Source organism: Mus caroli, unplaced genomic scaffold, assembly GCF_978045245.1.
Source record: "Mus caroli unplaced genomic scaffold, Mus_caroli_1 scaffold_4, whole genome shotgun sequence".
NCBI lineage: Eukaryota > Metazoa > Chordata > Mammalia > Rodentia > Muridae > Mus > Mus caroli.
Window position 1 is genome coordinate 117,957,474 of NW_028227259.1, and position 130,793 is coordinate 118,088,266.

At 49.5% G+C, this 130,793-nt stretch overlaps 2 protein-coding genes and 2 pseudogenes across 5 annotated transcripts; 1 reads left to right on the plus strand and 3 right to left on the minus strand.

Annotated features, from left to right (window-relative positions):
- Nucleotides 1–10,345: 10,345 nt before the first annotated feature.
- Nucleotides 10,346–10,713, plus strand: LOC110293864 (protein LLP homolog pseudogene; annotated as a pseudogene).
- Nucleotides 10,714–11,673: 960 nt separating this feature from the next.
- Nucleotides 11,674–26,060, minus strand: Selplg (selectin P ligand). 3 transcript variants are annotated; one of them, XM_085837036.1, is made up of 3 exons: nucleotides 25,868–26,060; nucleotides 14,646–14,696; nucleotides 11,674–13,316 (listed from the first exon to the last, which is right to left on the minus strand). In XM_085837036.1, the coding sequence occupies exons 1-3, from the start codon at nucleotides 25,959–25,961 to the stop codon at nucleotides 12,115–12,117; spliced, it is 1,347 nt and encodes a 448-aa protein (XP_085693162.1). In that variant the 5' UTR covers nucleotides 25,962–26,060; the 3' UTR covers nucleotides 11,674–12,114. The 3 variants fall into 3 exon arrangements, with proteins under 3 accessions (XP_085693162.1, XP_021019258.1, XP_085693163.1); XM_021163599.3 differs by lacking the exon at nucleotides 25,868–26,060 and adding an exon at nucleotides 23,796–23,910; XM_085837037.1 differs by lacking the exons at nucleotides 14,646–14,696; nucleotides 25,868–26,060 and adding an exon at nucleotides 23,796–23,910.
- Nucleotides 26,061–35,651: 9,591 nt separating this feature from the next.
- Nucleotides 35,652–100,373, minus strand: Coro1c (coronin 1C). 2 transcript variants are annotated; one of them, XM_021162248.3, is made up of 12 exons: nucleotides 100,233–100,373; nucleotides 99,374–99,554; nucleotides 74,359–74,558; nucleotides 58,337–58,459; nucleotides 45,152–45,281; nucleotides 43,625–43,806; nucleotides 42,544–42,663; nucleotides 41,778–41,882; nucleotides 40,681–40,826; nucleotides 39,441–39,498; nucleotides 38,443–38,688; nucleotides 35,652–37,680 (listed from the first exon to the last, which is right to left on the minus strand). In XM_021162248.3, exons 3-12 carry the CDS (start codon nucleotides 74,551–74,553, stop codon nucleotides 37,561–37,563), a joined length of 1,425 nt encoding a protein of 474 aa, XP_021017907.1. In that variant the 5' UTR covers nucleotides 74,554–74,558; nucleotides 99,374–99,554; nucleotides 100,233–100,373; the 3' UTR covers nucleotides 35,652–37,560. The 2 variants fall into 2 exon arrangements, with proteins under 2 accessions (XP_021017907.1, XP_021017906.1); XM_021162247.3 differs by lacking the exon at nucleotides 99,374–99,554 and having other exon boundaries at nucleotides 100,233–100,317.
- A 15,002-nt stretch (nucleotides 100,374–115,375) lies between these two features.
- On the minus strand, nucleotides 115,376–115,974 carry LOC147005337 (high mobility group protein B3 pseudogene; annotated as a pseudogene).
- Between the last annotated feature and the right edge of the window lie 14,819 nt (nucleotides 115,975–130,793).

Consider the following 130,793-nt stretch of genomic DNA (forward strand, 5'->3'; position numbering starts at 1 on the left):
AAGAGATATTTAGAGTCCCATCTCCAGAAAGAGCAAGAACTCTACACCAACCCGATGGCTATGCAGGCCTCTGGTTCCTTCCACCTGACCACATAGTTCTCACTCAGCTGGGTCCCTTGCCTCATCTTCCAGCTGGGTAGGCATTAACTCCAGTCAGTCTTCCGCCTCGGGGTCAAGGGTTACCCAGGGGCAGCTGCACAAAGAGGGTCTTCCAGGACATCCAGACCACCTACTAAGTGGAGCCAGGCTCTGAGGGTGGGATCCAGGAAGCAGCTGGTGTCGCCAAGACCACACTACCTGCCCTGAGGGCCTGTGGCTTGGCAGGGACACAGCGCATTGAGTGGTCGACCAGCCAGGGCCTTCCCCTCTGCTGTCCGGCAAGAAGGGTTCATGTGAGAGGCTATGAGCCCTTGCCACTCCAATAAGTAACTGTCACAGTGACAGAGGCTGCTCAGGGAACCAAGGTGATGGTCCCAGAAGCACCCAGCAGGAAGCCTCAGCCCCCCTCCTTAAATGCTCAGTGAGTCCCGCTCCCCGAACCCCTGTATCTTTAGAGAAATGCCCTATTCTTGTACAGCTGTATACACAGTGCTTCCACTGCCCACCCAGCCCCAGGCCCGGGGGCAGGTGAAGCTACAGACAGACCTTCAAGCCTGGGTCTAACCTATTGAACCTGAGCATTGGGTAGCAGTGTGGGTCAGCCGGGGTTGGGGGGGATGGGGCCCAACAGCTGCAAACATCTGGTTTGAATTGTCACTTAGAAGCTAAGGCCAGGCAGCCAAGGAATTTGTGAGCTAATTTTAGGCCCAAAGACAGAGAGCTCAGCAGGGCGGGGTCTGGCTCCCTGAAACCACAGAGGCAGACAGGCTGAGAGGGATGTGAGATGAGGCTCCTATGGTGCCCCTGGGGGATGGGCACAGCAGATCAGTACCAAGGGCTCCTCTCTCTACCTCAAGGAGAGCAAGTGAGGACCAGAGGTGGAGTTACCCTATAGCATACACACCCTAAGTAAGCATCAGAGCTGGGGTTTGAACCAGTTACTCTGACTTGGAGACCTTTCAAGGCTTCCATCTCCCATCTTAGTCTTTTTCAAAGCTTCCCTTTCCGTTGATCCATCGATGTTTTCTGTATCCCTACTGTGAGATTTTATATATATATACACACACATACATATATTCATATATACACACATATACACATGCACACACACACACACACACACACACACACACACACATATATATAGTGATAGGGAGTATGAACTAAGCCATCACATAGCACAAACCCATAGTACTCAGATAAGGGAAAGAGGCTGCTGGGGTGAACCCTGATGGCTAGAATGGTCTTATCTGAGCAGGTGGAGTTCAGGCTGAGCCCTAAAAAATTCAAAGACGCCAGCCACGCAGAGGTCTGTGTATACCAGGCATCAGAAACAGCACATGCAAAGGTCCTGAGGTAGAAAAATGTACACTGAGGAGCAGAAGGCATGAGGAATGGGGACTCAGAGGGAGGAACACAGGGCCTTCCTTTAACCACCTGGACCAGATGTGTGTCTTAAAGTGAACAGGGGCAGAGTTGAGGCCCAGAAACTTCCATTGAAAAGTTGAGTAGCCCCCTGCATGTAGGTAGCAGATGAGTAGCTTTGTCTTCATGCGGGGCCCCCAACAACTGGAACAAGTGACCTGCCTGCCTGTGGATCCCCTCAAGAGAGAAGGGGAAGGTGGAATATGGGAGGACTTCTGTGAGGGGGTACTAAGAGAAGAGGGGGCACTGATATTGGGATATAAAATGAACAAATGATAAATAATTTTAGGCTGGGCATGGTGGCACATGCCTTTAATCCCAGCACTCGGGAGGCAGAGGCAGGCAGATTTCTGAGTTCAAGGCCAGCCTGGTCTACAGAGTGAGTTCCAGGACATCTAGGGCTATACAGAGAAACCCTGTCTCGACAAAAAGAAAAGGAAAGGAAAGGAAAGGAAAGGAAAGGAAAGGAAAGGAAAGGAAAGGAAAGGAAAGGAAAGGAAAGGAAAGGAAAGGAAAGGAAAGGAAAGGAAAGGAAAGGAAAGGAAAGGAGGAAAGGAAAGGAAAGGAAAGGAAAGGAAAGGAAAGGAAAGGAAAGGAAAGGAAAGGAAAGGAAAGGAAAGGAAAGGAAAGGAAAGGAAAGGAAAGGAAGAGAAGAAAAGTTGAGTGGATCTCACTCGTGAACCTCTGTATTCAGTGTCTCCATAGGGACTGCTGAACTCTTTTAAGGGATATTACCTGAGTTGTGCCTCTATAGGACACAGCCACCAGAGCCAAGGCCAGACAACCATGTGTCCAGCCACCCTAGGGAAATGAGAGGGCTCCTGTCAAGCACCCCCATGGTAGCTCTCACCTGTATAAATGCAGTGCTGACTATTAAACTTGGAGCCTTGATCAGAAACTTTTGCCCTGGCTTCAACCTTCTCTCACACCCCATCCTTTTTCATGTCCAGCCTCCCTTGCAGGTACCAGTTCATCCATGGCTGCTGGACAGCTACATGTAGGCACCATGGACACTGGGAACCACCCCATAGTGGGCACAGTGCCCTGTTGAGCTACATCCCTATACAGCTGTTGGACTTCCTTAGCTGTGACAACCAAAAATACCTCTTTAGAGGAAGACCTGCTCCATTGCTCCAGCACGGCGGATCCCCATGAGAAGAGGCAGCCCACGATTTTAAGGCATTTACTGTAGAAAGGCAGAGAGAGGGAGAAGAGTTGGGAAATAGAGGCCGGCTGTGGCCATGTGGAGAGGGGCAGGGAAGGGAATGCAGAGAGAGGGGGAGCAAGAGGGCAAGAGAGAAGCAAGAGGGAAGCAGGAGTAAGACAGTAAGAGAGGGAAGAGGGGGCAAACAGCCTCTTTTATAGTGGTCAGAGCCTACCTGGCTGTTGCCAGGTAACTGTGGGGGTGGAGTCCAGACAGAATACCAGGAGCTTGGGGCATTGCCCTATGTAGCAGATGGCCACAGGATTATGGAGCTGGGGCCTTGTGTCAGGAGCTTAGTGTCTGGGAGTGTATGGCAAACTTCCTGCCATCCCTTGCAGAGTTATCTGCTGGGTCTCCAGGGTTTAAACCTAGTTCAACCAGAAAACAGGTTGCCTTTCACAGTCCCACAAGTTCTTGCCTTCCACTTTCCTGTGGTCTCTGGGGGAATCAAACTCACTTCTCAGGCTTGTGTGGCAAGATGACTTGTGGCCTTTACCCCAGGAATCCTCTCATAATCCCCGTATTAGTTTTGTTGTTGTTGTTGTTACTGTGTTTTGGGTTTTTTGTTTGTTTGTTTGGTTGGTTGGTTGATTGTTTTTGTTGTTGTTGTTGTTTTTCGAGACAGGGTTTCTCTGTATAGCCCTAGATGTCCTGGAACTCACTCTGTAGACCTGGTCTACAGAGTGAGTTCCAGGACAGCCAGGGATACACAGAGAAACCCTGTCTCGACAAAAAGAAAAGGAAAGGAAAGGAAAGGAAAGGAAAGGAAAGGAAAGGAAAGGAAAGGAAAGGAAAGGAAAGGAAAGGAAAGGAAAGGAAAGGAAAGGAAAGGAAAGGAAGAGAAGAAAAGTTGAGTGGATCTTACTCGTGAACCTCTGTATTCAGTGTCTCCATAGGGACTGCTGAACTCTTTTAAGGGCCTCGAATTCAGAAATCCACCTGCCTCTGCCTCCCGAGTGCTGGGATTAAAGGCGTGCACCACCATGTGCGGCATGGTATTGTTTTCTTGAGACCAGGTTTTACTCTGTAGCTCAGGCTGGCATAATGTTTGCTATACAGCCCAGGTTACTCTTGAACTTGAAGCAATCCTCCAGACTCAGCTTCCTGAGTGCTAAAATGACAGGCATGAACCAACATGATTTGGCTCCATATTGCTTTCTTCAAAACATCATTTCCGCCGGGCCGTGGTGGCGCACGCCTTTAATCCCAGCACTTGGGAGGCAGAGGCAGGCGGATTTCTGAGTTCGAGGCCAGCCTGGTCTACAAAGTGAGTTCCAGGACAGCCAGGGCTATACAGAGAAACCCTGTGTCGAAAAACCAAAAAAAAAAAAAAAAACCACATCATTTCCAGTTGCTTAAAGAATATTCTATCAAGATAGGCTGGACCAGCCTCACTTAAATTTCACAACATTCTCCAGATCTTCCCTGGTCACCTGTAGTCTGCTCAATCACCAGAGGCTGCAACAGAAAGAAAGAAAGAAAGAAAGAAAGAAAGAAAGAAAGAAAGAAAGAAAGGAAGGAAGGAAGGAAGGAAGGAAGGAAGGAAGGAAGGAAGGAAGGAAGGAAAGAAAGAAAGAAAGAAAGAAAGAAAGAAAGAAAGAAAGAAAGAAAGAAAGAAAGAAAGAAAGAAAGAAAGACAGACATGCATGCCTTATCTGTGCCTGGGGACTGAATGTGATATGAGAAAATTGTGGCCTTAAAAGCTCAACAGGGCTGGGCACGTATTTAATTCCAGCACTTAAGAGGCAGAGGCAGGTCTATCTCTGTGAGTTCAAGGCTAGCCTGGTCTATGTAATGAGTTCCAAGACAGCAAGGTCTCTGTAAAAGAGTCTATCATCCTCTTCTTACAAAGCCAGTAATGTTGCTATGGCATCCTATACTCATGACCTCTCTGAACTCCAATTTCCTCTCAAAAGCCCTACTTCCTAATACCAATGACACATGGATTTTGGGGTTCTTTTCAACACAGTAAAGCCACAGTAACCCATGCTTTTTTCCAGGCAAAGGCTCCAGACCTCCTGGCTTTCCCTCATTAAGCTACAGTCTCCTGCTGCTAGATGTGATCACTCTCTGGAGTCACTGCCTGCCATACAACATATTAGAGCCTCAGATCTGCTTCCTGCCCCTTGAAGCTACCCCTATAGAGGAAGATAACACAAACACTCCCAATTCACAGATGAAGAAATGGGGTAGGGGTGCTGAGAGACTGGTGGCCTATCCCTGGGCTCTTAGAGTTTAATCTAAAGCTGGTGGACTTAGGTGACCTTACTGTTCTTTCCACCCTAGACCACTTACCCTCTTGCCAGATGGGCACCACAGGATGGCAGGGTACACCAGTGGCTTTTCTCCACTTTCCTGTGGCCTCAAGGCTCTCTGAGAGAGTAATCTGTTGTTGAAAAGTCAGACAATTTAGAAATTTGGGGGGTTCCCAGCCATCAGTCAGGGAGCTAGGCTGTAGTCATAGTTGATCTCAGATCTTTAGGGGCTAGAGAGTTAACCCAGCAGTTAAGGGTGCTTACTGCTTTTGCCAAAGACTGAGTTTGGTGCCTAACACCTATATCAAGGAGCTCACAACTGCCCTATTACCCAGTTCTAGAGGACCTGACATCCTCTGGCTTGTGGGACACATAAACTCACATTCACATAAAATAAGATTTAAGCCAGATAGTGGTGGCACATGCCTTTAATTCCAGACCTCTGGAGGTAGAAGCAGATGAACCTCATTAGTTCGAGGCCAGCCTGGGCTACAGAGTGAGTTCCAGGATAGCCAGGACTACACAGAGAAACCCTGTCTCAAAAAACAAAAACAAAACAAAAAAACAAAAAAAAAAAAAGTGCTTAATCCTGAGATAATTAAATGCTGAAAGAGCTTTTAAACTTCATAACATTTTAAGCTTTTACTTTTTATATTTTTTAAATTTTATTTGTGTACCTTTTTTTTTTTTTTTGAAACAAGATCTTTCTATTATGTAGAGCTTGTCTTGGAACTACTTGGAGACTAGCTCCCTGTAGGCCAAGCTGGCCTTGAACTCACATGTCTCTGCCTCCTGATGTCCGGAACTAAAGGTGTGTGCCACTGCACCTGACGCCTCCCCCCCCCAAAAAAAAGTACCATTATGCTGGGGGAGGGGGTAGTCCAGATCTCTGATTTTCAGGCTCTGTGGCTTTTGATTATCAGCCTGGGAAGGGAGTCTCAAAGAGGAAGTAACTAGATTAGGTTGGTTGCCCTGTGGGCGTGTCTATAGGAGATTTCCTCCAGCAGGGAGAACCCTCCACTGTGGGTAGTACCATTCCTTAGGCGGGGATTTCAAATGGCACAAGTCTTTAGAAAGGGAGCTGAGCTGAGTGTGAGTTCATTTCCTCTCTCTGCTCTTACCTGGTGGTGTGTGTCTGCCACTTGAGTTCCCCATGGTGATGCATGTGCAAGGACCCACCTGGGTGAGGGATCAGTGGGACAGCGTGACAACTGGTTTAGCTAGCAGCAAGGCATCATGCTTAGCTAGCAGCAAGGCATCATGCTTAGCTAGCAGCAAGGCATCATGCTTAGCTAGCAGCAAGGCATCATGCTTAGCTAGCAGCAAGGGATCACACTTAGCTAGCAGCAAGGGATCCCTGTTGCCGGGACTGTCTGCAGGAGGGGCACAGGTGGGTGGGGATGGCAGTGTCCTCTGCCCTCTGCCTAGGGACCACCCAGGAGGCACAAAGAGGCCCTCAGAAAACAGCCAGCTGGGTCTCAGCCTGTCCATATCCTTCCTAACCCAGGGAATAGAGAACTTGTGAACAGGTAAACAATGGCCTCTGGGTGACATGGACAGACACAGAGTCACCCATCCTGCAGGACGAGAAACCAGGCTCATCTCCACATCCAGTTCCAGGGTAAGGATGGAGTGAAATGTCACTCCCCAGAAGAAGCGTGAGGACAAACAGGAGGCCAGAGTAGTGGCTAAATCCATCCAGAGCCCAGAAGCAGCTCTGATAAGTGAGCTGAGCCCTTGCGTTTGGGAGATTGTTCCTTCTCTGCCTCTGGTTCACCACAGAGCACTGGGATCCCAGGAACCATCACGTGGCTCTGAGCATTCAAACTCGGATTCTCTACTTGACACTTTTACTCACGGAGCCCTTTCCCAAGCTCTTCTGAATGTTTATAGTTTTAAAATTCTTCAACTATACATGTAGATGTGTTTCTGTACAGGCTTATGTAGGTGAATAAAGTCCCCACAGCAGCCAGAAGAGGGCGCTGGATACTCAGAAGAGCCTGAGTGACAGTTGAGTGTGAGTGACCAGAGGATGCTGGGAACTAAACTCATGTCCTCTGTAATGACGGTGAGTACTCTTAAGCGCAGATCCACTTCTCCAGGCCTTTCCTGAGCTTTTTTTTTTCTTTTTAGATTTTTTTTGTACATGTATGACTGTTATTCTTGCATACATTCATGTGAATCACATATAGCCTGTGCCCATGGGACTAAGGAGAGGACACCCAATACCCTGGAGCTGAATTACAGGTGTTTGTGAGTTCCCACGTGCTGGGAACCCAATCCAGGTCCTCTGCAAGAGCAGCCAATGCTCTCTCGATCGCTGAGCTATCTTTCCAGCGCCTTCCTGGATAGTGTGTCATTGGGATTCACTTCTACGAACAGCCTGGCTTTGTCCGTGAACTCACCGGGTCTGCGGGTGTGCTGGGATCCGCTTTGTTTATTCTGAGTACTAGCCCACTGTATGGACATATCACAATGTAGTTACCCCTTCGCAGGCTGTTAGGACTGAGAATGCTCCCAGCCTGTGGACCCGTTCAGATCAGCACGTGTTTGCATCCTCTCGGGTAAACGTCTCTAGTGGGATGCCCAAGCTTTACAGCGACTGGTGAGCTCTATGGGAACTTGCCCAACTGGGTTTCAGAGCAGTTGTAACATATGGGACCCCATCAACCATGCGGAGCACCCCAGCCCCTCCCCATCCAGCCGGGTGCTGCTCTTTTTCAGTTTCAGTCTCGGTGTGCCCTGACCCTCAGTGGGGTTTCCCTGTGCATTCCTCTGACGGATGATGGTGTCAAACAGTGCCTGCCTCTGGGAAGCACCTGGAAGGCCTTTAGGGGCCCCTCCCTTCCTCATCCCAGCCCTCTACAACCCTCTGCTGCCTTTCCCAAGGGCCCACGTCGGAACCCTGAGGTCTTAGCTAGCTCTTCCTCTCACTCTAACTCCAGTTTCCCGCAGGTGTGTCTCCACCCTTGGTTAATCCGTTCATCCATCGGGTTCAGCTGCGAGCTGCCCGCATCCTCAGTCTCCCCCACCCTGCCCCCGCAGCAACTAACTCGTCCTCTTTTGGATACTACCCCCACCCCCACCCCTGCCTTGTGCATTTCTCTCACTCGCACCACTGGGTCCATGCTAGTACACGCTCTAACACCCTGTGGCTTGGATGAGTGGCAGACAGAGAGAAAAACTGCCGGGATCAGCTGTCAGCATCCATGGGGGGGGGGGCAGCCCCTGACACGATGGGTGGAGTCACGGACTGTACGTAAACTTAGTCCCCCTTCTCTTGCCTGACCCCACCTCCTGTCCGACCCCCTCCCGGTCTCTTCCAGCTTTTTGGCAATGCAATCTGTGTGCTCCCAATTTTTGAGTTCCAGTTTCCCCCAGGCAGCAGCTCAGGGGTGTAATAGCACCCCTATTTACAGTCCCCCCACCACCACCACCGCAAGGCGTGAGTGCGATAATACAAGTGTCAGACGTGTAGTAAGTGCAGAATAAATGCCAGCCCTCTGTGCTAGGCCCCAGCTCTGCTTTGTCTTGCTCTGTACAGAGAGGGGCTGAATTCTACCCTTCCACTCACCGTTCCAAGTATCCTTGCCCTTTCTCTGTTTCAAGGAACAATTAAAGGACAATAAGAGAGACTTCTGAGTGTCAGGGAAGGTCAGCAGGGTGAGTCTTTGGGGGCACAGAATTCCCCTAGAACCGCACTGTGATCTGGAGCATGGGATGATGTCACAGTAAGAGCAGAAGGGCCCGGCCTCCCACATTCTCTGTGTGATGAGGGTCGGGCTGGGCTTCACTTCTCTGCGCCTCCGTTTCCTCCTCTGTGGAACGGAGATTTGAAGGTCTCTTTAGAAGACCGTTTAAGGGATTCAAGACGTTCTGAAGACTTGTGTGGGTTTGCTGAGTGGGTGCCTTGACCGACTCAGGCTCTGAGTGGTCAGGGGCATACAGAGATGGCGGGGGGCATCTGTGAGCCAGAGACACCTGGAATCTTCCCAAAGCCAGGTGTCACGTTTTGAGAATCAATTGTTTAGCGAATACATTGCCAGAAAAGCCAAAAGCATCCACACTCAAAACCCCAAGCTGGCACCTCCCGACACCTTCTCCCAGAAGCAGGTGGCTGGCGCCCCCTGGTGGCTATTCGCCTCATCCAGCAGGTGACCGATCCGAGAAAGAAAACGCCTGTGTTCTTACACAGCATCTCCAGGAAGGGGACGAGGGCCCTGGGGAATTGTTCTGGTGCCCTCAAGTCCTGTAGCTTCCAGGTCTGTGAATCCTCCCTGCTACTGTTTCTGATCCAAAGGGGGGATAAACCCAGGATCTGCTCAGTCCGCCAGCTGGCAGCCTCTGCAGGTCCAAAGGAAAGCCGCAGACATTGCCACCTCCAGATGCTGGGACATCTTCCTACCACTCCCTGCTCTGTCCCTGAGGACCCCATCACCTGCTACGTTCCTTCCTGTCTTTCCCTGTGGCTCTCTTCCTTCTCCATCCCTCTCTCCCATAATGAAGCCTTTTCTGGAATTGTGGGTCACACCCTCCACAGATAGGGCAAGGCCTCTTCTTTCCGAAGAGGCCCCAGAGAGTGTTTTCTGGAAGAGAAAAACTACCATCCTTCCAGGAGACAGGATGATGTATGGTTCAAGCAGCTGCCCCCTTCTATCTGTGGACTTGGGGCAGGACAAGCCGTCTGTGTGGCCCACAGATGGGCAGCCCTCGTGGCTGGCTGGGGTGGGGTGGGGCTCTTGGAACATAGGCTCTAAAGCCAAGGTCAGAAAGCTGACAAAACTGTGACCCTATGTCTCGCTGCTCTGCAAGTAGGGATTAATAAGCTCACAGAGCCTGATCCAGCTTGCTGCCTGTTTATGTGTGTGTGTGTGTGTAGCTTGCTGCCTGTTTATAAGTATATGTGTGTGTGTGTGTGTGTGTGTGTGTGTGCATGCACACATCGAGGCCAGAGGACATCTCAGCTGTTGTTGTTCAGTAACTTTCTTTTGAGATGTTCTCTTATTGGCCTGGCCTTTTGGAGGTAGGATAGACTTTAGGTGACCAGTGAACCGCCATGCCCGTCTTTGCTGCCCCCAGGGTGAGGTTAAGAGTGTGAACTCTAGTTGGGCGTGGTGGCCACGCCTTTAATCCCAGCACTCGGGAGGCAGAGGCAGGCGGATTTCTGAGTTTGAGGCCAGCCTGGTCTACAAAGTGAGTTCCAGGACAGCCAGGACTATACAGAGAAACCCTGTTTCAAAAAACAAAAACAAACAAACAAAAAATAAAAGAATGTGAACTTACCATCTTAGCCTTTAAAAAAAAATAAAATCTGTGGTTGGCATCCCACACGTGGTGTGCAGTCCTGTCTCTCAGGTGAAGCATGGCTAAAAGGCTTCGGAGTAAGTGGAAGATGCGTGCCGAGAAGAGAAAGAAGAATGCGCCAAGGGAGCTCAACAGACTGAAGAGCATTCTCAGAGTGGACGGGGATGCTCTAATGAAAGACATTGAGGAGATAACAACCATGGTAGCCAAACCTCTCCAGGAGAAAATGCAGTTCGAGGAAAGGCGGTGTGGCACAGATGACATGAAAACGGAAACTGAAATTAAGAGAAACAGAAAGACTTTTATAGACCAGCATGGCCAGTACCCAGTGTGGATAAACCAGAGGCAAAGAAAAGACTGAAGGCCAAGAGAGAAAAGAAACGGGGGAAAAACAGAGCAAAGGCCGCGAAGGGCCTGGCCTGGTAGACCTTAAAGACTGGCAAGGGAGCCAGGCATGGTGGTTGCACCCCTTTCATCCCAGCACTCAAGAGGTGGAGGCAGGTGGATTTCTGTGAGTTCACGGCCAGCCTGGTCTACAGAGCCATTCCAAAGCACCCAGGGCTCCTTTACACAGAGAAACCTTGTCTTGAAAAAACAAGCAAACCAACACAAAAAAAGAAACTATTTGTTTTCAGTTTGGACTTAGTTCTGTAATTCAAAACCAAAATAACTCATTTGTGTTAGAAACTTGAATAAAATCTCTTTAGTGATTTAAAAAAAAAAATCTGACAGGGCTGCTGAAGGGATGGCTCAGCTGTTAAGAGCACTGACTGCTCTTCCAGAGTTCCTGAGTTCAAGTCCTAGCACCCACGGGGTGGCTCAAGTCTGTAATGGGATCCGATGCCCTCTTCTGCTGTGTCTGAAGAGAGTGACAGCATACTCATAAACATAAATAAATCTTAAAAACGAAATCGGCCAACCCCGAAGGGACCTTCCTCCTTTGACCCACCTTGGGAAGGGTAGATTCAATAAAGTTTTCTAGTTTGTGTAGTTGTGTTCATATGTTACCTGTGAGTATGGATGCCAGAGAACAGTTTTGGAGAGTCAGCCTTCTCCTTCTACCATGAGGGCCCCCCTGGAGCCTAGGCCATGAGGCATAGCAGCAAGCACCTTCACAGGCTGAGCCAGCCAGCCAGACCCAGCTTTAGTTTTCTCTGAGACAGGGTCTCATGTAGCCCAGGCAGTTAACGAGCCAAGGATGACCTTGAACTCCTGTACTGCTTGGGTGATGGGTATATGCTACCTACCACGTGCAGCTTAAACCTTCCAGTGCCCCTTGCAGTTGCCCAAGCATGTATTAGATGTCTAAGAGCGGTGTGGACAATGGTCTAAGCGCCCTCCGGGAGGGCTGGAGATGGCAGCCTAGGCACATGAAGGACTCAGCTATCGTTTATTATAATATGTTTATTGGATGACTGTGCTGGGCCAGGCCGCAGCGCAAGGTCATTCTGTCACTGGACGGAAACTCGTTGGTTCACACAGGCCCAAAGGAAGGACCATCCCTCCAAGCCAGGGACCTGGGAAAGTCGAGCTGCCCACCACTGGAGTCAGAGAAGCATACATGGTGGCCTCCCACAAAGCTTCTCTCTTACCGGGTTACCATGGCAACCAATAGAGTAGCTTTTGGGAGTGGAATAAGGGATCTGAGTCTTTCTGGAGAACGCAACGACAGGTATCCAGTGACCTGCAGGGAGACACACAGCGGTGGGTGCTCTAATGACTCCCCTGAATACATTTCACCCAGGAAGCCCAGATCTATGACCTCCGTGACCAGCGGGTAAGCGTGGAGCTAGCAAGGGTCTCGCTTAGGTGGGCGGGCAGGGGAGTCTAAGGGAGGAAGCTGTGCAGGGTGAGGTCGTCCCCATCCCGGTCCCCACTGGGCTCTGTCTTCAGGTCCTGGATCTTGGGCAGGCCCCCATTGGCTGTGACAGGGGCCCCGTCGCCCCCCTCAGGTAGCAGGGACGAGATGCAGATCATCTCCGTGGGGGAGTAGTTGCGCACTGGGTACATGTGGGTCTTACGGGACAGACGGACGGCCAGCACCACTGTGCACACGAGGAAGATGGTGGCCAGAGAAGCTAAGATGAGGATAATGAGCAGACATTGCTTAACCGGGATGAGGTCTGAACTCCCTGGCGGGGTTGGGGCAGGTGAACTCCCAGGGGTCACAATCAGCCCTTTCTTCAGGCCACTGTCAGGTAAGTGAGTCACGGATGGCCCAAGGAAGATGGTAGACTTGTTAGACTCTGTGGACGCCGTCTCCATGGTGGTAGGTTCTGTGGAAGGGGCTTCGGTGGCTGCAGACGTTGTAAACAGAGTTTTTACAGCCTGAATCCTGGGAAGCTGGGTGGTCTCTGCCTCCGTGGGTGCTGGTTTTGAGGTCTCTGCCTCCGTGGGTGCGGGCGGTTTTGAGGTCTCTGCCTCCGTGGGTGCTGGCTGAGAGGTCTCTGCCTCCATGGGTGCTGGCTTTGAGGTCTCTGCCTCCATGGGTGCTGGCTGCGAGGTCTCTGCCTCGGTGGGTGCTGGCTGCGAGGTCTCTGCCTCCGTGGGTGCTGGCTGCGAGGTCTCTGCCTCCATGGGTGCTGGCTTTGAGGTCTCTGCCTCTGTGGATGCTGGTTGGACTGTCTCTACTGAGGTTAGACTCCACTGTGTGGCAGAGTTTGTGCTCAGCATCCCAACAGCTGTCCCTCCTGTACCTGGGGCAGTAGGGTCAGTGGTGGCAATCTTCTCAGTGGCTCTCTTGGAGGTTCCAGCGCTCGTGGAATCTCTCTCTAGCATGACCACAGTGGTTGGCAGCTCGGGGTGAGCAGCCACGGTGTTGGCCACATTTTTCAGCAGTTCTGGGGGATCTGTGTTATACGTATAGTCAGGGTCCTCAAAATCGTCATCCCCAACCACCTGCCTCCGTTCCCGGAGATACACAGGACCTGGGGCTTTCTTGGTTTCATGCCCCCAGGGGTCCTGCAGCAGAAGGCTGTTGCCAGGGCCCAAGATGGTCAGCAGCACAAGGAAGCTTGGGGACATGGTACCTGAGGAGACAGGAGCAGAGATGTGGTGTCAGCCTGCCCCCACCGAGGACCTCAAGACAGTGCTGGCCTGGTCTGGGGCAGGCACGGTGGCGGCAGACATCTCCTGAGTTGAGACCCTTGGCTGGAAGCTTTGTGCATATCCATACAAATAATGCCAACCAACCATCAGAGAAGGTTCCTTACCCTCCCGTAAGGTTTGGGTTAAATTTTGTTTTCTTTCTTTTTTTTTCCCCTGCTTTATTTACTTTTTAATTTTATTTATTATATCTTTGAGACAAAAGTCTCTCCCTAAGCTGTCCTTAAACTAGTGATCCTCCTGCCTCAACCTCCTGAGCGCTGAGATTATAAGTAGGACCTACCATGATCAGCGGTTAAATATACACTTTTTTTAAAAAATCTATTTATTTTTGTGTTGGCCTGCTTGGATGTCTGTGCATCCTGTGTGTGCAGTGTCTGAGGAAGGTGTGGGATCCTCTGGAACTGGAGACACACTTGTCGGAGCTGGGAATCCCTGGTCCTCTGGACAAATAGCAAGTGCTTTTTTTGTTTTGTTTTGTTTTGTTTTGTTTTGTTTTGCTTTTGTTTTTTCGAGACAAGGTTTCTCTGTGTAGCCCTGGCTGTCCTGGAACTCAGTGTGCCAGGATTAAAGGCAGGATTAAAGGCCACCACGCCCGGCTACAGCAAGTGCTCTTAACTACTGAGCCTTCTCTCGAGCCCTAAAATAATATATTTCTACTAAGCTCAGGACTGCAGGAGGCCAAGCTATAGATTGAGGTCAAGGCCAGGCTGTGTAACTCAATGAGATTCTGTTTCAAAAGAAGAAAAAATATATAAGGGAAGAGAGAGAGGAGGGAGGGGAAAGCGTGGTCAGGATGTAGAGAGGGAGAGAGAGAAGAGAGAGAAAGGGAAAGAAAGAAAGAAAGAAAGAAAGAAAGAAAGAAAGAAAGAAAGAGAGAGAGAGAGAGAGAGAGAGAGAGAGAGAGAGAGAGAAAGGAAGGAAGGAAGGAAGGAAGAAAGAAAGAAAGAAAGAAAGAAAGAAAGAAAGAAAGAAAGAAAGAAAGAAGGAAAGCAACAAAGAGCAATAAATGTATGTATATATTTTTTAAAAGGTTTAAAGAAGCCTGAAGGGTATAGGCATGGTTACACATGTTTGTAATCACACTTGGGAGGCAGAAACAGGAGGCTCAGGAGTTCAAACTCATCCAACTGCATAGTGAGTTTGAGGCCAGCCTGGACTACATGAAATGCCATTTCGAACCCTCCCCCCCCACACACACACACAAAGAAACAACCCCCTCAAAGCAGAAGCAAGTAGGGGCTGTGACTCACCGTTAGAGAGCCGGCTGAGAGTGTTCGAGGCCCTGGCTCCACTCCCAAAGCCTGAAAATATGAAATTAAAAAAAAAAAAGAAAGAAAAATTGAATGGGGTATGAGAGGATACACCAGCTCTCTGGAGGCAGAGGCAGGTGGATCACAGAGATCATGTAGTGAAACCCTGTCTCCAAAAAATAAAAAGTAAACAAAAAGAATAGAAAAAAATTTTGGTGGGCCAAAACAACCTGTTGGGGTTTTGTTTGTTTGTTTTGTTGTTTTTTGTTTGTTTTGTTGTTGGGTTAAAAATGTTTTGTTTGTTTTATTTTGTTTTGTTTTTTCGAGACAGGGTTTCTCTGTGTATCCCTGGAACTCACTCTGTAGACCAGGCTGGCCTCAAACTCAGAAACCCACCTGCCTCTCCCTCCCAAGTGCTGAGATCAAAGGCGTGCGCCACCACTGCCTGGAGTAAATGGGGTTTGACTTCCCTTTTTGTTGTTGATCTGTTTGGAATGGTCTTACTGAGTGAGTGCGGCTGACCTGGTATTCACTTTGTAATGCAGGTTGGCCTTGCACTGAGCAATCCCCCCACCTCACATACAAAGCCCCCCCCTTTTTTTTAAAGAATTATTTATTTAAGTATATGAGTACACTGTTGCTGTCTTCAGACACACCAGAAGGGGGCATCAGATCCCATTACAGATGGTTGTGAGCCACCATGTGGTTGGTGGGAATTGAACTCAGGACCTCTGGAAGAGCAGCCAGCGCTCTTAACCACTGAACCATCTCTCTAGTCCGCAAAGGAAGTTTTATTTACTATATTCACTTTTCTCTTAAAAGAAAGGTTTATTTTGTTGGGTAGTGGTGGCACACGCCTTTAATCCCAGCACTTGGGAGGCAGAGGCAGGCAGGTTTCTGAGTTCAAGGGAAGGCTGGTCTACAGAGTGAGTTCCAGGACAGCCAGGGCTACACAGAGAAATCCTGTCTCAAAAAAAACAAGAAGAAGAAGAAGAAGAAGAAGAAGAAGAAGAAGAAGAAGAAGAAGAAGAAGAAGAAGAAGAAGGAGGAGGAGGAGGAGGAGGAGGAGGAGGAGGAGGAGGAGGAGGAGGAGGAGGAGGAGGAGGAGGAGAAGGAGAAGGAGAAGGAGAAGGAGAAGGAGAAGGAGAAGGAGAAGGAGAAGGAGAAGGAGAAGGAGAAGGAGAAGGAGAAGGAGAAGGAGAAGGAGAAGGAGAAGGAGAAGGAGAAGGAGAAGAAGAAGAAGAAGAAGAAGAAGAAGAAGAAGAAGAAGAAGAAGAAGAAGAAGAAGAAGAAGAAGAAGAAGAAGAAGAAGAAGGGGAGGGGGAGGGGAGGGGAGGGGGAGGAGGAGGAGGAAGAGGAGAAAGAAGGAAGAAGAAGAAGAAGAAGAAGAAGAAGAAGAAGAAGAAGAAGAAGAAGAAGAAGAAGAAGAAGAAGAAGAAGAAGAAGAAGAGGAGGAGGAGGAGGAAGGAGGAGGAGGACCCAAGGATTCGAACTCTCATCATCAGGCTTGGCAGCAGACACTTTTACCAGCTGAGCCATCTCACCAGCCCTTAGTGTCTGTTCTAGGTATTCACGGTGTCATGGGGACAAGTTATAAGCAGACCAGCAGGTGTCACACTCATAGTACAGTAGCTGAGCAGAAGAGACCACCCTGGTTTGAGGATAGAGCCGGCTTGTCGGTCCTTAATGCTCCTCCTTATCAGCCACCCTCGATCCCATCTCTGTTCCTTCCCTGCCCCTACACAATCTTTGCCACTCCTCAGGTCTTTGCCTTAAAAAAAAAAAAAAAAGATATATTTGAGCTGAACAAAAAGGACACCAATAAACGTGCCAGAGTGGATGGGAAAAGGTCTCAGCCCTACACAAGAACTGCAGGCACAGGCCGGAGAGATGGCTCAGTGGGTAAGAGCACTTCCAGAGGTCCTGAGTTCAATTCCCAGCAACCCCATGGTGGCTCACAACCATCTATAATGGGATCCAATGCACTCTTCTGGTTTGCCCAAGGAATGCTGAAATTCGGAGAACTAAGTAAGTCTCCCCAGGAAAGAGCACACTGACTGGTCTCCCACTACCGAATAGTCGTCCCGGAAAACATGCATGCAAGTAACAGCATACAGACCGAGTGGGTTGTATTTAGGAATAAATGTGTATACACATACATATATGCATGTGACAAGGAAAAAGAGAGGCTGTGAACTTGAAAGAGAAGGTGGTAAGTGGCGGGCTCTGCGTATTGGTTGGTGCTCTATAGCAGGATACAACCGCTCTAATAGTGTCTCTGCAACAGACACCATCTAGACCTGTCACTTCCTGTGTCCTTTACTTGTGTGACTGGCAGGCAGGAGGGAGGGACAGGTGACTCTTACCTGAGGGCCCTTCTTTGCTTTGCTCAATCTGATCTCCTACACAGGTTACTTACAATTGCACTGACTTTATTTTTTTTTTAAGATTTGTTTATTTATTATATCTAAGTACACTGTAGCTGTCTTCACACCAGAAGAGGGCATCAGATTCCATTCCAGATGGTTGTGAGACACCAAGTGGTTGCTGGGATTAGAACTCAGGACTTTCAAAAGAGTTGTCAGAGCTCTTAACTGCTGAGCCATCTCTCCAGCCCTTGCACTGACTTTTTATAATGCATCTTTATGAGATTTTTTTCTTTTTTCTTTTCTTTTCTTTCTTTCTTTCTTTCTTTTCTTTTTTTTTTTTTTTTTTTGGTTTTTCGAGACAGGGTTTCTCTGTGTAGCCCTGGCTGTCCTGGAACTCACTCTGTAGACCAGGCTGGCCTCGAACTCAGAAATCTGCCTGCCTCTGCCTCCCGAGTGCTGGGATTAAAGGCGTGCACCATCACGCCTGGCTCTTATTTTTTTATTAGGTATTTTCTTCATTTACATTTGAGATTTTTTTGTTGTTATTGTTTGTTTTTTGTTGGTTTGAGACAGGGATTCTCTACACAGTCCTGGCTGTCCTGGAACTCACTCTGTAGACTAGGATGGCCTTGAATTCACAGAGATCTGCCTGCCTCTGCCTCCCCAGTGCTGGGACTAAGGTGTGGACCATCATACCTGGCTTGATCACATCTAACAAAGAAACAGTGAAAACAAAGAGTACGGTACTTGCAGGGACAGTTACCCCAGGACATGGCCCTAAGGGCGAGCCAGACAGTGCATCATAGAAGCTGTGTGACCTGGAGATAGATGCTTGCCTCTCTGAGCAGGGTTTCTCCTGAGGAAGAATACATGGCCCCTGTGTCTGCCCCACTTTCCTGATGGGGAGGGCGATGCAGGAAGAAGCCACCACCGGTGCCTGAAATCCATGTCATCATTACGACACCAACTCTGCGCTCACAAACACACACAACTCCCCTTGGTTCCTGGAAGGCAGAGACTCAACCACTTCCTGAAAGAAGGGGGTTGGGGCAGTACAGAGGCGAGTTCTGGGGGGCAAGGTAGCTTGGAGGGTCTGAGAGTTAGGAGCCCAAAGGGGTTCTCTCCATAGGTGGCTATCTGTTCTACCCACAATCCCCTGCACGCACAGGTACCCTAAGGTGAAGACAGCACTGACCGGAGTCCCACTCTCATCCCCACACAGTAGCTGCGTGACTCTGAGCGCCCTTTCTGACCCTCAGCTGCCTCATATGTAAAATGAGTGCTTCAAAGATGTCCCATATGTCACCTTCTGAAGGGAAGGAATCAGGGAATACCTTCTGTGGGGACACGCACACAGGGAGGCCTCAGGCTCAGAGGGCCATGGAGACGAAGCTTGCTGCTACCGTGGGCAGCCAGGACAGAGAGCCTTTCCCTGATGAGGGAAGGAAGGTGCAGGGTAGAGGCTCCAGGCATGCTAACCACTCAGGAGGACCGCTGCAGCCCGGGAGCTTGAGACCAGCCTGGACGACACAGCAAGACCCTGTCTCACATAAATAAGTAAATGCATTAATTAAGGAAAAGGAAGAGATGAGATTCCCTCAGAACGCCCTAATCTCTGTGCCTGGGCTTGACCAGAGCGACTAGCCTGACCCAGAAGTCATACATCACAGAAATCCCTCAGTCTCCAACAAACCAGGGCCACTAGCCACACCAGGCCAGTCGCTGCCATCTGTGTACCTCAACCGGACAGACCCTGGGACACTGCAGCATCCGTCCTCTGCAAGGAGGGACTCTTGGGGCGCCAGTGTGAGCCACGCCCACAGCCGGCGGACCACATCACGCCTCCACCGTGGGTGGGTGGGTTCTTCTGTAGACAAGCTCCCCCATCTTCTCCCAGGGAAGCAGTGGATCTCAGAACCCTCAGGATACAGATGAGGAAACCAAGCGTTGGAGGGATGGCTTGCCCCTCCCCACCTCATAGGACAGGAAAACAAATTGGGGCTGGGCTGAGCTGAGGGTGAAGACAGCCACATCCGACTTGTCTTGATGCTTGCCTGTTTCCTGCCCTTCACCCCTAACCCATAGCTACCTCCCTAACCCCTAACAGTTATGAAGAACAGGCTTCTAGGGGTCTCATTCCTCCATGAATCTTGGACCCTGGACACCACCTCAAAGTCTCAGACTCCAAGAGAAGCAAACCCTAAAGCAACAACCAGGGAAGATTGAGGCGCAGGCACCCCAGGTCCCATGAGGGGAGTATATCCTGGTGGATGGGACACTGAGTGGAGAATCAGATCAAACGATCTAAAAGCTGTGTGACCTTGGGCAACTCGATTTACCCCCTCAGAGCCATGGATGTCTTTTGCAGTATAGCTGTGCCTCAGTTTACCATAGAGTGTAGTCCCTATAAGTCCATGGTAGCATGAGCGTGTAAGAAATACATCAGCACACTTGGTCTGACACATAGAGTAGCCAGGCCCACCTAGAGCATGCTGGGAATGCTCACCTTAGCCTGCAGCCAGGCAACCTTGTCTAACACCAGCCTACAGGGTATAAGAATCAATAGCCCAGGGTAGATCGAACTCAAAACCCAGGGTGTGGGTTCTCCGGAATGGCTGTCACTTTCACAGTGCCGTAAATCATAACATTGATTGGGGGTCAGTGTGTGCAGAGACAAGAGAATCCAACTCCCCGTGGGGCTGCCGAGGGTGAGTGGGGGATGGTCCTTGTGAGATGCTCAGCAAGCACAAATGCTCCATAAAAGTCAGTTATCATCATCATCATCACCACCACCACCACCATCATCATCGTCATGATCACCATCACCATCATGAAACAGGGTTTCTCTATGTGGCCCTGGCTTGTCTGGAAACTCACTATGTGGACCAGGCTGGTCTTGAACTAATGGAGATCCACCTGCCTCTGCCTCCTAAGTGCTGGTACTAAAACCATGCATGGCTCATTGTCATGATTTTGAATTTTGCATTTAGGGCAAGGGGCTCTCTGCTAACTAACCACTGCCGTGTCCTGGGAAATCCCCAACCTTGGAGCAGGCTGTGACTGGCCTTTGGCTTCCTTAGAGAACTGAGAACGCTGGTCTCTAGGGCAGGACCTGGACACCGCCCTCAGTCTCAGCCTCCTCAGGTTTGTGAGTCACAGGTTCCAAGGGAGGCCTGCGGGCTGGGCATGGCTCCAAAAGCTGTGAATCCTTGGTGCATCCCCCATTGTAGGATAGGGGCTGTCACCCTGGTGTCCACTGGGCACTCAGAGCCGGTGGCCAGGAGCAGGAGCTTGAAGCCAGGCACACACATACACATACACACCCACACACACACAAATATACCCGCAGAGCCCGTCTCAGCCCCACACCATCTGTTCTTGGAGCCGTTCAAGGCTTGGTCCAGCATCTTCCACTCTGCAAACCTTCCTGACGTTTGTTTCCTAAGACTCCAAGTGAACCCATGAATCCCCTAAGCTCAGCACCACAGCCATCTGCGCTCTGAACCCTCAGTTCTGCACGCGTATGCTGTCTCCAGCTTCTTTGTGTTTGACAACCGACGCGTCTGCCTTTTGTGCCAATCTATTGAGGACGATTCCCACTCCCATTTTAGGGTTGCTGTGAGGCACAGGCTCATGTAGCCCAGGCTAGCCTACAACTGGCTGTAACCCAAAATGACCTTGAATTATTGAGTCTCCTCCCTCTTCCTCCCAAGTACTGAGATTAGAGCTGTGTGTCTTGACACTTGGCCTATTATCTATCTATCCATCCATCCATCCATCCATCTATCTACCCATCCATCTACCTATAGACATAGTGTCACTATATGACCCTGGCTGGCCTGGAACTTACTATGTAGACCAGACTGGCCTCAAACTCATAAAGAGCTCTGCCTGTCTTTGCCTCTAGAAAATTTTGAGATTAAAGGTGTATGTCTCCATTCCTGGGCCCTGCAACTTTTTACTAGTAGACAGCCCATGTGTCTACTTAATAGCCTGTGGCCCCTTGCAAGGCCACAAGCACAGGGTTAGGTAACTGGGGGCTCCTTAACTCCAGGTACCAAGCTTGGAGCTTGGCTTATTGGAACCCCAGGGCATTGGCCAGCTAACAGATGAGACCTGCAGTTTAGCGCAAATTAACTGAAGGCTTCCCCTGGTTTTCTAAAGAGGCATGGATAGCACACAGCCCAGCCCGCCTGTCTCCTGCTAGTGTCCTCCACTACCGGCTTTCTGCTCTATACAGCAAAGGGGACTGAGAGGCCTGGTCCCCGTGGGTTCAGGGTCCTGCAGCCAGAAGGCCTGCGCCACATCCTAGCTCCGTGCCTTCTTGGTCATGACGTCATCACATGTAGCTGCCTCTCCCTTCAGAGCCTGGTTTTCTCACCTATAAACAACAGCACCATCCACCAGGACCATCTATCTGGGTAACCCCCAAACCCCCTCTGGTGACCCACCCAGCACCCAACCCAGGTTTTCTGGAAATCTTAGTAGGAGGGCCCAGTCCCTTCCAGTTTCCAGTTTCAACTCTCTAGCTACTGGCCAAGCTGGTGAGGAAGGAACCTCCCCACAGGGTGTGGTACCAACGGAGGCACCCAGAAGAGCCACCTCCCTAGCCCTTGGACACCAAGAGGCCAGGCCCCTCGCAGATGGAAATGAGTTATGGGAAAAGGAGACCAGCAGAAACCCTGAGAAGTCCGGACAATAGGAGCTGATCTCCAGCTACAGGGGCAAAGGGCTTGGAGTGGGGGTGGGGGGTATGCTCAGAGGCAGAGCACTTGCAGAGCTTGAGAGCTGAGCTTGCGACAGAGCCTGGGCTCAAACCCCAACCTCACTCAGCAAAGACAACACAAATCTGCAGGCGTGGGGGATGGGACCTGCTTGGGTCTCCATTAGCTCCCAAGTTCAAGCTCTCCAGGATGGACTAGGGGTGTGGCCAGTGGGCTGTGTGCTCTCCTGGCGTGCATGAAGCTCTGGCCTTGATTTCCTGCATCAGTGAACCAGGTGTGGCAGAGGCACAGGCCTACACGGAGGCACAGAATTAAGGTCATCCTTGGCTACACGGTATGTTTGGGGCCAACCTTGGCTACGTGCGATTGTCTCAAAAACACTGAGCCGGAAGAGATGGCTCAGCAGTTCAGAGCATCACCTGCTCTTCCAGAGGACCAGGATCTCCAGCACTCATGGAGGCTCACATCCATCTGTAACGCCAGTCCCAAGGGCCTCATAAGGCACTGCACACATGTGATGCTAAGACACGAATGCTCTCTTTCTCTCTCTCTCTCTCTTTCTTTCTTTTTTTTTTTTGTTTTTAAGACATGCTCTCAAAACACACATACACATAAAACTTTTAAAAATATTAAGACTGGCCGGGCGGTGGTGGCGCACGCCTTTAATCCCAGCACTTGGGAGGCAGAGGCAGGTGGATTTCTGAGTTCGAGGCTAGCCTGGTCTACAAAGTGAGTTCCAGGACAGCCAGGGCTATACAGAGAAACCCTGTCTCGAAAAACCAAAAAAAAAAAAAAAAAAAAAAAAAAAAAATATTAAGACTAAGCCGGGCAGTGGTGGCACAGGCCTTTAATCCTAGCACTTGGGAGGCAGAGGTAGGTGGATTTCTGAGTTTGAGGCTAGCCTGGTCTACATAGTGAGTTCCAGGACAGCCAGGGCTACACAGAAAGCCTGTCTCGAAAAAAAATTAGTAATAATAAAATAATAATAATGATAATACCAACTTAAAAACAATTTCCTATGAACAAGTACTGTTTTCTCAATCTGATTTAATTAAGAAAAAAAAAAAAGGCAGGGCTGGTGAGATGGCTCAGTGGTTAAGATTGCCAACTGCTCTTCCAAAGGTCCTGAGTTCAAATCCCAGCCACCACATGGTGGCTCACAACCATCCGTAATGAGATCTGATGCTCTCTTCTGGAGTGTCTGAAGACAGCTACAGTGTACTTACATATAATAAATAAATATAAAAGAAAAAAAGGGGGGGTTTAAAGTGGAGGCTGGATGGCTCTGAGGGTCAAAGTGCTTGCTGAGGAAGCCTGCTGACCCGAGTTCAGTTCCCAAAACCCACCGTGGGAGAGAACTGACTCCCCCAAGTTATTCTCTGACCTCCACACATACTGCATAACACTCATGTGCCTGCTCATGCACACAAGAGCCCATGCCATATGCTCACATGCAAATAATAGTTAATAAATAATAATAAATGAAAATAAAAATTTAGATCCAAGAAGGCTGGTATGGTGGTGCATGCCTGTAACCTATAACCCTAGCATGAGGCCAAGGCAAGAGGCTAGCCTGGGCTATATAGAGTTCCAGGCTAGCCTATGAACAAATGGAGACCATATCTGATTTGAGGGAAGGAGGGAGGAGGAGAGAGAGGGAGAGAGACAGAGAGAGAGAGAGAGAGAGAGAGAGAGAGAATCCCAAAGAATGTTTCATGCCTTAACAACCTCAAGACAAACTCCACGACCTTTCTGGACTCGTCCAGACTCAGTCTCAGCTCTGGCCTTGAGCTTCCCACAGTTGAGAGGAAGGGTGGGATAGTTTCAGGGGAGAGGGCCCGGGCTTCTCTGAGTCTCCACACAGAGACTGCAAGGCCAGCCTGGTAAACAGGCAGCAGCTGAGCATTTTCAGCTAAGGGTGGAGAAGCCCAAGCCTCCTGGGAGACCTCGGCCCAGAATGTCAGTGCAACTCACAAGGGCCCAGGCACCTTGCGAAGGCGGGCTCCTTGTCCCTTGGGCCCCCAGCCACTCCCCATGGTTTTTCGAATCAGACTTACCGTGCCCAACAGAGCATGGGGCAGCTGCCTCAGGGCCCAGAAGCAAACGACTCTGCCTCAGTGACAGGGCCCCAGTCCACACTGCCAGACACTTGTGGTCCCAATCCGCCCGCCAACCCCCAACGGTAGGGTGTGGAAGAAGGAAGCGAGAATGAGGTTACTCAGGCTGGTCACGTGACGCGCCCACACCCCCTTGTTTGTGACAGCTTTGGTGACAAGTCTGATTAAAGCTGGGTGGGCAGTGTGATGGCGGTTTGTTGGGGCTGATAACAATCTTGAAAGTTCAAGGAAGGTATGGGGGAGTGCTTACTGTGAGGGGACCTCTGCATGAGACCTCAGAGAAGAGTCACAGCCTTGTTCTACTTACGGGCAACTGGAGAGAGGCAACCAGAGAGAACCCCTGCCATGGAAGCAAAGGCCAGATGGAAGGGAGGGAGGGTCTCAATGGAGATGGAGAATGGGAGGCAGAGGGGCAGGAACTGCAAATCACCCACCTCTTTGGGGCTTATGCTTAGAGTGTTTTTTGTGTGTGTGCACACGTGTGTGCTTGTGTGCACATATGTGTATATGTGTGTGTATGTGCATGCATTTGTACATATGCATGCTCATGCGTGCACGTATGTGCATATGTGTATACATGTGTGTATGCGCATGCATTTGTACTCGTGCTCATATGTGTGTACATGTGTGTATATGCACATGTTGTACGTATGTGCACGCATGTACACGTGTGTTTGTACGTGTGCTTGTGTGTGTGTGTCACATGCATTTGTGTGCATACCCCCCAACCTCTCCACGTCTCCACAGATCAGCTTGGCCTCAGGATCCTCCTTCCTCTGGGGCTATGAGGCTTTTCCTCTCACAGGGTTCTACATAAGTGGGTGTAGTGGCTCTCACGTCTAATCTTAGTGGTGAGGATGCCAAGGCAGGAAGAGTACTGTGGGTCTGAGGCTAGCCTGGGCTAAAGTTACTCGCTGGGCAGTGGTGGTGTGCGCCTTTAATCCCAGCACTTGGGAGGCAGAGGCAGGCAGATTTCTAAGTTTGAGGCCAGCCTGATCTACAGAGTGAGTTCCAGGACAGCCAGGGCTACACAGAGAAACCCTGTCTCAAAAAACCAAAAAACAAACCAAAAACAAAGTAAGACCCTGTCTTAACCGCTCCATGAAGAATCCAACAGCCAAGGACTCGCCAGGCAGGGAGGGTCATTCCCCAGTGGATTTCTCCCTTATCTGTTCCTTTGCCCAACAGATTTCCTTTGCCTGTATCTCAGGTTGAACAGCAGCCTTGGTCTCATGCAATCCCCCTTGTCCATGGGATGGTGAGGCCAGCCAGTAAACAGGCTGGTAGAACATGACCACATTCCCTCCAGTAAAAGCGTCACTCCAGGGTGAGCTACGGGGTCAGGCAAGAGATGAGGTGAGATAGCACAGGCAAAGGCTGGAGGTCAAGCACGCACAGTGTGGATCGGAAGCGGACAAAGGGATTAGCCTCCAGGCTCTGCCCTGCAGTTTTGCAAAGCCAGGCTCAGGACTCTTATAGAGAGAAGGCCATACCCTACCTTGCACGAAAGTTGTTTAAAAACAAAAGCCAGAGGGAGAGGCGGTGTGTGCCTGTCATCCCAGAACTTGAAAGGCTGAGGCCAGTCTGGGTTATACAGTGTCAGGCCAACCAGGGTCATATAGCTGTCTCAAAATACAAACCAGGGCTGATGAGAGGGCTCAGCATATAAAAGTGCTTGCGGCCAAACCCTGATAACCTGAGTTCAAGTCCTCGAATCTGCCAAGTAGAGCTGAGTCTTTAAGACGTTGTTTTCTGTCTCTCTCTGTCTCTCTGTTTCTAAACTCTCTCTCTTTCTCTCTCTCACACACATGCATATATGTGTACACAGATAAACACAAAACATAAATACACAAAATAAAAGTGTTTAAAATAAAGCAAGCAAGCAAGCAAACAAAACAAACCCAACCAACCAGATAAACAGACAGACAGACAGACACAAGGCTCTATTCAGTTGCGTCAGGACCTTTCAGCCGCCTTAAGAAGCCAACACTGGGGCCCATGGCTGAGCTTGCCTGAACAGACGGATCGGCTGCAGCAACAGGGCTCAGATCCGGGCTGTGGTGTGAGCATCCTGGGAGGGAACTGCAAGTGTTCTTTGTCTGGCATGCTGGCAGGCGCTCTTCCACCCAGCTCCACCCCAGCCTGCTTATGTGGTGGAGGACAGCAACCCTTCAGCCCTGTCAGGGTCCATCAGTCAGGGAGACTTGCTTCCTAGAGGTTGCTACATTGTGGCATGGATTCCAGTTCATGTTTTCTCTGAGGCCCTAAAGCCACATCCGCCTGCACCTGACACCTGCTCGCAGTGAGCAGTGAGCCTTTCTGCACCTCTAGGAACGGAGCCCAGGAGACTCCCCCACCACACTCAGGGACAGCAGCTGGGGGACACTGGGGGAAACACGTAAGTCCCATGCCATGGAAATATGTCCCTTGGAGAAATATAGCGCAGGAGCTAAAAACCATATTCGTGCGTGTTAAAGCAAACCTGAAAGGAGGCAGATTGAAAGACCCTGAGCAGACAGACAGGTGGTCACAGACAGACAGGCCCTGCTTAATTTGCAAGCAGACACCAGCAAAGCTTTATAGTCTCTTCTTGGAGCTCCTTAAAGACAGATTGGACCCGACCAATCAGAAGTAGTCAGGACAGTTATAATCAATCACTGGGAAGCTTCCAAGCCAATTGGATCTTTGTTTTCCTTTTGTGTCTCTGATTACTCTTGGATTACTGCTTGTCCACATAGCTGAGATTGCAGGCCAGTCTCTGCTCTGTTTTTTAGAAATGGAGCCTGGAAAGAGTCAAAATCCATGTCAGACCACAGCAGAGATCATTTGCATAAGAGATTTGAGGAGCTGGGTATGGTGGCACACATTTGTAATTTTGGCACTCTGTAGGCCAGGAGGACTACAGCAAGTTCAAGTTCAGCTTGAACCACAGATGGCGTTCCAGGATAGTCAGGACTGTGGACTAAGGCTCTATGCCAAAAAGAAAAAAAAAAAAAACCCCAAAACAAACAAACAAAAAAACCCCCACCACAAACAGGGCCAGGCATTGTGGCATACACCTTTAATCCCAGCACTCAGAAGGCAGAGCCCGGTGGATCTCTGAGGACAGCCTGGTCCCTATAATGAACTTCAGGAAACTATAGTGAGCCCCTGCTTCAAAACAAACAAAAGGGTGTGGGGGATACCTGTAAATCAGGTCCCACGCCTCAAGGGAAAAACAGGAGGCACAGGTAAACAGCAAAGCTCTGTCGTGTGGGCATTGAGGGTTTGATCAGTGTTGCGTTCATGTGGCTGTCCCCAGAAGTGGTATGGGCAGCCCTTCCCTTTGCCCGCCCTGACTTTGTTTTTGTTTTATTTTGTTTTGTTTTTAAATATACACATATATTTTAAAATACCCATCCTGGTGTCATGTTCATGTGTTTCATTTGTTTAGGTCCAACTGATTGAACCCAGAGCCCTGGCATGTGCTAGCCCTCAGCTGTGGAGCTGGGTTAGCCCCAGCACCGTCTTTACGTCAGAACTAGCAAGGAGATCTTGAAGAGGTCAAGGGGTCTGTATCGTTATTGCCTCCTCCCTGCCCCCATCCACACACACCGGGCTCAGCTTCCTACAAGCCGACCACCTGCTTCCTATACCAACCACGGCTCCTTTCCAAACATGGTTCCTTCCTGCGGCCCCAAACGGCACCAATCCTATTGGTTTCCAGATCTCTGTAGAGGACTCTGGAAGGGTCTGGCAGCCCATTCAGGAATTACAAAATGAAGTCCCAGAGAGCAACTCATTACATACAAGAGAGCTTTCTCTGGAGAGGACCTCCTCCTCCTCCTCCTTCAGATTTACTTAAGTACACTGTAGCTGTCTTCAGACACACCAGAAGAGGGCATCAGATCTCATTACAGATGTCTGTGAGCCACCATGTGGTTGCTGGGAATTGAACTCAGGACCTCTGGAAGAGTAGTCAGGGCTCTTAACCACTGAGCCATCTCTCTAGCACCAGACAGTATATTTTACTGTTTCTGTGGATCTGTTAAGTCATAACACCAGCTATATAAACACACTGATAAACTGTGTTTCAATAAAACTTTATTTACAAATACAGTATTTGTCTCTGTGGCTGTGGCTTGTGCACCTTCTGCTTGGAGCATTTTTTTTTTGTTGTTGTTGTTGTTCTTCCTTACCACTTACCAGACCCTAGTTCATGTGCTTTCCCCAAGCCTTCCTGGATTACCACGTCCCTCCCCCATGATTCCAGAGCACCCAGTCCTGCCCCTGCTTGATGAGTGCCGTTTTCCTGGAAGCTTTGGGAGGAAAGCCATGTCTATGTTGCTTGGCGCGGCACTTCTTTGTCCTAACACAGAACCTAGCACTAAGAAATAGCTGGTGCTCAGGTCTCCCAAGCCCTGCCCTGGACTCTTTAACCATTATAATTATCCCATAAGGAGGTACTACTGCTGCCCCCATTGTAGAGATAAGAAACTAAGAAATACCAGGTCCAGAGGAGTGAAGTATCTTGCCCAGGGTGATCTGCTGGTAGATAGCAAAGACAGTGTTATATAAAAGTGCCTGAATCTTAGCTCCTTCCTGCATCCCAACCTGCTGTGACCAGTTTGGGAGGATGCAGTGTCTTTATGAGTCCCTGGAGTGTGGGGCAGGAATTACAATCCTGATGTGTGCCAGAGACCAGTGGCTAGCCTGGAAACTGAGGTCTATTTCTGGGCTCGCTGGGGGACAGGTGCTCTCCGGTGCTCATCGGTGGTCACTGTTGACAGAGCCTATCTCAAAAGTGGAACTGTGGCTTCTGCTTGGTGGACAAGCATCTCCTGAGTATTTATCCCTCCCTCAACTCAGTCTTCCTCCTTTTAGCTGACTTGGGGTGCGGGGTGAGGGGAGGGCTCACAGGTTCCTGGCCACACTGAGTTTCAGGGGCATCACCATGGCATGCTCGGCTGTGTCTTTAATTGCACTTTGCACTAGTTGGGAGAGGAAACTGAAACCCAGTGACTTCATTAAACCGGGAGGAAGCACTGGGCAGACAGAGCTGGCCTGAGCTTCCATTGGCCAGGCTTGAGCAGTCACTAAGGAAATCTTGGAAATTCATGGATGGTCAGGTACTAAGTCCCAGTGCAACCTGAGCTTTAAAAAAAGCTGTTTTGGTTTGGTTTGGTCTGTTTTTTTCGAGACAGGGTTTCTCTGTGTAGCCCTGGCTGTTTTGGAACTCACTTTGTAGACCAGGCAGGCCTCAGAAATCCACCCGCTTCTGCCTCCCAAGTGCTGGGATTAAAGGCGTGCGCCACCACCGCCCGGCTTTGTTTTGTTTTTTAATTTTTAAAAGTGTATGTGTGTGTTTCATCTGCAAGCATGTCTGTGTATCACTGGTGTTCTTGGTACCTTCCTCCATGGCTTTGCCATCTTATTTAGAGACTGAGTCTCACAGAACCTGGAACTCAAAGATTCTGATAGCCTATGTGACCTGCACGCCCTAGGGGAACTCAAGTCTCCACCTTCCCCCAGCACACACTGCTATGCCCAACCTCTCTGTGGGGGCTGGGGATTTAAACCAGGTCCCCAAGCTTGGCCAGCAAGCACGTCACACACTGAGCCATCTCTCTAGCTCCATGGTAGATAAGTTGTTTTTTTTGTTTGTTTGTTTGTTTTTGTTTTTCGAGACAGGGTTTCTCTGTATAGTCCTGGCTGTCCTGGAACTAACTTTGTAGACCAGGCTAGCCTCGAACTCAGAAATCTGCCTGCCTCTGCCTCCCAAGTGCTGGAATTAAAGGCGTGCGCCACCACCGCCTGGCCCAGTAGATAAGTTTTAAAAGCCATCAACTCAAAGAAACAGGCTGGACTCTAGCCTTGGAGATAGTTTCAGGCTTGGTAGACCTGATGACTGAGCTCAGATGCGTCCACACTGTTCATAGAACCTCACCTTTCAGAAAGGAAAAAGATGACTTAAGTTTAGGAGGGCAGACAGGATTCTTTCCGGATGTGTATGCTTTGAGTCTGTCCTCCTCCTAACCACACTCATGTTCAGGGTCACCAAGACAAGCACATGGGATAAGTAACAATTCTCTCAGCAGGCCTATAAACAGCCAGGCTAGACCACCGATGAACTTCAGCATGGGTTGGTTTTGGTGAATTATAAGAGGTCTGGAGAGAAGGACGGCAATGGCTGGTTTGCAGAGGACCAGTCCCCAGCTCCCACATGGCAATCTCACAATTGCCTGTAACCCCGGTTTAAGGGGATCCAGTACACTTTGGCCTCTGTAGATACTAGGAAAGCCTGTGGTGCACAGGTCTATGTGCAGGCAAATGCAAACGATTCATACACAAAAAATAATTCAAAAATAAAAATAAATCTTAAAAACTTAAACCAGTCATAGTCTTTGCCCATCTACATATTCCTAAGATTCTCTATCTAATGGGGGGGGGTTGGGGGGAGGCACACAAAGGTGTTATATAAAATAGAGTAAGAAAAAGCAGTGCCTTGCTTTGAAAGGCCCAGCTAAGGGAGGGCTTCATCCCCACTCCCAGCCCCTTCCACTCCAGGGGCTTGTAGGCTTATCCGAGTCATCTGAAGGGGAAATGGCTACTGCCCCCTCCACTCGCCAGATTCTATTCCCCCACCTCAAACAGGAACACAGGGTCAGGGTGTTCACTTTCAAGCCCCAGATTCCGCATGCCACATGGGCAGCACACTGGAGACCGCAGCGTAGATCATTTCCTCAGACAGAGGAGCAGCAGAGAGTGGCCAACGGTTCTCCCCACACCTGAAGCTCTCTAGTGTGGAGGGCAAAGCCATGCATGCTGATAGGCATTCAAAACCCAGCAATGGGGAGGCTAAGGCAGGGGTGCTCTGAGATCGAGGGCATCATGGGCTACAGGACACACACACACACTCACTCCTAAAGAAACAAGACATGCACAGCAATCTCTGCCTCCTACAACCTTTCTAAGGTTAACCCAACTGGAGGTTCTGCTTGGCAGGGCAGACTGCAGACTACCCTTCCAGACTGGCTGATGCACACAGCCCTTCTCTGAAGATCCATCAGGGTCTCAGTTGCACATGCAGTCATCATGAGGGAGAACTGTTGGAATCTGAAATGCCCCCTTTAGGTTTGGGTCCTGAATGCTTTCCTCCTCTGGCTTGTGACCTTTCAGAGGGAAGTTTCAGAGTCCCTAGAACACTCTCATGGGGTCATTTGATATAGTGAGCTTTAAGAATATGTGGTTCTAGCCGGGCGTGGTGGTGCACGCCTTTAATTCCACCACTCTGGAGACAGAGGCAGGCAGATTTCTGAGTTCGAGGCCAGGGGCTGGTCTACAAAGTGAGTTCCAGGACAGCCAGTGCTATACAGAGAAACCCTGTCTCAAAAACCAAAAAAAAAAAAAAAAAAAAAAAATCTGTGGTTCTGTAGAGATGGCTCCGCGGTTAAGAGCACTGACTGCTCTTCCAAAGGTCCTGAGTTCAAGTCCCATCAACGACATGGTGGCTCACATTCATCTGTAATGAGATCTGACAAGCCCTCTTCTGGTGTGTCTGAAACAGCTACAGTGTACTTATAATTAATAAATAAATAAATAAATCTTTAAAAAAAAATCTGTGAGCCAGGCATGGTGGCGCACGCCTTTAATCCCAGCACTTGGGAGGCAGAGGCAGGCAAATTTCTGAGTTCAAGGCCAGCCTGGTCTACAGAGTGAGTTCCAGGACAGCCAGGGATACACAGAGAAACCCTGTCTTGACCCCCCCCCCCAAAAAATAAAAGTAAACTAAAATAAACCTTAGGACTACTTTCTCCGAGCCAGCACACAGAAGTCAGTGGTCGCTAAAATGGGTAATGTGTAAGAGTTTCCCAGGTGGTTCTGGTTTTGAAAGCATCAAAGACTTTGATTTTGCTTTGATTCCTTCACAACTGTGTGTTGGTTCCATCCTCTGGGAGTAAAAAAGGTATTTGTCTTGATTTTACAGAGGCCCACGGTGTTTTGAAGAGCCTGGAATTTTACAGAGACGTTGCAAAGTTTAGAGATTTTGGAATTTTTAGAGTCTTTGAACTTTAAAGGAGACTTTAGATCTCTCTCTCTCTCCACCCCCACCCCCTCAGCTTTAAGTATATGAGTACACTGTCGATGTCTTCAGACATACCGGAAGGAAGAGGGCACCAGATCCCATTACAGATGGTTGTGAGCCACCATGTGGTTGCTGGGAATTGAACTCAGGACCTCTGGAAGGGCATCTCCTGAGCCATTTCTCCAGCTCCCCAGATTTTTTTCTTAGTTTTTAAATATTTACTACTTTATAGTTTATAGAGACTTAAATATTTGATTTTTTTTTTTTTTTTTTTTTTTTTTTTTTTTTTTTTTTTTTAGACAGGGTTTCTCTGTGTAGCCCTGGCTGTCCTGGAACTCACTTTGTAGACCAGGCTGGCCTCGAATCTGCCTGTCTTTGCCTCCCAAGTGCTGGGATTAAAGGCATGCACCACCACTGCCCGGCTAAATATTTGAAATTTTAAAGGTGGTGGGACTTTTAAAAGTTGGGATGTTTTATGTTATTACAGTTATATTGTTTTATATTTAGCGCGCCCTCTTGGGAGCAAATGAGAAAGGAACAAGTCTACTTGAACAGTGTTGTGCGCCCGATTGGTGCTGGCCAGCTTTACCAACCTGACACCAGCTAGAGTCATTTGGGAGATGGGGACTTTCAGTTGAGAACATGGATTCTGTGTGATCGGCCTGCAGGCAAGTCTGGGGGAATTCTCATGTTTGAGAATGTAAGCGGGCCCAGCCGTTATGGGCAGTGCCGATGTGTAAGAAATCAAGCAAGCCAGTAAACAATGCCTGCCGGCCTCTGCATCCATTCCTGCTTCCAGGCGTGTGATGGGTACTCTTGTGCCAACTTGACCACAGTCATTTGGATTAACTAAAAACCCAAGCAGCCGGGCACACCTGAGAGGGACCTTTCGTGATTGGATCATTTGAGGTGGGAAGACCCACCCCAAATCTGGGCCACACCTAGTAGCAGCCTCTAGAAAGGACATGGAAGAAGGAAGCTTTTGCTTTCTACCTGCTCGTTCCTGGTCTCATATATCCGGCTGCTGCTGAATTCTTTCATTGACATTATGACCTACTTCAGAATTCTGGTGTAGACCAATGACCAGCTGAGACATCCAGCCTCGTGCACCAAACAGCTATTGGTTTCTTGGTCTCTCCCTCAGGTGACAGCCATTGCCGGACTGGATGGGCCACTGCTCCACTAGAGACCCTCGCCAATAGGTTCCCGCTGCCTTGAGTTCCTGCCCTGACTCCTGGATGATGGATAAACTGTAAGAGGAAACCAAGCCCGTTCCTCCCTGGGCTGGTTTTGGTCAAGCTGGATTACAAACTAAAACAGCGGGATTTTAGGTTGTAGCAAAACAGTCTCTGTCATGCAGAACTCCCAGTATTTAGGAAGATGGCCGAAATGTATGGCATGTTCAAATTAAAATAACATATTCTATTTTGAATTATGTGTATCTTTCTGTGGATGTGTGCAGCAAAGTTCAGGTGCTTACAGGAACCAGAGTGGGTGTTGGATCCTCTGCCGTGAGCTACCCAATGTGGATGCTGGGAACTAAACTTGGTTCCTCTGCAAGGGCAGAACACGCCCTCCTCAGCTGCTGAGCCGGCTGCCCAGCCCCAGCATGTCTGACTGTATATGGACATTGGGATTTCGATTTCACAATTCTTCTCACTCAACAGTCTTCCTTTGGGCTTCTGCCTGCTACTTTAAGATGTAAATACCAACAAGGTACCCACACCTTTAGTCCCAGCCCTGGGGAGGCAGAGGCAGGTTGATCTCTTAGGAGCACTGACTGCTCTTCTAGAGGTCCTGAGTTCAAATCCCAGCAACCGCATGGTGGCTCACAATCATCCATAATGAGATCTGATGCCCTCTTCTGGTGTGTCTGAAGACAGCGACAGTGTACTCACATACATGAAATAAATGATTTCCATTATGGGTGGTTGTGAGCCATCGGTTGGTTGCTGGGATTTGAACTCAGGACCTTCAGAAGAGCAGTCAGTGCTCTTAACTGCTGAGCCATCTCTCTAGCCCAACATATTAGTATTATTTTTTTGATGTCTCTCAGTGTCTTTTTATTAAATGACTAAATAGCCATACGGTGTTACGGGTGTGTCCAGGAACTGGACCACTGGGGGGGCCACTTCAGTCCTCAAAGTCTCTGCTTTCAATCCCGCTGGTGTTTCGGAGGGAAGTTTTCAGGTGAGAAGTCTAAGCCACGAACTGTCAAGTCTGGTCCCAGCTGTGAGCCTGCCTTCCAGAAAGGTGCTGTCACTGTGCACAGGTGACTGCTAGCAGGAGCCTACAGGAGCAACAAACACCTCCCACCCCACCCCAGGGAAAGTGTGCCCTTGACCACGCCTCGTGTCCATGACCCAGTGACAATGTCAGGATCGCTTACTTCGTGGGAAGGAGAAAGGGACACTTATTAGAGTTGACTTATTCTTTAAGACCCAACCAAAAGTGTTTCTGGATAGGGCATGGGGCACTAAGTTAAGTCCGGGGAGGGAAGTAACCTTAAAAAAGTAAGTTCTCCCCAGACAGCGTCTGGTTCACTGTCTGGGGATGGACGGACGGATGGACGGACGGGGGACACAAGAAGCTGTTAGGTCTTCTGGCAGAGAGTCAAGGTGGCCAAACCAGACAACGAGCCAGTCGTAAACAGACCACTGGGCCTCTCCCCACAGCTGGGGTCCTCGGAGGGAGGCCCGCCAACTTCCCTTCCCTGCCCGTCATGGGAACCAGAGGCTGCTCCCCTTGCTTGGGAGGAAGGAACCTGGGGAGGGCCTTCCGGTACTCACTCATCACATGGAAGGTAAACAAGGGGGTTTCTTCTGTATAAAAACTGAAATGTCATCGGGTGATGGGGTAACAGGAAAGGGGAAGTCGAAAGGTACAGTCAGGACACCGAGGACCCGATGGGCAGAAGCACAGCCAAGGGTTCCCGTTCACTGAAAATGCTTTGAACACACCTACCTCCCTGTGGGGTGTGTGTAGCTGTCAATCAGGATTCAGAGGCAGGAGGCTCATGGCTGTCTACAGCCACAGAGCAAGTTCAAAGCTAGTCTGGGGTACCTGTATCTCATCTTTTTTATCTTTTTGAGACAGGGTCTCTCTAAATAGCCCTGGCTGTCTTGGCACTATGTAGACCAGGCTGGCCCTGCCTCTGCCTCTGAGTGCTAGGCTCTGAAACCTTGTTTTAAACAACAATAAACAAAATAAAACCCAGGTCTGCGGCTGTGGCTTGGTAGGTAAAGTGTTTGTTGAACATTCGCAGAGGCCCCTGATCCTCTGCACCATGTAAAGCAGGCCTGGTGGGGCAGGCTTGTGACCCCAGGCAGTCAGGAGATGGAGGCTGGGAGATCACAACAAATTTGGGGCCAACCTGGCCTACCTGATACCCTGTCTCAAAAGAAGAACAAACAAAGTCCAGGGGGGGCGCTCCCCACACTGGCCATGGTGTCCCTGCAAGGGGCCAAGTGGTCAGCCTGGGTATCTCATTCCTCGTGGGGTTACCATCCTTCCCCTGAAACAGGGAAGAGACTGGAAGATGAGCTTGGCTTCAGGTTCCACAGGCCCATGGGCTGGAGGCAGGGGCCACTCAGCAGGGCTGTCAGAATCTAGACCATGGCATTAGTCTCTCGACCACCCGCCCGTCTGGCAGTTGCTGGGTGCCTGTGCCCAGCAGGGTGTGGCTGCTCAGAGACAGCCGAGTGAGGCGAGAAAGAAGCACAGCACACGACTGTAATCAATGCCTTTTATCTCTGAAAACGGAAGCGAGTGTTTTGACAGAACACTATGGCCACTCTATAAGAGTGGGTGTAGGAGCAGTTCACTGTCTTCCTCCGGTGCCACAGGGAAACAGAGGCCACCACAGCGTGTCAGGTGGGCACACACTACAGTCACTCCTTCCTCTCTGAACCACAGCCCCTCTGACTTCATCACCAGCCTCTACAATTGTTACGTAATTAATTCAATGGACCCCAGAACCTTTGTGAATCTTCACACAGTCCTCGGCGTAGCACACGTACAGACAATGCAGTGTGAGTCATTCCAGCCATGGTCTCTCCATCTCCTTATCCAATATTAAACCACGAGACAGACACAGAAACCTACGGAGGCTCAGGAGCCCCAAAGCCCCTATCTCGGTGGCTGAGAGAACCTTTTCTTACAACACTACCCAGTCAGTCCACATACTCTAAGCGGCTGCTGCCATACTATGCTCTGCCCTGATAACCTGTGCATTTGCTGGCAGCCAGCACTGTACCCACACCAGCACCAACACTTGCCAAGGCTTGCCTTTCGTGATCCATCTGACACTACCCAGGTCGTCTGCTTCCATAGACACGCACCATGAGGCTGTGAGGTTAGAGTAGGGCTAAGGTCTAGCTGCTGCCCTTGGAGCAGGCATGCCCAGGGCACTGCTGTGCTCCACACGTCCACGGCCAGTGCTGGCAAGCAGCAGCCTGATCTGGGTGGCAGGGCAGAGGGCCTGTGCGTGGCCAGCTATGGTCTATCTCTGAACTTCCCTTTCCACTGTTCTGGACCTTTCCCTCCACTGCAACATTCAAGAGCCCTCGAGGGCTGGCTGGGCGCCTGAGACAGGAGGCAGCAAAGTAAGGAGGGAAGACAGGAGCGAGGGAAACAGAGGGCCTGGGGCAGGGGCAGAGGCTGTGCGCACAGCGCCTGGGTTCAAGCCCCACACTATACCCAAGGGCCAGGCAAGCTGCCTCTGTAGACAAGGGACTGTCAACACACAGGTATCCACTCGCCTTGGGTGCCCTTGTCCAAACCGCCCGGAAGGGAACCACACTGCTGGAAGGGACAGGCACAACCATCTGTGGAGAACAAAACTGCAGGAACATGAGCTAGTTCGGGTTAGAGTATAATCACCGAGTTCCCTCTGTGCAACCACCCAACTTCTAGGAAAGAGAGAGCAAGGAGAGAGAGAGAGACAGGACTTTTGATCGAAGACTCAATGGAATGGGGGCAGTGTGTGGTGGGTCCACGTGATTTCTCAAGTCCTCCTTCTGCACAGTCGTTAGACTAACGCCCAGGTTTGTGCTGTGAGTGAGCCAGCCCTGTGCAGGCGGCTGCACTGATTGTTCTCGTGAGTGTTTATACAAAATAATCATTTCATCTTCATTTAGTTTATAAACATACACAGTGCTGCTGTCCCTTTTAAATTGAGGAGAGAAAGAAAGAAAGAAAGAAAGAAAGAAAGAAAGAAAGAAAACCCACAAATACTGCAAAGTAGAAAAATACAAAGAAAAAAAAGCTACTTTCGATTTTGGCAACATTAAAAAGGAAGAGACAGAGAGCAGAGGTGGCGCTGGCCCGGTCATCAGGTGTGTGAGGAGGATGCTGGGTCAAGGGGGAGCTTGGTCTCTAAAATTCAGAATATCTGGCATTTCAAACGTAGGAAAGCTCAGCAAGTCAGCAGACCTGCCAAACACCAAAGCTCCCTGACGAAAAGCTCAGCCTCCAGGTTTGCGGAAATTTGGGAGAGGAACTGAGTTCTTACTGGAATGTGGCCTATCGCTGGCTGACAGATCTGACATGGAATGTCTCCAAATGGCAGTGTCTCCCTCTCTGCCCTCCCTGGGAGTGCTCGGAGGAGGAGCAGCCACCGTCTGTGGAGGTGGGCGGGCCTCAGGCAGCCATCTTCGCCAGCTGCTGCTCCAACTTGGAAATGCGCTCGTCTTGACTGCTGATTGTTTCCTTTATGGATTTGATCTCTTTCAGAATCTCATCCAACTTGGCTTCGTTTTGCTGAGAAACAAACAGAACAAGGTGACCAGACAGCAGCAACAAAGCGCGTTCCCTTTCTGTTAACTCTGACAGCGCGGAGTGGAGTCTCTCGGTGCCTCTCACACGCTTGGGACAGCCAGCTGCAGTCCCCAGGACACCAGGTCTTCCCGAGGCACCACGGAGCTTCTGAGATAGATGAGAGCCCACAAGGCAACTGCAGTGCCTCAAAGTGGCTTCCCGGTCCTCCATCTGCAGCTGCTGGGCAGAGCCCTCACCGGGCAAGCCTGGGCACACCAGGGCCTGCAGCCCCCTCGCTCTGCTTCCTGTCAGGAGGAGCCTGCTCTGTAGGGGCTCGGATGAAGAGCCAGTGTCTCCTAAGAGCTTATTAACTGGAAACCTTACGGCACCAAGTACAGATGCCACTTAAGGCACTGCTCTGCCTGATTCTCCACACCCCTCCCAGCCATTCTCTCCTGAGGGAGCAGTGCCCTCTGGTGGTAGGTTCCTCAGACCCCTAGGCTCCAGGCAAAGTAGTCGTATTGCTAGCCCCACATCGTGAATCCAGTGCTATGTGTACCACTTCCATCTCTAAGAACACTCCCTTTCCTGCCTCCCTTAGCCCGGCAGGGGTCCTGTCCACTCTCAGACACACAGTAGGCATTACAAAAGCCAGTGCTGGCTGGCCTAGCACACCATAGTCACCCAGAGCTGGGCACTGCCCTGGGCCACAGGGGGCTCTCCAGAGGCTTCAGGTCAAGCCCAGCCCAGGCACACATGCCTTACCACACTGGCCGTGTCTGTGGGCTTCTTAGGGGCACAGCTGAGCTCGCTCTTCTTGTTTGCAGCCGGTTTGCTGTCCAGGATGTTCTTCTTGACCACCTTGAGGTCCCTGTTCTTGCCTGGAATGTACCCGTGCTTCAACGATATGAGGATGGGGTCCGCGTTCTTCCCCTCAAACCACTCCTCGGCCTCAAGGGCGGCTTCCGGCCCCGCCGTGTCAGGGTACAGGTCGTCTTGGAAGAGGTCAGACTGTAAGAGGCATGTGGAGAACGCTTGGTAAACGAGAAGAAAGGCTGGAGCCCGAGTCCAGTGCTGCACGGATGCAGGACAAGCGTTCCCCACGGGATATGTCCCAACCTTTACTGTCTCCCACAATCTGGAATAGTGGGAAGAGGCATGCACACCACAGGGACCTGAGTTTTCACTTCAGAACTGGGGACATGGAGCAGCAGAGATGGGGTGCTGCTGGCTTGTCTTGTGTTAGTTCTACACAAGCTAGTGGCACTCAGAAGAGGGAACCTCAGTGAGAAAAAAACGCTCCAACAGGCCGGCCTGTGGGCAAGCCCACGGTGCATTGTCTTGCCTGGTGAGTGATGTGAAAAGGCACGCCTCACTGTGGGTGGGGCCAGCCCTGGGCAGGTGGGCCTGGGTGCTGAGCTGGCCATGAGGAGCAAGCAGTGTCCCAGCATGGCCGCTGCATCTGCTCCTGCCCAGACAGTGAGCTCAGCAAGGCAGTGTGACTGACAGCTGCGAATGTCATGAAGTCTCATCACAGCAACAGAAGCCCTAAACTCATACAAGGGGCTCAGCAGTCACAGGCCTTCGCTGTCCTGCAGGGGACCTGGGTCTGATGCCTGGCCCCCTCACGGTGCTCCTGATTCCAGGGACCCCACACTTCTGACCTTCGCAAGCACCAGGTGGGCATGGAGACAGTGCACAGCAACACATGTAGGCAAAACAGCCACGCATACTAAGACCAAACCCAACACCCAGGCACTTACTTTCCTGGGGACCGTCATGATAATGGGCTCGCACTTTCTCTCATGAAGCTTGAAGAATCTTCAAAGGAGACACAAAGAGGCAAAGTTACAGAGAGTGAGTGACTGACGGCCCCAGCCCGCTCTCTCCAGCGCCCGTGGGATCTGAAGATCACCTCCACTGACCACCTCAGTGGCTGCGGCAGGCTAGGAGCAGTTTGGTGTGCCCTCTACAGAGAAGAGTGACTGTCTATGCAACTGGGGACTGCAAGCAGGAGAGGCCTGTGAAAGATGGCTGCAGCCAAGCCAAGTGCTGGGGACCGCACAGCCATGCCCCAGTGACTCTCCACTGTATCCCCAGACAAGAGAGCACACACACACCTCACACGAGGCAGCACCTGCCAGCACAGGCACTGCACGTGGCACACATGGGAACTCAGGACAACTGCCGGGGCTGGCCTGCAGGCCCCTTCCACCTTCCTGTCATTCTTACGGCTTACTGCTACCTCTGCATGTGTTAGCATGTGAGTGTGTGTGCCCCAGCACAATGGAGTCATTCCCCTTCTCCTGCTTTTCCAGGACCCCTTGGATCCAACTCTGGCCATCAGGTCTGTGTGGCAAATATCTATCCACTGAGCCATCCTGCTGACCCTGCCTTCTACTTTTTGTTCCAGACAGGGTCCCACACTGGCCTGGAGCACTGCCACACAGGGCAGGCTGGCTGATGGGCGCTCCCAGGCTGCTGTCTCCTCCACCTCCCATCTCTTTAGCGCTGGGATTACCATGTGCACCACAGAGATAACCACAGGTCCTGGGACCTAAGCTAACCTACGCCTGTAAGATCAGAGCTTTACCGACGGAGCAAGCTACTCAGCCATCTACACAGACCTCTTCTCCCCCACCCCCCACGTGTTCCCAGTTGGCCTCTCTCCCCTCACAGCTCTCTGTCCCCATCTGTCTGCCTTTACTCCTTCGCTCCTTCCCCTGAATAATTCTCCTTTATACCAGGTCTGTGGCATGGTGTGGCCTCTCAGGAGACACCTTGGCATGAGCCTGCTGGGCATCGCCCTCCCACTGCAATACATTTTATATCACGGCTCTTGCCCACCTGCCTCCCAGGGACCACTGCCCACAGCCTCGGCATGAAGGAAAAAGTGAGCACACAAGACACTGAGCCCTGCTGTGTCCCAGCTGTGCTCCACTGCAAGGACAGGCCACAAGCCACAGTCATGAACAACTGGACACGTTGGGTTCAATTCTTTACCTGGCAATCTCACACTTGTTGACGTCAAGGCCCCGCTTGGGCATGTAGCCCATCCCTCGCTGAGGCTCCTTGCTGCTGAATGTGTTGAGGTAGTGGACATATGGGGATTCATCGGTGATCTCAAAATAGCGGATACTGCTGTCACCCTAAGAACCAGAGACAAGTCAGTGCCCACGGTGATGCAGACATTTTCTTTAAGTGGGTGGTACTCACACCACCCAGAATTCATGGAAACCTAACTTCAGCAGCTGTCCACTGCTCCTCTAAACACATCTGCCTGAATTACAAGCCATTGTTTCCCCTTCTTCCTGAGAATTCTCCAGCACTTCCTGTAGAGGGCTCCCATGCCTCTCCTCTCCTGGGCCTAGAAATCAGGTCAGGGTCAGGGCAAAAGAGCAAGTGGCGCACAACTGCCCTGAGCACCAGCTTCAGAAGTCAAGCAAGCAAAGCAAGTGGCTGAGAGCGCAGCTGCCCGCCTGAAGCCTCACTCTCAGGCCCCAGCAATGACAGGCAACCAGGGGAGATCAACATAGGGTCTCTCTAGAAGCAGCAGCAGTGTTTCAGTGGCTTCTTCTAACTCTGGACAGCACCAAAGGCTCTCAGGGCAGTGAATGAAACCCCGTGGTTAGGCTGGGGAGATGGCTGAGAGGTTAGGAACACTGGCTGTTCTTCCAAAGGTCCTGAGTTCAATTCCCAGCAACCACATGGTGGCTGACAACCATCTGTAATGGGATCTGATGTCCTCTTCTGGCACACAGGTGTACATGCAAATAGAGCACTCATTCATAGATAGAAAGATAGATATCTAGATAGATGGATAAAAAAAACAAAACAAAAGCTTGTGGTCATCATGTTTGAAGTGGTCAGCTATTTTTTTGGCAAGCTACCCAACGCCAGCAACCTGGTCTGAAAGAGGACAAGCTTTCAGCATGAACATGCTTTTACACACACACACACACACACACACACACACACACACACACACACTCACTCACACAACTTTAACATTAAATATGTCAGTTACACTGCCTAGCTTCTAGGGTTCTGAGGACAAGCCCTGCCCCTCTGCGGTTGGCCTGACATCAGACGCTGTTTACCTTCCCACATAAGTAGATGATGCTGGTGTCCGGGTCGTAGAAGGGGAGCAGCACCCCATTGCTAGTGTCCATTTCATGGAGAGCAATTGGTTCCTGCATGTTTTTCTGAAAATAAGTTAAAAAATACACATAAACACACACAACACACATATATACATTTTTAAAATCCCAGCAGAACTTCAAGTCTGAGCAAACACGGGTGACCTCGTGCATGTAAATACAGGTGACCTCATGCATGCAAACACTGTAAATCAAACTCCCTGACGATCAATGCAGACATCAGTATGGGTCCACGACAAGAGCCTTTCTCCTTCGAGCTGTTTTCTTTTTGAAAAAGATTTTTGTTTTTAAAGGACAACCTGGGAATTCCAGGCCAACGTGTGTGTGCATGAGTGTAGTCGCCTGCTGGGGACAGAAGAGGGCATCCAATCCCCTGGAGCTGCAGCTGTGACCATAGGTGACATAATGTTCTTGACCCCAAGCCATCTCTCTCCGGCCACCACTTTCTCATTATAAAGAACGACACATTGAGCAGGACTGTGTGCTCCGTCCCTGTGAGGTCTAAGCACCAGTGGAGACTCTGGAGCCCCACGAGTGCAGGCCTCAGGTGCACTGCTTGCCTGAGCCCCACTGAGGACGAGACCCTCCTGCTAACTTAAGACAGCAAGACCACAGAGAATCACGCTGAGGAGCCTGTGACCCCCTCTGCCAGCCCAAAGCCCCACTCAAGCTGACAGAAACTTGGAAAGGGAGGAAACTGGCTTACTGGGTTCCAGAGTGCCAACTGCCGCTCGCTCATGCGGCTAAAGCCAGTAGTGAAGACGTTGCCGTCCGCCAGGAAGATGGCACGCATAGGCCTGGCTCCTTCGTGTGCTTTCTCCTTCTCCTGGGAAGTGGGTGGGGGAAGCAGATACAGATTTCACACACTCACACTCACCGTGGAAAGCCCCCAACCCCACACACAGGCCCAGTCCGAGCTTTCCTGGGCAGGACCCTGAGGCCATGGAGGTGCCAACTGTCCCTCCTTATGAGAAAGCAGCGTCACTGAGTGGTCTGGTCAAAAGGGCTCTGCCACACATGTGACCTGCAGGCTGGGGGCAGCCCACAGGTTCTCCAGCCTCACAGGACACACGGAAGGCCACTCCTAGCCTTTCCTGGTTAATGAGCGTGCCCGAGTAGACACCCTTGGGATATGCTGGGTGGACAAACCGGACTTGGAAAGTCCCTGTGGTTGGTAAGATGCACGGTGATTGCTGTCCAGCCTAGAGCACAGCAGAGGGGATATGCTGCTGGGTTTCTCACCCACACCTGCAGCCCTGACAAGACCGTGTGCATCTTCAGGCAGGGAAAGTGACTTTGCCGAAGTCCTACTGGGTGTTAGAAGCTGAGTCTCTAAGCCGACAGTAGGAGCTCCTGCAGGCCTGACGGGCACCTGGATAGTGTTCTTGGGTCAGGTGGGCATCAACTGGGGTGTGGTCAGTGTAGACCCCTGATAGTCTGGCTGAGCTCATCCAGGCCTGCAAAGCCCCGAGGGCACTCTAAGCTGTTTAAAGCACTGCTGGTCCATGTGTCCATGTGCGCACCTTTAATCCCAACACTGGGAGGCAGAGCCTGGTGCACTTCTGTGCTCCAGGCCAGCCTGGGCTATTCTGACTAAGGTCACCATGAGGGGACAGAGCTGAGCTAAGGCTGGACAACAACTAGAGAGACCAGAAACTTGGGCAGCCACCTCCCCACTCAGCTGATGCCCACACTCCACAAGGACAGCATGGCTTCTGTGTGGCAGCCTTCAGAGCCCAAGAAAGGCTACTGACCAGCTGCCAGGGCTGCGTGCTGGGGACACTCACCGCCACGATCTCCTGTTTCCTGGGGTCAATGACTCTCACTTTCTTGTCTTTGGATGCTGTGCAGATGAGACTACCGTTACGGCTCCAGCTCACGTTGTAAATCATGTCTGAATGCATATCGTCCAAGTTGATGAGGGCTTCCCCTGTCCCCACGTTCCAGATGATAATGGCATTATCACAGCCTGTCACAAGCAGATCAGTCACCAGGTGAGATGGGACCACAGAGCATGTCAGAGAAAGCCACCAGCCCCACAGGGACACAGGCACGGGAGGGAAGGTGCTGGAGACAAGAGGCCCTGCCTACTAGGCTGGAGTGACATCTCTGTAAATGAACACTTTAAAGCAGTCCCGTGAGAGCCTCTGTCAACCCAACAAGAAGCTCAGCACAACAGAAGTCCCCTGGGGGTCAGCTGAACTAATGGAGCCAGGCGGTCTGTGTCTCCTTGGCTTGTACAAGGCGAACAGGAAAAGGGTGAGCTGCATGGTCCCCACAGGTCCTTTCTGCCATGCTGCCCCTCAGCTAGCTGCCCAGCCCCTGACCTGCTCTAGAGGTCATCAGAGAGCTGGGGGGGGAGGGTCAACAGTGGCTAAGCTGGCACCTTACGATGCCTTCTGTATCAGATGCCCACCTGGCATTACATTCCTAGCCTCACACACCACAAACAGCCCCTATCCTTAGTTACAAACTGATCTGGCCAACTTGCAGAAATACATTAAGACAAAACAAACCAGTATTGTTAAGGTGTAATTCACAATAGCCATTACATATATCTAGGTAAGTTCTGATAAATACCTATACCAAGAGAAAGCTTACTGCCATCACCCCAAAAACTTTCTGTATTCATATATGCATGTGTGCGTGCGTGCGTGTGTGCTTGGCCCCGCCGTGTAAAGGCCAGAGGGTGCATCTTTATTGAAGTAGTCTCTCACTGGCCTGGCCTGCCAACCCATGCCAGGGAACTGCCTTTCCTTCTCTGCTTCCGTGGCACTGGGATAACAAAGCTCACCAGCACGTCAGGCTTCCCTAACACGGGTTCTGAAGCCCTGTGTTGAATGAGTCACGTCCCCAGCAGGCTGGCCCAGCCTTCAACTTACTCAGCCACCATACCTGGTTGATGTGTTGCTTTTAGGAAAAGAAAGGGAGGGAGGGAAAAGAATGAATGCACGAATGAATGAATCTAAAATTTGAGCAAAGGCAAAAATTTCTGTAAGATGAACTTGGAAATCATGCCACAAGAAGCGGGTGAGTAGAGAGATGGAAAGTGCCAGGGTTCACTGTGGAGCAGTCTAACAGAAAATTCAAAAGCAGCATCGGCGTTCAGAGCCGGGAGCTGAGCAGACAGGCTGAGCTTTGCCAGCAGGACAGTGTGGGAGAGGACAGCATGGCCCGTGGGAAGGCGCTGGAGCACACACATCAAGGGTCCAAACCCAGGTGTTTGGAGTCTGCCATAGCTCCTTGGTGCTCCAGTGGGGTCCCACCCATCCCCCCATCACAGGGTGAGGGCAAAGCAGCCTCTGGGCTCCTACCTGCACTGAGAAGCACATTGCGGGCCGTTGGGTGCCAGGCCACGATGCCAACTCTTTTTGAGTGCCCTTCTAGAATCACCACAGGCTCGGTCAGGGAAAGGGTCAGTCCATTTTCAGGGATCTGCCAAACCTGTTGGAACAGGAAGGAGATTACTGGTCTGAAAGCCGCTGCTGTCACCTTTGACTCCCAGATCACAATGGCCACCCAGAGGCATCCTGGGTAAAAGGCGCAGGCAGCGACTGTGTGCCTGATTTAAATGTAAATATACTAAGTACTTGGGGACTTTTCTTTTCTTCATCTGTGACCTGCCAGGCCAATGGTGTCCTCAGAACCACAGGTCATTCACTCGGACTGAGTAGTGTTCTCCTTTCTCTGTGGTAAGATTTCCTTTCTACAGTGTGGTAGAAATATTCCCACATCCCTCATGTAAAAACACAGAGCCCATGTTCACACGCGTGCGCCAGCAGAGGTTTTACCTCAGTGTTCTCTGAGGGATTCCATCATTTTGTGCTTCTCCCTCACCACTGTCTCGTGAGTACTAGACAGCTCTGAACTATCATGTATTAAATATCACGTGAGTCACCACGTCCCACATTCCTTTATGAGATGGTGAAAATATTCAAAAATTTGTGTTGGTGGGTATATGTATTCATGAACATATTAGAAACCACCGAATTGTACATTTTAAATGAGCACATTCCATATAAATTGTATCTTAAAAAAAAACCTTATTTGCTGCTGTGTGCTTCTGTGTGTTTGTATGTATGTGTGCGTGCCTCTGTGTGTGTGTGTGTGTGTGTGTGTGCATCATGCCTCTGAGGGGGGGGCTCTCTGTGTGTGGAGCACGCATGTGGATGTCAAAGGACAACGTTGTACAGTTGCTTCTTTTCTTCCACCTTTGCATGGCTTCTAAGGATTGAACTCACATCACCAGGCTTGCATGTCAAATGCCTTTACCTGCAGAGCCATCTTGTTGGCCCCATCAATTATATCTGAACGAGGTGTATACTTAAGAAAAGAGAGAAAGAAATCCATTTGGGGGTCTAGAGCTGGCTCAGTGAGCGAGTGCTTGCTCTACGGGAAAATCTTGAGCTTGGATTGCTAGCACCAAATAAGGAGCCAGCCATGGCCATGCATGCCTGTGATTCCAGGACTTGCTGAGGCGGGGTGTGGACTCAGGGGGACTCGGAGCTTGTGGGCCAGCTGGTGGGCTCCTGGTTCAGCAAGGATGTGAATCAGAAGGGGGTGAGGTAGAGAGCAAGAGGGGCAACGCCCAGCCAACACTGTTAGTGCATTTACTGCATACAGGCACAGACATACCGGCTGACTGACGGTGACAGGCAAGGACGCGGCCAAGTGGAGGGAAGCAGACTCAGTGATGAACACTAGGAGCTGTGGGCTCTCTGCCTTGTTTCTTGCTTTAGCATCTTGCTATGTGGCCCAGTCTGGCATCAAATTAAAAAATACCCTCCCACCTCAGATTCGGAGGCAAGACCCGGAGCCTCAGCCCTGCACCACGCCAGGCGAAGATGGAGGCTTTCAGAGTCAAGATACAAAACTACTCCCTAAGAACTGTCCCAGGTAAGTGGACTGGGCCTAAGGCCCAGAAGAGCATCACTGCACAAAGAGTGAAGGTTGACACAATTACCCTCTAAAAACCTGGATCCTCTCCAAGAACAGCAAGTGTCCTTTGTGGCCCAGCCATCTCTCAGCCTGACAATCATTATTTTTTGGATCCTCCTGCCTCAGCCTCCCAGGTGATTTGCACACTGTAATAGCTGGATTCCACTTGAAGCAAATAAAACATCTTGTGCAAATCACAGGAAAATAAACCAACCTCCTAAGGCCCAAACCTAGAGGTCACCTGATGTTCCACCCCAGCTCCCACCACGCGGTGACATCTGCACAGGCAGCTGAGGCCAGGGGAGAATGGCGCTGACACAGGTCTTGCCTAACCCGCCTGGCACAGGTCTGCTCCCCTGGGGGGCAGGGGCCACTGCTCTACTTTCCAGTAGGGCAGCGGAACCTGGCTGAGTATAATCACAACTGCAGCTGAAGAGAACACACGGGAACAGGGGATCACTCCCTGACAAAAGCGTGATGTTGCAGGAACCTTCATGAACGACTCAAGGGGTTGTTGGTTTTTGCTTCTAACAGCAAGTGTGGTAACACCACTCTCTACCCCCAGGGGTCGCTCTCGCCTCAGTCTGCTTGGATCCCAAGGCCAGCAACAGTGAGCAGGGTGGCAGAGGCGCAGGGAGTCGCCAGCCTCTGCACCTTGGGACTCAGGAGCAGCAGAGCTCAGCACGAGCTTCCATTTCTCTAAACTTCTCCTTCACCCATGGCTTGCTTCAGTAGAGGGGAAATGTCAATGATGAAAGCAGAACATTCGTTATAGGACAGAATTTTAATTTTTTCTTAGTGTGTATTTTATGTACGAGCACTTTGTTTTCATGCACACAGAAGAAAGAGGCCACCAGATCCCATCAGATGGCTGTGAGCCACCGTGTGGTTGCTGGGATTTGAAGACCTTGGGAAGAGCAGTCTTAACAGCCCCATATGCCAGTGTCTTAAGTCAGGCCGGCTGGTGTCTGCAGTGCACGCTGAGCCGACTTGTTGGCAGGTAGATGCACTAGACACAGAGGCTCAGCTTCTTTTGCCCTGGGTCCATCACACATCTACTGAGGAGCCGCCACAAAGCAGGTAGTAATGACTTGGAGGCTGAACGGGAAACTGAGCTCTCACAAAATGACACCCAAATACAGAAGGTGCTGGAGTCACACACACCCCAAGTGTGGGCCACCCACAGCAGTGCGCTCCACTGCCCTGGAGATGTGCATTCAGGCGATCTTGGGGTATGCACTGAACCTGGGGTGATGGTGGACGGTGGGCATGCTAACATGGTGATGCCCACTGTGTCCAATGCTGTGCTGACTGAAAATGAGAACGTAGTTAGGACCACATGACAGGAGTTGGCTCCATCAGAGTCTCTGAAGAAACAACTAAGAATGAAAAGGAGCAGGGGAAAGGGAAGAAACAGGGAAATCAAGTAGCCAGTTTCAACAGAAACCCGCCAAATGCACAAAGCCTCTTCTAAAATGCGAGCAAACAATGCCTGGGAGAGGCTGGCCGAGGGGGGAGGGGGGAGGGGGCAGCAGAGAAAGGGGCCAGTCGAGATGGTAACACCACAGGCGCTGATGGCTGAAGAGGTGTCTGGGAAAGTCTGAGAAACAAAATGTAAAGACACCAGTGATGTGAGCTGTGGGCCCTGCCACAGGCAGCACGCCTGCCCCCTGCCCTCAGCCTGCCCCCTGCCCTCCAGCGGGCCTACTCACCGCTGTCACTAACTGGCTCTCTGCCTGGAGGGGGCCTGTTACTTCTAGTAATGGCCTGTCAATGTCACTGAAGGTCTTGCTTGGGGACACAGAGCAGAGTGCCACTCTATTCTCATTCTTATGCACAAGCTGGCAGGCTGGCCTGGGCCTGGGATGCTAATTAGGCACATTAGCACTGAACCCTTAGGTGCTGGGAGCCAAACTCCGTGTTTATACTGAGGGAGCATGGCCTGGCTTACATAGGGTTCTGGAAAGGTCAACTGAGCTAATAGTGTTCTGCACAGCACTACCCTAATAGGAAACTGCTCATGGGGAGGAGCACAGCGCTGCAGCTGGAAGGCCTGGGTTCTGGACACTGCCCTCCTCTCGGCGGCATGAACCTTCTGACAAAACTGTCCTCATGTGAGCCTGGGTTTCCAAGCGATATGATGCGTTCTGCTCCTGTCTCCTCTGTGCCATTGCAGTGATCCAATACAAACATGCAGATCAAGGGCTTAGACAAGGCCGAGCACAAGGGCCTGCTACGTTTTCTGAGCACATCTCTGCTCTCCTGTGATCACACACACTTTTAGGTTTGAGCCCCAGAACTTCTGAGAGGACTCTTGTCTTGTAGTGAACTCATTAGTACCCACTTACATCCCACATGTCATGTGTGTGAAAGCCCTTGTTTATGCCTGGGACAATTCGTGCTGATGCTGTCTGTGAGGGTTGGTGAGTTTTTCTCTGTTCCTGTGGTTAAAGACTGGTACCCCAACACCAATCTGCTTTCTCAGAAACACTCACTGAGCAGGGAGGCAGATGGCAGACTCGCCCTCCACAGACAGAGGGTCCAGAGCAACACCTCAGCACGGCAGGGACAAGTCTCTACCCTGACTACTGAAAAAAAAAAGTCTTTGAGTCTCTAAAAATTCTATTGGATGACACATTACCATAGCAATGTTTTGTTCTGAAAGAAAGAAAGGAAAACAACATAATCAGTCCCAAAGGGCTTCCAGATGAAAGCGGGGCTCAGCCACTGCAAACCCACCAAGGGTCTGAAAACACGCTCGAGCACGCGTGTGAAGCCTGCAGGCTGTGTCCCCTCCACGTGTGAGTGCCTGTGCACGGAGAAAGCAGGGCTGCAGGAGGCAGGGCAGGGGAACCTGCTCCCATAAGTAAGCAAGGCAATTGGCTTAATGGTTTTATTTTTCAAACATGGCACAAATTTAAAGTACACAAAGTGTTTCCAGAGCCCACTCTCCTATCTTGATCACCCGCCGGGAACTGACTACTGAGCAAGACACTAGAGTTACAGCCATGAAGTGCTTCCTTGCAAAAGGTCATGTTTTTACAGAGCCCAGGGCACCACCGATTTCAAAGGGAGCACAAAGGCGAGAAGGTCCCTCGAGACGCGAGATGAAGGACTTGCTGCAGAACAGTCTGGAGCCCCGACGAGTCCCCACGAGGTAGCACGTGGCACCTCCGAGTTTTCTGGAGGGCAAGCTGAGCCTGGGACTGAGGCTGGATCTGCCAAAGGTCAACCGCCCGGAGGTGATCGGTACCCCAGACACACCACAGGACACTCCACATCTGGGCTCTACTTCTGTTATAATGAATAAAGTCTGCTGAAAAAATCCAGGATAAAACCACAGATACACCAGGTACAGCGCACCTTTGTTCACTTCTGTAGGATAAGGACCTGTGTGGGAAGAGAGGTGAAAGCACTCGCCATGAATAAATAATCTGCAACTGCCTAGGATGGGACAGCTGGGGACAGCTAAGGGGACACTAAAGTCGCAACCTGGCCTGACTGTTCTTGGAATTATTTCAATCACTGCCACTTACTGGGGCTAAGATTTCTCCAAGTAAAATACTAAGAAACCACAATCCAAAAAACTGCATAGGACACTACAGAGTCAAAGAGCAGAGCGCACAATACCAAACCCTGGGCTGGAAGCAAAGGGTAGCTCCCGGGATGAGAGTTTACCTGCTGCCTGTTGGTGTCAGCACTGCTCCGAATGGCAGGCCCTGGCATGCAAGCTGCCCACCACACTCCACTACAGGCTGCTTAAAGAATATGCCTTTCAAAGGAGAGCCTGGTCTGGCAGGGTGGCTCAGTGGGCAGAAGGGTTTGCTGCCGGCCTGACAGCAGGGTTCAGTTCCTGGAAGCCATGTGAGAACACGGTGGTGATAGTGTACTCCTACGGGAGGGAGACTACCGGCAGACAGGAGAGCTGCCTGGAGACCACCAGCCAGCTAATCCTGCACCAGTCAGCTAATCCTGGAATATGTGGTGAAGCAAAGACAGGAGGCCCTACCTTAGCAAGGCGGAAAGACAGAACCAATTCCCAAAAAGGTGTCCTCCACAATAACAGGTAAAAAATAAAATAAAATACAGAGAATCAGCCAGGCAGCGGTGCATGCCTTTAATTCCAGCACTCCTGAGGCAGAGGCAGATGAATCTCTTGAGTTCAAGGCCAGCCTGGTCTAAAGTTCCAGGACTGCACAGAAAAACTCTGTCTTGAAAACAAAAACAAAAATCAAACCAAACAAACAAAAAGCTGGAGAAGCTGGGCAGGATGGCCCATTCCTGTCTGTGGCCTAGCATTTGGGAGATGAAAGCAGGAGAATCCTAAGTTCTAAGCTATAGGCAAATAATGGCGATTGTAGACTTTCAAACCTCTCCCTCCTAACACGGAGAGACATCACTTCAGCACAGTCAGTTTATGAAATGAACAGACCCATGTTTACAACTCAATGGGCTTAAACAATCCAAAAGCAGTTTTTAAACTTCGGCTTACCCCTCAGCTCTGTGAGGGACCGGCTCTGCTGTACATTCCTACAGAATGTTGCCCAAGGTGTTCTTGCTGCCATGTGTCCGTGATGCGCCCTGCACTCACCACACAAGTCCTCATGCATGCCCAGCTCTGCGTGATCCTCTGTCCGCAAGCCTGGCCTTACATCAGTCGCCCTACAGTCTGTGTGGGGTGGAGGCTGAGAGTGCCCTGCCGGGCTAGGAACTCTTCAGTTCGGCAAAGACCCTGGAGCTCTGCCTATCACCTGCAGCTCCAGGGACACTGCCACTGCCACTAGCCCGTGTTTGAGCAACTATCCAGGGCTCTTCTGTTTTTATTTGTTTGTTTTTTTAAAAAGCGGGGGTGGGGGTGGGGGTGGGGGCTTGAAAGTCTACAATCCCCTGCCAGTTTGAACTGTCCTTAGCACGGGGTGGAGGGGATGGTGGTGGAGGGCAGAGTCAGCAGGGACAGGAAGCCAAGCCTGTAAGGCTCCCTCCGCCTTGACACCTCCCAGCCTGTCAGCACACTCACTCGGAGCCACTGAGTAGGTGAACAGTAGCCTCTGTGTGGCCCACACTTAAGACAGAAGTGTGGAAATTAGGAGATTTGGCCCAGAGCACTGTTCAACTAACAGAATGTTTGCTCTGCCAATGCAGGAGCAGCAATAGAGGATTTCTGTAAGACTGAATTACAGCTGGTGTTGGAACTTCCCCAAACCTCAAATAAAAACAAAGCTGCTAACAGACCAAAGCACCCCAAAATCCTACAGACTGAAGCACCCTACTTCTCTGACCTAACGGACCAGGTCACTAACACACTCTGGCAATGGAGAGAGGGTTGCCTTTCTTAGCAGCCACTGATCACTGGAGCCCCCCACCTCCACCCCAAGGACTGAAGAGGCAGGCGCAGGCTAGGCCTAGTGATCTCAAAACCCACCAGCAAGGGCTCCTCTCCCCAAGACAGCCAAGACAGGCAATGGAGAGAAACCAGGGTGATTGGCTGATCCCATTTGAGCAGGTAGGAAATGGGGGAGGACCCCACACAAAGCCCCCCTCCTCCCCCCCGCAGAACATAGGAATGGGAAAGGGCCAAGGACAGGCCAGAAAAGCAAGGCAAGCCCCGTGTTTCTGAACATCAACATACTCTGTGAGAGCAACAAGTCAAACCAAGCCATCTTCTGGAAACTTCTAACAAACACACACAGGGATTAAGTGTGAGCACTCATGCATACACTCACACATGCATATACTCAGGCGTGCACAAGCACACTCACACTCCCACAGAGAAAGAGGTGGACTGAAGGAGATGCCTCAGCAGTTAAGAGCACTTGTTGCCAGAGGACCCAGGTTCCATTCCCAGCACCCACACATCAGCTCACAACTGTTAACTCCCAAAGGATCTAATGCTGTATTTTGTCTCTGGGTCTTTTGCAGGTCCATGTTCATAAACTCATGTGAGCATACAAACACATAAAAATAAACACAGACTCGAGAGGCAGAGACAGGCGGATTTCTGAGTTCGAGGCCAGCCTGGTCTACAGAGTGAGTTCCAGGACAGCCAGGGCTACACAGAGAAACCCTGTCTCAAAAAAACAAACAAACAAACAAAAAACACAGATGGAACAAATAGTGTACTCCAAATAAAAAATAACGACAAGATGCTAAGAGGAGCAAAGGCCCAAGGGAAGATGGCAGCTGGGCCCCAGCTGTCATAAAGAGACCAAGAGGCCTGGTTTGAGGAAAGTCTAAGAATGCTGGCCCTGGAGAAGACATCCAGCCCAAAGCATGGCCCACACCTGCTCTGTGGGCTACAGCAGTCAGAGCTATTCTCTGCACTCAGCTGCAAACACCTCCTACCATTCATTCACCAGGTCACCTTCCCAGCTGCTCAGGCTGGTCTCCGAGGACAGAGACTAAGCGAGGGGAGCTTCAGAGACTCATGTATGGGGTGAGGAGAGCGGCTTGTAAAACAGAAGTCTCCATATGAAGCCACCCGGCTACCTTAGCATCTCACACTGAGAACAGGGCTCAGCCGGTGCTGACAGCACCCAGGCTATCTTCCCACTGCCTACACCGTAAGATGGGTGCTTTCTAAGCACGCTATCACCGGGAAGGCCAGATGGACATCTAGTACACCAGAAGACTGTACCATCACTACCACCACTGCCTTCACACAGGCCACAACAAGGTCACCAGCACTGGAGGACCATGTTCCTCGTCCAAAGGCTGTAAACTTGACTAAGCCACATTAAATGCGTGGTCTACACAAAAGTACAAGTCCTCCGAGGTAACTAAGATGTAAGAAGCAACAGGACCAGGAGCAAAAGCCAGGTGTGCAAATCAAATCCCACTGGGAGACAGAAGCAGGAGGATGTCTGTGAGAGTTCCAGGTCAGCCTGGTCTATATAGACCTTCCAGGCCAGAACTACAAAGAGTGTCCCAAAATACAACAGCAGTCTGCAGCAAACTGATCAAAACTGAAGACAAGGCCAGGTCACAAAGTCTCAGAGCTGGGCATGGTGGGACACACACAGCCTCAGCCCTCTGAGAACGGAGGCAGGACATTGAGGGCTTGAGACCAGTCTGGGCTGTAATACAAGACCCAATCTCAAGAAAACAACAAAAAGAAACCTGGTAGTTTGGGATAATTTTCCAGGATCAGGGAGGCGACTTGAAATTAGGGGACTGGAGAGATGGCTTCATAGTTAAGATCACTATTGCTCTTGCAGAAGGCCTGGGTTCTAATCCCAGCACCTATGTGACAGATCATAACATAAACACCTGTGAGTCCAGTCCCAGGGGATCTGATGCCCTCTGCTGGCCTCTGTGGGCACTGCATGCATGTGGTGAACACTTGGACACATATCATTCAGGTTGAGCCTCCACCCCAGACAAATGGTGACAACTGGTGGGTGCCTGTATTCTCCCAGAGTCTGTTGTTTGTAACATGGGAGAAGAAGCGACAGAGGTCAAGATGTTCACATCTACCTGCAGGAGGTTCTGCTTGCTCCTGCTGTAAACTGCAAACACTAGCTGAACACCACCAGCCTTTGAATGCTTTCATCCCGGGAACTAGATCAGCAGTTCTCAACCTGTGGGTACTGACCCCCTCAGGGTCACAGACCAGATATCCACTACATTACGATTCATAACAGGACCAAAATTTCAGTATGAAATAGCAACAAGAATAATGTTATGGTCGGGGGTCACCACAGCACGAGGAACTGTGTTAAAGGGTCGCAGCGTTAGGAAGGTTGAGAGCCATGGTTCAAGATCCTGTCTAGAGCTGGGCGTGGTGGCGCACGCCTTTAATCCCAGCACTTGGGAGGCAGAGGCAGGCGGATTTCTGAGTTCGAGGCCAGCCTGGTCTACAAAGTGAGTTCCAGGACAGCCAGGGCTATACAGAGAAACCCTGTCTCGAAAAAACCAAAAAAAAAAAAAAAAAAAAAAAAAAAAAAGATCCTGTCTAGAACACCAAGGACGGGCAGACACACTGTGGTCACAATCACCCCTAGCACCCAGACCAGCATGCACAAACATCACTTTCCATTTAAAGAACCTGGGATGTAGAGAGAACCTCCTGTGTAGTGTATGGCTACAACACTCACCAATAAAAATAAACGGATAAATACCCCTATGGCCAATAGGAAAGTGCTGAATAGAAGGTGGGGTATCCCATAAGCAGAAAGGATTCTGGGATAGAGCCAAGCACTGAAGATTCATCCCTGGACACAAAGGAGGAAAATTCATGAGAGCTGAGCAGAGGTGACCAGCCACATGACAGAGTTTAGATTAGAATAAACAGAATATTAAGTTATGAGCTAGTCGAAGAGCGAGCCAAAGCTATGGCCAAGGTGTCTGTAAATATAATAAAGGTTCAGAGACATTATTTCTGAGAACAGGGATGCAGCTTACAATAAACACCCCACAATACTGGGGATGGGGTGAGAGGTACGGAAACAGCCAATTGAAAGGCTAGCAGAGGTGCCTTAAAAACAGGGTAAATGGAAGAATCCGGTGCTTACTGCCCCTTCCTATTCCATCTGGAATACCAGGCAAATGAACAGATGGAGCAGTGCCCTGCAAAATTTGGCTCAACTTAGAAAACAGAAAAGCAGCAGCTACGAGAGCCACTCTAGGCTCCTTTACTGAGTCACCAGGTGTAGGAACAACGCTTCACTAGCTGTGCAGACCCAAGAGGACAGAACCACAAGTGCCTCGTTCCAGGGACCGGACCTACATAAACTTCAGGATCTGCACATTTGCACCAAATCCAGGCCAGGGCCCTGACCTGCTCCAGAAATGCAAAATGCAGACTGCTGAAAAGCATGGGTCAGAAAACCAGCGCTCTACGTCAGCCGCCCTGGAAGAACGGCGACGGGACAGACAGACTTAAAAGCTGCTGTGCTGTTTTTAAACTGCAATGCCCACCTGGTGTTTAAAGAGGCCCCCGTGATCGAGCAGCATCTTATAGGAAGAGACAAGTGTGACCTGAAGGGTGTGAGGGAGGGAATGTGGGAGGCAGGGTAAGAAGTCACCTGGCCCCCTCCACCCACCTACTGCTCGTGTGTTTGTGGAAGTTGTCTTGAAAGGCAAAGGTCAGCAAGGCTGGCAACAAAGAAACACATCAAACCTGTCTCTTCCACTGCAGTTGGGACTCTCAGCTGCAGGCCCTGGCAGCAGGTCTAACCTGTGCTCCTTTCCAGGAAGTAGCAAGCATATCCATTCATTAGTCACTAGTCTAGCAAGCACACACACAGAAGGCACACACACAAAAAGCACACACACAGAAGGACTCCTTTACTGGAAGCATATTCAATATGCTTTCAGCTGCCAAAAGCCCACAAGGAAAATGTTTAAACACTACAGTTCAGGAACTAATTTGTCTATGTAAACTATTCCACTAATAAAGCATCATAAACAATGTTTTGGTCTATAGACAACAGACAGAGTCTAAAAAACAAACAAAACAACAAAAGAAGACAGCAGGAAAGACAAGGAGAGAAGTGTGCTTCTCCAGGCTCCCCCCCTGAGGTGAGACTGACTCATGGGGTTAATCTTCACTATTTCAGGGCAGCAGTGGCCCCCCCATGCCTCTGTCTAACCTCGTTAATGTATTTGGTAAGTGCTGTGTCTTAGGGCTTCTACATCTGTGATAAACACCATAACCAGAAGCAATCTGTGGAAGCAAGATTTTGTTCCTCAGCACGGCCCATCACTGAGGGGAGTCAGGGCAGGAGCCTGGAGGCAGGAGCTGATGCAGGGGCCATGCTTGCTCCTCATGGTGTGTTCAGCCTGCTTTCTTATGGAACCCAGGACCACATTCCCAAGGGTGTGACTGCCCATAGTGATCTGGGCTCTCTCATGTCAATCATTACTTAAGACAACACCCACAAGGCCAATCTGGTGGGAGCATTTTCTCAATTGATGCTCTTCCTAAATGCCTCTAGCTTGGGTCAAGTTAACGTTTGTGATGATTTGTTTATGCTTGGCCCAGGGAGTGACACTATTAGGAGGTGTGGCCTTGTTGGAGAAGACGTGGCACTACGGGTGTGGGCTTTAAGACTCTTGTCCTAGCTGCCTGGAAGTCAGTCTTCTAGCATCCTTCAGATGAAGATGTAGAACTCTGCCTTGCCCGAGCATGCGCAGTGAGGCTGCATGCGTGGGCTGCCTGCCAGGCTGGACTGTTCCTCATGATCCGGACCTGTCAGCCTATCAGTGACCGACCTGAGCTCATGCCTGGAGCGTGTGTGAATTCTGATTGGATGAGGTGGGGTGGAGCTAGAAAGAAGTCAGTCAGCACGATATAGTGTTTTAGCCCTTGTCCTAAGTAGAAGCTAGTTGTAGTAAGAGAAGCTGTTGAAAGGGGAGTTGTTGTAAGAAAAGCTGCAAGAAGGAGAACAAGTAAAGAAGCTGTTGCGTGAACCCGACTTGGTGTCCATGTCGTTCCTGTCGCCCCAGGAACAAAGAAAAGACCTGTAGCAGAACTCTCAGCTCCTCCTGCCCCATGCCTGCCTGGATGCTGCCATGTTCCCACCTTGATGACACTGGACTGAACCTCTGAACCTGTAAGCTAGCCCCAATTAAATGTTGTCCTTTCTAAGAGTTGCCTTGGTCATGGTGTCTGCTCACAGCAGTAAAACCCTAACTGAGACAACACCCAACCAACCAGCACACACTGAGAACTGATCCAGGTCACCAATCTTGCTTAGAGGGAAAGTCACACGCAGGGACACAGTCCTGAAAGGCGCCCCAAGGCAGCAGTTGGAGGCTGAAGCAGCGGGATCAGCAGAGTCTAGGGGTGTCAGCTTGGGCCACCTAGCAACAAAGCTTTCAAAACACACTTTCTGGTGCTGCAGAGATGGCTCAGTGGTTAGGAAAACTGGCTATTGTCACAAAGGATCTGGGTTCAATTCCCAGCACCTACACGGGGGCTCACAGCCATCTATCTCACTCCAGCTCCAGTACACTGTCCTCTTCTGGCCAGTGTAGGCCGTGTTTACACGGTGCACAGACAGACAGAGATGCACCCAGGTAAGTAAAACTCCCACACATGGAAAATAAAGGCTCCTCTCCAGCAGCAGAAGAAAACACCATCCGGCATGGACTCGGGACCAGGCCTTGCTCCTCCCCCACTCCCTGATCCCGCCTTATCCCGTTATCTGCAGTGAATGACAACACTTGCTGTGTGTGGTATCTTGCTGCACAGTGGATGACAACAGTCTTTCCACCTTTTTTTTGGTAGGAGTTGCAGTCAAATATCATTAATAAAGTTATTAGAAAATCATCTTACTTGCACCCAAATCTTCCCTATAGCCATCAAGTGTTGGTGAGCAGCCCCTCTCTCAGAAAAGAAATAGCACAACTCGCTGGTGCAAGGGCTTGTAAGCTCACCTCTCACAAACCCATATGGTATAATCCACCGTATGGTATAATCCAATGACGCCAACACTGCTGGGACTCCTACACGTGTGTGTGTGTGTGTGTGTGTGTGTGTGTGTGTGTGTGTGTGCACAGGAGCTGAGAGCAGGACGTGGGTCCCGTGGTTTGTGTCACACCTCACCCTGGGGACTTACCATAACAGTGCAGTCCTCTGAGCCACTGGCGATGACCTGGTCGTTATGTGGACACCAGTCTATGTCCAGCACTGGTCCTGTGTGGCCACACACTGTAGGGTAGGATTTGTCAATTCGTCCCGTCTGAAAGAAGAGACAAATGGATCATGTAACACAGTATGTATCAGCACCTGTCAGTCACTGCCACCCCAACCTCTGCCGCTGTAGGTGATCACATTCATTTTCACCTCCAGAATAGTCACTACTAACGGCACTCCATCAGTTACAAAGACGTAAACTCCAGAACCAAAATATTTAGTCTGCTTTAAAAACAATGTAAAGGGCTGGTGAGATGGCTCAGCGGTTAAGAGCACTGACTGTTCTTGCAAAGGTCCTGAGTTCAAATCCCAGCAACCACATGGTGGCTCACAACCACCGGTAATGGGATCTGATGCCCTCTTCTGGTGCATCTGAAGACAGCTACAGTGTATTTACATATAACAATAAATAAACCTCATATACATAATAAGTAAACAAATCTTTAAAAAAAAAAAAAAACAATGTAAAGAGAACTCGTGAGTCTTTTTACCCAAGTACAATTCTATAGCAGCAACATTGTTGTAGACAAGTTCTACAAGGGGACCCTTGGTATTACTCAAAATGTAAAATATAATTCCCTTTTTGGAAATTTATTTTATTTTAAATTCTGGGGTCTGTGTGTACAGAGGACCTGGAGGCCAAAGGCACAGGATCCTCTCAAAGCTGGAGCTATCGGCAGCTGTGAGTTGCAACCTGAACTCAGGGGTTCTCCTCTGTAAGGTCAGTCCGAGCTCTCGACTGCCAGGCCCCTTCTCCAGCCCCTTCTCACCTTTAGTTAAGAGAACAAGCTATTGGAACATACATGCATGCCAGTGGTGCTGGAAATAAAGGGAAAGCCACAGGTGCCGCGCAGAGGCTTGAGGGGGAGGCTGGAATGCCTCATCAGGTTGGACCTTACCACCCAGTTCCACATCCCAGTAAGAGGAAAATGTTCACTGTTACTCTAGGTCACCCTCCTCAAGCTGTTGAACCTTACCCAGTTTTCCATCTGTAACAGAGTGCCGCCAATGACTTATTCTTTCCCATTAGATGTGACAACCAAGGGCCAATGTGTGTCAGGAATGTTAAACACACCGGCCTGTTCCTTCAAAGGACCCTTGCAGAAGGCTAGGCGCTGATGTGGTTAAGCTGCTGACCGTTGCCCTGTCCTCCTCTTGACCATTATCATGAGCTTGTGCATCTATAGGATCTAGAAGGTCCTCCTATATGGAAGGTGTTCACATATGGCCAACCTATAGAACTCACCGTCATGGAAGATGTTACATACAATTTACAGTTTTGAGATAGTCAGGTCCTCATCTTTACTGTGTACACAGGATTGAGTTAACTGTCCCCAGAGACGATTTCACTAACTTATGCTTGAATATACCTATAACAATCAACTCAGGGTCCGACTCCTGAAGTCTAAGCCACCACCAGCTACTTGTCAAGTTGAACCACACCGTGACCTCTTGGATCACTACTCTGCCAGACAGAACCTGGCTGCTAGGCTGGTGGCAAGCCCCCATCCACTGAGTCACTTCACTGGTCACCACTGATATTTTTTTCTCCACCGGAAGTTTTTCTGCTTTATTGTCTTATCCCAGGTTTCTGTATCTCACGCCTCACCCCAGCAAGCCCCACTTGGCACTGTGACAGAAAACACAGTACTGAACTTGAACTCCCTGGAACAACAGGTAGTATTGGTCTGAGCTATGTGGGGCTGCTGAGGAGAGCCAGACAAGTCGGAACTGACCCTGGAGTGCCAAGCCTAGCTAACTAGCTTAACTACACATGAGAAGTTTCTTCTCTAGTCACCCCAGCTTAAACAGCACCAGCTACAAGCTAACAGGTAGGTGTCCACACATAGCTTTTAAGTGGGTGAGACCTCTGAGAATAAGCAGAATGTCTGCCATTCCCACCTGAGGTGCAGCAGCCTGCAGCAGCAGAGGACCAGGCTGTATTCCCAGGATGCTGCCTGCAGCAGCATAGGACCAGGCTGTACTCCCAGGATCCTGCCTGATGCTGAGGGACAGCTTGCACACTTCCGCTCTACTGAAACCCAAAAAAATAAGCAGGGCGCGAGGCACTTTTAATCCCAGCACGTTGGAGGCAGAGGTTAAGTGGCTATCTGTGAGTTCAAGGCTGGCCTGGTCTGTATAGCAAGTTCTAAGCAAGTCAACAGATATACAAACAATAAAACAAACCACAAGTAATGATAATAACTAGTGTTTTCAGGTGTGGACAAGACCACTGATCATATGGAAACTTAATTATTCAGAAATAAATGGAGGCACAGTACCCAAGAGGTGGCGATCTGAAATGTCACTGGCCATCAATGCTAGGCTTGGATAGGTAAAACATTTCCCACCAGGGCACGGGCTGTGCAATGAGTGCAACAGTAACCTGCGATTGCTGGCAGCCGGCCATCAGAAACATGGTGTTAATAACACCGGACACTCTGCGAGAAGCTGCTTCCTCCGGCTGTGATGTCACCATAAATCCATCCAACACACACAGCAGCGTCACACCACAGCACTGCACAAAGGCACTGATTACACACAGTGGGGAAGGCATGGGCAGAGGGAGGGATGGTGTTCTAAGTGCATGCAGACAGAATGGCAGCTCTCCTGTTCTCATGGTTTATAGCCTCAAGGTACCATCTCACCCATAACAAAGTCAAATTAACAATCAGACTTTTTACCAAAGAGTATATGCTATTAAGATGTGATGATGAGACCCAGCAAGATGGCTCGGAGGTGAGAGGTGCCTGATGCCAGGCCAGGGAACCTGAGTTCAATCCAAGCAACCCCTGCAGCAAATTTCCTTCCGCCCTCCACATGTGTGTGCACTTGGTACCCACTGCAACTGGTAAACAAACAAAACAGCGTATCCCGCTGCACTCTGGTTACTGTGACAGTGGACTAATGAGTAAGGACAAGCAGACATCACTGGGTGGGACACAGGGACTCGGGGCACACAGTTCCCATGCACCCCAAGACGCACATTCACTTGCCATCCCATGAGCAATGAAGGCCGTGTCTACTCGGAGGGTCTGCTCCATACCCCATGACGCTGCAGCTTGCCTCAGCAGCCCATGTAAGTAACAGAGAGGCATTTAAAGCCGTTTTCCCGGTATCCTAAAAAGTGACATTTTAAGGACTTCTCTCCAATTTTCCAATTTTTTTTATACTTTTTTTTTTAATCTGAGCATCAATCTTTTTTTTTTAAAGATTTATTTATTTATTATATGTTGTAAGTACACAGTAGCTGTCTTCAGACACTCCAGAAGAGGGCGCCAGATCTCGTTACAGATGGTTGTGAGCCACCATGTGGTTGCTGGGATTTGAACTCTGGACCTTGGGAAGAGCAGTCGGGTGCTCTTACCCACTGAGCCATCTCACCAGCCCCAATTTTCCAATTTTTATATAAAATAATTTTATTTTACTAATGCTGCTTCATTAAGGGTAAGTCACTTCAACCGCACCATGTAGTCAGAGTATAAAATTTTATTTATTAGTCATGTGTAAGGTGTGCGTGCATGTGGTGGGTGTGTATGCCATGGAGGTCATAGAGAGGTCACAGAGCTGGGGGTGCGTAGCTGACTGGTCTGGATTCTGGTTGAGTGTACCGTGTCACACAGCATCCGTCCTTTTCTAGGATGGAAACTACAGCTGTTTGTGTTTTGAGCCTTCAATAAGGTTTTAATTCACTCACACTGCACACCGTGCCTGTCCAGCCACAACCCCAAGTGGCTGAAATTACCGGGAGTTAGCGCAGTAACTGTCAAACCATCAACAAGATTCTGGAGGCTGTTCCAGGCCCTGGTTCATGAACTCATGGGAAAGTGGTAAAATGGGTCGGGACCCTGGCACACGTGCATGAGTACCTGACAGATCGAGTAGCCTGCTCTGAGCCAAGCAACATGAACCCAAGGGAAAATTCAGCCTCGGAGGTGTGCAGACAGCTGGCACAAGGCAGAGGTGTAAGGGCACAGTTTCCACGTGGCTGGTCTGAGCTTACGGTGACTGCTCTGAGCCTGCCCCAGCCAGCAACCCCCAGCAGAGCGGTAAAGCTGAGGCCAGCACTGCCATGCACTTTGGGTCTGGGGCAAGACCTTAAAATTTCAAACCAAGACTCAGCAGGGTCTTTGGAGAGAGCTCGCCTGCCTCTTAACAAAGCCAAGTCAATTAGAGAGCATTTCCTGTCCTGGGCTTGGGAGGGTGGAAGAGAAAGAAAAGTAAAAACAGAACGGAAAAGTCAGCAATCCTAAAGCCTTATCTAATGGCTCTAAAAAGGAGCGTCCTAACTGAGCTGACTATGTAAAGGCATTCATTCCTCTTCAAGAACTTAAAACACAGCCTAAGTCTCTAGCTACAATGGATCCCTATCACTTCCGAGAGAAAACCATAGTGGCTTCCTCTGTGTCTAAGCCTGTGTTGCTTCTACCTCACACTTCCCTCTTAGACGGTACATGCTTTGTGCACTAAGGCCAGGCTACAATCAAACTGTCAATGTATACAGTGTATACAACACAGGAGATTACCCACAGACACTACCACAGAGGAGTTCCACCCTGTGAAGAGGGACCCGGGGCGTTCTCACTCTCACAGGCCCTCAAGCCCCAAGTCCTGTATTGTGTGCTCTGTGGCTTATACAAGATCATACAGAGTTAGAGCATTTCATTCCTCACACACTGTGCGCTCTCTCATCAGTCAGTCAGGCACAGTGGAACTGGTGCTAGGACGGACCAATGAGCAGAGAGACTGTCGGTCCCTTCCAGCCCAGAACCATGTAACATGTTAACGCTCTCCTAAGTTCTTGTCCAATGCTAGCAAAGGACTCCACTGACAAGCAGCACAGGTCCCCAGTTTCAGATGTTCCCTCGAGATGCTGAGATAGCCGCACAGCTCATCCTAGCTTCTATCCCAAAGTTCACCGCGGAACACCCCTCCCCTTCCTCCCTTCTCCTATGGACCTGGGCAACTTCCTCACTTTCCTGTCTTTTCCAGCCCCTCAGCCGTTCCTCTGTGCCTGTGTCCCAAACTGGGCATGGCCAGGCACCTGTGAGGGTCCAGAGCACCAGGGCTCAGGCCTCACGACTCTTGGGAGAGGGACGGATAGCCCAGCATTTCCAGATGTTTGCTTTTTAAGGGAAAGAATGAGGAGCAGGCCCATTGATGTGCCTGCATGCCAGTAACAGTTCATTTCTGGCTTTGGGGGAATAAACTGAGGACTCATGCGCTCCAGCTTGAAGAATGGAATCAAACATGTGCTCGGAAGCAAAGGAAAGTTCCAGCCAAGCATAAGGGCTCCATTCACATGCGCAGGTTCAAAGGAGTCAGGAAAGGGCATCTATTGAAGCCACTTCTTTTTCTCCAGCTTCCTTTCCCTATGACAGGGTTATTTATGGGAGTACATGTTCTGCGGGGATCATGAGCCTCAGCTGCTCCACAGGGAGGAGCCGTGGTGACTGCAGATGACAGGGGTGGCCTCAGCTATGGAGGTGCATACCATGTGTGACTTGCTGATGAAACCCATGGAGGGAGCTCTGCTGGAAGGGAACAGAGGCAGCAGCCTGGGAGCAGGGGTGTTCTGGAGTAAAACACAGACTGAGGCTGACCTACTCTGAGGTAAGCCAGCATCTCAGGCTGAAGGGAGGTGTAGCCTTGGGAGAAACCAGCCTGAAGTGTGGGCACACAGATACCCTTCCCATCAGAGGCATCCCCAGAGCTGGGTTTACCAACTTCCCTTTTTTTCCCCTTTGTCTATGACACAGGGTTTCTCTGTGTAGCCCTGGCTGTCCGGGAATTCACTCTGTAGACCAGGCTGGCCTGGAACTCAAGAGATCCGCCTGCCTCGGTCTCCCGAGTGCTGTGATTAAAGCGTGTGCCGCCTTGCTCATCCTTTAACACAACATTTCCATTTATTATGGTGTGTACGTGTATGTGTGTTATATATATGTATGGTGGGGCCACGTGCATGCTACATCACACATATGGAGCTCAGAGGGCAAGTCTGTTGAACAGCCTCTCTTTCTTTATACACATTCCAGGATTAAATGCAGATCACCAGGCTTGTGCAGCAATCACCTCTGTCAACTGAGCCATCTTGCTGGCCCAAGCAGTGGTACTGGATTTAATGGATTTAGTATAGACCAGACTTAAAGGCAATTGAGAACTCGAGAAGATAAACTGTTAGTGTTTACCTGAAGGGAAAAAAAAAGTGAAAACGGTAACATGTTCTTATTCAAGTACACCACGCTGGGACTGAAGGTCAGTGGTACAGCCCTGGACACACACAGGTAAGTCCCAAATTCAATCTCTGTAGCAACAGAACAATAAAAGCCCCACACTGAACCTGCCCTCCCCATCAGCCATTGCACCACCCCATCCCAAAGAGTTTTTTCCTATGCTTTCTTAATAATCAGTGTCTATTCTGCTTTCAAAAATACAAAATAGCAACCTAAAAATATATATTTCTTTTTTGGGTATGGGGGTTTAGTTTATTAAGACAAGCATTAGCTGGCTGCAACTCACTATTTAGACCAGGCTGGCCTGAAACTCAGAGATCTGCTTACCTCTGTCTCTGCCCCTAAATGCTGGGATTAAAGATGTGTGTCAACCCTAACCCTAACCCTAAAGGCTGGTTAAGTATTTCTTCGGCGGCTTGGGAGAAGAACTTAGAAGTGAAAACTCAGTCCTGGCCATTGTGATTCCGTGCGATTCTTGTGAGCTGAGAATGAAGATCACGAGTACAATGCAGAAGAACAGAGTCAGAACCAAGGTCTCAGCTGACAGTCACAAGCATGAGAAGTACAGGTCTAAGTGGGGTTAGAAGGAGCGCCCCCATCATTAAGAAGAACGGGGGCTTGTCTAGTCCATTCTAGTGAGCAGGGGGAGGCGCAGCCTCTGGCACTCCAGAGTGGGAATGAGGAACAGGACAGTACTGCCTTGGGACCATGGCAGGACAGTCTCTGTCTTGTGAACAAGCTAGAAGAGGAGAGTACAGACCCAGCTCCGTGGCCCGTGGCCCTCATGCAGGACAGAGCTCAGCCAGATGAACGAGCCTCATCCCTGGCCTCCCAGCTCAGTCTTCCCTGGACTCTATATCCAACTAACAGAGGCCTTCACGTTGGCAAGAGCAGCTTGCCACATGTGTAGATGACATTGCAAAAACGTGTTCAATCCAAACTGGGTGGACTTTTTAAGAGCAACCCGCATGTGCTCTGAACCCTTTCTTGGCCTGAGTAGGGGTGGCCTGGCATGCCCAGCATGGACTCTCTTGACTCCAGAAGCCCAGGAAAGAGTTAAACATCCTCTGCACTTGACATGGTGGCTTCTCACCACACACTTCCAGAACCCACCATTCTCCAAGCAGCTGTGCAGCCAATCAAAGCAGAGGAAGGAAATTATCCTGGCCAGCTGTCAGCCACCGAGCACTGATGGCCATATATGGTAAAAAGCACTGTAAGAGCTGCAGGCCGGCTGCTGGGACGAGGCAGTGAGCGCAGCACGGCAGAAGCTGGATGAGGTGAGGGTACACAAAGGACAGGCTGCCTGCTGCTCATCTTTGGAGGAGTGGGGGAGGGGACACATCATCTGCTGGGCACACTCTGGGTGAGTCACAGCCCCGGGGCACACTGTGAGGTTCCTCGGCCAGCACTCTGTGCTTCATTGTTAACTGGGGGCGAGCAGAGCAGCCCTCCTCCCTGCTCCCTCCAGTGAGACTGGAGAACACAGGCACAGAGAGAGAAAGAAAGGGCCCTTCTGTGGCACTTCATGTGGTAATGAGGCCACGCAGCACTCATGTGGCTGGCAGCTTAGGACACAATTTACAAGTCATTGTTCTGCACCTGGTGCCCTCCCCCTGAATCACCAGACCACCCCCCAGCCTTTGGAGACCCACACACTTCAGAGTTTAGGTGCTAAAGGCATCGACAGAAGCCGGTTCAGTAAGCAGTGAACTGGCAGGTCACAACACACCAAGAAATGGCACATAATAAAGCCCTCCACAGTGTCCCACAGCCACCCCTATACAGTGGATAATCAGCACACGTCTCTCTGCCTGTTGGCGTGCGTAGTCAGCAACACAGCAATGCAGCAATGCCAGTCCGACAGGTGCCAGCACAGCGGTCACTGAGAGCAGCTCCACGGGAGGGAGCCTGTGAAGGGAGGAGCCCATCAGTGTGGCGGCACAGCCCTCGACAGACAGCTGCCCAGACTGCATCACTACCATGAGGCACAGGACACCCTGAGGCTGGAAGCCAGCACCGCTGAGGGGCTGCGGCACCAAGGCCGAGCTACTGCCTTGCTGAGCTTTCTTTCCAGGGACAGAGTGCACAGAAGGTTCAACTGGACCCAAGTCCCTAAGGCCCCCAGACCTTCACACTGTGCAGAGAAATAACAACGATTTACACCGAGAAGTCACAGGAAGATTTAGACATGGAAGGTTGAGAAAACACGCCTGCAGCCTGGGACAGTCACTCCACCCCGAGCAGATGCCCCGAGCTCAAAGGTGACGGTTCAGGAAGGACAGTCTCCAGACAACTGCATGGCATGGACTATGGAGTCTCACTTGTGTCTGACTCAAGCCGCTGCCTCCTCCTGAGATGGCTAAGGGGGAGACACCTGGCTGACGAACCTGGCACAGGACCTGAGCACTTGTCCTGGTTCTTCACTAGGTGACATTTTCTCAAGGAAAATGTCAATTTTACACAATTCATACTAGAAATGAAGAAGAAGAAAAAAAAAATAAAACCCCAACAACAACAAATGTGTGATTTTTCTACCATAAGCTACTTCTGACTCACATGTTGGTTCATGACACAGACATGATCAGATCCATTTCCTCTAGCATCCCATTTCCCACATGCCAAGAAGCCAAGTTCCAGTCTGGAAGAGGCTGTGGCCACCGCCCTGGCCCTTCTCACACTGTACCCCCTCTCTCTCCTGGATGCAAACTCACAGAATCTGAAAGCTAACAATCTCCTTGTGAAGTTCTCCAGCCTCGGCTGGGAGTCAGCACTGAGGGCCTGAGTGCTTCATGCAGTCACAGGGTCAGCACTGGGCAGACCCAGGGCAGCTGTTAGAGGAATGTTTAAAAGCAGTTACCGATGCAAGCCCCTTCTGCCCACAGGCAGAGCTGGCAAAGCAATGGCCCTGTGGCCACTGGCAGCAGGGGCGGCGCTCGCTCCGAGCCCATGCAAGCTGTAAGAAGCTGCCTGTGGGGAAGGGCCACGGGGTCCCCCCACCACGGGCAACTTGTCTGATCTAGATGTCGTTTCCTCAAACAGTGAGATGACCCTGTCCGGCATCAAGACTGTGATTGAAGTCACACAACAGTGCTGTCTAAGGACTTGCACACATGCTTCCTCAGGGCTGCCCAGACCCTCCTCATCGGCAGTCACCACTGTCAGGCAGAAACTAGGCTGACCCAAGTTTTGTGATTCCTGGATAGTGACATCAAGACTAATGCTGTGCATTACAGCCTGTTGGGGACTGTCCACATGTATTGCCCCCATGATGAAGTGACTGACATCCTCAGGGGTGCCTGAAGTGGAAATTTCTGGGTACTTTGGAGACTCAGTTATGTCATGTGATGTTGTGCTGAAGCAGACACAGGTGAGAGGATGTTGGGCTGAAGTAGACATGTGATGTTTAGAAAGAATATAAATATAACCACACAGACAGTGACAAGGCTTGCATTGGTTCGCCTTGCACTCAGTTGCTGATCTTTATATGTTGTAACTTCATAAAAAGTAACTCACCTTTAAAGAACTCATGATATTCTAGCAACTCTGGCTGGTGAGACAGAGGTTAGCCACCTGGGGTGTGGCCTTCAACACAGGGCCCAAGGTCAGGCTGCAGGGTGAAACTGATGCAGCCTTCTGGACTGTTCCAGATGAATCCACTTGATACATTCAGCAGGTCAAGGGTGGAAACTGTTCTCAACAATTTATGAAACATTTCCTGATTGCTTACAGGCACAGCGCTGGCAACTGCAGGGGCAGAGGGACATACAAAGACAGCTCTCTGGCAGAAGGCAGATGATTCAGGGGACAAGCAGCCCCACCCTGCAACAAGGAGCACAGGGGAGCACTGCCATCGACAAGGAGCATGGGGGGGTGGGGGTGGGGGGACAGCTTGGAGAACACGCAGCCTCAAGGAAGGACTTCCTTGAGTCCTCATAGTGCTTGCAGTGCCCTGACCCATGCTGGTGAAGGAATGACAGATTCCTTCTCACACAGAAAAGGGGCAAGGAGACATGGGCTCTAGTAACGTGCTCTGGGACCAATGGGTCACTGTGGAGAAGGACAAGGACAGAAGAGAAATCTCAGGGCTCGGCCTGTGTGGGGGACAGGCAGCTAAGACTTGGTTAGGAGGGACTCGCTGAGAGACACGTGAGGAGCACAGCATCGTCCCATCCCAGGGACTGTTGAGTGGTGGTTTCAGCGAGATGCTGGCTGGTGCCTGTGTGTGGCTACACCCATGGTAAGCTTTGCTCTGACCTAGAATATATTCTTTGGGTTGCGGTTTTGTTTTTTAAAATTGTTTTTGTTTGTTTGTTTTTGTTTTTGTTTTTTTTTTTTTCAGATAGGGTCTCATCATGGATCTCAGACTGGCCTGACTCAGATCCTCCTGACTCAGTCTTTGAGATCTCAAATGACAAGATCCTAGAGTGGGTATTAAATCTGGAGAATAGCAGGAACTCATAGGAGGCATGCATCCTCCTACAAAGTGCAGGGAGTAAAACAACTGTGTAGTGTCCACTGTAGTGCCACGTGTCCCTGTGGGACCTCAGCATCCTCTCCTCCTTGCTCTCCTGTAAACACGGTAGAGCCGAGAGTCCACTCTTTTCCAGCACAGGACAGGCATTCAGCTGTCTGTTCATCCCTGGTGTTTGCAGCTCAGCCAATGCTAACAGGAGATGCTCATGAGGGGCTGCCCAGTGTTGGGGGCCTCACGGCTTCAGCTCTGGAGACACAGATGAAGAACCAGGAGGAGAATTCCAGTTACAGACTAGCTAACTTGAGAGTCGGGTGGCTGCATTTTGAAGACCTGGAATATGTGACCTAAGTCTGTGGGAAAGGAATATTTACTAGGTTCAAATAATGATTTTTTTTTCTTTTAGAGAGTTCTCTCTGCATAGCCCCAGTGTCCTGGAACTCACTCTGTAGAGCAGGCTGGCCTCGAACCCACAGAGATCCACCTGCCTCTGCCTCCCAGGATTACAGGAGTGCAACAACCCACCCAGCTATGAATGATGAATTTTACAACTTATTCCACGCAGGAGGGTCTCAGTTTTGGGTACACTAAACCCTACGGTGCTGGCACCTCACACAGAAGAGGCCTGCCAGACCATAAACCAGAAGCCATGCCAAAGTAGCACACAGCTGGATTAGCATCTTCACAGGGAGGAAGGACAAGGGTGTCTTTCTATTTTTTTCTATTTACTTATTTTTACAATGTTTAAATAAGAGAATGTAATAACCCAGCAGGGGTCCAGGCAAAAAAAAAAAAAAAAGCACTTGGGGCTGAAAAGATGGCTCAGCAATAAAAAGCTGTTTTTTCGGAGGACCAAGGTTCAGTTTCCAGGGTGCTGGAGCAACAGCTGAGAACTCACATCCTGAGACACAATCACAGGTCTGGGAATGGCTTGGGTTTCTGAAACTTCAGAGCCCACTCTCAGTGACAGGCCACTCCTAATCCCAAACAGTTCCACCAACCGGGGACTAGCATTCAAATGGATGAGCCTACTGGATCAATTCCCATGCAAGCCACCGCTAGGGGTGACTCTGAACTCAGGTCTTCTACTCGGCCTGCCAGGTGGTAGGGTCATAGGTGTGCATTGCCATGCCTGCTCTGTGGCTAGGAGTCAAACTCATGGCCCTGTGTGTGCTGGACAATCATCCTACCAGCTGAGCTACAACCCCAAAATTATGGTTTTAAAGCACGCTTTAAATTCCATTCAAGCTTCAGGGGCGTACACTACACAAGAAGACCCTATCTCAAAAAGCATGTTTATATTCACACACACACACACACACACACACACACATTGTGTGTGTGTGTGTGTGTGTGTGTGTGTGTGTGCACTTACTCTCTCTATCTGCATCTGTTTTAAGGACACTCATAACTAACTAGAGGGGTGTGGTGGTAGACAGCTCTTCATGCCAGGCTCAGAAGAGCACTCCCTATTGTGCATCCTCCCTACTGTACATCAGGCCCTAGCCTGGATGGGGTGGGGTAGAACAGATAATCAGAAAGCCACTTGTCTTAGTTAAGACTACTATCGATGTGATGAAACACCATGACCAAGAGCAAGCTGGCCAGGAAATGGCTGATTTCAGCTCACATTTCCAGGTCATGGTCTATCACACAGGGCAGGAACCTGGAGGCAGAAGCTGACACAGAGGCCATGGAGGGGTGCTGCTTACTGGCTTGCTCAGCCCTGCTTTCTTATAGAACTCAGGACCTCTAGCCCAGAGATGGCTCCACCCACAAGGGCCTGGTCTCTCCCCTCCATAGCCGGAGCTTATGGGGGCATTTCCTCAGATAAGGTCTCCTCCTTTCTGATGACTCTATCTTATATCAAGTTGACATAAACCTAGCCAGCACAACTCTTACTACTCACATATGCAGTGTAAGCAAACACTGTATGTCAGACTTCAGTCTGAGAATACCTGATTTACACGTGCTGCCTGCCTATCAAGTTACCCAAAATCTAACTGCTTAAGATAGGGGCTCTTACAGGCAAGCCAGATAACCTGAGATCAATGCCCTGGACCAACCTCTGTATCTCTATCTATATATCTATAGAGAAAGATTAAATAAAAGGCACTGCCCATCTCACTGCAGGCAGGGACAAAGAGGCAGTGTGACACAAGGTTAAAGGAGCCCGGACCATGCCCATCCCATCATGCCCCACCCCACTATAGACAGTCGCTACTCAGAAAGTCAGCAGTCGCTCCCAGACACAAATGACCTTTACAATCAGAATGGGGAAGGGCACCAGGGGGATGGGAGCCCACGGTGTGGATCCTCCATCCAGGTGAGGAACGCAGTTCTCAGAGCACCCCTCCACCTTACTTGTCTCAGGCAGGACTGGCAGGTTTTCTGAGGTCCGAAGTTCGATGGTGCACCTTACAGGAAGTGCTTTGTGCTGGAGTCATCATGACCAGCAGCAGGGAGGGGTGCTTGCTTCAGCTGTGCGTCACGACTGAGCCTGGCAGATGGCTCAGGGGACTGAAGGCCTGCATGGGCACTTGTAGCAAGGGAGAAAGTTATCCCTCGTGCCAGTCAAACACAGAGCCAGCTTGTGCTTAACAAGACAGCCTTGTCTTACTCATCCTCTGAAAGACTGGAGAACAAGAACACACACCAAACCACACCTGCAGAGATCACGGCAGAGCGGCATGCCACAGCTTGAGCAGTGTTACCAAAGAGTCGGGGCACATGCGGGCTTATCCAAGCCGCCACACCTTAGCTGGGAACCTACTTACTCTTCAAGCAATGGTCTCTGACAAGCCAATGTGCTGACCGTTTGTGTGTGTGCTGGTGCTTGTATGTGAGCACAGGTGTGTGTATGTGTGTGTGTGTGAGCACAGGCATGTGTGCATGTCAATATATTTGTCCCTGTTACTGTTTCCATCCTGGATCTTGGAAGTCTTGGAAGACAGAGACTGTCTAACTCATTTATATTTTCCCAAACTCTAATCACAAGACACTGAGATTACAAGTCTTTGCTACCCCTCCCCCCTATCTTGGCCATGTAGCCTGGCTGGCCTGGAACTCACTATGTAGGCTGCCTTCCAAGTGCTGAGACCACCACACAGGGCCAATAGAAGCAATCTAATAAGATAAAGGTTAGAAAACAGTACACAATGCTGGGGTAAGGGTGCAGGGTGGCAGGCTATAGCTTGGTGACACAGGACTTGATTAGCATGAGTCAGGCCTGAGGTTCAATTCTACCCCCACCAGGGCAGAAATGCTGCAAAGGGCAGTGCTGAGCCTACAAACAGCAAAGCAACGCTGACACGTGATGATCAGACAACAATGAAACCTGACCTGGTAACAATCAAATATCAGTAGCAATGTAAAATCCACAACCCTCACTCAAAAACCATCGGTATTTCCTGCCAACAGTGAGGATGGTCCTATTTGCTTCAGTTACAGATGCCCCAGTGACCAGGCAGCAGCCCAGGAAGGGTAGAAACATCAGGGTCAAGTGACCTGGGGCTCGTAGCCAGGCCTTCCACCATAGCACAGGACCGACAGCCACCCTCACCTGCAGGACAAAGCCACACAGACAGAATCACAGCTGAGAAAGGCCTAAAAGATAGGCACCTCCCAAAGCCAACATGTGACTGAGGCATAGCAACCGGCGAGGGGCTGGAGGGATATGTGTGTATACATGTGGAGGTATCTTCTCTTGCCTCCCCCATGCCCGTTTTGAGACTGTCTCCCAATGAACCTGAAGCTCACCAGCTGGATAGATTGGCAGCCAGAGAGCCCCTAGGCTCCTCCTGACTCTGACCCCTAGTGATGGGGTTACAGACAAGCATCACTGAGCCTGGCCTGTCAGAGGATGTTGACGATCCGAAGTCAGGTCCTCACGCTAACTCTACCCACTAAGCTCTCTCCGCAGTCAAGGACGAGCAGGCAATCTCATTCCAATAGAGATGGAGTGATACTGACTAATGCAGGCCACTTAACCTAAGTAAGAACCACATCGCCAAACAGGTCTCCTGCAAGCGCCATGAGGGTCAGAGTCTCCCGTGGTCTGCAGAAGCACAGGCGGGCTCAGGGAGCCTTTTGTGGATGTGGAAGCTGGAGGAACTGTCTGAACCCTGTGCAAGATTAGCCATTCAGAGTTTATTTTGGGCTTCTTAATTGGCTTGTTCCATTTCTTTGAAGAAAAGAATGTCTTGAATTCGTTCCTCAGTTTATAAAAAGAAAAATGCTTTAACTCCAGGCAGACCGTGAGTTCCTGACCTGGCTGACAGGCCGTGGCTGTCCTCTCAGCTGGCTGGCCTGAGCCGTAGCAACAAAAAGTCAAGTTCCCGAGCGCTCCCCACTACTAATAAAGGACTACACATGCTGGAGACGGCCCAGTGGCTAAGGGCATGTCCAGATGACGTAAGTTCTAGTCCCTGCACCCATAGCAGGGGGCTCACAACTATCTGTAGCTCCAGGAGACCCAATTCCTCTATCGAAGCCAAGCACAGGTGCTAACCAGAACAAGCTAGTCCCGGACATCTGAGAGTACAGGAACCGGAAGCTTCCCCACGTGATGTCAAGCTATGCTCTTGAGGTGGACGCCGACTTCCAGAACCCACGATCCTCAGTGAGGCGTGCCCTAGTTTCCCATTGCTGCCTGTAGATTTTCAGCACATGGTGACGGCTGGCTGTACTCAACACCTGCACTTCCACGTCATGTCGTGGCGCTACACCCTTAGCTCTGGAGCTCAGGACTTTTCCTCCCACAAGCTAAGGAGAACAGGCGTACAAATGCTCCATCTTACACCCAGCTGGGGCGGCTCAGGAAAGGTAAGTCAGGAAAGGAGCAGTGCACCCCTGAGGAGGAGTGCACACACGGCCAGCCAGGCGGGACCTTTCATTTCTACCACTGTCAAACAGTGTAAATCCTAGGCTGTAGCTTACTACCGAGACTTGGGATAAACCGTGAATCTTGTGTTGGGTCTGTCTGTGTAGACACCTCCAGCACCCGCTACTCTGGCAGCAGGGCTGGGACCAGGGTCATATACACCTAAGCAACAGGACAGCGAAGCCACAGAGCTAAAACCCATCCCTCGGGACATTTTTTTGAGCTTGTGGTCAATTTACAACTCAAAACCCGAAAGACCACAGGCTGAAGAGATGGCTCAGTGGTCAGAGCCCTTGCCGAGGACCTGAGTTCCTTGTATCTCCAGCTCCAGAAGGGGATGTTGCTCTCTCACTCACCTTGTGCAGCGGGAGCACCAGGAAGGCCCCTCCCCCACTCGCTTCAATGATGATGGCCACGAATCTGGGGTTGACAGCACAAAAGGAACTGTCCCAGGTGACTCGGGAGACGCGGATGTCGTCATAGCACTGGTCATTCTTCACCGCCTGTCCAAAGACGTGCCGGAACTTGCTCTGCCGCACCACTCGCCGCATCGTGTCTATGAAAAGAGAGCAACGAGAAGTGTGTGAGAGCTGCGTGCGCCAAAGCTGCGCTTCCACACCAGGCAAGCTGGAAACAGCGCCTTGGCACGGCCTGCGCTCCTGGAAGGTGCAAATCCCAGATCCTGTGCAGAAGGAGCGGGAGAGCACGGCAAAACAGGTGGCAAAGCTCACAGCATCCAGAGGCAGAAGAGAGTGCTCACTTCAAGAGAAGGATCAAGGCAGGACCTGAAGGCAAATCCACCTTTCGGGGTGGGTGGGAAAACACATTCCACCCTTCCTACTTTGGAGATAGGAAAACACCTAAGCGAAAGAACCTTGTGGGTGGGAAGCTGAAGGAAATCCTCAAACAAGACGTGATTTGGTGGCTTTTTCCTCAGCCTGCCAGGGTCGGTTTCCAGTTCTTAAACACCCTCCCTCACCCCGACACCAGCATCCCTCTTCTGAGCACTGTGCTGGCTCCTGAGTCACTCCACACAACCAGCTATGCAGACTCAGGAGTCGAGAGGCTGCTGCCCTGGCCCCCTGTGCTGCCCACAGAACTACCTAGACCGCCTGCTGGCTGCCAGGGGCCAGTGAGGAAATCTGACCTGAGGCTGCCACAGAAGTCAAGAGCCGGGTCTTAGAACAAGGAGCTGTAATTAAACGGGAAGTGGCTGATGAAGGCCTCAGGGACAGGGAGTCTGCCAGCTCCATTCTAGCCAACGTGAAGAGCTCTACACTGGGCTACAAGCCAAGGCAGCCAAAGCCTGAACTGCATGGCAGAGGCAGCTGGACAGAAGGGAGGGAACATGGCTAGTGTGGAGGAGAAAAGAGACCAGGATGGAGGCTCAGGGTCAAGCCACTCAACTGCTTGCAGAGGAAGCTGGGCATGGGGATTGTGGGTGACAGCTAACTGGGGCCCTGGGACCTCTCTGGGTAGCCAGATGGGCATGAACACGGGAAGCTTTGTGCTTCTTTCAGGCCCCAGGCCCCACACCTCAGGTTTCTAGCCAGCACTTGATGTAATTTTCCCGTCTGCTGCTGTACAGCATTCTGTTCAAAAAGACAAATGGAACTCGGATAAAGAAAGCTAAGTGGAGCCGGCACACAGCCAAACCCTGACAAATTCACAGAAAACCAGACCGCTGTGAACAGAAGAGGCCAACAGCTGTCTGTCTGTGCCATGTGGGACCTGAAGTGGGCAATGCTATTTCTCACCGACTACATCCCTCCCACTGCTAGACACAGACAAAGTTTATGCCAGAGCCTCTGTCCACCTTTGCAAGGCTTGTGTAGCAGTGTCCTCTCTGCACTGCTGGAACATGTAGCTGGGCAGAGCTGGAAGCCCAGTGGCACGACCCTACACCCTGCATTCTGTAACCCAGCTGCTGTCTGCCCTTCCCTGCTGACTCCTGGGACTGTACACTTTGAATGCTTGGTACAAGATGCTAAGGGCTTACACTCAGCCAACAGCATTCACTGTGGAACAGTATGAGTTCTTCCTTCAGCAGTGAGTCAGACACAGCTTCTACTATGGCAAAGACTCAGGGAACACACCTCCATACTGGCCGCTCTCCAAAGCCACCACCTTCTCAGCCATTCTACAAGTCACATTCTACAAAGGCTAGAGGCCCCACCAGCACATCCCAGCAAGCGTTTCAAGAGGTAAGGCTCAGTCAGCAGTTAGTTTACTGCTCCCTCAGAGCCCCACATTTGGTACACGCAGCTGCTCACAACTGCCTGTAGCTCCTGCCCCAGGGGATCTGATACCTTCCTGCTTCCACACATACCTGCATTCACGCCCATACCCACCCACACACACACATAAGCACAAAACAATTTCAGTTAGCCGGGTATAGTGGCACATGTCTTTAATCCCAGGCACTTGGGATGCAGAAGCAGGCAGATCTCTGAGTTCAAGACCAGCCTGGTCTACTGAACAAGTAGGCAAAGCTATACGGAGAAACCCTGTCTCAAAAACAAAAACAAAAACAAAAACAAAAACAAAAACAAAAACAAAAACAACTCAAATGAAAAATACGCAAAAACAAAAAACAAAACCAAACAGGTCTACAGGTCTGTCTTGCGCTCTCTCTCTCTCTCTCTCTCTCTCTCTCTCTCTCACACACACACACACACACACACACACACACACACACACACACACAGGGGGATGCACACATAGAGGGGGATGCACAGGCATACACACCATGTATAAGGACAGGAAGGGAGCCCACCAGAGAGCAAACCCAATGACTAAGCTCAGAAGAGAAAAAGTGAGTATCACCGAGTGACTGGTGTCACGGAGTGACCACTGTGGACGTGCCCTACACTCACCGAGCATCTTGGGTGGAGCTCACAAGGACAGAGGCGAGTTGTAAATCCCTAGCAGAAGCAGGAAAGAGAGCGTGCACACACACATAAACAGATACACATGCAGGAAAGAGTGTGCACACACATAAACAGATACACATGCACATTTTATAAAGCAGAAAAGTGGAAACTGTTATCACGACAGTGTGAGACATGAATCAATGCAACAGAACTCAAAATCCAGGGCCAAAGGGGCTCAGAGGGAAAGGACACCTGCTGCACAGCCTGGTGACCTGAGTGTGGTCCCCAAACACATGTGAAAATGGCAACAGAAAACCACATCCACGGTGTTGTCCTCTCATCTCTGTACATGTTACCACACACACATTCATACACATGCCCCCACATATACACACACAGTATACAGACATATAGGTACCCACACATACACAGTGTACACACATAAACATACAACAACAACAATAATAACAATAATCACATTTTTAAAAAAGCACTTCAGCCCCGAGGTAAAGCCATACTTTCTCTAGTCAACTGACTTTCAACACGAAATGGAACCACTCACGGGGCATGGAGTGTCAACAAAGGGCGCTGACCCAGCAGGCCAGCCCTGAGAGCAAGCAAACAGAAAGATGCTGGTGATGGAATGGGTCTGGAGCCTGGACACAGGACCTGAGCCCACAAAGCCCCCAGGAGGAGACACAGCAGCAAATCTTCCTGGCCCTGGACGGCAAAAGCAGCTCACGTCTGACACTGTGCAAGCAACGTAGCTGACAGGGCTCAACCAGACAGAGAACTGACCTCTCCAAGTCAGCCTCTGACCTCCACACGTACACCATGGCACACACGTCACAACAACACACACTAACTAAAGTAAGTAAAAATATACACCGACATTTACTGCAAACCCTAAATCTAATAAGGCATTCACTGATACCTAAAATATATAAAGAACTTATTGAAAAGGAGACAGGATAGGGAGGACAATTTAAAATCCTCAAGGTAGACTTGCCAGGCATGGTAGAGGCAGGAAGATGAGGTATTCAAAGTCAGCCTCGGCTACAGGCAATCTTGCTTTTGCCTACTGTATGTGAGACCCTGGGTATATAACCAGCACCATTCCCCCAATGGGCTGAAGGCTCAAAGGGACATGCATCTGTCCAACGCACACAGGTCTGTCACTTATGAAGTGACAGCCAACCCCTCCATGAATGGGTCCTTTACCCCAGCATGAAACCCGGCAGCCAGAGAATCGCTGATGTAGTATGGGCAGCTCTGGATCTCTAGGGCGTCAGGTGGGCTGAGCTTTGGAAGGGCCTATCGGTGCCTTGTGCTCTAACAGATTTCCACCTGACCTGGCTCTTGAGAGAACTGAAAACGAATACATGACCTCCCCCTCCCCCAACTCCACTCCCACCCCCACAGCAAAGGGAGAACCCTGAGTGCTGCTATTCGCTGGTCTATTAGATAAACTGCTATTGCCACAGAGACCGCTGCTCAGCACTGATGCACCAGCACACCCTATGGCCCGGAGAGACCCTGGCAACATCACAGTGCCGAGAGGCGGTACAAAGACCTACAGAGCCTAGCTGTTTGTGTTAAGCCTACACTAGGCAAATACAGAGAACAGTTTGGGGGCTGTGGGTTAAGAGCTAAAGACAGAGGGCAGGAGGCTGTTTCTTAGGACTCACTTGCCCAAGCACTGTGGCAAACGCTTTAATCCCAGAACTTGGGAAGCAGAGGCCAGACTAGCTTATTATCAAGGTCCAGGACAACCAACAACACGGAGAGTGACCCTGTCTCAAAAATAGGCAAACAAGACTTGTGTGTGTGTGTGTGTGCGTGCTCACACACGTGCGTATCAGGCACATACGATGCCTGCAGAGGCCAAAAAGAGGGCATCAGATCCCTTGGAAATGGAGTTACGGGTGGTTGTGAACCTCCATGTGGGAGCTGGGAATAGAACCCGGGTCCACTACAGGAGCAGACAGTGTGCTTAACTACTGAGCCATCTCTCTCCAACACCACAGGCTTCTCTTAGGGGTCATGAAACTGTTCCCAAGTCTCTGTGGTAATGGCTGCACATGTATTAGTTTTCTTTTGGTTTTCTCTATCTTAAGCACGTACAAAGGTGTTTGTTTTTAATCTGTACAGAGTCCCGCACAGACTCTAGTCCTCACTGGTTTTTAGACACTAGCAACTGTTACTTACGAGCCCATTAAGTTTCCCTACCCAAAGGGAAAATCCAACCAATGCCCTACTGACAAGGGCACATGAGGATAACTTCATACAGTGGTAAACCGAGAACTCTACAAAACTCTGTGTTCTCCCACCTCAGCAGCACTAATACCCTTTCCAAACAAAGAAAAATCTGAAAACGATTCCAAAGACTAGAACTCTCTGTAAGAGCCACCAGTGTTGACATCTGGCATTCAAAACTTCAGCTGGAAAACTAAGATGTCAAAAACAAACTAAAAAAAAAATTTAAATGTCTTATCAAACTTAGATTTTTTTTAAAGTTCTCTCGTCTAAGTGATCAGACAACAAATTTTAAAACTAAAATATTTTGTAAGGGAAGCCAATTCCCAACTGTATGAGAAAGAATTAATGAAGCAGTCCTGGACAAGGAGATCCAGATACAATTCTAAACGCCCTGCCAGAGAGAAGCTGCTCATGAGGTCAGGTTGTGAGCACTCCCCCTGCACGTGACCTTTTCTTCACAGATGTTGAGAACGTCTCAGACGTAGAGGGCTGTGAGCCAGGCATGACGGAGACGGAGGCCGGAATTGAAGATCAGCCTGGAATCGGGAGCAAGACTCCAAAGATCAACAAAACGATAGATAGGCCAACAAGGCAGAGCTCGGCCAGGAGAGCACTTGGCACATAAGGAGCGGGGCCGACTCTGTCCCCAGAACTGCTGCATAAGAGCTGGGATAACGCAGGCTTGTGACCCCGTGCCAGGGATCCATGCTGGCCAGAGCCAGTTCTGGGGGACTGTCAAAAAAGGAAGAAAAAACAAGGCAAGGAAAACACCCAAGAATGGCCTCCCTGAAAACACACATGTACCTGCACACTCACATGCACACACATATATACACAAAACTATTTAAAAGGATGGTGTAGTTGAGCCATTGAGCAAATTAAGGAAACGCTCAAAAGATTTCACAACAGATCCCAGTAAGTAGGAGAAAGTGTAAATATGTCTTTTTTTAAAAAAAGATTTATTTATTATATATAAGTACACTGTAGTTGTCTTCAGACACACCAGAAGAGGGCATTAGATCTCATTACAGATGGTTGTGAGCCACCATGTAGTTGCTGGGATTTGAACTCAGGACCTCTGGAAGAACAGTAGGTGCTCTTAACTGCTGAGCCATCTCACCAGCCCATAAATATGTCTTTTAATTCCCACAAAATCTAGCTCGTGTACACCTTTAGTCCCAGAACTTCAGAGGCAGAGGCAGGTGGATTTCTGAGTTCAAGGGATGCCTGGTCTACATGGTAACTTCCAGACCACCCAAGATTCTATGGTAAGACCCTGGACTTATGCACAGATATGACTGCACTGAAAGAGGAAGAACAACAAAATACAAAAGTACAAAAGCCAAATATGATATCACTCACCTGTAATCTAGCACTTGAAAGGCAAAGGCAAGATTAGGCTATCCTTGGTCACAAAGCAAACTTGATGTTAGCTTGGGTTACCTGACATAGCTGCAAGTTTTATGTTAATTATGGATATTTGAGAGGAAGGAACCTCAATTGAGAAAATGGCTTCCAGAGGACAGGGCTGTATGCAAGAACATTTTCTTAGTGATCAATGGGGGAGGGCCCAGCCATTGTGGGAGGGGCAATCCCTGGGCAGGTGGTTCTGGGTTCTATAAGAAAGCAGACTGAGCAAGCCATAAGGAAGGAGCAAGCCAGTAAGCAGCACCCCTCCATGGCCTCTGCATCAGCTCCCGCCTCCAGGTTCCTGCCCTGCTTGAGTTCCTGTCCTGACTTCAATGATGAACTGTGATGTGGAAGTTCAAAAGCAAAGAATCCCTTTCCTCCCCAGTTGCTTTGATCACCACATTTCTTCACAGCCAACAGTGACCCTGCCTATTACACCTGAAGAGCCAGCCCAGTAGAGAGGAAGCTTGAGCCCCAGGCCCACGTTAAATGTCCTCTCTAGGGCCGGTGTCAATCTCAGAAACATGGCCATTTGTCTCTCTGCCCTGGTTTCTAGGTATAGCTGAAACCAAGAGAACTGATTACCCGGTAATCCGGGCTTTTCTTCTGTTTCTTAGACAGGGTCTCTCTGTGTAGCCCAGGCTAGGACTCACACTTGCAGCCTTCCTGCTTCTGCATCCCAAGGGCTGGGACTTTAGACCTTGCCACTAGGCTCACAATGTGTTGGTAGGCAGGTGGTATATACCTCAGCTTTGACTCCAAATAAAGGAAGCCTAAACTCTGAAAAGTTGTGTTCATTATACCTAACATGAGGTATACAGATTTGCTTGTGTTGCGGGAAGCATCCTAAGGAAGGAGCATGACCAAACAGCAGGGACCCCCACGGCTTCGGGCTGTCTCTCTGGCAATGGCTCTGCAAGCCCGCAAGAGGGTTCTGCGGTTGCTGCACAGGGAGAACGGTGACGTTTGAGAAGGGAAGACAGAAGCGACCCTGCAGTGGCAGAGAATAAACTGTCCCTGAAGCACCTGAGTAAATGTTCCTCCACCTGTCTCCTCCAGTCTCATTTTAAGAAAAGGCCCACCACCCCAGCGTTTTCCTGTTGACTGAGGCACTGTCTGTCTACAGAGTCACACAGATGTGTTTCTCTGGCGTGTGTGAGAGGAAACACATCCTGAGGGAAACACAGGAAAGCTCCCATCAGCAGAATCCTGCCAGCGGCTCCGCAGACGCCATTCCAGGGCATCAGTGAGGAATGCACAGAAGACTTCCAACATCCCCCCAGCTAGCAGCAACCTCAGAAAGGCTCCAAAGACTCTGTGAGGGACGGGCCAGGCCCCCAAGAAGCTGCTGTTTCCGTGACAGGCACTTTTCAAAGCAGACTGGATGTGTTATATTAAAAGGACAGTAGGGAGCTAAGAGGTGGCTCAGCAGTTAAGAGCACTGGCTGCTCTCCCAGAGGACTTGGGTTTGACTCCTGGAACCCACATGATGGCTCCCAATTGCCTGTAATTCCAGTTCCATGGGACCCAACGCCATCGGCACACGGTGGTACAAAGACATGTGTATAGGTCAAACATATAAATAAACAGTAAAAAAAAAAAATAAACTACAAAAAACAAAAACAAGAGCAACACAACACAAAACAAAAGAAAAAAAAAAAAAAAAAACCCAGTACAGCTGAGGCAAATGTCTTAAACTCTGGAGTCTCTTTTAAGAAGAAATGTAGTGAGCCTGTCGACCCACGCGGGACAGATTCACAAGAGAAGACGATCACAGTAGAAGCATGAGATTCCTGATGAAACACTGAGTCCGGTACTCATCACTTCTGGGTAGGAGGTGGCTGGCCTTTAATTTGTCTATCAATGATTCTCAAAGAAGCTTTATAAATCACACATTTTCACTGCATTCAACACTAACAGTCACAGGAGACATTTAAAGGAAAAAAAAAAAAAAAAAGGCTGTGTGTAGTAGCTCACACCTTTAATCCCAGCACTCTGGGGATAGAGACAGGTGGTTTCTATGTGAGTTCATGATTCAGCCTGATCTACAAAAGTAGTTCCAAGCCAATCAAGGCCACACATAGTGAGGCATAGTTCAAAAAACAAGACTTGCCTAACTTAATATATATTCTTTTTTATGGTTTATGTGTATGGTTGTTTGTCTGCATGTTTGTCTGTGTACCTCATGTATGCCTGGTGCCTGAGATCAGAAGAGGATGCGAGATCCCCTGGAGCTGTAGCTACAGATGGTTGCAAGCCAGTATGTGGGCGCCGGGAATCAAACCCAAGTCCTCAGCCAGAGCAACAAGTGCTCTTAACTGCAGAGCATCCCGTCCGTACTCACTAATAAAAACTTTCAGAAGGAGGACCACCTGCACAGCAAGTTACACACAGGCAGCTCAGCTAAGCCGAGGCTCTGGGGAGTGGTAGGAGGAAGCTCTGTGCTCTATGCTTGCTGGACTTGCTAAAGGCAGTCCTGCTGGAGACTGCTGGCTCCCTACACAGATGCAGCAAGCACAGGGTAAGCTTCTGTGTGTTCAGCATATCATGACAGAGAATGCTAAGGACAGTCAAACCCATGAAAGCCGTCAAGTAACTTCTTTCCAGCCAGGGACAGACCGACAGTCTGGGCAGACGCAGGTTTCAATTACACAGCCCAAAACAATCTGGCTCTAAAATGTTTCTAGAAACAAAGACAAGAAAATAGACTTAACCGGTGGCTGCGGGGCCAGCCTGGGCCACAGGAAGTCTGAAGGGGAATCGCAAAGCGCTTGCTTCCCGGATCTGCATTTTCCAGCGCTCTCAGCGACATCACACAACTGGCTCAGAGAGAACGAAATACTGAGAGTCACAGTGACCCGGAGCCACAGAGCATGGCCAGTCGGCTCTCCTGCTTTCTCAGCACTAAGTCCTCAGCACTAACGTCCACATCACACGTCCCCTCTGCTTCTCAGTCAGTGGACAACACTCATCAGAGCCCTACAGTGGGGTGCTGCCTCGACGGGCACAGTCCCACTTGCTGGCTCAGTGATCTTTAAATACGAAACGACACTGAGCCAACACTTTATGAGCATTGAGAACAAACGGAAAAGCCAAAATTCAGAATGCAGTCTAGATAACCTGTACTGAGATGAAGCAAAGAAAGCATTAGTCTCACCCACAGGAGTAAATCCTCTCTTCTGATTTTAAAAGCTCTGTCTGAGATCCTAACACACTAGAAATAGTCACACACACATGCACACGTGCATACACAGGCATGTACACAGACGTATGTGTGCACACGCATCCACCAAAAATGCAATTCCTAAAGACTACATTGTGCTAACAGTTCTCTACACATTCCGAAGCTTCCTAGACCCTTCATATTTTACAACTTGTACTCATTTTAGAAAGAAAAAAAAAAAAAAAAAAAAAAAGCTGGAGACTACCTGAGGTGAGACAAGAGCACTTACTGAGCAATCTGAGAAAACGACAACGTCATGCAAATGCCTGCCTTTCACTGTGGCAGGAACTGAACCTGGGTGAGATGCCCAGGAAGCAGCCCTGAAGACCAAGAACTCATCTCACACCTGCATCCGGAGACCCTCTGAAGACCCAAGGGGCATTACAGACAAGGTAAGTCACCTAAGCCGGGGCACACAGAGGGTCTGTAATTATTAACGCAGGACACTAGGAAACAGCCCTAGTTCTCCAGTGTCTCTCACGGTGCGTGTTCTTACTACAGAGCTAACATGCAAAGATGTGTGTTCACAACCCCTCCCCTCTCCTAATCTCTGCTTATCACCAGTATCTTTATGATAATAACTGCCTCTACCCCCTTGGCCTGCATCTGAAGACAGCTCAGCCTCTCCCTGCCCCAGAGAACACACGGTGGCAGCCCAGAAACCATCCATGGCTGCAGGCATCTCCCAGAGGCCTCTGTGAAGAACCAAATTGATCCCAAGAGTCCTCAGGCTGAGTGCAGAACTTCTGCGGATATGAACAGCCCAGAGTGTTTCGGAACAGTCCTGCTACACTGATGACCTACTTTCCTTATCAACAACAGGGAAGGGAAAAAAGGCTGAATATGAGTGTCCAAACTTGCTCAGTCTGTTCTTCATTACTTAGTCAATGAAGTTTCTCTCGCAATAAAATTTTAATAATTCTTTGGAAATTTTATTGTTTCATAAATGAAATGACTAGATTCCCTGATCTGAATAATAGGATAAAATAAGAAGGCACGTTTATAAAGAATGTTGTTAGGAGCTGGGCAGTGGTGGCGCACACTTTTAATCCCAGCACTCGGGAGGCAGAGGCAGGCAGATTTCTGAGTTCGAGGCCAGCCTGGTCTACAGAGTGAGTTCCAGAACAGCCAGGGCTACATAGAGAAACCCCATCTTGAAAAACCAAAAAAAAAAAAAAAAAGAATGTTGTTAGGATCAGCCACAGATACAACTAGCAGCATCAGAACACACAACGAAGCCAGGTGTGACCCAGGATGCTGAGGCAGGAAGGCTAGGAGTGTGAGGCAGCCTGTCAATGCAGTCAGATACTGACTTCTTAAAGACACAGACAACTTCAGCTGAACACGCCTGGTGTCTTTCCCCTGTGCAAGCGGGGATGTATGATGAGGAGTCACAGGACGCTGCAGGGGACTGCAAGACACTGTGGCTCTGGTAACTGACAAGGTCATCCTTGACTGCCACCTACCTGCCTAAGTTATTCTGGTCCTCTGGTTATTGTTTCTTCCGCTATAAACTGGAAAACTGTTTATAATAAAAGCGAATGAACTGTTTCTTTCTCATCATGCAAAGCCTAAGTGTACACACTCTGTCCATCAGTTCACACCTAGGAAAACACGCGTGGGTCACGGAGAACACATTCATTTCCAGCATCTACAGGGTCACACACATGCACACTCAAATGTGAGGGTCCTTATCCTTCTAGTTCATTTCTTCAACGACTTAGGCCTCAGTCACGTGCCACACTGGACACCGCAGGAGACTGACAAGCACCTGCTGTCCCAGAAGCTAACGCCATGGTAGACATGAACTGGACAGGAGGAGGGTAGTAGGGTGGGGCATTACATCAAGGATGGCTTCAGAAAGCCTGAAGGCGGAGCCCAGAGCAAATGAGGGGAAAGTGGGGCAGGACAGCAGCATGTCGGTTCACCCGAGGCTCTAGGCCAAGTTAGGGATTTCACCTTGTGTACTGCAAAAGGTTGGGAGGCACATGCACTAATTCCTCTCTCTCTCTCTCTCTCTCTCTCTCACACACACACACACATACACACACACACACACACACACTACTGTTGAGGAGCCCAGTGTCTGGCACAATCACTTTAGCATTTTAAAAGTTCCCTTGAAGCCGGGCGTGGTGGCGCACGCCTTTAATCCCAGCACTCGGGAGGCAGAGGCAGGCGGATTTCTGAGTTCGAGGCCAGCCTGGTCTACAAAGTGTTCCAGGACAGCCAGGCTATACAGAGAAACCCTGTCTCGAAAAACCAAAAAAAAAAAAAAAAAAAAAGTTCCCTTGAATACAGCTGGAGACTGGACATGCAGGCAGGAGCTTCTGAAAGCTCTAGAGGATGCACTGTCTGAGCCAGAAGTGCCGGTCCCAGTTGAATCAGGAAAAAGGGATGGAGACACAGGATACCACCAGCTGGATTTCAAACACCTCATTTGATAAGAGGGGCATTAAAATTGATTCTAGCATTAGAAAAAAAAAGTATTAGTGTGACTGCAGAGGTACGTGTGCTACTGAACATATATGGGGGTCAAAAGACAACCCACAACCTACCTTGTGGGTTCTGAGGACTGACCTCAGTGGCCAGGCCTGCATGGCAAGCGCTTTACCGGTGAGCTAGCTCACTTTTGATCCACACAGGCAGCGCACTCCCAGAGTGCACTCCACCCAGAGCAAGAGGCAAGGATGGCTGACCTCCCGCCTCAGCAGTCAAAGACCCTTCTCATACAGCCAGGTGCATAAAACCAGCACCTTTTCAGATGGGCGACTGCATCTGCCACTTGAGGCTGGGCTACAGCTTAGAGGTGAAACATCTGCTTAGCATGTGGGCAGCCCCAGCTTCAGTAACCAACTGTAACACACACACACACACACACACACACACACACACACACACACACACTCCTTTGCCTGAAATAAAGTGTACTGAAAGGAAATATACTGAGGAGACTACTTGAAAATAAAAATAAGGCTGGGCATGGTGGTGCAAACCTTTAACCCCAGCATTTAAGAAGCAGAGGCAGGCAGATCTCTGCTCTGACCAGAACAAGTTCCAGGACAGCCAGGGCTACCCAGAGGGAGGGAAGGAGAAAGGGAGAGAGGAAGGGAGGAAAAGAGAAACGAGAGATACACCAGACATACACACACATTCACACACACACACACACACACATGGGAGAGTCAGACAGACAGAGACAGACACTAAAAGAAAAATTCTCTAGCCACAAAGAGTGGGAAGCACAGCATCAAGTGACAGGAATACTCTCATAAGCAACCGCATTTAGTCTGTAGGAAATCTCTAAGAAACGACAAGAAATAATAAACACCTACAGATATACAAATATAGTCGTCTTTTAAAGTTGCCAGAATGACATATAAACACCCACAAATACAAACGCAATTATGAAACCATCCATTTTTGCAGCCATTTCTAACACCGAAGCCCACCTTCCAAACCACAGTGTACAAAGGAGCTCTGAACAGGACGGTGACCAGGTGAAGCAGTGACGATCGCCCTACCCAATTCACCTGCACCTACCCAATTCACCCAATTCTGGGGCTGGACTAGAAGTCCCCTCGGGCTTTCCTGGTCCCTACTCCTCCAGGGTGCGCACACAATGAGGACATTGGCTGCCCTCGTATTAAAGGCAGAGGCACTGCAGGGAACGCTGACCCTTACCTGGATGCACACTAGGCTGTTCCTGAGTCCACTTGGACAATGACTTCAGATGATTGAAAACGCCAGCCAGGAAGTGAGATTAGTTCTTGTTTAAAGCTAAACTCACTGGCCAGAGCTACGAAACAACGCTGTAAGAATTGCTAGCTGGGTGAGGTGCTGTAGCCTATGACCTCAGAAAGGCTCAACCTCAAGACCAGCCAAGGCCACATAGTGAGTGTGAGGAAGATGGAGCACCTGTTCCAATCTCCAGCACACCCATGGGGTGGCTGTACATGCTGGAGCCCCAGCACAGTAGGCAGGTCCTGAGCGATCTCTGGCCAGCAAGTCTAGCTGCAATGGCAGCTTCTGGTTCAGGGAGGACCCTCTCAAGCCAGCAATGCAGAGACCAACAGAAGAGGACTCCTAACACTGCTCCAGCCTCCATACCTGCACATGGCTACACACACTCATGTGCACTACACAACATACAAACCCCCAATGCTGACAATATTCTGAATTTGTTCAAGAACTTAACCAAGTAAACGTCCAGTACCCAAACTGTGTGCTGGTAAGATGGTTTAGTAAGAGTTAGGACCCCATAGATAAGCCTGATAACCTGTGTTCCTAAATTCCCCCTCCCAGACCCACTGTTAGGAGAAAAACAACTTCTACAAGTGGTCCTCTGACCTCCAACCTTCAGTGGCCCAAGTACTACGCAAATTAATACAGGTGATTTTTGTTGTTGTTGTTGTTCTTGCTTTTGTTTCTTAAAGAAAATAGATGTGAGTCTCTACGTACAGGTGTGGCCGGCAATTAGGTATTCTTCAGCTAACACGGGTGGAGTATCAGCGCTTGCCAGCCAGGCTATCCTGAGAAACAAAAGGCACAAAAAAACCTGAACATTCTATACCTTCAGGAAATACAGACTATAATGGTACCAGTGTTCCCATTCTCCAACTAGAAAACAACTCATAGTTCGCTAGTTTTTAATTCCTACTACCTTAAGGTGACTGCTTAGTGCTGGTGGAGACCACAGACTGGTCTCTGCCTTTGTAGCTTCATGTCTAAAGTATCCTTTTTGGTTTTATTTGTTCGTTGTTGGTATTTTTGTTTTGAGACAGTGTCTCACTCTATAACCAGACTGACCTCAAAATCACTCTGCCTCTGACTTCCTGGTGCTAATACTCCAAGTATGAGCTGCTATTCTAGGCTACTGTATGGATTTTACATTCTACTCAAACACACCGAATGACAACAGATTCTAGTAGCACAATCTCTGGCAGTGTTAACAAAACCACCCATGTTTGCACTATTTTTCCCCACTCACTACTGATTTAGTCCAAACCAGCACCACCACACACCCTCAGACGCTGCCCTGCTCTGGACATCCCACAGCAGGGCTTCCCAACAGGCTTACTCGTGTGCATCCACATCCAAAGACTACACGTGCAAGATGTTTACAGAAGCTTTGTGCTGTGCTTTTAAATCGTGCCAAAGGCCTTGAGTCCCAGCACCCCAGAAGCAGAGACAGAAGGATCTCTGCGGATTTGAGACCAACCTGGTCTACATAGCAACCTACAGGACAGCCAGGGCTACACAGAGAGATCCTGACAAGACAACAATCTGGGCACTGGTGATGCACAGCTGTAATCTGAGCACTTGGGAGGCAGAGGCTAGCCTGGTCTACAGTGTAGTTCCAGGACAGTCAAGACTATGCAGAGAGACCCTATCTTGAAAATAAACAAGTTAATTAATAAATTAAAAACAAATTAATAAATTAATAAATTGTACACTTTCAAGGTAAGCTAAAATGTAACAAGCTTTATAAACCAGAAACCACTAACTTGTCCTGGAAAAAAAATCAAACTCCTGACCCTTCCTTCCTCCACTCTGCAAGCAGTGTCTGAAAGACAGCTTAGAGACAGCTGCTCTGGAGCCTCCACAGGGGAGCACCAGAAGGAGTTTACAGAGGGGCAGAAAGCCAGGCAGAGAATGGGGTGCCTCTGGCACTGCAAGCCTCAGGTGCCACCCTTCCCTAATCCTCTTCCCAAAGTTGTCAGAAACCACCGTGCCTTCCCACGATGGTCCCCAGATGGAGAAGAGAAAAGAGGGGGGAGGAGGACGGTCATGACCACCAGCAGACTCACTCTCTTACAGATGGCAGGACACACAGCCTCCTCCCTTCCAGCTGCAGGGCACCTCTGTGTGGGCTCAGCCTGACCCCTCATCTACTCAACTGTTCTCCTAAAACCTGTTACCCTGAACACATACATACAGTTCAGAAAGAATCTATTCATCAACAAGGAAATCCTTTTTCAAAATTTTTGAGCTGGAAAGACGGCCCAACTGTTAAAGCACTCACTACTCTTGCAGAGGGCCTGAATTTGATTCCCAGCACCCACGTCAGGCAGCTCGGACCTGTCTTAACTCCAGCTACAGGGATTCGAAACCTCCGGCCTGTTGGTCTCATCACTCATACGTACCTGACACACACATATAATTAATTACAAATAAATACAGTCAGACAGTGGTGGCACAAACATTTATTTATGGCTATCACTTAGGAGGCAGAAGCAAGTCAATCTCTGAGTTCAAGGCCAACCTGGTCTATAGAGCGAGTTCCAGGACAGCCAGGACTACACAGAGAAACCCTGTCTCTGAAAAAAAAAAAAAAAACAATAAATATTTTTCTTAAAAAATCGTTAGCATGAGATTAACTGATAGACCATTTGCCTAGCACAAAGCCCAGGATTTGATTCTCAGCACTACATAAATGCTTATTTATAATCTCAACATCCAGGAGATATATACAAGAGGATACTAAGTCTAGGGTCACCCTCCAGCACAGGGCATCTGTGAGTGGACTGACACACAGCCTGTCACTGGTTAGTCTGTGAAAATGATCATCAATAAGCACAAGAGAATAGCCTGAGCCATCTGCTTGGCTCCCACCACTCCCAACGAGGGCTGCTCGGCAGAGGTGGGAGGCCTCCAGATACAAGTTCTGCAGAGCAAAGCTAGGAGCTGGATCACGGATCCTCTCCTCTTCCACAGGACTCTTGGCAAGCAAGACCCAGAATTCCACCACCACCATTAACAGTTTAACACTGCTGGGAGTTGAACAAATGCTCCCTGTAGCCAGGGTTTATAAAGCTGAATTTGTGTTTAAAAAGCCATCTGAGCCCCAAACACCCAAGTCAGTCTCCAGACTAGTCCTGAGTCAAAGTGGGCCTGCAAACACTGCCTGCCTCCAGACAGTATGCCTGTCTCCCCTCACCATGTAGTTCAGCCCAGGGCACTCACGACACCTCACGCTGCATGAGACTGAAGTGGCAATCTTAGGGGGAAAAATCAACCCAAGACTTCCAACTTCCTGCTGAAGCTTTGCTGTGAAGTATCAGTGGCCAGCACAGAAGAGAACCCAGAGCAGCCAACCACCCTACTCCTGAAAGGCTACGGGCCAGCACGCAGACCCAGAGGAGAGACACTTGTCCCGAGAACCTGCTGACCCGAGTTTGATCTCTAGAGTCAAGTAAAGATAAAGGAGAGAACCAACTCCACACTGCCGTCTTCTACTCTGTACCGCGGCACGGCACGGCACGGCATGGTACCGCACATGCACCCTGCTACACACATGTCATGCACTCACAAACACACACACACAGTAAATTCTGAAAATTAAAAAGAAGATAAAACCAGACAACACATCTTACCAAGCATCATCCAAGGACGGTGACCTGCCCTTGTTGGCTCCTGCACCACTCTCGCTTGCCAAGTGAAACTAAGACGACAATGTTAAGCTAAAGATACTGCTAACCACAAAATGAGTTTGGTGGCTCACTTGTAAAGCAACTGCTCTCATAAATCCCACATTTGGCTCTCAGCTCTAGGAGGTCATCCTCATGGGCACACACCCCACACGGACACACAGGCACACAGAAAAAATATATCAATTTTTAAAATAAAAACCGAAATCCCTCTGCTCAATCGAGTAAAATTTTAGTGAAAATGTACAGATACCACCCAAAGTCTTTATGCCCTTTATTTTTTTCAATACAGAAATTTCACTTGAAGTAGCTCTGGCCCTAGTTCTGTAGAGCTTGTCTACTTAATAAATTTCTAGAAATACTGCTAGATTAACTTATTTTTATTTTACAGGCATGAGTATTTTGTCAACATGTCTATCTCTGTCCTGTATGCTTGCCTGGTGCCTGGGAGGTCAGAAAAATGCTTCGGGTCCCCTGGAACTGGTGTCATATGTAGCTGTGAGCAACCTAGTGGGAGCTGGGACTCAAACCCACTCTTTGAGGGCAGCCAGTGCTTTTAACCACAGCACCATCTCTGCGGCCTTAGCTATCTAAATTTTATTTTAAGATTTATTTATTTTTTATTTCTTTATTTTTTAATTGGTTATTTTATTTATATTTCAAATGTCATTCCCCTTTCTGGTTTCCCCTATTTTTTATTTCTATGAGTACACTGTAGCTGTCTTCAGACACACCAGAAGAGGGCACTGGATCCCATTAGAGATGGTTGTGAGCCACCATGTGGTTCCTGGGAATTGAACTCAGGACCTCTGGAAGAGCAGCCAGTGGTCTTAACCACTGAGCCATCTCTCCAGCCCTGGCTATCTACTATTTTTATGGAAGAAATGTTTAGTTCTGGAAAGGTAAATGCTTGTACGCATGTCAGAGGCCTTGGGCTCTCCCTGCTCCATCCCTTCCTTTAACATAAGTGACCATACATGTGTCTTTCCTACTATGTTAGGAAAATGGCCTGAGAGTCCAAATTAGAGGCTGTATAGAAATACTCCACATAAGCAACAGACATATATACTGACCAAATGATCTCAATTTTGGTCCAAAATGAATAATTGGATATAGACTTATTACAAGTGTTTAATTAGAGCTTTTTCTTAAATCTGAGGTACACTGCTTTTAACAGCTCTTTTCTTTGTGTGCATTATAAATGTTAATAAGGTTTTCTTTTTTTTTTTTACTGTATATAACTGCAATAAAATAGACACTGCAATAAAAACAAAGTGAAATTTAAAAATACAAATAAACTTCAGCACAAATCTCCCTGCTTAACGGCGATGACAGCTCGGGTTCATTCACAAGTGCCGGGCACTTGTAGAGCACACACACACTCTTATATGAGTAAATCAGCCTCGATTCCTTAAGTCCCTAAGAATGAAAGGAATTAGAATCTTTAACTGGGAAAGAATGCTGACGGTTCTGAGAAGGAATTTAAGTGTGTCTTGTGTGAAATAAGCAAATAATGATTAACCCCTTCGTCCTCAGGAGAGCTGCTTCTGAATCCTGTCAAGCACCCGTCCAGGGCCAAAAGGGAAAGCAGCTCACCAAGTCCCCTCACCGCTCTCACCATGCTTGTCCCAGAATCCACTCCAGCTCTGCTCTCCTGGGGTGGCGGCCCTCAGCAGCTGTTAGCACCTAGGGACTCACAGTGGCTCATCCAACAAGCCACCATGTGATTCACTCACAGGCAGGCTGTCTGGGCTGCCCCGTGGGAAGCGTGATTGTCAGTTGTTCCAGCAACAGCCCCATGTGTTGTTCCCACCCAAACTCAACAAGACAAGCGCCCTTTTTCCCAGCAAAACAAGAGATAAACTCATCGTTAACAGGCCTTTAAAACATAAAATGTGATCACAGTTTATCTTATTGAAAAAATAAAAATGACTAATACTAACTGCCTTCAACCCCCAGCACCATTAATTAATTAATTAACTAATTAATTAATTAATGAAAATCAGCCAAATGTGGCCAGATTTACACCCGCCATCCTGGCACTCCAGAAGGTAAGGAAAATGGTCTGCGGGCCATCCTGGACTATAGAACAAGTTCCTGGCCAACCTAAGCAACTTAGCAAGACCCTGTCACAAACAAAACTAGGAAGTGAAGTCTGCAGCAAGACTGGCAACACTGCCACATGCACCCACCAAGTACCCAGAGTCCTAAAAACATGGCTCGACTGCCCATGTTTTAATTCAGGCACAGCCAGAGTATGTGAACAGGGCCTGAGGCAGGAAACTGTAGTGAGCCCTAGACCTGCTGTTTGTAGGTCTGGCAGAAGCACAGCATTCAAGCTAGAAGGTGGCAGACATTAAACTGGGTCAGACACTAAAACTGGCAGGGTCAGATTATAAAAAGGAAACTGATTTTAACTTACGGCCCGTACTGTATGTCACACCCACCTTATCTTCACGCTGCAAATGAAATAGGGGTGTGGGGGTACAGCTGAGCTCCAGCTCCTGGGTGAGTGCGTTGCAGAGGCTTCAGAGCAGAGCAGCCTGGTGTCTCCAGCTCTGCCGTGAGTGCCAGCCAATAGGAAGCTCAAGGCTGGCAGCTGGGTTCATAGAGGTCTACAGTGGCGCCTCCCAGGCAGCCAGGATGAGGACTCTCAGCCCCTAAGAGGACACACTCCTTAAAGAGTGGCTTGATACTGCAAGGTATGTCATTCACAGTTTAACTCTTAAGATTTATTTCATTGGTTTTTTTTTTTCTTCTTTTCTTTCTCCACCTTTGGTTTTCTGAAACAGGGTCTTTCCACACACCCTGGTTATCCTAGAACTCACTATATAGACCAGACTGGCCTCAAATTCAGAGATCCGCCTGCCTCTGCCTCCCAAGTGCTGGGATGAAAGGTGTGCGCGACCACTGCCTGGCTGGCCCTTATATTTTAATGTGCTTGTTGTGTACACACGCGCAGAGGCCAGAGGTGGCGGGGCCAGCCATATCAGAGCTCAATGAGTGCTTCAGTGCAAGCCTTCCCCACCCTGAGGAGACTACCTGAGGTACCCAGTCAGGTACCTGGGATTAGGTCCTTGTCCTTAAAACAGACAGATGGACAGCTAAACAGATCAAATTAACCACAAGCATAACACGGAGACAATGGACACGCGTTTGAATAGGCATCTCCAGATAGATATAGGTGTGAAACCCTGGCCTCAGTGTGAATAGGCATCTCCAGAAAGATAGGTATGAAACCCAGGCCTCAGTTTCATCAAACACACACACACAGGTCCCTAAAGTTAAACATTCTTCCCTTTGTGCCCAGGCCAGAGGCTGGAGTCACGACTCCCAGGTGCTCCTACTGCTCTCTGGGAGGTCCCAAAATGTAGTTTCTAGAACCCATGACAGGCAGCTCACAACTGCCTGTAACTACAGCTCCACAGTGGATGCAAAGCCTTGGGCTTCACAGGGGCGCCTTCTTTACAACCCCGTCGCTGCAGTGAATGAGAGAGATAATCCCCAACTGGTTCCTCCTATTGCAGAAAGATAGTAAGGGAAATGTTTTTAATTAGACTATCAGAAATGAGCCTAGCTAAAGAATGTTTCCTGTGGTCAGGTCCTGCAAGATACATTAAAACGTATAAACAGGATGAAAAGACCCCTTAATTTCAGCACTTAGGAGGCAGAAGCAGAGGCAGGGGATCTCTGTGAGCCCCAGGCTAACCTGATCTACATACTGAGTACCAGGACAGCCAGGGCTACGCAGTGAGACCCCATCTCAAAATAAATAAGAACAAGTATGTCACCTTAGGACTGAGGTCCACCCACTCTTCTGAGTGGGTCAGGCAGGCAGGTGTTGCCGCTGACCTGTGTTCATCAAGGCCAGCCTGTATGCGCCCAGTGGCTCAATCACATCATGGCCCTAGTGAAAGAGGCTGTGTCAGAGGGAGGAAGCCCAGACAAGAATGCCCTGGCCTCAGGGAGAGGTCTCACTTCAGATTTACAACTGAACACTTTTGACTTGGATGCTAGAAAGGCGGGAGGGGAATTACCCCGCCCTCCAAGCTCTTTCTGTAAAGGTAATAAAGATGTCAGCAACCAGGAACCTCACTGTCTTCAGGATCACCTCAGCTAACTTCTCTAAATTATCATTCATTCGCCCAGTAAAAACACCCAGTGGGCATTGGTGACTAAGCTATGAACAAGAAGGCAGAACCTCAATCTATGGCCCAAGGCGTTCATCCTGGCTTCCTCTACCTGCTATTCAGGGCAGGGGCAACATCGGCTAGTGTGAAAGAGTTGTCAGGGAGTCAAACCTCCCGAAGGACAAGAAGGACCCAGAAAGCGGGAGGGAGGGAAGCATGAGCAGGCACCTCAGGAGACCTGAGAGTGGCCTGGAGACTCAGGAGCAAGCAACAGTGCGAGACTGAAGACACCACAACACAGACTGCGAATGAACCCCAGAGCCCACATAAAGCTGGAAGTTGGCACTCTGTGTCATATGCGCCTACATATGTACACCATCCACATTCACACGCACATACATACACACCATTCACATACATGTACATCATTCATACATGCACATCATTCATACACACTCATCATTTATACACACACACACACCCCCCACTCACAGGCACACATCACACACACGCATACCCTTCATACATACACTAAATGAAATAAAAATAAATAAATAATCTGAACTTACTTTAAAGGATGGGCATCTACAAGATTTAAAAGAGCAACCTTTTTTGTTCAATAGCCCTCTCCGTGATTCCCCAACATCTCTTACATTTGGCTTTTAACTTCCATAACTAAACTGCCAGAGTACTTGGGAGGTTGAGGCAGGAGGATTGGTGTTAGAATGAGGCCAGCCTGGGCTAGAGTGAGACTCTGCTGCAAAACCAAAGAAAAAAGAAAAAGAAAACCACCAACCAGACAGACAGATAAAAATGTGATTTAAGGTCTGAGTGAATAATTTCTAGTTTGCAAGAACTGACTACTTATGAAAATTTAGTTGTGTGCTTCAGTGGGCAATATCAGAAAAAACTAACCCACAAATGGCAAACTGTGTGACTGAAAGGGTGTTTATAAAAAAAATCTCTTAGAAAGTAAAACAATCTCTGTTTTAAAAACAGGCGAAGCATCTAAAAAGCGAGGTCTCCACAGAAGACATGCAAGTGCCCACTGCTCTCACGAAACAACACTCATCACGATCTCGGGCACAACAGAAGTCAGACCCACAGCATAGTAGTTCTCCCCACCCTGAGGCTGACTAGAACCAAAAGGCAGAGAACACAGTGGTCACCATGAAGAGACACACTCATTGTGGGTTAAAAAACCGCCCAAAGCTGCAGCTGCTTTGGAAATCACTGTGGCAGTTCCTTCAAAGAGTTAAATACAGGCTTATCAGATAACCAGCAATTCCACTCTCGGGTCAACACTCCAGAGAAAAGAAAATACATTTTCACATAACGAGTGCTCACAGCCGACTTACTTGTAGTAACTAGCCCAAAAGGCAAACACCCAAATACCCATCAAGTATGAATGAATAAACAAAACATGGTATGTCCATACAATGAAATATTATTCAAGCATAAATAGATTATTCCACATTCACTACAGAATGCATAAATTTTAAAGTATGCTGATAAAGTGAGGGACAAAGACCACCTACTAAAGGCTGTACACATGTCTGTCCTAGGACGACATATTCACAGAGGCGATCAGTGGAAGATCACTGAGAAGGAAGAAGGCTGGTGGGAAGCTGTGGTGCCCAGGGCGCTTCTCGCCTGGATGGGGAAATACTCTCAACTGAGTTCAGTGGTTAAAAGGCTGCACTGCCCTGTGACAACACCACACCCCCACCCCTCGCCCCCGTGAGCTGTGCACCTTAGGTGAGTTAAGTGCATGGTATGTGAATCATAGCTCAATAAAGCTGCTGTAAAACAAAAAAGTGCCCACTGTGCACTGTCAGAGGACGAAGCAGGTGCTAAAGTAGTAGCGAGTCTTGCCCGTGAACTTCAGAGCCTCAACTAGGGCAACGAAAACCCAAAAGATTCCATTCCTCAGCATCTAGGTCCTAGGCTGTGCTGAAATATTCATGAAGAATTCCGTGTTTTCATACAGTAGCCATCTCTAGTTTAAAAGACACTGGCAAGTACCAGATGAGTTCTGATAGCTCCCTGACACAGGGAAGCCATCGGGTGGAGCACACAGCACAGGGGCCTTCAGCACCCGGGCAGTAGGCTGAGTTTGAAAGTAGCTCTCACTGGGCCACCCCCGCCCCGCCCCACCCCACCCCACCCCACCCCGGGAGAGGCCAGGCACTTCAATTACTCTGTCTCTAAAGCACCGGTTTGTGACATATCAGAATACTAAATGAAATGTTGTGCTCTCGTAAAAAAACTGAGTCTTCCACACCCGCACTTATTTAGCTAAGAAACTAATAACATCATTTCAAACATCCTATCACATAAGCATGAGAGCGACTCCCCACACAGCTGGAGTGGATCCCAGAAATAATGTTTAAAAATGGTATTTAGCGATCCGGAATCTAAGCCTAATTTATACACAGACACAAATACTGATTAGCGTGATCTGGTCGAAATAACAAATAGCCATGAAAACTCTAGTGCTTCTGCAGTGACATTTCTCCAGGCTATTTATGTTAAATAAACTCATGACACTTAAGAGACGGCAAAGATGTGACTAAGATTAAGTTAAAAGCACTTGCTGCACTTCAAGAAAACCCAGGGTCAGTACTCCACCTGCGCAGGTGGCTCACAGCCCTCTGCTACTCCAGCTCCAGGGAATCCCATGTCGCTGGCCAGCAAGGGTGCACATATATGCACATAACCACCACCAACACACACACCTTAAAATAATAATTTTTTTTTTTTTTTTTTTTTTTTTAGGTTTTTCGAGACAGGGTTTCTCTGTGTAGCCCTGGCTGTCCTGGCACTCACTTTGTAGACCAGGCTGGCCTCGAACTCAGAAATTCGCCTGCCTCTGCCTCCCGAGTGCTGGGATTAAAGGCGTGCGCCACCACGCCCGGCTTAAAATAGTAATTTAAAAAAACTTTTAAATTCATCAGGCTTTAATGTACTGACCACAAGTAAAATATACATGTGCTTCGCACACGCACGCGCACACACACAGAGAAAACATTTTCCGACTTCTTAAAAAAGTATGTGTCTGTGTGTGTGTGTGTGACTGTCAACTACCAAAAGACAGGGCTAGAGCTATGATATAAGGCAATTCTGCTCTACCACATTTTTTTTTTCTGTTTATACATGTGTCTTAGTTCTAGTTACTATTGCTGTGATGAGACACCAGGACCAAAACAGCTTAGGGAGGAAAGGGTTAATTCAGCTCACACTTCCACATCACAGTTCATCATCAAAGGAAGTCAGGACAGGAACTCTAGCAGGGCGGGAACCTGGAGGCAGCAGCTGATGCAGAGGCCATGGAGGGATGCTGCTTACTGGCTTGCTCCCCATGGCTTGGGGAGCTTGGTCAGCCTGTTTTCTTATGGAACTCAGGACTGCAAGCCCAGGGGTGGCCCCGCCCACAATGGGCTCAGCCCTCCCCCCCATGAATCACCAGTTAAGAAAAGGCCCCACAGGCTTTTCTACAACCCCAGTCTCACTTTTTCTCCACTGAGGCTTCCTCCCCTCTGATGACTCTGGCTTGTGTCAAGCTAGACAGAAAACCAGCCAGTACAATATGTAACCGCCGCCTAGAATCGATGTTTAATGTCAGGCTGTCGATCCAAACATCACTGAGTGTGACACACACTCCCCAAGTCTCCCTAGGACAGTGTTCTCTAACATGTCCAGAACCAAGCACTGTGTTCAGCTGCTCTGAGGCTGCGGACAGGAATATGAACTACAATTTGCCTTCACACCCGAGCAGGCGGCAGGAAGCAACTGCTTGTACTTCATCATGTTCTTCCCTCTGCTAGCAGGCCCTGGTGTCAGGGTGCTGCCAGACAAGGACAATAAGACGCTTTATTATATAGGGTGACTAAGAGCCTCGCAAGGACTGTTTTAGAATATAATCCCGGTAGGGAAGGCCACTGGATGGGAGTACAATTATTTCGTGCCAACCATTTCCAAAACTAAACATATTGTGGCCCTGCGTATAAGCATGCTCTGCGGTCAATTCTCTTTCAAATGCTTACAGGAAGCAATCCCGGGAGAGACGAACAACTTGCAATTTGCTTCTCACTCTGAATCCCACGACAGAAATGTGTAGAGCAAGCCGTCCTGACACCACAAAACAAGGGCAGCCTACATGAAGGCCAAATATAGGATGTGATTCTAAACCACTACGGAGCGAAAGCCTGCATTTCCTTTTCCAGCCTGCAAAAAAAAAAAAAAAAAACCCTTTGAACACTCCCAAAAAAGGACGTCGGGGCCGGCACCTCCCTCCGGGAGGAAGCCCCTTTCTTCTCGGCAAGCCCTGCAGCCGGCCACTTCCCCCAAGCGCATTCACATCACTGGAGATAGATAGGGCTGCTGTGCGTACGCCCGCCGGGGGACCGGCGGCAGAGCTGGGCTGGGCGTCCCCACCCTCCACCTCTGATGTCATCCTAGCCATCTCGGCGCGGCTGAGCCCCACCTGCCCCGCGGGTCACTAGGTTCCGCACCCGGGACAGGGTTCCTCCTCCAGGCCAAGCCACTGCAGCCCGCCCCCGCCCCAGGTCTTCAGGGTCCAGGAGGCCAGGCACTGCGAGCCAGGCGGAGCCCCGCCCGGGCGCGCCCCGCACACCGGGGGTCCCCCGCGGACCCAGCCCCACGTGAGCGCTCGGCCGCAGCCTCTTCGCAGCCGGCACACACCGCCTCACGGCTCCCGGGCCCACGGCTGCCCGCAGACGGCCATTCCCCAGCCGCAGCGCCCGGGGCACGCGCGTGCGCCCGGCACCACTCGGCGCCGCCGGCTCCTGTCAGCCGAGAGCTTCACACGCGGGGTCCGGGAGGCCGGCCCGCCCGCCCCGGGCTCGCTCCGGAGCTGCCCCGTCCTGAGCGCGCGCTGCTTACCAGAGCCCGGGTGCCTGAGGCGCCGCCGAAGTCCCTGCTGCAAAGCCCCGCGAAGCCTCCAACCGCTGCCGCCTCCCGCCTGGCACTGAGCGCCGCGCGGGGGAGGGGCGCGGCCGCCGCTGCCCAGGCCTTCGCGCGCGCGGGCCCCGCCCCCGCGCCGCGGCCGCGCCCAACCAGCGCCGCCGAACCGCGCTTCGTCACGCCCACTTCCGGAAGGTCCCGGTTAGATACCCAGCTCTCCTTAGAGCGCCCCCTGTGGTGGCGCGGGGAGGTGCAAGGAGGCTCGGAGCCCACGCCCGCTTTCCGGGGCACTTGAATGGCCGGGTGGCCACGCCCACGGGCTCCTTCCAGCCCCACCCAGGTCTTTAGAACCAGAGCGGGCGTTCTTAAGCTCCACCCACGGCCCTGCCGAGCCTCCCTATGAGGTTGGTCGTTTGAGCGCAGCTAACTGCCCACCGAGTCCGTGAGCAGGGCTTGGTTCCTCCCGCCCCCAAAACCTAGCTTCCCCGAGTTGAGCGCCGCAAATCCCCGCTCGGATTTCCTGAAGACCCGGGGAACCTATGGTCATCCTATTTGCTGTACCTCAAGCCCCGCCCGCGGCCCTGAGCGTACTTAAACCGTAAGCCCCGCCCCAAGTTCTTAGCCCCACCTCCATTAGGGCTGGTTCACGCCTCTCACCCAAGCTGTCTCTGTCCCACTACTCTCCAGGTCTCCAGGGCAGGGTGGCAACCCTTGGGCTGGACCACACCTACGAGAGAAAGCTAAAGAGAGGCAATGAAGACTCCCTGGCTAAAGTCCCTCCATATGAGCACGCGGATATGTGTCCTAGCCCTGTTACTCTTCAAATGAAGTGACCCAGGGACCATTTCACTCACCTCTTTGGATTTCAGTTTCCTAATCTTGAGTGTAAGATTATCCCACTATTAGCCAAAGCCCCTTCAGAAATATCAAGCTTTGAAATACCAAGATCTAAGGAAACTGCGTCCAGGGATCTGGGCCAGCTGAGGGGTTGAGCCATTTATTTCCCAAAGCAAGGCATCTTTACAATTCGCAGAGGGATGAATTTTCACTTTGTTTTAGCCTCAGAGATGTCCAGGAATCTGTGGTCGGCGTTCAGTGGTAGAACCCCTGAATTCTTGTTGCAGGAATTAGGATAAACTGCCACCTCAAAACAGAAGGCACACGCCTTTAGTCCCAACACTGAGGAGGCTGAGGCAGGTGGATCTCTGTCAGTAGTTCCAGGCCAGCCTGGTCTACATACTGAGTTCCAAGACATCCAGGGGTATGTAAAGAAACTCTGTCTCTAAATAAATGAATAAATAAAATAAAATTAGGCATTGTGTGTGTGTGTAAATTATGTGTTGTGTAAATCAAGGTCTACCAGAATGAAACAGCTTGCTCAGCAAGTTTTTACTCTCTACAAAGCTCAATTTTTAAAGATTGGTGTGTTTATTTTACATGTATGCCTCTGTGTATGTAATTACACCACCTGCACGCAGTGCCCTCGTAGGTCAGACCAGACTGAGCTAGCCTGGATCTAGAGTTACCGCAGGCTGTCAGAGGACTACCGTGGTTCCTGGAACCAGGAGTCCTCTGAGAAGCAGGAAGTGCTCTTGATTGCAGAACACCTCTCCAGTGGGAGCTAGGTTTCTTTATCTATGACTACAATAGCAGCCCCTCCCAGGCAGAACTCAGTTTCTGGCTTGTCTCACACACACAAACACACACACACACACACACACACACACACACACACACACACACACACGGCACCTATTGCTGTCAAGGCAGTGACTCAACCGTATGGAGAGTGGGTTGTGTTTTGCCTCTAAGCAGCTTATGCTAACTGGAGGGACTCAGTACCTCGTACCCAGCAAGATTTGCCACTTCACTTAAATGAGATAGAGGCAGTAATGCTCCTGTTGCAGTCACCAGGCATATGGTGATGTGGAAAAACCAGTTGCTTTTGTTATGATCATTATTCTTAATTAAACAAGGGGACAGACAGTGGGGGCTGAATGTGTCGGGAGGACAGAGCACAGACTGCTTGAGAGAGAACTGAGAAATACAAAGAACACGAGCCACGCCTTTGGAAACAAGCTATCCAGCTGATTCTGCAGAATTGTCAGAAATTCTTTCAGCAACCCAGTGGCCATAAAAAGACTTCCCAAAATCCAGCAATAAAGGTGAAGACATGGAGATTTGGAGGCATTGACTTGCCAAAAATTACCCTGCATGGACCAGGTGGAATCCTCATCTGTCTAACAGCACAGCCTGCTCTCTTAGCTGGTTAGTGATTACCCGACCTGCCTCAAGGGCAGGGGACGAAAAAGAAAAACCATGGACTTTGGATTCTGACAGACTCGTTTAATTAAGAATGAACTTAAGTCCTTGTGTTACAGATATTAGACAAATCAGTTCCTCTTGTCTTATAGGTGTGTGTGGGTGTGGGTGTGTGTGTATAGTGCACATGCAACTATATGTGAAGTGGGTGTATGCATGCTGAAATCAAATGAGGATATCAGGCACCCTGCTTTGTCAATTTCCACCCTATTCTATTGAGACTGAGTATCTAACTGAACCTGAAGCTGGGCTGGAACCCTTCAAGAAGCCCCAGAAGTCCTCTCTACACCTCCAACAGAGCTAGGGGCTGGGGGGTGGGAGGGGCAGGGGCAGGGCTGGGGGAACTGCAGCTGTCTCCAGCATTTAAGGTAGGTACTGGGGATTTGAACTCAGGTCATAAAGCTTGCACAACAAGAACGCTTACCTGCTGAGTCCCATTTCCCTACTTTTCCTCCTCTCTATTAAAAATGCAAATGCTTCAGGAAGTAATTTGGAGAAAATAAGAGTTTGGGGTTTTGTTTGTTTGTGACCATGAGGCTCTAGCCCAGGGCCTCTACCAGTGAGCTCATCCCAACCCTCCCAAATACCCCTACACATGCATGTTGAGCACAGATACGTCTGCACATGGGGAGGCCAGAGGACAACATTGGAAGTCTTTATCACACCCTACCCTATCTCAAAAAAAAAAAAAAAAAAAAAAAAAAGCTTATCAAGTATTGACTACTGTTGTGTAACAGTTTCCTCCAAGATTGAATCATTTCATTCTTCAGGGAAGCTCCTTAAGCAGAAAGATAAACAACTTACAATGCTTCAAGGAAGTCCCTGAAACTGACCAGATTCATTTGCCCCACCCTGCTGGAGTAAGCAATAAAAGCATGGTGAGTTTCTCTCAGCCAAGCCCAGCTGCAGAGAAGATTCTGAGACCAGACCAGCTGCCTGGAAGAGTTTAGACCAACCGAGGCACCTGGAAAGAACACTCTAACCTGTCGAGATACCTGCAGGCTGTGCAGTGTGTTCCAGGTCCCCAGCTTTGTGAGCTGTCACCCATGCTGGAGTGGGCTTTGGTGATGTAGCTGTCTGTACTGGCTGGTTTTGTGTATAAACTTGATACAGACTGGAATTGTCACAGAGAAAGGAGCTTCAGTTGAGGAAGTGCCTCCATGAAATCCAAGTATAAGGCATTTTCTCAATTAGTGATCAAAAGGGGAGGGCCTATGGTTGGTGGGGCCATCCCTGAGCTGGTGGTCTTGGGTTCTATAGAAAGCAAGCTGAGCAAGCCAGGGGAAGCCCTCCATGGCCTCTGCATCAGCTCCTGCTTTCTGACCTGCTTGAGTTCCAGTCCTGACTTCCTCTGGTGATGAACAGCAGTGTGGAAGTACAAGCTAAATAAACCCTTTCCTCCCCAACTTGCTTCTTTGTCATGATGTTTGCGCAGGAATAGAAACCCTAAAACACTGTCTTTGAGTCCTTTCTGCTTCTGTAAGTAGCCCTTCACGCATATTCCTGTATAACCCCAATAAACCTCATTGTTCACCAAGCTGGACTTTGGTGGTATCTATATTTGGGTCTGTATTGGGTTCCCTATCTAGGGTGCATAGACATGTGTGTTCTCCCCGGGGAAAAGTTTTGTCACACAACAGCTCAACTGGTTGGCCGTCCAGCTCTAGGGGGTCTTACTGTCTTCACAGCCTAGCTCTGGAATTAGAAGTGCATGCTACAAACTTTAATTTCTGCACGGGTGTTGGGAATCCAGGTTCAGTTCCTCACACTTAAGCACTTTACCTGCTGTGTGTGCTATCTATCCATCTGTCCATCGTCTCCCCCATCCCCACCCCCCCCAGTCTTTGAAGGATGAAATTATAAGTAAGGTACCCAAATTCCCATAGATGGCACCACAGTGCAGATCTCAAGAACTGAACTTCCCGCTGCTGTCCGTTTCTGCTCCTAGTTTTATCAGATTTCTGAGTTCGAGGCCAGCCTAGTCTACAGAGTGAGTTCCAGGACAGCCAGTGCTATACAGAGAAACCCTGTCCCAAAGAGAGAGAGAGAGAGAGAGAGAGAGAGAGAGAGAGAGAGAGAGAGAGAGTTATACTGAGTCTGAGAACAACTGTGCTGGAGTCGAAAGTCCCACCACATGAACCTTAGCATGTGAGTTCACAGACGTGGAACCCATGAACCATCAAGGATCAACCACATATGTGTGAGGACATGTATCAAACTCCTGTTCACTGTGGAAGCACCCTTGCGTCGCAACAAGAGAAGCTAGGCGAATACATCTCAGTGCTCTAGACTAGAGATGTCATCAGAGAAACAGGGTGTGTCTAGCTGCAGGAGACATACTGCACCCCATCCGAGAAGCAAAGATGACTCCCAGACCCAACTTCTACTCAATCCTTCATGGAGTCAATGTCTTTGGCCTTCAAGTGTTCACACCTCTGGGAGGGTCTGTGGCTCAATAGAAACATGGTGTGTGGTCTCAGACTACTCTCTGTGAGGAAGAGTAATGGGGTTACCAGAAGCTATGGAACTTTCTCAAGCAGGAAGGAATTCTCTAAAAGAGTATATGTTACTTTTGTTTGTTTGTTTGGAGACTCGGGGGCGGGGGGGAGGTGCTAAACATGTAGCTCAGGCTCCTGAGAGCCAGATAGCCAACAGAGTGGGGTCAAGTTCAAGCAATAAGGTCTGAGAATCAGAAGCTTTTTTTTTCTTAAGATTTATTTATTTATTATAAGTAAGTACACTGTGGCTGTCTTCAGACACACCAGAAGAGGGCGTCAGATCTCATTACAGATGGTTGTGAGACACCATGTAGTTGCTGGGATTTGAGCTCGGGACCTTCAGAAGAGCAATCAGTGCTCTTAACCACTGATCCATCTCGCCAGCCCATCCCAAATCAGAATGAGGATGCAGAAGACTGAAGCCCTAGCTCAAACAAGCTGGTTGTGGTGGCCCAGGCCCTTAATCCCAATAAATGGGAGGTAAAGCCCTGAATGTCCTCTGGACTATGTAATAAAGTCAACCTGGGCTAAGTGATGCCCTATCTCACAAACAAACAGGAAACAGGAAGATGGAGAAGAAATTCAGCCTCCCTCAGGCTTTGTGTTCAGGCTCTTTCTGGGATGGATATATGACGTGTATCCCCAGGGGAAGGTCATTCACTCTACTTCCCCCTGCCCCCATTTAAATGCTTATTTTTACATACGTCTGCATTTATTTATGTTTGTTTTTCAAGAGGGTTTCTTTCTCTGTGTAGCCCTGGCTGTCCTGGAACTCACTCTGTAGACCGGGCTGGCCTCGAACTCAGAGATCTGCCTGCTTCTATCTCCTGGGTGCCTGGATTAAAGATCTGCATGGCTATTTCAATGTGGGTGGCATACACACTCAGCACCCAGCACTTGGGAGACAGATAGAGGCAGGCAGATCCTAAGTTCCAGGACAGCCTGAACCCATTGCCTCTGGAAACCCCTGGCAGACTCCCAGACACACCCAGAAACCATATTTAATGAGCTACCAGGACATCTACTGTGTAGTCAAGTAGACACACAAAACCATGAAGATGGGGGTAAGTTTTCTGTTCCCATTTCCTGTTCAGTGTTTACTCATTTTTGCAGCAAATGCCTTCAGTGAGCGGTTGGCTGTCGGTCAGACAGGAAAAGAATTCCATACATTCACGGTCCCCAAGTCCGGTGTCTCCCTTTGACGGTCCTCAGCAGAGCGCCTGACGGAAGGGGTTTCCAGATAATACAGTACTGCAGATTTTCCAAAACTTGAATGAGAATCTTGTCACCCAAATTGCTTGGTTGCCACAAGAGTCTCGTGACATCAGTAATAAAGCTGGCATCTGCGTGCTTCATGCAAAGGTGCCCACTGCACATCCAAAGCACGACCAGGCCTGCACTGCTCAAATAGGAAACCCCTGCCACCGAATAAGGAGAATTAATGCTAATTAATACAGCAAAGGCTTGCACCAGTGGCTCTCAACTGCAGGCCCTCGTGTTTCCTCCACCTTTCCCTCCTTCCCACGAGAGACATGCCATGATACTTAGAGATATTTTAGGTTGTAGCAGGCAGAAAGGTGGGCCTGGATTCTGATGGGCAGATCCAAGGACCACACCTACAAAGAAGTGTTAGGTCAGGTATTCAGATGTAGGGAACCATACTGGGTCTTACTGGGTGAGGGACTTGAAAGAATATAGCTGCAATACCTTAAACAATCAGGGACCAACCACATGGTAGGAACGGCAAGATGGCTCAGCAAACTGGGGCTTGCACATAAGCCTGAAGATCTCAGTTCGATCCTGGATCTCCAAGGTTGGGCAAGAGAGAACATATTTCCACCAATGCACCATTGGTATGGATGAGCCTGCATTCACATACACAAAAGCTTAAATAATTAATTTAGAAAAGGATGCATTGCCAGGCATTGGTGGCATGTGCCTTTAAAGCACTTGGGAGACATATATAGGCAGATCTCTGGGAGTTCGAGCCAGCCTGGTCTACAAAGCAAGTCCAGAATAGCAAGGGCTACACAGAGAAACACTGTCTTGAAAAACAAAACAAACAAACAAACAAAGGAATCCCAGCCCCTCAGAGGACAGAGGGCATGGGCTATGCTCTCCAATGTAGTACTGCAGCCTGCTGACCCAAGCCGTGACCTTGCCCTCATCAGCCTGTCTGACCAATGCAGCCACTTTGAAGCTGTGTAGAGATGCAGTGTTGGAGACCCGCAAGCCAAGCTCAAGGCTGCAGATGCTTTGAGAACATGTCATTTGCTGGGGGGAATCTTCAGGGGTAGAGCGGTACCCAGTGTGCCCCGCCATCTGGACTGCCCCATTTGGTGACTAGCAAAGTGTACCATGGATATGCAGCATTCTAAGAGCTTGTTCTATGAAGCAGGAACTTAGAAGGAGACAGAATATTAAAGATAGCCTTCCCCACCACACTGATGCTAGAGGCCCTGAGGCCAGCATTCCACACACCTTGTCTGAGTTCAGCCCTCTCACCCCTCAATACTATCATGAGGATATAATACTTCAGGGGTAAAAGCCAACAGTCAGACTGAAAGCTCAGACTACACAGGAATAAATCCTTATGACCATTCATGTACCAGTGATCCATCCTACCTTCTGATGCCTCACTGTCCTCATCTGTAAAATGGGACATTTACTGTGTGAGCTGTCGAGGACTCTGAAAGACTTCATGTTTCCATAGAGACTAGGTGCAGGAGAGATGCTCACAACCACCTGAAATCCCAAGTTCAGGGTGATCTGAAGACCCTGGCCTCCATAGACACCACCTGCATTCAGGAGTACGCACACAGGAATATATGCATACACAGGTAAAACTAAAGAAGAACCATATAAAATCATGAGGGGGTGGATAGACAGATGGTTCAGCAGTTAAGAGAGTGGTTCACTCTCCTAGAAGAGGTGAAGTCAGTTACTACTACTCATGCCTCCCAACTCTGACTCCAGTTCCAGCCTCTGGCAGCAGTAAGCACCTGCAGGTGGATCTCTATGGGTTGGAGGGCAGCCTGATCTACACAGCAAGTTCCAAGCTATCCATGGCTACCTAGTGAGACCACAGATAGGTAGGTAGGTAGATAGTTAGGTACATATATACATAGATAAATACGTAGATATGTAGGTTTATACATAGATAGATATATACATATATACATAGATAGATAAATAGATACATAGATAGATAAGTATATAAATACATGGGTAGATACATAGATATATACATAGATTCATAGATAGATACATACATAGATACATAAATACATAGGTAGATACATAGATAAATGCATAGAAACATAGGTAGATACATAGATATATACATAGGTACATAGGTGGATACATCGATACATACATAAATACATAAGTATATAAATATATAGGTAGATATATAGATAGATGCATAGATAAATACATAGATACATAAATATATAAATACATAGGTAGATACATTGATAGATACATAGATAGACACATAGATACATAAGTACATACATAGATACATAGATAGATTCCTTTTCAAAGAGAAACTAGGACAAGACCTGGCATGCCTCATGTGCTGAGCGAGCACTGGTCCCCACCATGAACATTGTCATGTTCATAAGGGACCTGAGCCTGCAGGAGGGGACTTCTTCAATCACTAGCTTCATTTTACCAAGTCAGTGCTGGGGTGGAATTCGGGAAGCTGCTCTCACAGACATTCACAGCCTCATCCCTTCTAGAAGTTCCTGGATGACCTGTTTGCCATCCAGGGTTTCTGCCCTAAGTCAATGGGGATGTGCTGGTCAAGGTCCCATGAACCTACGGGGATGGCAGCCTGAATTGACAGAAATCACACTGGGTTGTGATGGTCACCGAATGCTTTCCTCTATAAAGAATAACAGTTGTGTGTGCTGTGGACCTCCTTAGTGCTAAATACCTCCCTACATCCATCCATTGCTTCATTAGTTTGCATAATGATTCAACAAACAGTCCATTGTGGGCCCATTTTACAGACCAAGAAACTGAGGCTCCCAGTGCTGCTGAAGACATGTGATTCACACCACACAGCTGGATTCAAAGATTGAGTCTGTCTTGCTTTGTGACACAGCCTCACCAAGGTACCATGGGATTGTCTATAATAATTGTGTGGTCACTGGGCAGGGTTAGCACACTCTAGGCTGGGTCCTAGCTCATGTTCATCACCCATTGGATCCTTAAGATATATCAAACAGCCAGGCCTATGCTAGTGTGTGCCTTTAGCAGAAGCAGGAAGATCTGTGAGTTTGAAGCCAGCCCGGTCTACAGAGTTCCATTCCAGGCAGGGCTACACAGAGAGATTCTGTCTCAAAAAACAAAAACAAAACCAAAACAGAACCAAAAGAAAGCTTAAACAGAGCCAGGCGTGGTGGCGCACACCTTTAATCCCGGCACTTGGGAGGCAGAGGCAGGCAGATTCCTGAGTTCGATGCCAGCCTGGTTTACAGAGTGAGTTCCAGGACAGCCAGGGCTACACAGAGAAACCCTGTCTGGAAAAGAAACAAACAAACAAAAGAAGAGGAAACTAAGTAAGGCTCAGAGAGGTCCAAAAACCTGCCCAGGGTCACACAGCTTGTAGGAAGTGTGACTGGAATTTGAACCCGGGTCCAACCGAAATGTCTGTGGCTTCCTTATGCCATCTGCCTCTTAGGTGAACAAGGTCATGTCAAATACCAAGGAAACTTCCACTCCTTTAAGTTTTTCCAAATCCTCCAATGTCTTGGATGCTGAGTAGATAATTCTTAGAACCTAATAATAACGAATCAAGGCCATGATATGTCTAATATGAGGGGCAGAGAAAAGGAAGCCCCTGTTTCCTTTTTGTACTGAGTATTCCTGCGGTGAGGTCGCCAATGAAGCCAGATGTTTTTGCTTACTCTACTCTAGAGAATACAAAGAAGAGAGGAATTAACTTAAAACAGGCTGGGCTTGCTTGCTGCCCAGCATGGTCTATCGGATGGTTTAGCTGGGCACGAGTAACAAGCTGTGAACATCCTCTTGTGGACACGCTCACGGCCACAAATCAAAACCCACTCTCCATGAGGGAGCAGAGCAGTAAAGGGCGAGCGGCTGCACGGCTGCAGACGTGGCATCCAAAACACACCCTACAACACAGGAACTCCTATCAGAAGGTTATGCAATGTCACACATGGGACAGTCCCATGACAACAACAGGAAGCAGCAATCTGGTGACTGGGGAGACGGGGGTGGGGTGGGGAAAGACTCTGGAATGCTGGGTCATAAATCTTAAAGGTGCTCCAGTCTTTGACCCGTTATCTATTGCTGTAAAAGAACCATCTAAGCAGAGAATTGCATGAGGATCAGGATGTCCCACTGCAGTGGGCTTGGCTCTGGTGTGGTCTCTCCTGGGGTTGTAGTCTGCCTGAGGACAGCAGAAGGCTTGAAGGCCCATGGCTTCTCCCAAGTGGCTCACTCAGCCAGGCTGATTGAGAAGCTCAGGAGACTGAGGCAGATGGGCGAGGTGGTTTGCTAGTGATTCCAGCGTTCTGGAGGCTGTGATATCTTTTACAACCTAGCATCACCGGTTCTATCTTGCACCCAGGCCAGCTTTGGCTCAATGTGAAAGCTAAGAGGCCTTAAGGGTATACCCTAGGAAGGCAGCTTGAACACTGAGACCGCCTGACATCAGTTACCCTCTGCTGAGGGCACACCCCTGGTTTACCAATGCTGAGAGCACATCCCTGATTTACAGATGCTGAGGGCATGCCCCTTGGCTAACAGATGCTGAGGGCACACCACGCCCGTTGGCTTACTGACGCTGAGGCCACGCCCCCTGGTTTACAGTCGGCCACCTTGCCACTGAATGCTCACACCAAGCAGCCACAGAACAGTCTGGTCTCTTCATTTTCCTACAGGGACAAAAATCCCATCACAGGGTTTTATCATGACTCTATCCAAATTACTTTGCAGAAGTCCTGCCTCTAATCCACCGTGCTGCGGTTGGGACTTTAACCTGTGGACTTTGGGGAGACACGTAAAAGTGAATGTTATCAGGTGTAGCCTTCTTGAAAGTAGCCTGCTATTTCTGAAAATATTGCCCACAAAAGATGACACACAGAAAGCCCTGGGTTTGATTCCCAGTACTACATAAACAAGGCACAGTGGGGAGTCCCCGCCATTTTAGCAACTCAGGAACTGAGGGCAGGAGGATTAGAACCTCTAGGCCCTCTTTGTTCCCTTTCTCTTTCGGCCGGCACCCCCCCCCCCCCCCCCCCGCAATAAACCTTTCACATGTGAAAAAAACAAAAAAACCTCTAGGTCATCGTTGGCTACATAGTGAGTTCAAGGATAGCCTGGGTTACTTGAGACTCTGTAAAAAACAAAACAAGAAAAAAGAAAAAGAAAAAAAGGAGAAGAGAGAAATAGAAAACTATAAAGGAAAGCAAGAAAAAGACAAGAAGACAGGGATTCAGATTGTTTTAGACAAAAGATATTCATGGCAACTTTAGTTTCAATAGAAAGAATGAAGGAGTTGTCATAAAGAGGGTTACTATTGTTGTAATGAAATGCCTTGGGCAGCCGGGAGTTGTGGTGCATGCCTTTAATCCCAGCACTCGGGAGGCAGAGGCAGGTGGATTTCTTAGTTCGAGGCCAGCCTGGTCTACAGAGTGAGTTCCAGGACAGCCAAGGCTACACAGAGAAATCCTGTCTCAAAAAACCAAAGAAAGAGAGAAAGAAAGAAAGAAAGAAAGCAAGAAAGCAAGCAAGAAAGAAAGAAATGCCTTGGGCAAAGCAAGTTGAGGAGGAAAGGGTTTATTTGGCTTACACTTCCACATCATACTCCATCCTTAAAAGAAGTCAGGGCAGGAACTCTAGCTGGGCAGGAACCTGGAAGCAGGAGCTGATGCAGAGGCCATGGAGGGGTGCTGCTTACTGCTTGCTCTCATTGGCTTGCTCTGCCTGCTTTCTTATCCAACCCAAGACCACCAGCCCAAAGATGGCCCCGCCCACAATGGGCAGGGCCCTACTCAGTCAATCACTAACTAAGAAAAATGTCCTGCAGGCTTGCCCTAGCTTGTATCAAGTTGACATAAAAGTGGCCTGCACAACAAAGGCCACTGTGACTCCATCTTATGACCCTGACTGAGTCAACTCTGGCATTCCTCATAAAGGAAAAAGATTATTCGGCATGCAGATGTCCAGAAGAAGAGGACCACCATCCCTGTGCTTTGAGCAATGGTGATGTCTGCAGATGGGTATGTGTTGCATAGTGTAAGCAGAACACTGAAGGTCAGGGAGCCCCCCGGGGTGGACCTAAAGGAAAACTTAGGTTTGCCTCCTTCTTCCCCGATAATTCCTCCTCCATCCCCAGACAGTTGGCTTCCCGAGTGGCCTGGCATTTCTGAACCAGGCTGGCTTTTCAGATCAGGGGCTCAGCAGCCACCTGCTGGGTTTGCCCTCGAGCAGTGGACTAGCCATCTGGTTCCAGGGACCGACCATCTTTCATACACCTCTCTAATCTTCTCTGTCACCCACACCCATGAAGAACAGAGCAGCCAGGACTGGGAAAGGCCAGAGGTCCTCCTTGTCTCTGGGTTATTAGCAGATGGGTATCCTCTGCTCCGGTCCCCACCCCCACCCCCACCCCCAGGCCAGTGGGAGACACCAGCCATGTTCTTGACCCTTAGCACATTAATTATCCTGGGATTGCAAAGAAAATGAGCTCTTTCTGGAAGAAATCTATGGCCCCATCTGGCTCAATATTCCCTAAGGCTCCCAGGCCTGAAAAAGCTTTTTGTGGCTACAAACACAGGTTTCTTCCAGGCAAACTGCTGCAACCCAGTCAATGTCATTGACTGGGGACCCGAGGCTGATCCAATGAGAGAGGCAGACATTAACTACCGAAGCACACACACCCCCTCTGTCAGTCAGCAAGCTGGAAGTGACAGAGACAAAGGGTATGCTTTTCTGCTATGATCGTAGCACCCATGGAAGCAGCTGGCGGACCAGACCAGTTGTGCTGCCAGAAGGGTCGTCTCTGGCATTGATGCTTCTTGGGGAAGCCACTTCAGCTCCATTTCCTGGGGACACAGCATTCCCCACTTCCTGTCCTCTGTCCTTGAGAAGAACAGGCCTGATGTGTTTATAAAAAAGATAAAGAGGCATTGGAATATGTTCTATGGGGGGGGCTGAGCTGTGGGGAAAGGGGGTGCCTCAGCGGGCCCATGTGGAGGCATCCCTTCCCCTGAGGGACACCCCCACCCCTGAGGGACCAGCCACACACATTGTATAGTATAGAATAGAGTTTATTCAGGGCATGGGGAGGGGAGGGGAGGTAAGAGAGTAGTAGAGGCAGAGAAAGGCAGAGAGAAGGAGAGAGTAGCGGCCGGCCATGACCGTGTGGAGAGAGGAGGAAGGGAAGGGGGAGAGGGGGGGAGCAAAAGGGCAAGAGGCTAGAGAGAGAGGCAAGAGAGGAACAAGAGAGAGAAGAGGGGGCAAGCAGCCCCTTTTATAGTGGACCAGGCCTAGCTGGCTGTTGCCAGGTAACTGTGGGGTGGAGTTTAGACAGAATGCTGACAGGGCCTACCTCTTTCTCTCATTCTCTCTCTCTCTCTTTTTTTTTTTTTTGGTTTGGTTTTTCGAGACAGGGTTTCTCTGTATAGCCCTGGCTGTCCTGGAACTCACTCTGTAGACCAGGCTGGCCTCGAACTCAGAAATCCGCCTGCCTCTGCCTCCCAAGTGCTGGGATTAAAGGCATGCGCCACCACCGCCTGGCATTACCTCTCTTAATGAGATAGCACTTAAGTTCTAAGCCAAGTGTAGGACATATTAAGAGCATTAAAAAAAAATTTTAAAAAAATGACTGCCACAATTATGTAATTGTGCTAACGAGGAGGAAGCAAGAGGACACACCTGTTGAAATTCCCACAAGTCCTTGCTCATTCTCAATAAGCTATTCCCACTGGGTAATACGAGGTGCTTTTTAAAATCACACCGTGGCTTGTTTCTGAAAAGTGGAAAAGTGTGGAAAGCAATCTGGAGGAGAACCCACCAATGGACTCAGTGCTTGGGGCAGCTGGCCCTTTACCCTGGGAGAAGGTGCTGTGTGTGCGTGCATGCACGTGTGTGTGTGTGTGTGCATGTGTGCCTGCCGAGAAACCCCAACCCCAACCCCAACCCCAAGGTCTTCATCTCTCCATCTCACAGTTGGTGTTTGTTCAGGGGGTCAGCTGGGAGAACAGGGATGGGTCTTTTTTTTTTTTAATACAGAACAGTTTTTAAAATGTAATACTGTTTATTTAACTTCAAAAACATTTCAGCATTCTAAACATACAAAAAATAACAGAATGTTGCAAATTGCGTTTAGGTCCAGAGGGTTCTTGAACTTCCATTGATGCAGTAGTTCTTTGCTTTGCTGACAATGATGAGTTCGACAGTTTCTTTAAAAAGTTTCAAACCTACTGCACTTAACTAAAGAAAAAACTCCAGGGCTGGTGAGATGGCTCAGTGGGTAAGAGCACCCAACTGCTCTTCCAAAGGTCCAGAGTTCAAATCCCAGCAACCACATGGTGGCTAACAACCATCCGCAACGAGATCTGGCGCCCTCTTCTGGAGTGTCTGAAGACAGCTACAGTGTACTTACATATAATAAATAAATAAATCTTAAAAAAAAAAAAAAAAAAAAAAAAAACTCCAAACACTTTTCATGCCGGCCGACCCCTCTCCCCTTTCCACAACTAAGAATTTCAGCAGAATGCTATGCCACTATATACAAACACAGGACAACCTGAAGCTAAATGGATGCCCACCGCAGTATCAACAGGTCCAGCCTCACAGTGCACGCCCTGAGCTACGGCCCCCTCCAAAAGGCATCTTCCCCTCACAGCCTCCACGCCAAACAAGGAGCATCAAGAATCTGTCTGGGTTGTTGTGTTCTCTTTACAAACTATAGATATGTACAGTTGACAACTCAGGATTTCTGGCCAATAGCCATGTAGTTAACACTACCTTACGAGCTGAGAACAAAATGCCAGAAACGTCTTCAAATGCCTTGTCACACCAACAGCAAAGTGCACTGAGTGAGGAGGACGCGAGAGTGCCTTTTCATTTTAAAAATGTTTGGAGCTATGTACAACTTTGATACAGTTTCAGGGCGCTCCGGACACCCACGGCCACTTCATGTAAACCACTGACACTTTGAGAAACTACAATATGATCGTGATCAAATTTTGTAATTAAACCTAACAAGGGCAATAGACACGACTCAAATAAGAGATGTGTCAATCACAGCGCTCTCCTACTCTAAGGTATTCACAAGGAGACAGAGCTTTTATTCATCTTCCTCCTCTTCCTCCTCTTCCTCTTCCTCCTCCTCTTCCTCTTCTTCCACCTTTTTCTGGGCAACTTTAGCAGGACTCTTGGCACCATCAAACTTCCCTTTAGACTTATAGTCAGCAACATCCTTCTCATACTTCTCCTTCAGCTTTGCTGCCTTGGTGACGTAAGGCTGCTTTTCATTGTCACTTAAGTTATTCCACATCTCACCCAGCTTTTTTGCCACATCTCCAATGGAGATGCCAGGGTTTGTGGATTTGATCTTGGGGCGGAATTCAGAGCAGAATAAGAAAAATCCAGACGGAGGTCTTTTGGGGGCATTCGGGTCCTTCTTCTTCTTGCCTCCTTTAGCTGGTCCATAATCTTTCATCTCCCGATCATAGCGGACTTTATCTGCCTTTGCCATTTCATCAAACTTCGATTTCTCTTTGCTAGACATGGCTTCCACCTCTCAGAGCACTTCTTGGAGAACTCGGCAAAATTGACGGGAACCTCTGGGTTTTTCTTCTTATGTTCTTCCCTGCATGTCTGCACGAAGAAGGCATAAGCAGACATTTTGCCCTTTGGTTTCTTGGGGTCACCTTTAGCCATCCTGACTATTGTTCGCTAGTCTGGGCAGCGCAGGGCATGACTCGGGGCTCAGCGCTCCCCAGCCTCGCGCTAGCTGCCTCCACAAGAGCAGCCTGATTGGCCAGCGGGGCGGGATGGGTCTTAAACACATAACAGATACTGTTTCATTTAGCAGCACACATGCCCGCACATGTATGCACTCACACACGCACATGTGCACACACATACCAGTATTGCCTACCAGCCTCAGCAAATCTTTTTCATCTCAAAGAAGGAAAAGATGTAGCCTTTTCTCTTTTAGCACCAGGATCTTCTCTCTCTAGAGCCATTGGCAACCGGGTCCCAGGTCTGGATGCGGGATCCGACCTGCGTATATATGTGCAATGGGCATGTGCACTGCGCTGGACTCTTGATACCTGCCTGTCCTGCCGTATCCTAACTGCATCTCTTCTCTAGCCCGTTCTCTCTGTCCCTGACCCTTTTCTTCTTTATCCTGGCCTGAGTGAGCCTACCATGCCCGCCTCAAAAGGCCTACAGCTCCAGGTTTACGCCTCTGGCAGTACCTGCCCTCCTCCTTCTTCCCTCCTCCCCACACCCTCCCCCCTCGTTCTTCCTTCCACCTTGCTCCCTTCTTTCCCTCCTCACTCTTCTGTATTCTCACCTCCTCTCCCTACCCTCCCTCCCAGGGATCTTACCTGTCAGGGTTTAAAGATGGAGATGCCTCATCCTAAAATAACCTTGAAATCTCTTCCTTGACATGACAAAGCTGCAAGGTGACCGACCAGTTCATTGAGGGAATGAACAGTGCCCCAGGGAATGAATGCAGTGCTCCCCAGGGAATGAATGCAGTGCTCCCCAGGGAATGAATGCAGTGCTCCCCAGGGAATGAATGCAGTGTTCCCCAGGGAATGAATGCAGTGCTCCCCAGGGAATGAATGCAGTGCTCCCCAGGGAATGAATGCAGTGCTCCCCAGGGAATGAATGCAGTGCTCCCCAGGGAATGAATGCAGTGCTCCCCAGGGAATGAATGCAGTGCTCCCCAGGGAATGAATGCAGTGCTCCCCAGGGAATGAATGCAGTGCTCCCCAGGGAATGAATGCAGTGCTCCCCATACCTGAGAGCAGTCGTTTAAAGCAAGGCCACCTTGCACTGCCTCTCAGTTCCACACACGCTTGTCGTTCCACTTTCTGTCATGTTCTGGTGGTGCAACATGAGGTCTTTGCCACATATGCATCTGGGCTTTGCAGGGAAGGCGGATAGTGGCCACCCTTATCTCAGCCTCCCAACCATGAGCTGAATGAACGTTGCTTAATAAATGATCTGGTCTCAAGTGTTCTATGATAGCAACAGGAAGCAGGCAGCCCAAAGCAGCTCAGGGAACAAGCCTCCCACCCACCCCCCACCCCACCCCCAGCTGCAGAGACCCAAATTATGACACACTCTTGCTTCCTCTACCTGCCCTTGAGACTCCTCACAACCACCTCCTGTCTCCATCCTGCCATCGCTCTCACACGCAGGGCAGCTCACCATTCCGTGTTCTTTCGTGCCAGGCCCTATGCTGGCATTGGCTCTGGCCACCGACAAGCTCACTGAGTCACCTGAGCCGGTCCCCACTGGCTTCCTTCTTTCTCTCCAAAATGTTTCCCACCCAAGCCTTGAGTTCTCTCTCTAGCACAGTGTGCCTGCGACCCTTTCTGTGTTGGGGCCAGTGTCCTGTGTGTGTGCTGTCCTCTAGACACATTTGTGGCTAAGGTCACTTGAAATGAGGCTCAGGTGACCGAGGAACTGAGCCACAGTTTACTCTTTTTTTTTTTTTTTTTTTTTTGAGACAGGGTTTCTCTGTAGCCCTGGATGTCCTGGAACTCACTTTGTAGACCAGGTTTGCCTTAAACTCAGAAATCTGCCTGCCTCTGCCTCCCAAGTGCTAGGATTAAAGGCGTGCGCCGCCGCTGCCACCACCACCACCCTGCTTGTAGTTTACTTTTTTTTTTTTTTTTTTTTTTTTTTTTTTTTGTGGTTTTTCGAGACAGGGTTTCTCTGTGTAGCTCTGGCTGTTCTGGAACTCACTTTGTAGACCAGGCTGGCCTCGAACTCAGAAATCCGCCTGCCTCTGCCTCCCGAGTGCTGGGATTAAAGGCGTGCGCCACCACGCCCGGCTGAGTTTACTTTTTGTAAAGTTTGGAAGCACTGGTCTGGAGGGACATGCTGACCCTGCCCCGTGGAGTTTTGAGCCTGCCCCCATGCTCCAGGGCCCCCATGCTCAACTCCAGTTTCCTGATATTGACCTACAACACTCATCACGGCCGGGCCTCTCCCATCACTTGTCCTGGACACTGTCATCACACTGGTTTGCTTAGAGTCTGTGGAAACGGCCTCCACCCAGAACATTCTTCCCTACACACAACCCCCACTCTTTTATCTCACTATTTATGGGTTCCCTTCTGGCTTCTTACCCATGGTTTGGAAACGTTGTGTCATTGTGAGGGGCTACAACAGTGACAGGCTGCCCTCACTGGCTGGCTGTCCACCTTTGATGTTCTCCAGAGATTCCCCAGGCTAACACAGGAAGGGGCTTTACGGGGAAGAGGGTTGGTGGCCAGCAGGAAGGGTGGGACTTGTGCCCATTTCCTTTAGAGTCAGCCATTGCAGGGAAGGCTACGGAAATGGCGAATAGCCTTGGAGAGAGAGCATGAAGCTTGGAAGTTCCACAGGCCTGACAGGGATATAGCAGTAACTTGGTCAGGGGCACACTCCATGTCCCAGCTCTCATCCACTCTGGTCTTCTGTGAATACAATGTAGCCCCAGCACCCAGGAGCGCTCTTATAAGAAGAGTTGGATATTGTGCCCATATTATTCCTAGCACTTGGGAGGCAAAGTAAGGAAACTGAGTTTCAGGTCAGCCTGGGCTACATAGCGGGACCAAAAGGGAATTAAACATTGTGACAGCAGAAGGGGTGTCATGTAGTGTGGCAGCAGAAAGTCTGTGTGGACTCAATGAACACCCAGGTGGAACCCTCCTTTGATGCCTTTGGTGAGTGGAGGAGTGGGGGGTTGGGTATGGGAGGGTGGGGGGTGGGCAGGGGTGTGTGTGTGTGTGTGTAACCCTCCTGTGATGCCAGTGTGTGTGTGTGATATGTGTGTGTGCACACGTGTGCATGAACTCGAGCAAAACCCTCTTGTGATGCCAATGTGTGTGGGGACCTCCGGGGAGGGGAGGAAACTGAGATGTCTCCATCCTCTGGGGGAGACTAGAGGTCCTGAGGACCTCACAGCCAACCTGCAGCTCCAGGCAATATTCTCTGCAGATCAAAGTAAGGCATGGTCTGCAGGGCTCTGAGCTGAGATCCCTGGATGGGAAGGTTGACCTGGAGTCCCACAGGCAAGGCCAGGAGGTCAGTAGGCGTGGCCTAGAGGGCTGTGTGGTGGTGGGTTTGAGGGTAACAAGTCTCTCTCCTGCTTTCCTTTGTAAGCTGCCAATGCTGTCACAAGCTCCTATGCTGCTGGCACTGGCTCCCCTCTTTCCTTCTGTTTGGGGGTCCTCTTCCAACCCCAGGGTGCACTATGTATCCCTTTTTGGACACAGACCCAGGGTTGGGACAGAGCTGCACTTGCGTGACTGATTTCACGCCCCCTGGGAGTCTCAGTTTCCTTAGGTGTACAGTGAGGGCGAACACAGGGCTTCACTCTGGAGGTGTGAACCAGCAAGGCTCTTGTAGCCACTGGGGAAGTTTTGGACCATAAAAAGCAGTCTGTGTTCTGGTTGAGCGAGGCTTACTCAGGGAAACTCCGTAGAAAATCTGCAAGGACCAAACCAGAAGCTATGCTCCCAGACACAAGCGCCTGATACCACATCAACTCCTCAACTCCATAATCCTGTGACTATCAGTCATGTAGACACTGTCCCAAGATCCTGGTCTTCTGGCTACAGCCAGGTGAGCTCCTCCCCACAGTCACCTGGTAACAGCAAGGTAGCCCAGCCCACTATAAAAGGGGCTTCTCGGGGCCCCTCCTCTCTCTCTTAAGCTCTTGCTCTCTCCTTGTCTCTTACCTCTCCCTCTCCTTCTTCCCTTTCCTTCCCACCACCCCCTCCGCGTTGCCATAGCTGCCCTCTACTTCTCTTCCCTTCTCTCTCTCTCTCTGCCTTTCTACAATAAATGCCTTCAAACCATGGACCAACTCTGCTCATCTAGATCTGCCATGTTAGAGCAATGGAGCAGGTCTCCCTCTAATGAGCAATGTGTCTAACCTCCCACCTTCCTGCGCTCCAGCCACAGCTGCCAGCCAACCCAAGCCACTGGCTGAGCTATCATGATGTTTGTGCAGGAATAGAAACCCTGACTAAGACAAATTGGTACCAGCAGAGTGGGGTATTCCTGTGACAACCTGACCATGTTTTGGGGAGGACTGTGGAAGGACTTTGGAACAAGGGTGTGGTCTTCTCTTTCCACCTCCTTCTTTCTTTTTTTTTTTTTTTTTTTTTTTTTTCGAGACAGGGTTTCTCTGTGTAGCCTTGGCTGTCCTGGAACTCACTCTGTAGACCAGGCTGGCCTCGAACTCAGAAATCCGCCTGCCTCTGCCTCCCGAGTGCTGGGATTAAAGGCGTGCGCCACCACGCCCGGCTCTGCAGTTGGATCTTATAGAGACATTTTCTCAATTGAGGTTCCCTCCTTTCAAATGACTCTAGGCTTCTTGAGTGGGTAAACAAAGTGGTCAGGAGGCCCTTGGAGCCCAGAAACAAAGCCCAACAGATGGGTCACAGACTTGGGGAGCAGAGGGTAGCGACCACCCCAACTCACCTATGGCTTTTCAGAGTGAGGATGGCCTGTGGTTTCAAGGAACCATTGAGGACTTCTGGTACCTAGAAAAGCAGCTAAGGGATGGGACTGGGGGATTATGGACTGTAGCTTTAGTGGCCCAGGCCGGTAAGGCATTAGACCCCAACCTAATAACGGAGTGGCTAAGACTGGACGAATTGCAATCTCAAGGCTAGCCCAGACAATTTTTCTAAGACTGTTAGAAAAATAAGGAGAGCCTGGCGTGGTAGCGCACGCCTTTAATCCTAGCACTCGGGAGGCAGAGGCAGGCGGATTTCTGAGTTCTGCCTGGTCTACAAAGTGAGTTCCAGGACAGCCAGGGGGGCTATGCAGAGAAACCCTGTCTCGAAGAAAAAAAAAAAAAAAGGCAGAAAAATAAGGAGGCTGCCTAGCCTGTGTGAGGCCCTGGGTTCAATCTGCCTCCTTTCCTATCCAAAGTAAATCTGTTTTGCAAGCCGGGCGTGGTGGCATACGCCTTTAATCCCAACACTCGGGAGGCAGAGGCAGGCGGATTTCTGAGTTCGAGGCCAGCCTGGTCCACAAAGTGAGTTCCAGGACAGCCATATAGAGAAACCCTGTCTCGAAAACAAAAACAAAAACAAAAAAAACCCCAAAACCCTACTTTGCATATTCATGTAGCCATAGCATGGGTGTGGGCGGGGCGGGGGAGTGTTATATCGCCTCTCCATGCCTCCGTGCCTCAGTTTCTCTCTTAGAAACGTGTCACGGGGGCTGGAGAGATGGCTCAGTGGTTAAGAGCACTGACTGCTCTCTTGAAGGTCCTGAATTCAAATCCCAGCAACCACATGGTGGTTCACAACCATCCTTAACGAGATCTGATGCCCTCTTCTGGAGTGTCTGAAGACAGTTACAGCATACTTACATATAACAATAAATAAGTCTTAAAAAAGAAAAGAAAAGAAAATGTGGGGCTGGTGAGATGGCTCAGTGGGTAAGAGCACCCGACTGCTCTTCCAAAGGTCCAGAGTTCAAATCCCAGCAACCACATGGTGGCTCACAACCATCCGAAACAAGATCTGGCGCTCTCTTCTGGAGTGTCTGAAGACAGCTACAGTGTACTTACGTATAATAAATAAATAAATCTTTTTTTTTTGGTTTTTCGAGACAGGGTTTCTCTTTATAGCTCTGGCTGTCCTGGAGCTCACTTTGTAGACCAGGCTGGCCTCGAACTCAGAAATCCACCTGCCTCTGCCTCCCGAGTGCTGGGATTAAAGGCGTGCGCCACCACGCCCGGCTAAATAAATAAATCTTAAAAAAAAAAAAAAGAAAATGTGTCACTAATACCTGTGACCTCGTCACATGGGATCAACTCAGCCAGTCATCTAGTTTGACAGATCTGTGCAGACCCCTTCCAAGTCAGGGACTCCAGTTTTCTCTGCAGGTGTGTAACGCTCCTCAGGCACGGGGTCCTCCCGGCTTAGGGTCACTCCTCTTCCATACCCCACAACTGACTGTCACCAAGACTGTATTTTATGCACTATCCATGAGAAACATCAGCAGCTCCTGAGACAACAGGGCAGTGAGTTCCATTTCGGAGAGACATGGGTTTGGGAAGTTCTGTGGGCGTGGCCGGGAGCGGGTCCAGGCAGGAAGTCAGGAAGCCTCTGGCCTGACTCAGGATCTCCTCTCTGGGTTTCAAAGAAGAAAACAGAGAATTAGCAGTGGGTGTGGTAGCATCCATAAAGCCAACACTAGGAAGGCTGAGGCAGGGTAATTACTACAGGCTTGAAGCCAGCCTGGGTTACAACGGGGTGAGACTTTGTCCCAAATAAGAACAATATAAAAACAAAACAAAACATAAAAGGCAGCCAGCAGGCAGTGAGATGGCTCAGCTGTTAAGATACAGGCTACCCTTTGAGAGGTCCTGAATTTGATTCCCAGTATCCACACAGAGGCTCATGAATGTCTGTGACTCCAGTCCCAGGGGATCTGATGCCGGCCTCTGGTATACACACACATACACACCGGCAAAATAGCCATACACAGAAAATAATAACTAATAAACACAAAGGCAGCCAGGCACCGCAATACAACCTGCAACTCCCGCAGTGGGTAAGTGGAGGCAGGAAGATCAGGAATCCAAGGTTATCCTCAGCTATGCAGCAAATTCTAGGCTAACCTGGCTACAGGAGACCTCTCCAAACAGCAAACCAAACTAAATCCAAAAAAAAAAAAAAAAAGCAAAAGGGGGAAAAAAAATCCCAAAACAAAACCAAAAATAGAGAATTGAGAACTCTTCAGGAAATCTGCTCAGGTTAGATATGCAGCAAGCCTTGCTTCCCAGATAAATGAGTGTGTGTGTGTGTGTGTGTGTGTGTGTGTGTGTGTGTATGAACTGTGCACATGTGTGCGGGAGATCGGACGTTTTCCTAATCCCTGCCCAGCTGCAGACTTTGTTCAGTCTGGTGCCCAGCCCGCCCAGGCCCTTCTCCGGCCAGAGCTCTCCTGCCAGGCGCCACCCCAGCCTTGTGTTGTGGCAGATGTTTTCGGATATACCATGGCAACCGCAGAACAGGATGTGCCTCTGCCTCTGGACGGCAGCAGCGCCAAGCCCACGCTCCCAGGCTGCCCTATTCTCCTGCTCAGGATCCCTCCGGGGAAGAACTGCCCAGGACCTGGTTCTGGCTCTGAGAGTGGCAGATCCTGTACTTTGGATAGGGTCTGTCAGGGCGAAGGTGTGCACATCCCTGCTCAAGGCTGCTTCTCCAGTGACCCTGTGTTTGTGACTCTTGGTCCTTAAAGGTAACGAGGAAGCAGGAAGCAGAGGATCTCTGGTCAGTGAATGGGTGGCCCATTGTCCTCAGACCATTATAGCTTGTCCTTGAAGGATGACTTACCTCCCAACCTGGACCAACTACTTCACATTGTACACAAGACCGCAGCTCAGAGGGGCGTACTATGTGTTCACTGCCCAGTGATTTTCTTTTTCTCTTTCTTTTTCTTTTCCCTTTTCTTTTTCTTTTTTCCTTTCCTTTCCTTTCCTTTCTTTCTTTCTTTCTTTTTTAAGATTTATTTATTTATTTATTATAAGTACACTGTAGCTGTCTTCAGACACACCAGAAGAGGGCATCAGATCTCATTACAGATGGTTGTGAGCCACCATGTGGTTGCTGGAATTTGAACTCAGGACCTATGGAAGAGCAAACAGTGCTCTTAACTGCTAAGCCATCTCTCTCCAACCTATTGTGATTTTTTTCTATGTGTGCTTGTGTGTGTGTGTATGTGTGTGTATTTTTCTATATAGTCCTGGCTGTCCTGTGATATATATATATATATATATATATATATATATATTTTTTTTAAATAGGATTTCCCTATGTAGCCCAGGCTGGTTTCAAACTCATAATCCTCCTGTCTCTGTCCTCCTCCCAGCCATACAGCACAGAGCATGTGCCTGTGTGGAGTTCTGCATGTATTATTAGCAATCCTCACATGAGCAGACATTGCTGGCCCCACCGATAGCTCTGTCTTCATTACATTTTGTGTGCACAGCTGTTTTGTTGAGACAGGGTCTTAGTATGTAGACCAGGCTAGCTTTGAATTTAGGACCCCCCCACCCGCCTCAGTTGCCTCAGTGCCAGGATCCACGTGTGTGTGCCTATTTCGACCTCGGGCCCTACTTAGATATCCAATTTCAAGAACCATAGGAAACTTGGCTCTGATACAGCACTTTGGGGCGAAGAGCCCCCTCCCTCTTTTTCTTTACCTCTTTTCTGTTTTGTTTTGTTTGAGAAAGGACTTCACTATGTAGTTTTAGCTGGCCTGGAACTCACCATATAGTCCTGGCTGACCTCAGACACATAAAGATCCACCTACCTCTGCCTCCAGAGTACTGGAATTAAAGGCATCCACTCCTGCCCCACCCTACACCCCAATTCTGCCAGAACATACCTTTTAACAAATTCTTGCAATGGAATCTCACTTAGCCCAGGCTGTCCTGAATCCATAGCCAAGCTGAGCATTAGATTTCTGGTCTGCCTGCCTCCGCCTCCCAAGTGCTAGGGTCACAGGTGGGCACCACCTCTCCTGGGTCCTCAGTTCTCTCCTGTCCTTAAGTTGCTAGTCGTCAGGCCTTGTCCCAACTGTGAATCTCCCTATCAGTTCGATGCTCCCAGGTCTTTGAACTGTTCCTGGCTTTTCTACATCTCCAAGGAGGTGGGCAGAGGCTCAGTGAAGGCGTCTCAGCCTCTGGGACAAGGTGAGACAAGCTTATTTTGAAAATGTGATCGCATGTAGCTCAGGCTGGCCTTGAACTTAACTCTGTAGCTAAGGATGACCTGGAATTTCTGGTCCTCCTGCCTCCACCTCTTCAGGGCTCGGCTTGTACATGCTATCGTATACAAGTCACTGTTTACCCCCAACCCCCATCCCCATCCCCACCCCCCACCATGGTGCTAAGGGTTGAAGTTCAGCCTTGTACCCACTAGGAAAGTTCTTGATCCCTGAATCTCATCTCAACCTTGAGAATTGGGCTTTCAGTATTAGATGCGGGTACGTCCTCCTCGGGCTTGGGAGCGAATAAATAAGATGCTATTGAACATTTTTATCTGCTGGAACAGTTTACCAAAAAAGGAATCTCAGGCTGAAACTGGGTTCTTAACATGTCTACTTTAGGATATATAGGCAGTTTCCCCTTAAAACATACTGAATACTGGGCTAGAGAGATGGCTCAGCGGTTAAGAGCACTGATTGCTCTTCTAAAGGTCCCAAGTTCAATTCCCAGCAACCACACAGTGGATCACAACCATCTGTAATGGGATCCGATGCTGTCTTTTGGTGTGTCTGAAGACAGCTACAAAGTGCTGGTGTACATAAAATAAATAAATCTTTAAACACAGACACACACACACACACACACACACACACACGGTGAAGACCATATGAAAGAGGCATAGCCAAGGATCATGGGGCATGAAGTGGTGTCGACTTTGTAGGGCTAAAGGTTAAGCCTTGGTCCATCTTCCCATAACACACAAAAAGACATCAGGGGCTTTAAAGATGACGTGGTGGCTAAGGGCACAGTTGCTTTTCTGCAGCCCTGGGTTATGTCTAGTCCTAGTACCTGCAAGGTGGTTGGCTAATACCCAATCATCTGTAACTCCAGCTCCAGGGGATCTGATGCCCTCTTCTGGCCTCCTTGGGCATCCACACAAAGACACATATGCACTCAGATAGATGGGCAAAACACTCACATGCAAAAAGAAACAAAACAAAACAAGCAAACAAACAAAAAAACCAAAGCTCTTGCCAAGACCGGCATCCTCAGGCTTAAACAAACATGGGGTTCCTCCCTGGGACAAAAAACACTTGCACTGCTGCAGGCATGGTCTGGGATTGTACCCAGCCAGCCCTGCGATGGTTACTCTGCAGATAAACCCAAGGGAAAGGCAGCCGGCTGAAGGACGGTCTTGCGGGGCCAGGAGCACATAGGTGACCTGGTCTTGAGAACACCCACATGCTGTTGGGGGTTGTATGTATGACTGTGGGTGTTGTCTCAAAGAATGTATAGAATGTGGCCGTAACTAGCGGAGCGCAAGCTTGCAGCACTTTCTTATCTCAGTGGTTTCTCAATACAGCTATCAGAATTTCCCAAGGCATTATGGGAAAAAAATACTGGGATCTGCCCCTGGGCCAGCTGTTCTCAATCCTCCTAACGTTGGGACCCATGCGACCCTTTAACACAGTTCCTCGTGTTGTGGTGACCCCCCCCCCCCAGCCATAAAATTACTTCTTTTTGTTTGTTTGTTTGTTTGTTTGTTTTTCGAGACAGGGTTTCTCTATGTAGCCCTGGCTGTCCTGGAACTCACTCTGTAGACCAGGCTGGCCTCGAACTCAGAAATCCGCCTGCCTCTGCCTCCCAAGTGTTGGGATTAAAGACCATGCGCCCCAACCCCAACCCTGCTCATTGTTACTTTGTAACTGTGATGTTGCTGCTGTTATGAATCATGAGGTAAATATGTGATCTGCAGGATAGCTGATACTCAACCTCAATGACAGGGTTGTTTAGTCCCCAAAGGGGTCTCAACCCATAGATTAACAACTGCCATCTTAGACTGATTTGGGGCTGGAGTCCAGAGAAGTGCAAGTGGTATCTCTTGGCATCTGAGAAGGAGCAGGAGAGATGGCTGGACACTGCAGAGGGCAGTTGGTTCCCAGCACTCACTCCCTGACTCAATGATTTCAGCTCCTCGGACACTAGGCACACATGCACACATGCACACAGACATACATGTGAGCGAACCACCTACATGTATAAGATAAAATCCTAAAGTCTTTTTTTTTTTTTTTTTTTTTTTTTGGTTTTTTTTGAGACAGGGTTTCTCTGTGTAGCCCTGGCTGTCCTGGCACTCACTTTGTAGACCAGGCTGGCCTCGAACTCAGAAATCCGCCTGCCTCTGCCTCCCGAGTGCTGGGATTAAAGGTGTGCGCCACCACGCCCGGCTCCTTTTTTTTTTTTAAGCCACATTTTTGAGGTCAGTGCTACAGTTGGATGCGTATTAAGGTTTGTGGCACCAACCCCTCCCCTCCTTTCTCTCCACGTTCCTTCTGTCTCTGTCTGGGGTGGGTTTAAGGGCCTTGCGCATGCTGAATGAGTGCATTGCCCACCAGGTTCTATGCCTGGCCACAACTCAAATCTCACTTTGTAGCCTCCTGTACTGGCTGGTTTTGTGTGTCAAATTGACACGGGGTGGAGTTATCATGGAGAAAGGAGCCTCCCTTGAGGAAATGCCTCCATGAGACCCCGCTGTAAGGTGTTTTCTCAATTAGTGATCAAGAGGGAGAGGGCCCAGCCCATTGTGGGCAGTGCCATACCTGGGCTGGTGGGCCTGAGTTCTATAAGAAAGCAGGCTGAGCAAGCCAAGGGAAGCAAGCCAGTAAGCAGCACCCCTCCGTGGCCTCTACATCAGCTCCAGCCTCTAGGTTCCTGCCCTGTGTGAGTTCCTGTCCTGACTTCCTTTGGTGATGAACAGCAATGAGGAAGTGTAAGCTGAATAAACCCTTTCCTCCTCAACTTGCTTTCTTGGTCATGAGGTTTGGTGCAGGAATAGAAACCCTAAGATACCTAGGCTGGCCTAAATCTCAAGTCATTCCTCCTGCCTCAGCCTCCCAAGTGCTGGCGTTGCAAATGTGAGCCCCCATGCCCAGCTCTGGCTCCAGCCAAGTTTTTCTTTTTGAAACAAGGACTCAGTGTATCATAGGCTTAGCAAGTTTCAAACTTGCTAAGGAGCCAAGGATAGCGTCCAACTCCTGGTCCCGGGGTAGTGGGCAAGCATCACTGCGCCAGGTTAACCTTTTGCTTAAGATTTCACATTAAATTATTCCTGGTTAGTTTTGGCTTACAGGCAAGTTGATCAGGGCTGCTCATGGGGCAGCTTGACTGTGGTGAGGTAATGCATTTATACGGATCGGTCTCTTGTGAGTCCAGTTGAGTGACAAATTGAGGGGACCTGATGAAGATTTTAGCAACTGTGGGTACCAGATTTTGAGTCCTCCTGATGCACACAGCAAGTCCAGAGTGTCTGGCATACCTAGCCTTTGGGTTGGGAGGTTGGGACCGAGGTCTCCTTCACCAGCAGTGATGCATTGCAGCCAACGTGGGGAAGAGTGGGAGTGTCCCTGGCTCTTCTGGACTGCACAGTTAGGGCCAGGCAATTTTACACCGTGGCAGCCTGAGTCTCTCCGTGACCAGGTGTTGCGTCTGGGATCTTAAATGGTGGCTCAAAGACCACTCGGTGAGGAGTGTCACAGCTGATGTTAACTGAGGTGAGGTCCAGCAAGCGCAGGATCACTGGGGTTGTTTCCTTCGGGTGGATACTGGGGACCACGCTGGCTCCTCCCAGCTGCTCCTCCGATTTCCAGTGGTTTTCCTCTGCAACAGATTGCCTTGCCACGAACCCCCCAAGCAAGCAACGCACATAGCCCAGTGCAGAAACCTCTGCACTTATACTGAAAGTATAAAGCATCTTGGGTCCTTAGCTCATAATTTTAGGGATTTCTGAGGGGGGGTGGGGGGAAGGGTTGTTGGTTTTTTTTTTTTTTTTTGATACAGGATATCACTCTGTAGCTTTGGCTGGTCTGGAAGTCACTGGCTGGCCTTGGGCTGAGTTATCTGCCTGCCCCTGCCTCTCTCTCTCTCTCTCTTCTTTTTTTCTTTTTTTTTTTTTTTTGGTTTTTCGAGACAGGGTTTCTCTGTATAGCCCTGGCTGTCCTGGAACTCACTTTGTAGACCAGGCTGGCCTCGAACTCAGAAATCCACCTGCCTCTGCCTCCCGAGTGCTGGGACTAAAGGTGTGCGCCACCACGCCCGGCTTCTTTTTCTTTTTTAAAGATTTGTTTGTTTGTTTATTTACTATATGTAAGTACACTATAGCTGTCTTTAAACACCCCAGAAGAGAGCATCAGATCTCTTTACGGATGGTTGTGAGCCACCATGTGGTTTCTGGGATTTGAACTCAGGATCATCAGAAGAACAGACAGTGCTCTTAACTGCTGAGCCATCTCACCAGCCCCCTGCCCCTGCCTCTGAAGTGCTAGGATTAAAGGCGGGCACCACCAGGCCCAGGGTGTTTTCTACCTATCCAATCTCCTGGGAAGGAGAGCTCTGGGGTGATGCCAGCGCTGCTCCTCTGGGTCTAGCTCCTGCAACTTGTTGAGAAGAGTCTTGAACACAGTAGGTTCAACAAATCTAAAGAACAAAGGCGCCCATGGCAATGACAGGGGAAGGACATGTGGACATCTTGGCAAGTGCCACAGGCAAAGCATAGCATACACAGAACATGTATAAACAAAGTGTTTATTCTCATCACGAGAAGCGCACAGACTATATATACAGTACACACCAGCAGAAGTAAAAAAAAAAGTGCACTATGCCTCTTCTACTGAAAATTCACAGTACAAAAAGATACTGCCTTTTAAATATATAATATATATTAAAAAAGAAAACAAGGAGAAAAACAAAAAAAATCAAAGTTGTGACTCGATGAGGGAACCCGGTGCCAGTAGGATGCAGTCTGGTGAGGCTCGTCTGGGGTGAGCTGTACCCCATGATTTGCGGCAAGGAGCTCAGGACACAGGCAGAAGAGGAGGGAGTGTGAAGGGCATTAGGGGGTGACAAGCCTCTATAAACTAGAGGGTGACCTTGAGGGGTTAAGGGGAGGTCTTGGACTGTGGTTCAGGGAGTGCTGGGCCTGCACCACCCCTGTGCTACCTGGCAAACCAAATCATGTCCCTCACCGGCTACCTCGGGCTGCGGTGTGTGCTGATGCATGCAGGCATGACCTGCGGGGACCCAGCAGCCGAGTTTCTAGCAGGCTCTGTGGAGTAGTCAGGACCCACAGTGTCAACTGCAGAGCAGATTAACACAAGTGGATGGGGGTAGAGAGGAACGCACGTGCTAATCTTAACCATCAGGATCAGACAAAAGTACCCAGCCTCGAAAGACGAGAGCTGAACGGTTGCGCATAAATACACAGTATTTGTAAACGATTATTAAGGCACTCAATTGTAAAAACAATAATTACAGGGTAGAGGAGGAAGCAGCTGTCTTCTCATGCAGCAAGGCCAACGGCCAGGGCAACAGAGGCTGTGTCTAAGACAGGGACTGAAGGAGGAGCTGTGGTTTCGACTGCCAAAGGATTGCCCTTCTCCAGATGGCCCCTGCAGATGGGTCCAGGGTGATTTCCTTGCAAAGCTGGAGACCACAGTGTGTGCTGAGGAACAGCACACACCAGGTCTGATGGAGTAGGATACACTTACATGTATATAGCTCTATAATGCACACACAAGGTCTATGTTCATACACTTATGTATATATATCTCCATACACACTGGACACTCTCACACCTCCACAGTAACAAAAACAAAGGGCTTTGGATAGGGGAACACCAATGACCTTCATCTGGTCTTATGGTCAGCAGGAACCCAGCTGTTAGGATGGGAAGGTGGGACCAAGAGTCTCCCTCACCAGCAGTGACATTGC

Bases quoted from the DNA above. Each gene is read 5' to 3' on its own strand.
- Selplg (XM_085837036.1), bottom strand. From the start codon at position 25,961: ATGCCAGACAAAGAACACTTGCAGTTCCCTCCCAGGATGCTCACACCA. The intron at 14,697-25,867 runs GCAAGCTCAGCC...TCATATTTTCAG, and splicing joins CAGCCGATCCGTCTGTTCAG to GCTTTGGGAGTGGAGCCAGG. The intron at 13,317-14,645 runs GTGAGTCACAGC...CTGTCTCCTCAG, and splicing joins TCTCAGCCGGCTCTCTAACG to GTACCATGTCCCCAAGCTTC.
- Coro1c (XM_021162248.3), bottom strand. From the start codon at position 74,553: ATGCGGCGAGTGGTGCGGCAGAGCAAGTTCCGGCACGTCTTTGGACAG. The intron at 40,827-41,777 runs GTAAACAGCGTC...TCTGGTTCTTAG, and splicing joins TCATCTACTTATGTGGGAAG to GGTGACAGCAGTATCCGCTA. The intron at 38,689-39,440 runs GTAAGTGCCTGG...TGCCTCTTACAG, and splicing joins TCATGACGGTCCCCAGGAAA to TCTGACCTCTTCCAAGACGA.